Below are 122,253 nucleotides of genomic sequence, written 5' to 3'. Positions count from 1 at the left end.
ATGCCCTGTGGCTTCATGTATTTGCTTAATTACCATTTGAAGGTCGGCCGCTGTGTTCCCAAGAGTCCCCAAGATTATCGTTCTAAGTCTGGCTAATTTGTCCACTTCCTGATTCCCCTTACACAGCTCCCCAGTTCCTTTTGTGTGTGCTTTTTGATGAATTGTCTGGATTTCCATATCTGCTAAAATTTTATCTATCTCTTCCCACGGTTCTTTCTGTTCCAGTAGTTTATTTCTACCGTTCGTTCAACCATTTAGTTTCCAAAACTTCAATTCTTTCTCCAATCCTTGCTGCACAAAAAAGCTATCGGTGACAACGGTTACTTCCTGCAGCTTTCTCTGCTGACACTCCTTTAACCCTTGCAATACTCCCTCTACCTCGGCTGTCTGAGCTGACCCAATGATTATTCCCTGTTCCTCCACTACTTTCTTTCCTTAATTTTTTAAATGAATGCCCATCTGGCTTGTACTTCGTCCTCCTTAACTTTACTACCATCAGTATATAATACCCAAGCATTCACCAACTCCGTTTTATTAACTGGTTCATCAAGTTTCTGTCCCTTTTTAATGTTATGAATAAACATTAAGTCAGGGTTTAGAAGAATGGTTTCCCATCTTTCCAATCGAGCTGTATTTGCACCTTGCTGGCAAATGTGTCTCTTAGTTAGCTCTTTTAATTCCAAAAACTCAGTTGTGACATAAGTTTTCTATCTCTGCTATTCTTTTTATTATAGCTGCCAGACATTTCTCGATGTCTGAAAATTTTTGTTCAGCTCTCGACCAGTTACCTGTCAGATGTTTGATAGGTGTCTGATTGCTATGAGTAGCGAGCACCATACCATATCCATTTTTATATATGTCTAATTTAATGCTTAAATCATCCTCTTCTTGCCTCCCAACTAATGGTCCCGATATTGCAACTGCTGTCTTTAACTGATCTAACCCCCGCTGGGCCTCGCTGGTCCAAATAAAATCCCCTTTCAACGTTTCATAAATGGGTTTAGCATAAAGACTGAAGTCCTTCACTACTGGCCTTAAATATCCCAATATTCCCATTATTTTTTTAACCCCTTTTCTCGAGACAGGCGCAGTAATTTCAGCTACCTTCTTCCTCATTTCAATACTGGCCTCCCTACCTTCCTTCGATACTGAATAACCTAAATAGTTGACTTCGCTTCTCCCAATTTGACATTTCTTTAGTCCTATTTTAAAGCCTGCTTCACTAAGTGTCTTAATAATCCTGGTCACTCTTTCCACATGTTTGTCCTGATCATCATCTCCAATGAATACATCATCGATATATACTAAAGCCAAATCGTCTTTAATCAGTTCCCTGACTATTGCCTGAAAATGATTTGGAGAATTAACATATCCCTGTGGCAGTCTACAATATACGTAATGCTTAGTGCCGAAGGTGAATGCTGTTTTCTCCCTGCTGTCTGGGTCTAATGAAACACTCCAGAATCCATTTGCCAGATCTATACTAGTTAAGTAAGTTTTTCCTGCGACTTGCTCTAAGGTAGTTTGTGGATTTATCAAATATCTCATCCTTTTTCGTGACTTTATTTAGAGCTTTGTAATTTGTTACCATCCTAAATGTACCATCTGGTTTACTTACTACTTGAATTGGATTATTTGTCGAGGCATATGTGACCTCTTGAATAATCCTCTGCTGCTCTAATTCCTTGATTGTTATCTCCAGCTCTCTCTTAGCTCCTCAGGTCAAAGGATACTGTTTTTGTGATCTGTGTTGAATTCCGTGTATTGTGTGTTGGAACCTCTTGCTAATTAAACCTGTGTCATTCTTTCCTGTCGCTAGGTTTGCTCCCATTAATACTTCTTCCATCTTCTTCCAAGCCTCGTCATTTAAAATACTTTTTTCTTTCTGTTTCCTTATTTCCTCCATGTTATCAATTGGTCCTTATCAATTAATATCCTTATTTTTCCTGTATCTATTTTTATTAAATCCTTTCCTGCCATCAGATTCTCATTTCCTGATATTGCAAATAATTCTCCTAATCTAACTTCTGGCCTAATATCCTTATTCCCTAATGCTCCTTCTACTATGAATTATTTTCCTGTAAGATTTCCAGCTTCTTCCCTTATCATTGATACCTCAGCCCCTGTGTCCACAATAAATCTCTTTCCCTTGTATTCTACTACTAATTCCCCTTTTTCTGTTTCTATTGTTTGATTTTGGATAGCCTGTTTAAGGGGAGAAGCCGAATCTATTCAATTTATACCGGGGCCTCCTCTGCCTCTTCCTCGGAATCCCCCTCGCGAGGGTCCCGATTACCACTCTGGTGGTTGATACCTACCTTGCTCAATCCTCCCCTGACCAGCTGCTCTTCTTCTCCTAGCCTCAATGAATCTGTCTCTTTCCTCCCGACTTAGGGCTAGGAATTGTTCCCTTGGTAAGTAATTTAGATTTTGTGGTGGGGGTGGTCCTTGTGACCGCAGATTATACCCGTGTTGTGGCATTACTGGTTGGGCTAGATTTTGTCCCGTTTTGTCGGGTATCTGTCGATTCGGTGGTCTGGTCTGAGCATTTTGTGTTGAAACATTATTTTGGGCAGCTGCTGCTTTTCTTTGTTCCCCTTTTGTTTGTTTATCCTTGATTGCTTTGCCTGCCAAATCAAATTTGACCAGTTCTCTTCCTATTTCTTTTCTGGGGGTTGTTAGCAGTATTGTTGAGAAGCTATTCCCTCCTGGAATCTTGGGTCCTAATTCCCTCAGGAATCTGACTACATCGGCCCCCTCTTCCTTATTAACCTCATATATTCGGTCGACATATGTTGTGAGGTGTTCCCCTGCACATGCTGCCTCTGTCATTTCTTTCATTAATTTAGCTCTCTCATTTCCCAAATCTAACTCATTTATTAAATGTGAGACTTTGCCTGTAACTATTTCTCCCACTGTATGTAAATCAATCAATTTGGTGGATTCTCCTGATGCCCCCATTTTCTTCGCTAACTGTTTTACCCTCTGTGAATACTCAATTCTACTCTCCCCATCTTTCTTTGGGCCTGCTGTCTTCATTACTGCTGCTACTATTTTATACGGTACCATACCTCCCTGTCCTTCCTCTGGACCTGGTGTAAATGACCAAACTACTTTCTCACTTCTGGGGCACGGCGTTCTTAAAGGGGCACTTCTATCTGGTTCCCTATATTCTGAGAAATGTATTTGTCGTTGTACCGGTTCTTCTTCAAGATAGGGGGTACCCTGTTGTACAAAATCTTCCACCGGTTCTATATATTCATCGAACATTGCAATTGGTACTTGGCTATCCCGTGGAGCAAAACCTACGCTATCTCTGGGAGTAGCTGCAGTTATTCGGGGTCTTGGAAGATTCTGTATCCTTTCTTGTAGTCTTAATGCTGCTATTATCTGGCCTTGTGTTTCTGCGCTGTTCCTTACTCTACTCATGGCTCTTCCGAAACTATCATACCCTTTGCTCATTTGCCAAATTTTAGCTTTGGGGGTAACGTTTGGTAATCCCAGTAATTTTGTAGAATCAATTTGTTGACTTCCTCCTAATATTTCTCCTATTTTAAGTCCCCTCGATATTACCTCTCTTTCCCATCCTTCCTGATCTCTGTGGTGTACCATTTTTGCCTTTGGATTATACATATAACATGGTAAATCCTTATTTATTGGTTGATAAGTGGAAGGTTGTTGTTGTTTCCAGTAATCACTATAATCCCCTATTCCTAATGGTTTAGAATTTTTTCTATTCCCTTTTCTTCTCCTTGGTTTTAATATTTCCTCATTCTCTGATGAGGATGATGATTCTTCCTGTCCCAGCGCAGGAGGCGCAATAATCCCAACTAGGCTTTGTTCCTCTTCACTTTCTTGTGTTTCAAAAACATAATCCATAAAAGCTCCTTCTTTATGTGTAGCAGATTGCCTTGGCCAATTTTCTTCCCGAAACGGACTTAAATCTGGGTATTGAGAATGGTATCCCTTTGGGAAATTTTCAAAGGGGTCCGAATTCCCTTGGTTATCTAGGGCTCTGGGACATGTTTTTTCTGTCTCTGACAGGGGTTGAATTGAAATTCAGATTGCTGTCTTGTTCCTGCTGTGTCTAAAAGGAATTGTGGCCATTGCTCTCGCCAAATCCTTATTATCTGACCTGCCCTAGCCGGAGGGGTTAATGCACATGTCTTTATTATCGCTCTTAGAGATTCCCTTGAGTTATTTTCGAATATTCCGTCTCCTAATAATGTCATATCAACATCTCTCCCTACACTATGTCTCAGGATTCCTTCCATGTTTGCTTGATTTACTTCTGTCTCATCCATCATACTATACTGCTGTCCGGAATTGTTTAGTGATACCACATGTATAATCTTTGTCCCATGGCTCAGAATTGTGGCTCTAGCTATCCCTTCTTTAAATTCTCCTCTTAGAACTACCTCTTCATCCATTTTAGCTGTAACTCCGAATTGTATCTATGAGCCAATACCCTTGAAATTCCTGCCCCTAATTTCCCCTTTCTTTTTAAAAAAATATATTTTATTCAACATTTTTGGCCAAGCATGACAGTACATTGTGTATCCTTTACACAGTAATATAACAATATAAATAATAATGGCCAGTTTTAAGCAATAAATAAATAATATATATATAAACAACATCAAAATTAAAAAACAAAACAAAAAACAAAACTAAACTAAATGGCAACTGCCTTGTCCCAAATAAATACTCTCCAAAAATACAATTCAGCAGTCCAATATACAATTACTTATAACAACAACCTATACATATTATACATACACACTAACATCCCTGGGAGTCCTTCTGGTTCCTCCCCCCCTCCCCCCCCTTCCCCCCTCCCCCCCCCCCCCCCCCCCCTGGGCTGCTGCTGCTGTCTTCTTCTTTTCCATTCACTCTATCTTTCTGTGAGGTATTCGACGAACGGTTGCCACCGCCTGGTGAACCCTTGAGCCGATCCCCTTAGGACGAACTTAATCCGTTCCAGCTTTATAAACCCTGCCATGTCATTTATCCAGGTCTCCACACCCGGGGGCTTGGCTTCCTTCCACATCAACAGTATCCTGCGCCGGGCTACTAGGGACGCAAAGGCCAAAACATCAGCCTCTTTTGCCTCCTGCACTCCCGGCTCCTCTGCAACCCCGAATATAGCCAACCCCCAGCTTGGTTCGATCCGGACCCCCACCACCTTCGAAAGCACCTTTGTCACCACCACCCAAAACCCCTGTAGTGCCGGACATGACCAGAACATGTGGGTGTGATTCGCTGGGCTTCTTGAGCATCTCGCACACCTATCCTCTACTCCAAAAAATTTACTGAGCCGTGCTCCAGTCATATGCGCCCTGTGTAACACCTTAAATTGTATCAGGCTTAGCCTGGCACACGAGGACGATGAGTTTACCCTACTTAGGGCATCAGCCCACAGCCCCTCCTCAATCTCCTCCCCCTGCTCCTCTTCCCATTTCCCTTTCAGCTCGTCTACCATAATCTCCCCCTCGTCCCTCATTTCCCCATATATGTCTGATACCTTACCGTCACCCACCCATGTCTTTGAGATCATTCTATCCTGCACCTCCTGCGTCGGGAGCTGCGGGACTTCCCTCACCTGTTGCCTCGCAAAAGCCCTCTGTTCCATATACTAGAATGCATTCCCTTGGGACAACCCATATTTTTCGGTCAGCACTCCCAGACTTGCAAAGGTCCAATCTACAAACAGATCTCTCAATTGTGTTACTCCTGCTCTTTGCCATGTTCCAAATCCCCCATCCATTCTCCCCGGAGCAAACCTATGGTTATTTCTTATCGGGGACCACACCGAGGCTCCCGTCTTACCCCTATGCCGTCTCCACTGCCCCCAGATTTCCAGAGTAGCCACCACCACCGGGCTTGTGGTGTATTTCTTCGGTGAGAACGGCAACGGCGCCGTCACCATAGCTTGTAGGCTAGTCCCCCTGCAGGACGCCCTCTCCAATCTCTTCCATGCCGCTCCCTCCTCTTTTCCCATCCACTTACATACCATTGAGATATTGGCGGCCCAGTAGTACTCACTTAGGCTTGGTAGTGCCAGCCCCCCCCTATCCCTACTACGCTGCAAAAATCCCCTCCTCACTCTCGGGGTCTTCCCGGCCCACACAAAACTCATGATATTCTTCTCAATCCTTTTGAAAAAAGCCTTCGTGATCACCACCGGGAGGCACTGAAACACAAAGAGGAATCTCGGGAGGACCACCATTTTAACCGCCTGCACCCTCCCTGCCAGTGACAGGGATACCATGTCCCATCTCTTGAAGTCCTCCTCCATCTGTTCCACCAACCTAATTTAACCTATGCAATGTACCCCAATTCTTGGCTATCTGGATCCCCAAGTAGCGAAAGTGCCTTGTTGCGTTCCTCAGCGGTAAGTCCTCTATTTCTCTGCTCTGCCCCCCTGGATGCACCACAAACAACTCGCTTTTCCCCATGTTCAGTTTATATCCTGAAAATTCTCCAAACTCCCCAAGTATCCGCATTATCTCTGGCATCCCCTCCGCCGGGTCCGCCACATACAACAACAAATCGTCCGCATACAGAGATACCCGGTGTTCTTCTCCTCCCCTGAGTACTCCCCTCCACTTCCTGGAACCCCTCAATGCTATTGCCAGGGGCTCAATCGCCAGTGCAAACAATAATGGGGACAGAGGACATCCCTGCCTCGTCCCTCTATGGAGCCGAAAATAATCAGGCCCCCGTCCATTCGTGTCCACGCTCGCCATCGGGGCCCTATACAGCAGCTGTACCCATCTAATATACTCATCTCCAAAGCCAAATCTCCTCAACACCTCCCACAAATATTCCACTCCACTCTATCAAATGCTTTCGCGGCATCCATCGCCACCACTATCTCCGCTTCCCCCTCTGGTGGGGGCATCATCATTACCCCTAGCAGCCTCTGTATATTCGTATTCAGCTGTCTCCCCTTCACAAACCCAGTTTGGTCCTCATGGACCACCCCCGGGACACAATCCTCTATCCTCATTGCCATTACCTTGGCCAGAACCTTAGCGTCTACATTCAGGAGGGAAATAGGCCTATAGGACCCGCATTGCAGCGGGTCTTTTTCTTTCTTTAGGAGAAGCGATATCGTTGCCTCTGACATAGTCGGGGGCAGCTGTCCCCTTTCCCTCGCCTCATTAAAGGTTCTCATCAGTAACGGGGCGAGCAAGTCCACATATTTCCTGTAAAATTCAACTGGGAATCCATCCGGTCCCGGAGCCTTCCCTGCCTGCATGCTCGTAATTCCTTTCACTACTTCCTCCATTTCGATCTGTGCTCTCAGTCCTATCCTCTCCTGCTCCTCCACCTTAGGAAATTCCAGCTGTTCCAGAAAACACATCATTCTCTCCTTCCCACCCAGGGGCTGAGCTTCATATAATCTTTCATAGAATGCCTTGAACACTCCATTCACTCTCTCCGCTCCCCGCTCCATCTCTCCCTCCTCATCCCTCACTCCCCCTATTTCCCTCGCTGCTCCCCTTTTCTTCAATTGGTGGGCCAGCAACCTGCTCGCCTTCTCCCCACATTCGTATTGTACACCCTGTGCCTTCCTCCACTGTGCCTCTGCAGTACCCGTAGTCAGCAAATCAAATTCTATGTGTAGCCTTTGCCTTTCCCTGTACAGTCCCTCCTCCGGTGCCTCCGCATATTGCCTGTCCACCCTCAGACCTTCTTGCAGCAACCGCTCCCGTTCCCTACTCTCCTGCTTTCCTTTATGTGCCCTGATTGATATCAGCTCCCCTCTAACCACTGCCTTCAGCGCCTCCCAGACCACTCCCACCTGGACCTCCCCATTATCATTGAGTTCCAAGTACTTTTCAATACACCCCCTCACCCTTAGACACACACCCTCATCCGACATTAGTCCCATGTCCATTCTCCAGGGTGGACGCCGTTCTTTTTCCTCCCCTATCTCCAAGTCCACCCAATGTGGAGCGTGATCCGAAATAGCTATAGCCGTATACTCCGTCCCCCTCACCTTCGGGATCAACGCCCTTCCCAAAACAAAAAAGTCTATCCGTGAATAAACTTTGTGGACATAGGAGAAAAACGAAAACTCCTTACTCCTAGGTCTACTAAATCTCCATGGGTCTACTCCTCCCATCTGCTCCATAAAGTCTTTAAGCACCTTGGCTGCTGCCGGCCTCCTTCCAGTCCTGGACCTCGATCTGTCCAGCCCTGGTTCCAGCACCGTGTTAAAATCTCCACCCATTACCAACTTCCCCACCTCTAGGTCCGGGATACGTCCTAACATGCGCCTCATAAAGTTGGCATCATCCCAGTTCGGGGCATATACGTTCACTAAGACCACCGCCTCCCCCTGTAATTTGCCACTCACCATCACGTATCTGCCCCCACTATCCGCCACTATGGTCTTTGCCTCAAACATTACCCGCTTCCCCACTAATATAGCCACCCGCCTGTTTTTCGCATCTAGCCCCGAATGAAACACCTGCCCCACCCATCCTTTGCGTAGTCTAACCTGGTCTATCAGTTTCAAATGCGTCTCCTGTAACATAACCACATCTGCCTTAAGTTTCTTTAGGTGTGCGAATACCCGTGCCCTCTTTATCGGCCCATTCAGCCCTCTCACATTCCACGTGATCAGCCGGGTTGGGGGGCTCTTTACAACCCCCCCTTGTTGATTAGCCATCCCCTTTTACCCAGCTCCTCACCCGGTTCCCACGCAGTTGTGTCCCCCCCAGGCGGTGCCCCCCCGCCCCGCCCACCCCACCCCATACCAGCTCCCCCTTCTCCCCAGCAGCAGCAACCCAGTAAATCCCCCCCCCCGCTAGATCCCCCACTAGCATAGTTACACCCCCCATGTTGCTCCCAGAAGTCAGCAAACTCTGGCCGACCTCGGCTTCCCCCCATGACCTCGGCGCGCACCGTGCGACGCCCCCTCCTTCCTGCTTCCCTATTCCTGCCATAATTATCATAGCGCGGGAACAAAGCCCGCGCTTCCCTTTTGGCCCCGCCCCCAATGGCCAACGCCCCCAACTCCTCCACCTCCCTTTCTTCCTCCCCCACCACCTGTGGAAGAGAGAAAAGTTACCGGGTCGCAGGATTAACAACATAAAAATCATCTCTCCCCCCTTTTTCCCCCCTCTTCGCCCCCCATTTTTCGCCCCACCACTTTGTCTCAAACGTTCTTTTTTAATAACCCGCTTATTCCAATTTCTCTTCAACAATAAAAGTCCACGCCTCATCCGCCGTTTCAAGGTAGTGGTGCCTCCCTCAATATGTGACCCACAGTCTTGCCGGCTGCAGCATTCCAAATTTGATCTTCTTTTTATGAAGCACCGCCTTGGCCCGATTAAAGCTCGCCCTCCTTCTCGCCACCTCCGCACTCCAGTCTTGATATACGCGGATCACCGCGTTGTCCTATCTACTGCTCCGAGTTTTCTTTGCCCATCTTAGGACCATCTCTCTGTCCTTAAAACGGAGGAATCTCACCACTATGGCTCGAGGAATTTCTCCAGCCCTCGGTCCTCGCGCCATAACTCGATAGGCTCCCTCCACCTCCAGCGGACCCGTCGGGGCCTCCGATCCCATTAACGAGTGCAGCATCGTGCTCACATATGCCCTGACGTCTGCCCCTTCTGCACCTTCAGGAAGACCAAGAATCCTTAAATTCTTCCTCCTCGCATTATTCTCCAGCACTTCCAGCCTTTCCACACATCGTTTATGGTGTGCCTCGTGCATCTCCGTCTTCACCACCAGGCCCTGTATATCATCCTCGTTCTCGGCAGCCTTTGCCTTCACTACCCGAAGCTCCCGCTCCTGGGTCTTTTGCTCATCTTTTAGCCCTTCAATCGCCTGTAATATCGGGGCCAACAGCTCCTTCTTCATTTCCTTTTTAAGCTCTTCCACGCAGCGTTTGAAAAACTCTTGTTGTTCAGGGCCCCATATTAAACTGCCACCTTCCGACGCCATCTTGGTTTTTGCTTGCCTTCCTTGCCGCTGCTCTAAAGGATCCACTGCAATCCGGCCACTTTCCTCTCCTTTTTCCATCCGTATCCAGGGGGGATTCCCTTCTGGTTTACCGCACAGTGCTTTTAGCCGTTAAAATTGCCGTTGGGGCTCTTATTAAGAGCCCAAAAGTCCGTTCCACCGGGAGCTGCCGAAACGTGCGACTTAGCTGGTCATCGCCGCACCCGGAAGTCTAATTTCCCCTTTCTATTGGAAGGATTAACTTGTACGTCCTTTTGGGCATTTGTAAAGTCTCCTTCCACTAAGTGGATCTGCTTTCCTTCTACCGACATTTTTTAAATAAGTCTTGTCTGCTCCCATTCATCTTCGATTTTACTTGCCGCATTTGTTTGAAGCCCTACAGTTTTTACTGTGCTATCTGACCCTAGGACTGATTCCTGGGGTGAGATTCTCCAACCCCCCGCCGGGTCGGAGAATCGCCAGGGGCTAGCGTGAATCCCGCCCCTGCCGGTTGCCGAATTCTCCGGCACCGGATATTCGGCGGAGGCGGGAATAGAGCCGCACCGGTTGGCGGGTCCCCCCGGTGATTCTCCGGCCCAGATGGGCCAAAGTCCCGCTGCTGGAATGCCTGTCCCGCCGGCGTGGATTAAACCACCTCTCTTACCGGCGGGACAAGGTGGTGCGGGCGGGCTCCGGGGTCCTGGGGGGGGCGCGGGGCGATCTGGCCCCGGGGGGTGCCCCCACGGTGGCCTGGCCCGCGATTGGGGCCCACCAATCCGCGGGCGGGCCTGTGCCGTGGGGGCACTCTTTTCCTTCCGCCTTCGCCATGGTCTCCACCATGGCAGAGGCTGAAGAGACCCCCTCCACTGCGCATGCGCGGGGATGCCGTGAGCGGCCGCTGACGCTCCCGCGCATGCGCAGCCCGGCAAAGTCAGTTTTGCTCCAGCTGGTGGGGCACCAAAGGCCTTTCCCGCCAGCTGGCGGGGCGGAAATCAGTCCGGCGCGGGCCTAGCCCCTCAAGGTTAGGGCTCGGCCGCTCAAGATGCGGAGGATTCCGCACCTTTGGGGCAGCACGATGCCGGACTGATTTACGCCATTTTTGGCGCCAGTCGGCAGACATTGTGCCGATTGCGGAGAATTCCGCCCCTCATCATTTTCCATTTCTAAAGCTTAATTTTTCTGCAGCTGTTTACTATATTCGTTTGCCACTTCAGACATACTTTTGTGTTCACTAGGAACCTGTATTATTTCTTTCATGTTTTCTTCATCAATGATTTTAACCAGTTTAGAGCATTCTTTGCCCACTTGAGCAGCTGCATGCTTCTGTCTGTGTCCAAACAAAATTAGTGATTCAGCTTGCTTTTCAAATGCAAATTTACAAAGTGCTTTAAGAATCCCGACTGGATCTCTATATTGCAGGTCTTTAGGCACTCTAACAAAGAAGGAGACATCTCCGTCTGATACGTCTCTTTCTGCCAGTATTTTTTTTAGCTCTTTTAATTTCTTCCATTCTTGTTTCATTGCTTCATCTCTTTTGACTGTATTCCAGGGCAAGAGAATTACCTTAATTACCATTTTTCGGAATTCTAAGTTTTGTTCCTGGTTGTCCCTTTCAGGTGCACTCTGAAATTAAGGATAAGTACCCTTTCTGGGCCCTATCCAAGGCTAACTAAGGCACTATCTTCCTGTTTTAGTTAAGGGTCGATCGGTTATTGGTCTCTAAAGGTTTCCAGGCACGCCCTATTTCTCTAGGATGTTCCTCACAATCTGCCTCACTCGAAGGATGATTTATTTTTTGGCCTCCTTTTACCAGTAATGGATGCAAGATTTTTGCTGTCACCAAGATATCTTGCAGACTTTTTCTCAGGGTCAGTATCTTCTAGTCTACTGATTTTTACATCCAACCTGAGTTTTATGTCCCCTCGATCCACAGAATATCCTTACAAAAGTCAATCACACATGACTTTCCAAACTAACTTCGGCAGGTAAAATCTGACTCACACATAGACTAGAAACTTCTACTATTCTAACCTTGCTGGGCGCAATGAAGTTAAAAACTCACCACTATTCTTAGAATTCCCTCTATATCAAAAAAAAGGGTCGATATTCTAAATGGTGAACAGGAATTCTCACTCCCCAACTCTGATGCAGGCTTCAGTGGGTGCTATTCAGGTCAAACTATATTTTCAAATTATCCCCCGGTATAACCCATACCTTCACCGAAGAATTTTACCTACTTACCCCTCAGTAGCATTGATATCCTGGGTCCTGCATTGCTAAGTAAGTAAAGTAGGCTAATAACCACTGTGTCAGGTTAAATCTTTTACGTTATTTTATTATTATATATTTTTTTCTTTTTAAAAGATGCAATCACTGTCTTTACAGGAAAGTAAAAAGATCTTGCTTCTGGATCCTTCTGGTTGGTTGAAGGGACCTTCAGGCCCAATTTGACAATCAATCTTCTTTTTAAAATCTGGTCTTCTTTAGATGTATTCGCTGAGGAGCTCGGTTGCTGTGTCCTATCTTTCCCATGTACCGAGCTGTGAGAGCTGGCTCTGCCGGCTGTTCCCTTTCTTCGGGTTTGTATATTTTTCCAACAGTTATCTAGTTTTTATGACTTTATTGTAAAGTAACTCTTGATTTTCTTTATTTAAAAAAAGTATCTTTGATCTAAACAATCTAATCCAACTAAGTATTCATTTTGACATAACCTCATCTCATAGATCTGATTACATTGTGTCCTTTGTGATATGCAAAAATGCTTTGACTTCAAGAGGTGTTACTTTTGGTTTGGTTCCTGTCATTTCTATAGTTTTATTTTCCAATTGTGTCCTCGGCTCATAATTTTGACTTTGATTTTGGCTTTGAATTATGTTTCTCGTAGACTGATAGTCTCCAGTTTTCTTTAATTTACCTGGTATTAGCAAAATTTCACACTTAGAATTGTCACCAAATTCAACTGAACCTCATCCATGCTTTCCAGATCCTTACTAAGATAGTTACTTTCAATGAAGGTGTGAGCCATTGTTTTTGGCTTCATTCAAAATCCTGTTTGTCTTTGTTTGCTAAGCCTGCTTGACCAAGGATATCTGCATTTTACAATCTTGCTCGTTGCAGCTGCTGTTAACCCTTTGTGGGATCGTTCCCTGTATCCTCTCATATTTCTCTCAGACCAGATATTGCCAGATTTCCATGTTTCAAATGACACATCTTTCTATATTTTCAATAACAGTACCCAATTCATTTTTTTCCAATTAAGGAGCAATTTAGCATGGCCAATTTACCTACCCTGCACATCTTTGTGTTGTGGGGGTGAAACCCTCGCAAACACGGGGAGAATGTGCAAACCCCACATGGACAGTGATCCAGGGCCAGGATCGAACCTGGGACCTCGGCACAGTGAGGCAGCAGTGCTAACCACTACGCCACCATGCTGCCCCTCTGTTTGGCATTCTTATAAAATAATTCATCTCACTCAATTTCCTTTCATTTTGATAAGGCCCACTAAACCTTGCTTTTAATGCTTCACCTACCATTGGTAACAAACTAGTACTTTCTCCCCACTAACAAGCTGGAAGTGTTTGATTTCTTATCCGCTTCTTTTTTCATCGCATGTTGTGACAATTTTAAATATTTCCTAGCCAACTCACCAGCCCAAGTCAATTTCTCCCTGAAGTTTGACACAGAGTCCAACAACGTAGTCTCCGACCACTGACTCGCCAATTTCTCTTTGATCAATTTAAGTGATCCTCTCACCTCATGACCAAAAATCAATTCGAATGGACTGAATTTAGTTGATTCATTAGGTGCATCCTTAATTGCAAATAGTACAAATGGAATTCCTTTATCCCAGTTCTCTGGATAATCTTGACTATAGGCCCTAAACACGGTCTTTAGAGTTTGATGCCATCTTTCTAATGCCACTTGTGATTGCTTTATTCCTAAATTGCTTTATTCCTAAGCTATCCATAACTTCCTTGAATAATTTCACACAAAATTGGATCCCTGATCTGATTGGATTTCTTTTGGTAGTCCATATCCAGTAAGATGGAATGTTTCTTAATGAAATTGCCTCTGGATATCTCGTAGACACATCCATTATGGTCAACAAATACTTATTCCCACTTTTGGACTTAGGCAGGGATCCCACACAATCAATTAGGATCCCAGTAAAAGGTTCCTCAAGTGCTGGTTTGATTACTGCCTGAGGTTTCCCTATTACCTGACATGTGAGACATGTACAGCAAAATTGAATTACATCTTTATATAGTCCAGGCCAATAAAACTATTTTTGTATTTTTGTTTGAGTTTTCCTTGCTCCTAAATTACCCCCTACTGGAACCTCATGCACTACTCGCAAAAACTCCTATCTATAACCCACTGGTAATATCACTTGATGAACATCTGCCCATTTCTCATCTGCTTGAATATGTAACAGTCTCATGAATACATTATTTCTAACATAATAACGCTCAGATTCCATTTCTAGATATGCTTTCTGATATAACTGCTTTATCTCTGAATCTTTCTGTTGGAATTCAACCAACCTGCCTAAATTAAAGTGTCCGCTTCATCAATTTTTACTGATGCACCGTAGAAACCATCCTATCTGGCTGCATCAGAGCCTGGTATGGCAACTGTTCAGCCCAAGACTGTTAGAAACACCAGAGAATCATGAACACAGCCCAGTCCATTACGCAAACGTGCCTCCACCCATCGACTCTGTCTACACCTCCCGCTGCCTTGGGAAAGCTGGCGGCATAATCAAAGACCCCTTCCACCCGGGTTATTCTCTCTCCAAATTCTTCCATCGGGGGGAGATACAAAAGTCTGAGAACATGTACTAACAGGTTGAAAACTGGCTTCTTCCCTGATGTTACCAGATTCCTGAATGACACTCCTGAATGATTGAACTGATCTCTTCACACATCTTCTCCACTGAGTAGTACTACACTTCGTATGCTCACCTGATGCCTGTGCCGATGCATTTACATTGTGTATTTATGTATGTCCTATGTTTTTTCATGTCTGGAACGATCTGTCTGGCCTGTATGCAGAACAATACTTTTCACTATACCTCGGTACATGTGACAATAAATCAAATCCAATAAATCAAATCCAATCCATCCACCACCTGTTCCTTACTAACCACTTGATCAAACATAGTTTCTGACAACTGAACTTCAGCTTCACTGTCGGTACTCTTCAAGATCTCTTCTTCCTTTCTCAAACTGTGGCTTTGTGATCTTGTAACCACACAATCAGGAAACTCCCCAGAATATACTTCTTGCAACATCTCAGTTGTTTGACTTTCCACTGGCTTTTCAACCACAGTAGGCTGCACTGCCACCTGTGATCCAGCTAAATGATTACCAAGGATAAATTTACCCCTGACAAATGCCATTTTCCCATTACTCCCCCTACCACTTCACCACTTTTCATCAAACTCTCTAACCTTACCTTACATAGTGGCACACTATTGCTCTCACCAGTAATTGCACATATTACCACCTTTTCTGGCAATACTCCTTCCAAACCACATATCTCCTTATCTCTCATCAATAAAGATTGACTTGCTCCTGTATGCCATAAATTCTTAATCTTGTTACGTACACCACCTTGTACACCCATGAGTAAATCTTATTCTCACAAATAAAAACCTTAAAAAGTTCTGGTACCTGCTTATCCACCAACCTCTGAACAGGCTGTACATTCTGTTGCACCTCATCCACAGGAACAATGGTTTTCCCTCCCATTTTAAAAACCGCACTGGCTTATCCTCTTTTACAGAATCTGTTTTTCCAGTACTTTTCTTAAGCCACCAACACTGCAACTCCACATGTCAAATTTTAATAGATTGAAAAACCTTAAGTTTTATTATCTTGCTACCAGTATCATAGGTTTCCTTTTACTCTGAGGCGCAGTCCCCTTAACATCACCAACTGAACCTCCTTTGCATTGACCATTGTTGAATTTATCATTTCCCCAGTTTCTATCCTTCAGTTCTCCCAGTGAGCCAGAGAAGACAGAGCCAAGAGTGAGACAGAACCAAGAGTGAGTTTGGGAATTTGAATCTAGGTGGGAATTTGAAGCTGGGTGGGGAGGAACTGCTTTTTATCCCTGGTAAGTGGCTGGTAAGTAGTGTTTCTGTTTTCTTTTTCTTTTCATTGGTATATTTATTTATTTTTTTCTTCGTTGTTTCTTTCTTTCTTTCTTTCTTTATTTTTTTGGGGGGGGGGGGAATTGTAATTGTTTAAGTTAACCGAAGGTTTAAGACATGGCAGGAGATCTCAGACTCGTGTCATGCTCCTCGTGTGCGATGTGGGAGCTCAGGGACACGGCCATTGTCCCTGGCTCCTTCGCGTGCAAGAAGTGTGTCCAGTTGCAGCTTCTGTTAGACCGCTTGACGGCTCTGGAGCTGCGGATGGACTCACTTTGGAGCATCCGCGATGCTGAGGACGTCGTGGATAGCACGTTTAGCGAGTTGGTCACACCGCAGGTGAAAGGTACTGAGGGAGATAGAAAATGGGTGACCAAAAGACAGAGCAAGAGTAGGAAGGCAGTGCAGGTGTCCTCTGCGGCCATCTCCCTGCAAAACAGATATACCGCTTTGGATACTGTTGAGGGAGATGGCTCACCAGGGGAAGGCAGCAGCAGCCAGGTTCATGGCACCGTGGCTGGCTCTGCTACGCAGCTGGGCAGGAAGAAGAATGGCAGGGCTATAGTGATATGGGACTCAATTGTAAGGGGAATAGACAGGCGGTTCTGCGGACGCAGTCGAGACTCCAGGATGGTATGCTGCCTCCCTGGTGCAAGAGTCATGGATGTCTCGGAGCAGCTGCAGGACATTCTGGGGGGGGGTGGGGGTGAACGGCCATAGGCACCAACGATATAGGTTAAAAATGGGACGAGGTCCTACAAGCTGAATTCAGGGAGTTAGGAGTTAAACTAAAAAGTAGCACCTCAAAGGTAGTAATCTCAGGATTGCTACCAGTGCCACGAGCTAGTCAGAGTAGGAATATCAGGATAGATAGGATGAATGCGTGGCTCGAGTGATGGTGCAAAAGGGAGGGATTCAAATTCCTGGGGCATTGGAACCGGTTCTGGGGGAGGTGGGACCAGTACAAGCCGGATGGTCTGCACCTGGGCAGGACTGGAACCGATGTCCTAGGGGGGGTGTTTGTGAGAACTGTTGGGGAGAGTTTCAACTAATGTGGCAGGGGGATGGGAACCGATGCAGGAAATTGGAAGGTAGTAAAACAGGGACAGAGGCAAAAGGCAGTAAGGGGGAAAGTGTAAGGCAGAGAAGCCATCGTCAAAAATCAAAAAAGGGCGACAGTACAAGGTATAGTGACTGAGGGGAGCTCAGTGAATAGGACCAGGAATACTAAAAGGAATAAAACGGGAAGTGAAAACATTAATGGTAAGCAACGCGGCAGGTTGCTACATGAAGATATGGGTTCAATGACAAGGAAAATTAGGAGAAAGGTTAAGAGGAAATATAACTTAGGAGAGGTTACTGATCAAGGTATTAAGAGTCTAAACAGAGGTATAAAAGGCAAAATAAGTGTACTTTACCTGAATGTTCGTAGTGTTCGGAATAAGGTAAATGAGTTGATGGCACAAATCATCGTGAATGACTATGACTGAGTGGGTATTACTGAAACATGGTTAAAGAATGGTCACGACTGGGAGTTGCATATCCGAGGGTATCAAACTATTCGGAAGGACAGAGTGGATGGTAAGGGAGGTGGTGTAGCTCTGTTATTTAAGGCTGACATCCGGGCAACAGTAAGGGATGACATCGGTGCTATGGAGGATAAGGTTGAATCCATTTGGGTGGAAATCAGGAATAGTAAGGCGAAAAAGTCACTGATAGGAGTAGTCTATAGGCCACCAAATAGTAACATTATGGTGGGGCAGGCAATAAACAAAGAAATAACTGATGCATGTAGAAATGGTACAGCAGTTATCATGGGGGATTTTAATCTACATGTCGATTGGTTTAACCAGGTTGGTCAAGGCAGCCTTGAGGAGGAGTTTATAGAATGTATCCGCGATAGTTTCCTAGAACAGTATGTAATGGAACCTACGAGGGAACAAGCGGTCCTAGATCTGGTCCTGTGTAATGAGACAAGATTGATTCAGGATCTCATAGTTAGGGATCCTCTCGGAAGGAGCGATCACAATATGGTGGAATTTAAAATACAGATGGAGGGTGAGAAGGTAAAATCAAGCACTAGTGTTTTGTGCTTAAATAAAGGAGATTACAATGGGATGAGAGAAGAACTAGCTAAGGTAGACTGGGAGCAAAGACTTTATGGTTAAACCGTTGAGGAACAGTGGAGAACCTTCCAAGCGATTTTTCACAGTGCTCAGCAAAGGTTTAAACCAACAAAAAGGAAGGACGGTAGAAAGAGGGAAAATCGACCGTGGATATCTAAGGAAATAAGGGAGGGTTGTTGCTGATTTTTGCCTTAGTTTAATTGCTCTTGTTCTATCACCTTTGCTCTTGAGTCGCCAGGTATCTTTCTGATACCGCCACGTGGTTCAAGTCTGAGTAATGATCAATAATCCAACACACCGCTTAGTAAGAGTTAAATCAATGCACATTTATTATATACAGTAATCAATACTTATACATTAATTCTACTTCTAAGCTACTTCCTACAACTAACAGGCCAATACTTAACTTTGGGAATGGCCCACCAGGTCAGGGAAACGAATGACCTTTCGTCTGGGTTCTGAGCCTGCGGGATTCGAAGCTGGTACAGGTCGATAGCTAGGAGCGCCTATCTCGTAGCGAGCGTTGAAGTAAGACTTACAATTTGAGCGGTTGTTGCAGAAGGTCAGCAGAAGGGTCTCGAAGGGTGCGGAAGGATGAAGAAGGGTCGATTTGAACTTGGACTCTATTCTTATAGTCCCCAGGGGCTTCCAGCCTTTCGGGGCGGACCCTGTACCTGGTTCCAAGTGATTGGACTTCGTCCCAATCACTTGGTTCGATATTCTCCAATACTGGAGCGATTCCTTGATCGATGGGCGGTTTTGGGGTGGTCGTTCACCTCTCTTTGTGTAGGCTCCTGCTGGCGCCGAAAAGTCTGGGTTGGCTTTGTGTGTCTATTTTGTTACACATTGTTCCCGGGGATTGCTACTTAATATTCAGATGGCTGGTGTGTTGTTATGCTGATGGGTGCAGGTATCGATTCTGTCTGGCCTCCCCAGAGGCAAATACACAGTTTTACCTGCAGCTGCTTGTTTGAGACCTGTTGGCTGATTTTCCCATCAGCCTTTTCCGTTCGCCATTTTAAATCGGGGTTGGCCATTCTAAATCGAGAGTTAGCCATTTTAACTGGCTACAGGGTATCAAATTGAAGGAAAAAGCACACAAAGTAGCAAAGATTAGTGGGAGACGAGAGGACTGGGAAATCTTTATGGGGCAACAGAAAGCTACTAAAAAAGCTATAAAGAAGAGTAAGATAGATTATGAGAGTAAACTTGCTCAGAATATAAAAACAGATAGTAAAAGTTTCTACAAATATATAAAACAAAAAAGAGTGGCTAAAGTAAATATTGGTCCTTTAGAGGATGAGAAGGGAGATTTAATAATGGGAGATGAGGAAATGGCTGAGGAACTGAACAGGTTTTTTGGGTCGGTCTTCACAGTGGAAGACACAAATAACATGCCAGTGACTGATGGAAATGAGGCTATGACAGGTGAGGACCTTGAGAGGATTGTTATCACCAAGGAGGTAGTGATAGGCAAGCTAATGGGGCTAAAGGTAGACAAGTCTCCTGACCCTGATGGAATGCATCCCAGAGTGCTAAAAAAGATGGCTAGGGAAATTGCAAATGCACGAGTGATAATTTACCTAAATTCACTAGACTCTGGGGTGGTCCCGGCGGATTGGAAATTAGCAAACGTGACACCACTGTTTAAAAAAGGAGGTAGGCAGAAAGCGGGTAATTATAGGCCAGTGAGCTTAACTTCGGTAGTAGGGAAGATGCTGGAATCTATCATCAAGGAAGAAATAGCGAGGCATCTGGATGGAAATTGTCCCATTGGGCAGATGCAGCATGGGTTCATAAAGGGCAGGTCGTGCCTAACTAATTTAGTGGAATTTTTTGAGGACATTACCAGTGCTGTAGATAACGGGGAGCCAATGGATGTGGTATATCTGGATTTCCAGAAAGCCTTTGACAAGGTGCCACACAAAAGGTTGCTGCATAAGATAAAGATGCATGGCATTAAGGGGAAAGTAGTAACATGGATAGAGGATTGGTTAATTAATAGAAAGCAAAGTGTGGGGATTGATGCATGTTTCTCTGGTTGGCAATCAGTAGCTAGTGGTGTCCCTCAGGGATAAGTGTTGGGCCCACAACTGTTCACAATTTACATCGATGATTTGGAGTTGGGGACCAAGGGCAATGTGTCCAAGTTTGCAGACGACACTAAGATAAGTGGTAAAGCAAAAAGTGCAGAGGATACTGGAAGTCTGCGGAGGGATTTGAATAGGCTAAGTGAATGGGCTAGGGTCTGGCAGATGGAATACAATGTTGACAAATGTGAGGTTATCCATTTTGGTAGTAATAACAGCAAAAGGGATTATTATTTAAATGATAAAATATTAAAACCTGCTGCTGTGCAGAGGGACCTGGGTGTGCTAGTGCATGAGTCGCAAAAAGCTGGTTTACAGGTGCAACAGGTGATTAAGAAGGCAAATGGAATTTTGTCCTTCATTGCTAGAGGGATGGAGTTTAAGACTAGGGAGGTTATGCTGCAATTGTATAAGGTGTTAGTGAGGCCACACCTGGAGTATTGTGTTCAGCTTTGGTCTCCTTACTTGAGAAAGGACGTACTGGCACTGGAGGGTGTGCAGAGGAGATTCACTAGGTTAATCCCAGAGCTGAAAGGGTTGGATTACGAGGAGAGGTTGAGTAGAATGGGACTGTACTCGTTGGAATTTAGAACTATGAGGGGGGATCTTATAGAAACATATAAAGTTATGAGGGGAATAGATAGGATAGATGCGGGCAGGTTGTTTCCACTGGCGGGTGAAAGCAGAACTAGGGGGCATAGCCTCAAAATAAGGGGAAGTAGATTTAGGACTGAGTTTAGGAGGAACTTCTTCACCCAAAGGGTTGTGAATCTATGGAATTCCTTGCCCAGTGAAGCAGTAGAGGCTCCTTCATTAAAAGTTTTTAAGATAAAGATAGATAGTTTTTTGAAGAATAAAGGGATTAAGGGTAATGGTGTTCGGGCCAGAAAGTGGAGCTGAGTCCACAAAAGATCAGCCATGATCTCATTGAATGGTAGAGCAGGCTCGAGGGGCCAGATGGCCTACTCCTGCTCCTAGTTCTTATGTTCTTCACAGATTGAAATTGATGTGAAAAACCAAACTTTGTTTTATGAACCAATTCAAAATCACCAGCCATTTCTAGCAGTTTTAACTCTGCTCTTCCACTTGAGTTCTCACTACTGCGTGAAATGAATCTTTAAATTCATCCACAATAATGATTTCCTTAAGAGCGTCATATGTTTGCTCTATTTTTAATGCTCTAATCCACCTATCAAAAAAATTATTTTGTTTAATTCTTTTGAATTCTAGGTATGCCTGGTGAACTGGTGCGACAACAATAATCTCTCCCTCATTGTCAACAAAATGAAGGAGATTGTCATCGATTTCAGGAAGCGTAGTGGAGAACATGCCCCTGCCTACTTCAATGGGAACGAAGTAGAAAGATTCAAGAGCTTCACGTTTTTAGGTGTCCAGATCACCAACAACCTGTCCTGGTCCCCCCATGCTGACACTATAGTTAAGAAAGCCCACCAACGACTCTACTTTCTCAGAAATCTAAGGAAATTTGGCATGTCTGCTGCGACTCTCACCAACTTCTACAGATGCACCATAGAGAGCATTCTTTCTGGTTGTATCACAGCTTGGTATGGATCCTGCTCTGCCTTAGACCGCAGGAAACTACAAAAGGTCGTGAATGTAGCCCGGTCCATCACGCAAACCAGCCTCCCATCCATTGACTCTATCTATAATTCCCGCTGCCTCAGAAAGGCAGCCAGCATAATTAAGGACCCCACGCACCGCAGACATACTCTCTTCCACCTTCTTCCGTCAGGAAAAAGATACCAAAGTTTGAGGTCACGTACCAACCGACTCAAGAACAGCTTCTTCCCTACTGCCATCAGACTTTTGAATGGACCTACCTCGTATTAAGTTGATCTTTTCTCCACACCTTGCTCTAATTGTAACATTATATTCTGCAGTCTCTCCTTCCTTCCCTATGTACGGTATGCATTGTTTGTACAGCATGCAAGAAACAATACTTTTCACTGTATACTAATACGTGTGACAATAATAAATCAAATCAAATCAAAATGTCTGACTTGGTTCTTTCTTTAGATTTCTTAACTTTTGTCTGTAGGCTTCTGGCACTAGTATGCACTCGATATGGTTTTCCTTACCTCATCATAAAACCTAGATACCTCCTCTGATAGTGATGCAAACATTTCACTCGCTCTACCTACTAACTTTGTTTGAACTAACACTACCCATGTGGTCTTTGGCCAAATCAATTGTTTAGTCACTTTCTCAAATTAGATGAAGGCTTCCACATCTTTCTCATCAAATCTTGGCAATGCTTTAAACATATCCCTATTAAGCTTCTGATGGGAAGTATTTATTCTTCCTCTAGACCTTCCTTAGCTCCTGCCTTTAACTCCAACCTTTTAAGTTGATGTTCCAGTTTCCGAAGTTCAAATTCTCTCTCTTTTCTCATTCCTTTCTTCCTTTGCTCATCTTTCCATTTCTACCTCAATCTTCCTCCTTGCCATTTCCTTTTGAAAAACCCTCTCATTTTCCTTTGCTTCAGCCATTGCCAATCTCTCCTTTTCCCTTTCTTCAGCCATTGCCAATCTCTCCTTTTCCCTTTCTTCCGCCATTGCCAATCTCTCCTTTTATTTAATTTCAAATTTTTTCAGTTCTATTTCTTTCTGTTTATCTTTTTGCTGCATTTCTAAATGTTTCATTTGTAATAGAATTTGAGCTAATTCTAATGATTCTGTCTCTCTGGCAAATGTAAATATTGAGTATCTCTACCTTCCTCACCTCTTCTGATAAAGTTAACTGCAGCTTCTCCGCCAAACCCAAAAGTTTTGCTTTAGTCTCCCTTTTATAAACCACCCCGAGTAATCACTTCCACACCCAGCAAAATGTCACTCACTATTTAAATTTCAAAACCTGAAAGACTGCAATCATTCCACACACACTCACTGTCTTTATGTTCAATAACCCCAAACCAAACAAGGAATTATACTTAAGAATCCAGGTAAAGAGCCCCCAACTATATTACGATCCCAGACCAGACACCAACAGTAGCTAGGGTACTGGACCAAATCCCTAATATTTTAGTTGATTTGTAATACTGTATGGAAAGAATGATTCACTTCAGGAGTGATTGCATGAAGAAATAGGGCTTGGTTATTTTTAAAACAAAACTTAATTATGAATACAATATTAAACATTTTAATTTCACAACCGAAAAAGAACAGCTTACAATTACTCCTTAGCCATTACTACTCAATTTCCTTTTAAACAAGAAAAGAAACATACAGCTCCCAATCTATCTTAAAAATCCACATGCCATAGAGCAATACATGTATCACAGAACAAATTTGGACTCCTGTTAAAACCCCTTCAGACTCGGGCTGAATATCTTCAAAAAGTTAGTTCACTGGCGTGTTTCAGCTTCTTCCTTGTCCCCAGGCAAGACTCCTCTGATTTACATATTACTCTTTTATAACGACATTTCTCTGGGAGGATTGTGCCAGCGTCAGGCAGATCGAAATTCAACTCCGCTCTCCAAAGTTTTCTCCAAAACCTTACTCTCTAAAGCTTTTCAAAATGTCTCTCTAAAGCTTTTCAAAATGTCTCTCTGCAATACTCATCTCCCCAAGTTGAAAAAACAAATAATCTCTGCAGACTGCAAAGTACATTAACTTCCAGAGACTTTGCCAGTCAAACCACAGTCCATTAGTCCATTCTGAAAAACACATTACCTTATCAGTTTCACCTTCTGGCTGCTAAAAGCATCCAAGCCCTGCAAAACAGAACTCTTAAGGAAACATGACTACTGCAGTCAAACACCCTCTAAACCCAGGCTTTTAACCCTTAAATTGCCCAAATACTTTGTGTGAATCTCACCCCCCACAACCCAAAGATGTGCAGGTAGGTGGATTGGCCATGCTAAATTGCCCCTAAATTGGAAAAAAAGAATTGGACACTTTAAATGTTTTTTAAAAATTGCCCAATACTTAGAATCCAATGTTCCTAAAGTCTTCCGGTCGGCAGAGCGGAGCCTGGGACAATTTTCACTTTGTACTCTTCCCCCCATAACTATTTCATACAGGGAAAGTCCGATTATAATGAAAATCAAGGGCAGTGGTGGCCTGCGGGTTAAATATTGATAGTGTCCAGCTGTTTAATTACAATGTTGTTGAAATCAGGAATAGTAAGGCGAAAAGGTCACTGATAGGAGTAGTCTATAGGCCACCAAATAGTAACAGGATGGTAGGGCAGGCAATTAGCAAAGAAATAACGGATGCATGTAGAAATGGTACAGAGGTTATCACGGGAGATTTTAATCTGTAAAGTGATAGCATGGGTAGAGGATTGGTTAACTAACAGAAAGCAGAGAGTGGGGATAAATGGGTGTTTCTCTGGTTGGCAACCTGTAACTAGTGGGGTCCCTCAGGGATCAGTGTTGGGCCCGCAGTTGTTCACAATTTACATAGATGATTTAGAGTTGGGGACCAAGGGCAATGTGTCCAAGTTTGCAGGCGAACTAAGATGAGCGGTAAAGCAAAAAGTGCAGAGGATACCGGAAGTCTGCAGAAGGATTTGGATAGGTTAGGTGAATGGGCTAGGGTCTGGCAGATGGAATTCAATGTTGCCAAGTGTGAGGCTATCCATTTTGGGAGGAATAACAGCAGAATGGATTATTATTTAAACGGTAAGATGTTAAAACATGCTGCTGTGCAGAAGGACCTGGGTGTGCTGGTGCACGAGTCGCAAAAAGTTGGTTTACAGGTGCAACAGGTGATTAAGAAGGCAAATGGAATTTTGTCCTTCATTGCTAGAGGGATGGAGTTTAAGACTAGGGAGGTTATGCTGCAATTGTATAAGGTGTTAGTGAGGCCACACCTGGAATATTGTGTTCAGCTTTGGTCTCCTTACTTGAGAAAGGACGTACTGGCACTGGAAGGTGTGCAGAGGAGATTCACTAGGTTAATCCCAGAGCTGAAGGGGTTGGATTACGAGGAGAGGTTGAGTAGAATGGGACTGTACTCGTTGGAATTTAGAAGGATGAGGGGGGATCTTATAGAAACAAATAAAATTATGAAGGGAATAGATAGGATAGATGCGGGCAGGTTGTTTCCACTGGTCGGGGGAAAGCAGAACTAGGGGGCATAGCCTCAAAATAAGGGGAAGTAGATTTAGGACTGAGTTTAGGAGGAACTTCTTCACCCAAAGGGTTGTGAATCTATGGAATTCCTTGCCCAGTGAAGCAGTAGAGGCTCCTTCATTAAATGTTTTCAAGATAAAGATGGATACCTTTCTAAAGAATAAAGGGGTTCAGGGATATGGTGTACGGGCCGGAGAGTGGAGCTGAGTCCACAAAGATCAGCCATGATCTCATTGAATGGTGGAGCAGGCTCGAGGAGCCAGATGGCCTACTCCTGTTCCTAGTTCTTATGTTCTTATTCTATTGTACTTACGTATAATTATAATAAAGTTCAAATATGTTTTAGAACCTCGCCAATCACGATCACTGTCATGTGGTGTATATTCTGAAATCCACTTTCCTGGACTTCCTTGCAGCAAGCTCTGCTATCAGAGTGCAGTAATCCAGGTAAGATGTTACTTCCCTCTCTACAGACAGAATTGCCTGTCCAGACAGCCTATCTTGAGACATAGTTGTCCTGAGGTATTGCTTTATCATTTTTAATCTGGAAAAACCTTGCTTCCCTGAAACCCTTGTGAATGGGATTGTCAGGAAAATCCTGTACGCTACTGCAGTGTGTGGGAAGGAACAGTAACAGTATTTTAAGAAATTGAAGGGCTTGAATTGCAATACTTGTTTCTTCAGAGATGAATGTTTGTAACACCTGAAGCTCTGAGAAATGGTCTGCATGTCGATATCATGATATTCGTCATCAGACAATGCATTGCCCAATTCATTGCATCACTTTATCATGGCAGCTCCTGTCATTTCTCTGAATTTCTACACATCAGACAGAAAACCAAAGTTGTTGGCGTATCATTACATTTGTTCGAATGGTGTGGTCAGTGAGACAAGAGTGTGATCTTCAATGACCAGAAAGTAATTGGTTTCTTTCTTGGGCAAATTCTCTAGCTGCTCCTCACTTCTCTTTTGTGTCACGGGTGAATTCTCTAGCTCCTACTCACCTCTCTTTTGTTTCACAGTTGAATTCTCTAGCTCCTACTCACCTCTCTTTTGTTTCACAGTTGAATTCTCTAGCTCCTCCTCACCTCTCTTTTGTTTCACAGTTGAATTCTCTAGCTCCTACTCACCTCTCTTTTGTTTCACAGTTGAATTCTCTAGCTCCTCCTCACCTCTCTTTTGTGTCACGGGTGAATTCTCTAGCTCCTACTCACCTCTCTTTTGTTTCACGGTTGAATTCTCTAGCTCCTCCTCACCTCTCTTTTGTTTCACAGTTGAATTCTCTAGCTCCTCCTCACCTCTCTTTTGTTTCACGGTTGAATTCTCTAGCTCCTCCTCACCTCTCTTTCGTTCCAATGTTCTTTGAAGTTAGGTTCAACATCCATTTCAGCTACTATTTCTATTGCTGTGTTCTTGGCCGAGGTAAATCTAGTGTTCCTGTATTTCAGCAGAATGTCAATGGTCCTTTGATGTATGCGATAGCCAGATCAAGCTGCATTTCACTGGGATGAATCATAGAATCTACAGTGCAGAAGGAGGCCATTCGGCCCATCGAATCTGCACCAGCCTTTGGAAAGAGCATGCTACCTAAGCCCACATCCCCACCCTATCCCCCCCCCCATCCCCCATAACCCAGTAACCCCACACAGCCTTTTGTTTGGACACTAAGGGCAATTTAGCATGGCCAATCCACCTAACCTGCACATCTTTGGACTGTGAGAAGAAATGGGAGCAGCCGGTGGAAATCCACGCAGACACGGGAGAATGTGCAGACTCCGCACAGACAGTGACCCAAGCCGGGAATCGAACCTGGGACCCTGGAGCTGTGAAGCAACTGTGCTAACCACTGTGCTACCGTGTTGCCCCTGAAGTATCTTGATCACATTGTCATGCCAAACATGATGCTGTACCACAACCATTGAAAATAGAAATTCAACACGTGCTCAGAGCTGACCAAGGACTCACCTCACTTTTAACTTTTGATTCATCGCATTCTTCAACATCTTTGAACAAGGCGTTGTGATGAATGTAATAAATTGGTCTTATTTGTATTTTATATCTGTTGCAGTAAGTTTTTTTCAAGCCTGAGTTCAGTATATAGTTGTTGTACTAATATTATTAAAGAACCTTGGTTAAGATCCAGACTGTTTGTCTGTTACAGCTGCAATTAAGAGGTCTTAAAAGGTGAGGTAATTATTAATTTACGCATTGACCTGTTTACAAAGAGATGCCTAATGGAACTTTGTTATGATTGCTGGAGATTCCCTGGAGAGTAGGTAACTTATGAGGGATTGTACGTAGTCCCAGCTAAGCAGGTGATAGAACATCATTGTGGGATAAAAATGATGGAAATAATGGGAGGAGTCAGATCTGTCTGCAGTTTTGAAGCCTGCTAAAAGTTTTTAAGTTGAACAGCAGCTTTTGCCAACTGCTGACAGGTTGAGCAACAGCTTAGACAAGACAGAAGGATTTCCAGGTTGTGCCTGAAAGGATCTCTCTCTCTCTCCAAGAAATCTCTACACAATAGTACAGCAAGTAACCCTGTGTTTTCTAACTTTATTTACAAGTGACTTTTGGCCTCTAATGGGCTTTGCTTAATTGGAGATAGAGATGTTATAAATTAGTAGTTAAAGTGTTTCCTTTTATTTTAAGAATTGTTGAACTGTTAATTGAAAAGCAATTTTCTGTGATGTTAATGTGTTTAATCCTGCATTAAGAATAATGTTTGTTTTAATGTAAAATATACTTATTGATCAAAGTAATCACCCATGGAGCGAAGTATCCTTTCCTCACAGTTTTACAAATGTAAAACAAGTGTTTGGGCTTTTTGTCTGGTATCCTAACAAATGTTGGAGTCTGGCCTGGGATCTTGACAGCATTCCTGATATCACTTGTCTGGTAACGGATTGCTTTTACAGTCCATATCCAACTCTCCCACCTAGAGGCTGCCAACGACTTGAGTTAGAGAGGGAGTATTCACTCTCACTATTTGCCACCTATTAATTGAAGATGCAGATATATTGTAAATTTGGTGTACAACTCCAAAAGATGTAATGGATTTAGAACTACGCTTTGCCATATCCCCCAGTAACAGATTTAAGTTATGGGTGCCACATGGAGTGAAAGGGGCTTGGTGGTTGAGTCAAAGTTGTGCACCTCGACGCCTCATTCTGCCCTTCACTTTTGCCCATTGTCAAACCCTGACTCCTACAATCAGAAACGTGGAGGCCAAATCTATCCAGTGCAGCATTGAGAGAATCCAACAGTTCTTGCCTGCTTTGTCTTGAACCAGAATTCAATAAAATTCTCCTTTTACCTTCACTTCATGTCACCATAATGAATCACAAAGGATATTTGATCTTCGGGCCCCAGTTCAGGAGTACAGTTAAGAATAACTGCAAAGTATTTTGCAGTCATCACTTTTTTAAAAATGCTTTTCTTCACCATCGAAATCAGCTCATTTTGAATACAAGGTCCAAGATAATGGTCATGGATTTCTTCATTTTTGATGTGGCAGACATGTTTTGGAATCATAGGATCGAATTTAAGTATCATCTCATTAGCTATTCGTCTCACATAATTGTTATTGCTATGTCATAAAGCCTTGCTCCACTAAAAAAAAGTGGAGTTTTGCTCAGTTAGATACTGCACAACTGTTAAAATACATGTTAAGTGATTGCCAATGTTTCTTCTCCTTTATTTTTCTCTGCGAGTACTCATCTCACGTTTTAATTGCAGTGAATCTTCACTTTCTTTCAATTCACTTTGATGTGGTTTGAATATGCTCCTTAGATAGGTTCTGAGATTACAATGTCATTTAGATGCTTCCAGTCATTGCAGCCTTCCTTTCCGAATTTATGTGCCATTTTTGAGCCTTACACGATGTAGCAAAAGCAAAAAGCGGCATCAGCTTTCTTTAAGTATACCAGCCAATTTCTTTCAACCTTTTTACAATTGGCATTCTTTGTTTAATGTTCTGAAAAGTTTCAATTCTCATCATTCTTTGGGAAGACATGGTCACTATTTATTATTTTCACAAGCCCTCTCTCCACTAAAATATTTATCATCTTGTTGTTGAAATTCAAAACTGGCCAATTTGCTCGATCATTCATTTCTTCTTCAGTGGAAATGGCGTCGCAAATATTGTTTTTTGCGTACATTTTGCACTAATGTCCTCTTCCCGAGCTCCGGTGGTTCATTTGCTTGAGTGTATTAATTCAGCATTTCCCTCAATAGCCAAAACACCTTTTAAAAAATGTGAACTTTTCCAGCGAATCTTTCAGTGTCTTATCCACTTCTTCTCTCTTTTTTCCCCACCATTTCTCCACACCCAGCTATATTTTATCCTTTTGTCGGTCATGGTTGCCATTGTTTAAAAATAATAGGACTGCTCCTTTGCATTAATTAAACCGATGCCTTCATCTAAGCTGGAAATGAAATGTCTCTCGCATTCAATGGTCGCCCCAGTTCGTGGCCCCCAAAAGCTCAGGGCCCGAGTGGTCGCCCCCAATTCACCATACCCTCAGCTCTGGCTCCAAGGAGATAACCCATTTTCTAACCTAACATGGTGACTAAACTCCCGGATCAAAACCTTCCGATAAATCTCCTCTCCATCCTCTAAAAGATCCTCACATCATTCCTAAAGTATGGTGAACAGAACTGGATGCACTCTTCGAGCTGTGACCTGAGCAGGGCTTTATAAAGACTCAGCATACCTTTCCTGCCTTTGTACTCACTGCCTTTACCTTTGATGTTCAAGATCCCATATGTTTTGCTAACCACTCTCTCAATATGTCCCGCCACCTTCAAAGATCGATGCACATGTGTCACATTCTTTAGAGCTGTGCCATGAAGTCTACATTGCCTCTCACTATGCCTACGGTCAAACTATTCCTTCCACCAAAACGCATTACCTCACACTTCGCTGTATTAAATTCCATCTTACCCAGCACCATTCTTTTTCGATTCCTGTAAAATGTTCTTTCCACCTTTCAATTTGAAAGGCCCAGACTATAACAACTGACTTGATACTCACCACAGTTGTGATCAAGTTGCTGTGCATTTTCAATATTTTCTGTTTTTGTTTGCTTTGCCAGCATTCACTATTTTAGTTACTTCAAAGATTATCATATCAACGCTGTGCTGAGTTGCAATTTTTCAATTTGTAGCTGGGGTAGATATGAAATGAAAATGAAAATCGCTTATTGTCACAAGTAGGCTTCAATGAAGTTACTGTGAAAAGCCCCTAGTCGCCACATTCCGGCGTCTGTTCAGGGAGGCTGTTACGGGAATTGAACCGTGCTGCTGGCCTGCCTTGGTCTGCTTTCAAAGCCAGTGCTTTAGCCCTGTGCTAAACAGCTAGTGTCAGCATCAACTAAAATAAATGCAAGACCATGTACATAATATTCCCAAGCCAAATTGTTAGCAGCATTTAGCAAATTTTGAATTTAAAAATAATCAATATGGTTTGGTGGTAAAAAAATAAAGGGCCCTGATTACTTGAAAACAATTTAATGTTTAATGTAGTACATTGCTTCAATTGTAGCCAAACTAGAGTCGAACAAAAATTAATGTAGGTGGCAAAATGAAGGTCATATACTTTCCTGAAAAAGTGGAAAAAATTAGCTGGAAAGGCCAACTGGCCAAGCTCCAGTAGACCACGTGTTAATTGCAAAACATATGTTGAGCAACAGAGGGCTAAATAACTTTCAAGAATTGTGGCCCAAATTATCATGCAAGAATTTCATATTTCCCAGAAGTAAAGGCAAACAAAATCTGTATTCGTTGTTTTGAATTTGATTTTAAAAATGTACTGTAATTGTGGAATTTCACAAATAAGTCATTCAACATTAAATCCACAAGACAAAAAAAGTCACACAATAGCTACATGAACAGATACTCACTATTGTCAGTAGCATTCATCTCATTGATTTCTGGAAGTGAAACTCTTTAATATACACTGCAACAGTAAATATTTGTTGCTATCAAAAGCTTTTGTGTAACAAACACGTTCTTCCAGAACAAACCATGCCACAAGGTGTTCTGGAGACAGGATCAGGGCATTGGCATCGGCTGGGCCTGATCATCGTGAGACAACTCTAAGCAACATTTTCTTTTTTTTTAATTAAATATTTTATTGAAAATTTTTGGTCAACCAACACAGTACATTGTGCATCCTTTACACAATATTATAACAACACAAATAACAATGACCTATTTTATAAACAAAAAATGAATAAATAATAAATAACAAATGAAAACTAGCCCTAACTGGCAACTGCCTTGTCACAAGTAACACTCTCCAAAAATATAATTTAACAGTCCAATATATAATTATCTGTAGCAACGACCTATACATACTATACAGTATATATTAACAACCCTGAGAGTCCTTCTGGTTCCTCCTCCCTCCCCCCCACCCCTCCCCCCCCCCACCCCCCCCGATCCTGGGCTGCTGCTGCTGCCTTCTTTTTCCCATTCCGTCTATCTTTCTGCGAGGTATTCGACGAACGGTTGCCACCGCCTGGTGAACCCTTGAGCCGACGCCCTTAGGACGAACTTAATCCGCTCTAGCTTTATAAACCCCGCCATGTCATTTATCCAGGTCTCCACCCCCGGGGGCTTGGCTTCTTTCCACATTAGCAATATCCTGCGACGGGCTACTAGAGACGCAAAGGCCAAAACATCGGCCTCTCTCGCCTCCTGCACTCCCGGCTCTTGTGCAACCCCAAATATAGCCAACCCCCAGCTTGGTTCGACCCGGACCCCCACTACTTTTGAAAGCACCTTTGTCACCCCCATCCAAAACCCCTGTAGTGCCGGGCATGACCAAAACATATGGGTATGATTCGCTGGGCTTCTCGAGCACCTCGCACACCTATCCTCCACCCCAAAAAATTTACTGAGCCGTGCTCCAGTCATATGCGCCCTGTGTAATACCTTAAACTGAATCAGGCTTAGCCTGGCACACGAGGACGACGAGTTTACCCTGCTTAGGGCATCTGCCCACAGCCCCTCCTCGATCTCCTCCCCCAGCTCTTCTTCCCATTTCCCTTTTAGTTCATCTACCATAGTCTCCCCTTCATCCCTCATTTCCCAATATATATCTGACACCTTACCATCCCCCACCCATGTCTTTGAGATCACTCTGTCCTGCACCTCTTGTGTCGGGAGCTGCGGGAATTCCCTCACCTGTTGCCTCGCAAAAGCCCTCAGTTGCATATACCTGAATGCATTCCCTTGGGGCAACCCATATTTCTCGGTCAGCGCTCCCAGACTCGCGAACTTCCCATCCACAAACAGATCTTTCAGTTGCGTTATTCCTGCTCTTTGCCACATTCCATATCCCCCATCCATTCCCCCCGGGGCAAACCTATGGTTGTTTCTTATCGGGGACCCCCCCAAGGCTCCAGTCTTTCCCCTATGCCGTCTCCACTGTCCCCAAATCTTCAGTGTAGCCACCACCACCGGGCTTGTGGTGTAGTTCCTCGGTGAGAACGGCAATGGGGCTGTCACCATAGCCTGTAGGCTAGTCCCCCTACAGGACGCCCACTCTAATCTCTTCCACGCCGCTCCCTCCTCCTCTCCCATCCACTTACTCACCATTGAAATATTAGCGGCCCAATAATACTCACTTAGGCTCGGTAGTGCCAGCCCCCCCCTATCCCTGCTACGCTGTAAGAATCCCTTCCTCACTCTCGGGGTCTTCCTGGCCCACACAAAACCCATGATGCTCTTTTCAATCCTTTTTAAAAAAGCCTTCGTGATCACCACCGGGAGGCACTGAAACACAAAGAGGAATCTCGGGAGGACCACCATCTTAACCGCCTGCACCCTCCCTGCCATTGACAGGGATACCATATCCCATCTCTTGAAATCCTCCTCCATCTGTTCCACCAACCGCGTTAAATTTAACCTATGCAATGTGCCCCAATTCTTAGCTATCTGGATCCCCAGGTAACGAAAGTCCCTTGTTACCTTCCTCAACGGTAGGTCCTCTATTTCTCTACTCTGCTCCCCTGGATGCACCACAAACAACTCACTTTTCCCCATGTTCAATTTATACCCTGAAAAATCCCCAAACTCCCCAAGTATCCGCATTATTTCTGGCATCCCCTCCGCCGGGTCCGCCACGTATAGTAGCAAATCGTCTGCATACAAAGATACCCGGTGCTCTTCTCCTCCCCTAAGTACTCCCCTCCACTTCTTGGAACCCCTCAACGCTATCGCCAGGGGCTCAATCGCCAGTGCAAACAATAATGGGGACAGAGGGCATCCCTGCCTTGTCCCTCTATGGAGCCGAAAATATGCAGATCCCCGTCCATTCGTGACCACGCTCGCCACTGGGGCCCTATACAACAGCTGCACCCATCTAACATACCCCTCTCCAAAACCAAATCTCCTCAACACCTCCCACAAATAATCCCACTCCACTCTATCAAATGCTTTCTCGGCATCCATCGCCACTACTATCTCCGTTTCTCCCTCTGGTGGGGCCATCATCATTACCCCTAACAACCTCCGTATATTCGTGTTCAGCTGTCTCCCCTTCACAAACCCAGTTTGGTCCTCGTGGACCACCCCCGGGACACATTCCTCTATTCTCATTGCCATTACCTTGGCCAGGACCTTGGCATCTACATTTAGGAGGGAAATAGGTCTATAGGACCCGCATTGTAGCGGGTCCTTTTCCTTCTTTAAGAGAAGCGATATCGTTGCTTCAGACATAGTCGGGGGCAGTTGTCCCCTTTCCTTTGCCTCATTAAAGGTCCTCGTCAGTACCGGGGCGAGCAAGTCCACATATTTTCTGTAGAATTCGACTGGGACTCCATCCGGTCCCGGGGCCTTTCCCGCCTGCATGCTCCTAATTCCTTTCACCACTTCTTCTACCTCGATCTGTGCTCCCAGTCCCACCCTTGCCTGCTCTTCCACCTTGGGAAATTCCAGCCGATCCAAGAAGCCCATCATTCTCTCCCTCCCATCCGGGGGTTGAGCTTCATATAATTTTTTATAAAATGTCTTGAACACTCCATTCACTCTCTCCGCTCCCCGCTCCATCTCTCCTTCCTCATCCCTCACTCCCCCTATTTCCCTCGCTGCTCCCCTTTTCCTCAATTGGTGTGCCAGCAACCTGCTCGCCTTCTCCCCATATTCGTACTGTACACCCTGTGCCTTCCTCCATTGTGCCTCTGCAGTGCCTGTAGTCAGCAAGTCAAATTCTACATGTAGCCTTTGCCTTTCCCTGTACAGTCCCTCCTCCGGTGCTTCCGCATATTGTCTGTCCACCCTCAAAAGTTCTTGCAGCAACCGCTCCCGTTCCTTACTCTCCTGCTTCCCTTTATGTGCCCTTATTGATATCAGCTCCCCTCTAACCACCGCCTTCAACGCCTCCCAGACCACTCCCACCTGGACTTCCCCATTATCATTGAGTTCCAAGTACTTTTCAATGCACCCCCTCACCCTTAGACACACCCCCTCATCTGCCATTAGTCCCATGTCCATTCTCCAGGGTGGGCGCCCTCCTGTTTCCTCCCCTATCTCCAAGTCCACCCAGTGTGGAGCGTGATCCGAAATGGCTATAGCCGTATACTCCGTTCCCCTCACCTTCGGGATCAATGCCCTACCCAGCACAAAAAAGTCTATTCGCGAGTAGACTTTATGGACATAGGAGAAAAACGAGAACTCCTTACTCCTAGGTCTGCTAAATCTCCACGGGTCTACACCTCCCATCTGCTCCATAAAATCTTTAAGTACCTTGGCTGCTGCCGGCCTCCTTCCAGTCCTGGACTTCGACCTATCCAGCCCTGGTTCCAACACCGTATTAAAATCTCCCCCCATTATCAGCTTTCCCATCTCTAGGTCCGGAATGCGTCCTAGCATCCGCCTCATAAAATTGGCATCATCCCAGTTCGGGGCATATACGTTTACCAAAACCACCGTCTCCCCCTGTAGTTTGCCACTCACCATCACGTATCTGCCCCCGTTATCCGCCACTTTCGTCTTTGCCTCGAACATTACCCGCTTCCCCACTAATATAGCCACCCCCCTGTTTTTCGCATCTAGCCCCGAATGGAACACCTGCCCCACCCATCCTTTGCGTAGCCTAACCTGGTCTATCAGTTTCAGGTGCGTTTCCTGTAACATAACCACATCTGCCTTAAGTTTCTTAAGGTGTGCGAGTACCCGTGCCCTCTTTATCGGCCCGTTCGGACCTCTCACGTTCCACGTGATCAGCCGAGTTGGGGGGCTTCCTACCCCCCCCCCCCCTTGTCGATTAGCCATCACCTTTTTCCAGCTCCTCACCCGGTTCCCACGCAGCTGTATCTCCCCCAGGCGGTGCCCCCCCGCCCATCCACTCCCATACCAGCTCCCCCCTCTCCCCAGCAGCAGCAACCCAGTAATTCCCCCCTCCCACCCCCCCCGCTAGATCCCCCGCTAGCGTAATTACTCCCCCCATGTTGCTCCCAGAAGTCAGCAAACTCTGGCTAACCTCGGCTTCCCCCCGTGACCTCGGCTCGCACCGTGCGACGCCCCCTCCTTCCTGCTTCTCTATTCCCGCCATGATTATCATAGCGCGGGAACCAAGCCCGCGCTTCTCCCTTGGCCCCGCCCCCAATGGCCAACGCCCCATCTCCTCCACCTCCCCTCCTCCCCCCATCACCACCTGTGGGAGAGAGAAAAGTTACCACATCGCAGGATTAGTACATAAAACCCCTCTTTGCCCCCCACATTCGCCCCACCACTTTGTTCGAACGTTCCTTTTAATAACCCGCTCATTCCAGTTTTTCTTCCACAATAAAAGTCCACGCTTCATCCGCCGTCTCAAAGTAGTGGTGCCTCCCTCGATATGTGACCCACAGTCTTGCCGGTTGCAGCATTCCAAATTTTATCTTCTTTTTATGAAGCACCGCCTTGGCCCGATTAAAGCTCGCCCTCCTTCTCGCCACCTCCGCACTCCAGTCTTGATAAACGCGGATCACCGCGTTCTCCCATTTACTGCTCCGAGATTTCTTCGCCCATCTAAGGACCATTTCTCTATCCTTAAAACAGAGGAATCTCACCACTATGGCTCTGGGAATTTCTCCTGCTCTCGGTCCTCGCGCCATCACTCGGTATGCTCCCTCCACCTCCAACGGACCCGCCGGGGCCTCCGCTCCCATTAACGAGTGCAGCATCGTGCTCACATATGCCCCGACGTCCGCTCCCTCCGCACCTTCAGGAAGACCAAGAATCCTCAGGTTGTTCCTCCTTGCGTTGCTTTCCAGTGCCTCCAACCTTTCCACACATCGTTTCTGATGTGCCTCCTGCGTCTCCGTCTTCACCACCAGGCCCTGTATATCGTCCTCATTCTCGGCTGCCTTTGCCTTCACGACCCAAAGCTCCCGCTCCTGGGTCTTTTGTTCCTCCTTTAGCCTGTAGTATCGGGGCAAACAGCTCTTTCTTCATTTCCTTTTTGATCTCTTCCACACAGCATTTCAAGAACTCTTGTTGTTCAGGGCCCCATGTTAAACTGCCACCTTCTGACGCCATCTTGGTTTTTGCTTGCCTTCCTTGCCGCTGTTCTAAAGGATCCACTGCAATCTGGCCACTCTCTCCTCCTTTTTCCATCCGTATCCAGGGGGGATTCCCTTCTGGTTTACCGCACAGTGTTTATAGCCGTCAAAATTGCCGTTGGGGCTCCTATCAAGAGCCCAAAAGTCCGTTTCACCGGGAGCTGCCGAAACGTGCGACTCAGCTGGTCATCGCCGCACCCGGAAGTCCTAAGCAACATTTTCAACACACACACAGCTACCACGGTGATGACTGTGTTGCAGATCACACCCTAGCTGACCTAGCTTGCACCAGGGTTAGGATTTTTCATTCAAAGCAGAAATTCCATTCACTTAACGTCAAGCTTATTGTCTACCTGGTAAAAAATCAACAGTCAGTATCTCAACTTGATTTAACAGGCACAGCACTCTCTCCACAGAGTGCCGAGTAGAACATGCTTCAAAATTTATAATACCACACTTTCAAAACATGGGAAGCAAGAGCGCAAAAACAGACTGTTCCATTGTTGTGATAGAAACTGTCAATGAAGCCAAGTGATCCACTCTCATTAGGTGTAAGAAAGAGGAGACTCGGAATGTACCAGGAGCTGCCCAAAGTAAAGTGCAACAATCTAAAAGGGCAGTGCACTCATGATAACTGCTTGCAACTTTGCCAAAACGTACAGATGCCCGTTGGCACAGGGAATGTCAAGGGCATGTATTATGGGATCAAAAAGGCAATAAACAGTTGAGAAGATGGGTGGAACACTACCTCGAGTTAGATCGCGGGAGAACACCGACACCAAGAAAGCTCTAGACAACCGCACATCGTGGAAGAGCTGGATATTGAATCAACAGGAAGGAGCTTGCCAAAGCTATTGACTCACTTCCATGGGCAAAGCTCCAGGTGCTGATGCCAAATCACCTCAACACATCAAGCACATGAAAGCAGCATCAGCACAATATCTTGGTCTAACAGTAGTTTTTCTTTAATTAAAATACTTTTACAGCTTTTCAACACACTCTAAAACATGAGAGCTGGTTTTCAATGAAACTTCCCCCACAAATAATTACAGCTGAAAACCCATTTTCAGAAATACTTTTACACTTTCAGCTTAGCTCTCTATCATCTTCAAATACTCCTTTGAAAACTCAGATTCCCAAATATTAAAACCTTTCATGTTTCTATTTTACCTTTATTTTGCGTCAATAAAATAAAAAAATACCTGCTCCTGTTTACACTCAAATCTCCTGTAAAATGCAAATGTTCTTTGCCACTTTTGAGACTCCATTGAAATGCAACAGCTACATATCAATTTCAACACTTATCCCCAAATGCAAATTTCAGACCTTCTGTTTACTTGAAAGTTACGACCCACCATAAAGCTTCATTTCTGAATGCAAAATTACACCTTTGATCCACAGACTCTCCTTTGATTAACCCTGAACACTCACATAGATTTATCCTGACCAACACAGCATAAACACAGAAATATAAAAAATACACATTTTATCAAACTTCATCAATCTCGCCAAGACATTCCATTTGAGTTACGAGGGAAAATCGGCTGCCCTTTGAAGCTGCTCAGTGTGATCCCCTCTTTCCATAACATGATAATGGGTCCGGTCATCTGTGATTGGGCAATATCGGAACCTTTGAATTTTCCAGCGGCGTCAAAGCGGATTGCGTTCTTGCATTGATTCTTCGGCATATTCGTTTTGCTGCTGCTATGTCCCTTCAATTCATCCACAGAGGGTGTCTCCTTACACAGGAAAACTGACGGAAAGTTATGGAATCTTGCTCGCCCAGGACCCAAGAAAAAAGTACGCCATGCCCTCGAGAATTGCTCTATGCTGACAGTGCCTCACTAGCATTCTATACCCAGGAATATCTTCACCGACAAAAGCGAGACACATTCTTCTCACGCCTGTAAAGTGTTTGGTTTGACCCTCAGCATCGAAAGACAAATGTTACGGTGCAGGATGTTATGATGCTGTCATCGATCAGCACTGAGAATGTAACACTGGTTTTGTTGATAGCTTTACATATCTCAGCTCTATAATCAACAGTAATGTCACCTGATGCTGAAATCAACACACACATTGCAAAAACTGTTGCCATTATGTCCAAGCTAAGTAATAAACTGTAGAATAACAGCAACCTGACCGAGAACACCAAATTGAGAGTCCATCATATTTGTGTCCACTGTGCACTCTTCCACCCAAAAGGCTGAACAACTTCCACCTTCGCTGTCTCAGACATTGCCGCGGCTTCTCTTGGCAGGGCAATGTCACCAACTCCGAGGTCCTAGAATGTGCTAATACCATTAGCATGCATTCATGGCAAAGACGATGCGTCGGTGCTGGTTCACCCATGTTTATTGTACACTCAAGATTTACATCATTGTCATTTAATCTCCCCTGCCCTAAACCTATCTCCGACCTTAATCATAGATAATCATAGAATTTACAGGGCAGGAGGCTGTCATGATATTCAGGTAAACATCATAGCACATACATACATACTGATGGACAGATCAACGGACTAATCAACACACACACAACACAACAGCCAATCACAGGCAAGAGCATACACAGTACAAAACAGGGAACACGACACTTCCTGGGCACTCGAGCAGGAGACGGCTCAGGGCACAGAGCTCATTACAAGCCACTCAGACATCCACCATGTGCCGAGTGCCACTACAAGATAGAATTTGGAATTGGTCCACAGAATCAAGGGTCATGATCGAACCTCAGTAAACAGTTTACCAGTGTAAATAGATGTTTGAAATAAAACTGCGTTGTACCATTCACAACCATGTTGGTTCGTCTGTGTAGCAGAGTACCCAACACTTCATAGTACCAGGAGTGACTTTGATACCTACCTACAAATCCTCCGGAATCTGCCATCCTGCGCCATGGACACCGTCAACACACCGCAGCCGCTGCAAGTCGCTGGAAACCTCGGCGTTAATTGGAAGCTGTTCAAACGCGGCCGGATCAGCGAGGCAGGCGCCCTACGAGGCTGAACGGGTCCAGGTGATCGAGTACCTCTCGGCCCGCGGCCCGGACGAGGGTGGCCATTTCACGCGCTTTTCGAGGCCTCCCGTGCTTGTGCGCGCCAAAAACTACGGCAACACTGAGGGACGTGATGCGCAGGCGCGCTCGACGCAAGACCGAACTGCGCATGCGCAGTGATGCAACGAACGACATGACGTCACGACGTGCGGCAACTGTGGAGCCGTACATTTAAAGTGGCAGTGTCCCGCAAGAACCCGACAATGCCTCCGCTGTGGCAAGGTGGGCCACTACGCTGCTTGCTGTCGATCAGCTCAACCTGTCAATGTTCCCCAACTCCGACAACCTCGGGACGTGCGGACCATTCAGCCTCCTTATTACGAGTCATGCCCAGACGATATCCAGACCAGTGACACAGACGACCGGGATGCCTTCCGTGTTGCAGTCATTGATGGGAACCGAATGTCTCCAGCCAGGACCCACCAGCCGGTACAAGTTAACACGATCAATCCGGGTGATGAATGGTATGCCACCCTAACGGTCTACCGATCACCGATAACATTCCGTCTGGACACTGACGCCTCCGCTAACCTCATAGCATGGTCAGCCTTCTACGCCTTGAAGGTCAGACCACTAATTCAGCCATCCCGTTGCAGGATGGTCGACAACAACGGGAACGTTATCCCGGCTATGGGATCCTGCCAGCTCCAGGTGACACACAACACACACACGGCCACAGTCTCATTCGAGATAGTCGGATCATCGAAGGACTCCCTGCAAGGCGCACAGGCATGCAAGGCTCTCCAACCCGTGCAACGAGGCCACTCTCTCTCTCTCCAGACGGCACATCTGACTTCCCGGATGCAGAGTTCAACGCACAGCTCCAATTGCTCCTCGCCCACAACCAGGAGGCATTCGAGGGCATGGGAACACTGCCCTACACCTACAGAATACGGCTCAAACCGGACGCCACCCCGGTCATTCATGCACCTCGCAGGGTCCCAGCGCCACTCAAAGACCGCCTCAAGCAGCAGCTGTAGGATCTCCTATCCCGGGTCACGGAGCCCACGCCATGGGTCAGCTCCATGGTGTGTGTTAAGAAGCCCTCCGGCGAGCTCCGGATCTGCATTGATCCAAAAGATCTCAACAACAACATAATGAGGGCACACTACCCCATACCCAAACGGGTAGAGATCACGAGCGAAATGGCCCGGGCTAAAATCTTCACAAAACTGGATGCCTCGAAGGGTTTTTGGCAGATCCGTCCGGCCGAAAGCGGTGCACCTTCAACACCCATTTCGGCAGGTTCTGCTACAACCGAATGCCATTTGTCATCATCTCAGCATCGAAGGGGTGCACGTCTACGTGATCATCTGGTCCACCACACCACAGGAGCACATCTATCGTCTCCAGCGCGTCTTTGCGCGCAAATGCGAAAACGGCCTGCGCCTCAACCGAGCCAAGTGTTCTTTCGGCCAAACCGAGCTGAAGTTCCTGGGGGACCACATTTTCCGGTCAGTGGTCCATCCGGATGCAGACAAGGTGAGCGCCATTACAGCCATGCCGCAGCTGGCAGACAAGAAAGCAGTGCTACGCTTCCTAGGCATGGTCAACTTCCTGGGGAAGTTCATTCCCAACCTTGCCTCCCACACGACAGCTCTGCGCCACCGCGTCAAGAAGTCCACGGAGTTCCAGTGGCTACACACACACCAGCAGGAATGGGAGGAGCTCAAACTTAAGCTCACCACAGCACCGGTATTGGCGTTTTTCGACACATCTCGTGACACTAAAATTTCGACTGATGCCAGCCAGTCCGGCATTGGGGTGGTGCTCCTACAGCGGGATGACACTGCGTCATGGGCCCCGGTCGCCTATGCCTCGCGGACCATGACCCCCACAGAACAGCGCTACTCGCAGACCGAAAAGGAGTGCCTGGGTTTGCTAACCGGGTTGGACAAGTTCCACGACTATGAGTATGGTCTCCCCTGGTTTACCGTTGAGACTGACCACTGCCCCCTGGTCAGCATCATAAATAAGGACCTGAACGAGACAACCCCTCGCCTCCAGCGCATCCTACTTAAACTTAGGAGGTATGACTTCCAACTGGTCTACACCCCGGGTAAGGACCTTATCATTGCGAATGCCCTATCTAGAGTAGTGAGCACACCGCCAGATTCGGAGGGGTTCGTCTGTCAGGTCGAGGCGCAGGTGGCTTGCACATCGGCAAATCTGGCAGCTGACGACTCCAGTCTGGCCCGTATTCGCCGAGAGACTGCGGCTGACCCCATTTTACAACGTGTGCTGCGCCACATGACGGGAGGGTGGCTCAAAGGGCAGTGCCCGCAGTTCTACAATGTCCGAGACGACTTGGCCGTCATTGATGGTGTCCTTCTAAAGCTAGACCGGATTGTGATTCCACACAGCATGCACAAGCTGGTCCTCGACCAACTACACGAAGGCCACCTGGGGGTCAAGAAGTGCAGAGGGAGGGCCCGAGAGGTGGTATACTGGCCGGGCATCAGTGATGACATTGCCAATATGGCGCTCAACAGTCCCACCTGCCAAAGGTTTCAACCGGCGCAACTTCCTGAGACGCTTCTGCCCCATGAGCTGGTGACGTCCCCCTGGGCGAAGGTGGGTGTGGACCTCTTTCACGTGCTGGGCAGGGACTATGTCATCATCATTGACTACTTTTCCAACTATCCAGAGGTCATACGTCTGCACGATTTGATATTGTCCGCTGTCATAAGGGCCTGCAAAGACACCTTTGCTCGCCACAGCATTCCGATGACTGTCATGTCGGACAATGGGCCCTGTTTCGCCAGCCAGGAATGGTCATCTTTTGCTGCCTCGTATGGTTTCACACACGTGACGTCCAGCCCTCTGCATCCCCAGTCCAATGGAAAGGCGGAGAAGGGCGTTCACATTGTCAAGCGGCTCCTCTGCAAGGCTGCTGCTGCTGGATCGGATTTCTGTCGAGCCCTGCTGGCCTATCGCTTGGTCCCGCTAGCCACTGGCCTCTCACCAGTCGCGCCCTCAGGACCACTGTGCCTTCCATTCTGGCACCCACAACCAACCATGCTCCGGTACTACACAGAATGCAACAGCAGCGCGGTCACCAGAAAAGGGCATATGACACACGGGCAACTGATCTTCCCGCCCTGGCCCCTGGAGACGAAGTCCGCATCCACCTACCAGAAGGTGGCTGGTCAGCACCTGCCGAAGTTCTCCGACGTGTGGCTCCCCACTTGTTCATGGTTCGCATGCCTGATGGATCCATTCTTAGGCGCAATCGCCGGGTTCTTCGCCTACTTCCACGCTCGCGACGGGACCTTGCACCTACACCGCACCCTCCTGTTGTTCCTGATATCGACTTCGTGGAGCTGCCTGCCACCATGCCCCTTCCGTCGTCGCCCATGGCCAGGCCCATTCCTCAGCCGGTGGTTCCAGACCTACCCTTGATGCGGTCAACCCGAATTCGTCGCCCACCTACTAGACTGGACTTTTGAGACTGCTTGTACATTGAACTCATACTACCACTGTGTTAATATGTTTCTGTTCTTATTGTTACAGGAATTTGTTTTGTCGTTCAACATTTCCCCGTTCTTTGTTTATGGTACAACCTCGTTGTTATGTCGCACCCGACATCGCCCCTTGTATGTAGTTTAGCCCCATGTACATGCTGTAAATATTGCACACACACATTTAGCTACACTCAGTACACATCTCTATTTATGACCACGTAGGCACATGTTCTTGTAAAAAAGGGGGATGTCATGATATTCAGGTAAACATCATAGCACATATACATACTGATGGACAGATCAACGGACCAATCAACACACAACACGACAGCCAATCACAGGCAAGAGCATACACAGTACAAAACAGGGAACACGACACTTCCTGGGCACTCGAGCAGGAGACGGCTCAGGGCACAGAGCTCATTACAAGCCACTCAGACATCCACCATGTGCTGAGTGCCACTACAAAATAGAATTAGGAATAGGTCCACAGAATCAAGGGTCATGATCGAACCGCAGTAAACAGTTTACCAGTGTAAATAGATGTTTGAAATAAAACTGCGTTGTACCATTCGCAACCGTGTTGGTTCATCTGTGTAGCAGAGTACCCAACACTTCAGAGGCAATTCGGCCCATCGAGTCTGCACCGGCTCTTGGAAAGAGCACCCTACTTATGCCCATGCCTCCACCGTATCTCCGTAACCCAGTAATCACACCTAACCGAAGGGAAATTTAGCATGGCCAATCCACCTAACCTGCTCATCTTTGGACTGGGGAGGAAACCGGAGCACCCGGAGGAAACCCACGTACATACAGGGAGAACGTGCAGGCTCCGCACAGACAGTGACCCAAGCCAGGAATCGAACCTGGGACCCTGAAGCTGTGAAGCAACTGTGCTAACCACTGTGCTATAGTGCTGCCCTTCTCTTATGCTCGACCTGCCCCTTCCCCCTTTTTCAACAGCATGGACGTCATCACATTCCTACCTCTCTTCAGTTCCAAATAGTCATATTGGACTCAAAACATCAACTCTATTTCTCCCCCCGCATACGCTGCCAGACCTGCAGGGTTTTTCCAGCACTTTGCTTTTATTTCAGATCTCAAGTATTCTGCTTTTAGCATACCCAAAAACTTTTATAGAATTAAATGGTCACTGTGTCAAATCTGCTGAACGTCCATTCCTTCGCTACAAGGACACCTACAAGCAGATGTGAAGATGGCAGACGTTGACAACTGGGAGACAGGTCACTGATGGCCGTGGTCTCTGGAAGGTGACTGTTTGGAGGGGCACTGGAAGAGGTGAGCAGAAACAGAAAGCTCAATTCAATGTCTTTCTCTGCAGAAAACGTAGCAGAGACTGCCAGGGCAGAGTCCGCCATGGAAGAGTGGGGTTCCTGAGCCAACTCCAACTTAAGGAAATTGTTAAGGTTACTGAAACCCACGGTTATAGCAGATATCTTATCTTTTAAAATTAGAGCAATGCAAAATCATATATCCTTCATTGTAAACCATTTTCACATTCTAGGATGAATACTCTGCTTATGTAACAGCGAATAACTGAGGTATAAAAGCTAAAGGACCACCCTACATAAAAATCAATTTCATTTGCCCAGGATTTTGTTGTCCACTTCAACGTTTCAAAAACGGAGACATCTATTGCTTGGTGATTCATACAGAATGTGATTTATTCAAACTGATGAAATTTGCAATTGGCTTACAAGGATTCTACAAAATACTTGTGTGCACTTGGTTTTAGTCATACAAAGTGACTGAATGATAATAGAGCAATTCCTCTAACAGGTTTATAATCAGGGCCATCATTAACAATCACATTCAAATTTACTACTTGCATATTAAAAGTTTTGCACCTATTTTTGTTTTGTAATTAGGTTTGCTCTTGGCAATAAGAATTTGGCACTCTAGAAAAATCTAAACTTCAACAGTAATGTAAGCCCCTTCCATTTCAAAAAATGGGAGCAGTTCTTAAATAGCTAAACAAAATGATGACAGTTACAAAATATATAATTAGAAGTGATACAATTGACTGTAATTTAAAATTTCTCTTTTTTTTTTACAATGAAATAGTTTACACATAAAAATAGCAAAGACCCAAGACAATAGTACACTGCATGCTTTTGTACTGGTGCCATTTCTGCTGATGCTTTAAGTGTTTAACACTTTAAAATGCATACTGTAAATACACACTTTAATCTAGTAGAAATACATTTCACAAGTAATCATTTGTCAACTGTAAGAAATGGCAAAAAGTTCTAGTTTTCATTCACAGTGGTTTAAACCTCTTTGTCACTTGTGTGCGCAATTAAACTTCAGCATTTGTTTTTTAGATACACAAGGCATTAAGGTAAATTGTGCTTCTTTTACAGCAGCATCTTCTGAAGTCCAGAGACACAGTACTGTAAGGGTAAGGAACATTTTTTCTTGGTATGCAGTTTGGTTGACAATCTGTCCATTTTAACTATCTCCAGCAGTCCCCACTATTTCTGTTGCAATAGTGTTAATAACTATCTCGACTTCTTCAAAAGGAGTTCTTTAAACCAATTGTTGACACCAACATCCACACGCATCATGAAGCAAAAAGTGATGAGAAGGTAGATACTTGTCACAACAAAGCCTAAAGCCTCAAACATAAATCTGGGAAGGTAAAGGAAAGCAAAATAAACAATACACCTGGGAAATGATCAATGTCTCTATATCAACACAGAATGTGAAAGTGAAATACTTGATTTTAAGTACTGCAATATGCTAATTATAACAAAGTAGCGGGTTACAGCCAATTTATACAGGCCACGGTTGCAAGGGTATTGTGCAAGCCTCATGTTTGTATTTAAATAGCATACTTATTGCAGTAAAATATTATACTTCAGTATCACATCACCCTCATATCAGTATGGGCTACTACAATGTACAGGAGGGCACTTAAACATGTTCTATATCTCTGAACTCACTTTCACCTACCCCTGACATACTTTTCCAGCATTCAAATTTATTAAATGGAGACGGGGAAGAAGGAAAGAAATTTGTGGGTGACCCCCGAGATTGGCAGGATCATTTCACATTCCAGGTAATATACTCTTTCAGTGTTCAAGTTTGTATATGAAGTGATAACAAGAAACGTTACTAATCTCTTATGCAAGGGGAACAATTTTAACATTGCAAGTCCAAAAGCAGCTTCAGGAGGCCTAGTATACCACCTGGCACTGAATGAATTAACCAGACATCAATAATCTGAGCAGAAACTGGCACCTTTTCTGGTCCTGAAGGGAGTGTCCAAGTCAAGACTTGGTGACCAACCAATCTAAGGTAGCATCAATATTGGTGACAGAATCAAAAGAGATGCCACTTCCCATTCAGATGGCGAACAGTCAGCTCAAGATAGAACATAGAACATTACAGCGCAGTACAGGCCACTCTAAAGCCCATCTACACTATTCCCTTATTGTCCATATGTCTATCCAATGACCATTCGAATGTCCTTAGTGTTGGCGAGTCCACTACTGTTGCAGGCAGGGCATTCCACGCCCTTACTACTCTCTGAGTAAAGAACCTGCCTCTGACATCTGTCTTATATCTATCTCCCCTCAACTTAAAGCTATGTCCCCTCATGCTAGACATCACCATCCGAGGAAGAAGGCTCTCACTGTCCACCCTATCCAATCCTCTGATCATCTTGTATGCCTCAATTAAGTCACCTCTTAACCTTCTTCTCTCTAACGAAAACAGCCTCAAGTCCCTCAGCCTTTCCTCATAAGATCTTCCCTCCATACCAGGCAACATCCTGGTAAATCTCCTCTGCACCCTTTCCAATGCTTCCACATCCTTCCTATAATGTGGCGACCAGAATTACACGCAATACTCCAAATGCGGCCGCACCAGAGTTTTGTACAGCTGCAACATGACAGCATGGGTCCGAAACTCAATCCCTCTACCAATAAAAGCTAACACACCGTACGCCTTCTTAACAACCCTCTCAACCTGGGTGGCAACTTTCAGGGACCTATGTACATGGACACCAAGATCTCTCTGCTTATCCACACTGCCAAGAATCTTACCATGAGCCCAATACTCGGTCTTCCTGTTATTCCTTCCAAAATGAATCACCTCACACTTTTCTGCATTAAACTCCATTTGCCACCTCTCAGCCCAGCGCTGCAGCTTATCTATATCCCTCTGTAAATTGTAACATCCTTCCACACTGTCCACAACTCCACCGACTTTAGTGTCACCTGCAAATTTACTCCCCATTCCTTCTACGCCCTCCTCCAGGTCATTTATAAAAATGACAAACAGCAGTGGCCCCAAAACAGATCCTTGTGGTACACCGCTAGTAACTGGACTCCAGACTGAACATTTCCCATCAACCACCACCCTGTGGCTTCTTCCAGCTAGCCAATTTCTGATCCAAACTGCTAAATCACCCGGAATCCCATGCCTCCATTTTTTCTGCAGTAGCCTACCGTGGGGAACCTTATCAAACGCTATACTGAAATCCATATACACATCATCAACTGCTTTACCCTCATCCACCTGTTTGGTCACCTTCTCAAAGAATTCAATAAGGTTTGTGAGGCACGACCTACACTTCACAAAACAGTGTTGACTATCTCTAATCAAATTATTCCTTTCCAGATGATTATACATCCTATTTCTTATAAATCTTTCCAAGATTTTGCCCACAACAGAAGTAAGGCTCACTGGTCTCTAGTTACCAGGGTTGTCTCTACTCCCCTTCTTGAACAAGGGGACAACATTTGGTATCCACCAGTCTTCTAGCACTATTCCTGCAGACAAAGATGACTTAAAGATCAAAGCCAAAGGCTCAGCAATCTCCTCCCTAGCTTCCCAGAGAATCCTAGGACAAATCCCATCCGGCCCAGGGGACTTATCTATTTTCACACTTTCCAGAATTGCTAACACCTCCTCCTTATGAACCTCAAGCCCTTCTAGTCTAGTAGCATGAATCTCAGTATTCTCCTCGACAACATTGTCTTTTTCCTGTGTGAATACGGACGAAAAATATTCTTTAGCACCTCTCCTATCTCCTCGGACTCCAAGCACAACTTCCCACTACTGTCCTTGACTGGCCCTACTCTTACCCTAGTCATTCGTTTATTCCTGACATATCTTTAGAAAGCTTTAGGGTTATCCTTGATCCTACCTGCCAAAGACTTCTCATGTCCCCTCCTGGCTCTTCTTAGCTCTCTCTTTAGATCCTTCCTAGCTAACTTGTAACTCTCGAGCGCCCTAACTGAACCTTCATGTCTCATCTTTACATAAGCCTCCTTCTTCCTCTTGACAAGTGTTTCGACTGCTTTAGTAAACCACGGTTCCCTTGCTCGACCACTTCCTCCCTGCCTGACAGGTACATACTCATCAAGGACACGCAGTAGCTGTTCCTTGAACAAGCGCCACATTTCCATTGTGCCCATCCCCTGCAGTTTTCCTCTCCATCCGATGCATCCTAAGTCTTGCCTCATCGCATCATAATTGCCTTTCCCCCAGATATAACTCTTGCCCTGCGGTATATACCTATCCCTTTCCATCACTAAACGTAATCGAATTGTGGTCACTATCACCAAAGTGCTCACCTACCTCCAAATCTAACACCTGTCCCAGTACCAAATCCAATATGGCTTTGCCTCTCGTTGGCCTATCTACATACTGTGTCAGGAAACCCTCCTGCACACATTGGACAAAAACGGACCCATCTAAAGTACTCGAACGATAGCGTTTCCAGTCAATATTTGGGAAGTTAAAGTCCCCCATAACAACTACCCTGTTGCTTTCGCTCCTATCCAGAATCATCTTTGCAATCCTTTCCTCTACATCTCTGGAACTTTTTGGAGGCCTATAGAAAATCCCTAACAGGGTTACCTCTCCTTTCCTGTTTCTAACATCAGCCCATACTACCTCAGTAGACAAATCCTCATCAAACGTCCTTTCTGCCACCGTAATACTGTCCTTGACTAACAATGCCACCCCTCCCCCTCTTTTACCACCTTCCCTGAGCTTACTGAAATATCTAAACCCCGGCACCTGCAACAACCATTCCTGTCCCTGCTCTATCCATGTCTCCTAAATGGCCACAACATCAAAGTCCCAGGTACCAACCCATGCCGCAAGTTCACCCACCTTATTCCGGATGCTCCTGGCATTGAAGAAGACACACTTTAAACCACCTTCCTGCCTGCCGGTACACTCCTGCAACTTTGAAACCTTACTCATGACCTCACTACTCTCAACCTCCTGGAGACTGGAGCTACAATTCAGGTTCCCAAGCCCCTGCTGAACTAGTTTAAACCCTCCTGAAGAGCATTAGCAAATTTCCCCCCCAGGATATTGGTACCCCTCTGGTCCAGGTGTAGACCATCCCGTTTGTAGAGGTCCCACCGACCCCAGAATGAGCCCCAATTATCCAGAAATCTGAAACCCTCCCTCCTGCACCATCCCTGTAGCCATGTGTTCAACTCCTCTCTCCCCCTATTCCTCGTCTTGCTATCACGTGGCACTGGTAACAACCCAGAGATAATAACTCTGTTTGTCCTAGCTCTAAGTTTCCACCCTAGCTCCCTGAATTCCTCCTGCCTTACATCCCTATCCCTTTTCCTACCTATGTCGTTGGTATCTATGTGGACCACGACTTGGGGCTGCTCCCCCTCCCCCTTAAGGATCCCGAAAACATGATCCGAGACATCACGCACCCTGGCACCTGGGAGGCAGCACACCAACCGCGAGTCTCTCTCGTTCCCACAGAATCTCCTATCTATCCCCCTAACTATGGAGTCTCCAATGACTAATGCTCTACTCCTCTCCCCCCTTCCCTTCTGAGCAACAGCGACAGATTCTGTGCCAGAGACCTGTACCCCATGGCTTACCCCTGGTAAGTCGTCGTCCCCCCCCCCCCCGCAACAGTATCCAAAGCGGTATACTAGTTACAAAGGGGAACGACCACAGGGGATCCCTGTACTGACTGCTTCCTCCCAGCCCCTTTCACCGTCATCCATCTTTATTCTTCGGAGTAACTACATCCCTGTAACTTCTATCTATGACCACCTCTGCCTCCCGAATGATCCGAAGTTCATCCAGCTCCAGTTCCCTAATGTGGTTTATGAGGAGCTGGAGATAGGTGCACTTCCCACAGATGGAATCAGCAGGGACACTGTCGGCGTCCCTCACCTCAAACATTCTGCAGGAGGAACATTGCACTACCTTCCCTGCCATCCCCTCTAGATAAAAAAAAAAGAAAAAGAAAGAAAGAGCTTACCTGTTATTCACTCCCCTTCTCAACAAGCACTCACTCAGCAACCTCTGCGCCCCGCACGATAACACCCGAGGGAAAATAAAAGTAAAACTACTTACCAGTCACCAGCCAATCCCTTACTTGCAGGCTGTAATGTCACGGTTCAACTTCTTTTTACTTCTAACTGCCCTCGAGCCTTCCTCTTGATCTTTACAGCGGTTGGTTTTTTTTTGGTTAGAGGGGGAAGGGAGGGAAACACTGAAGAAGTGTTTCGGGTTGAAGTGTCACTTGACAACTGCTCCTCAACAAACCACCTTCAAGTTAGGGTGTGCACATGGACGTATGCAAATTTCGATGGATGACAGCTATCACTTCAGGCAATCAATCCTCCCATATGGATCCAGATAACCTTGTAAGTTAATGGCCAAAATAACTGTGTTGTCTTGGCTGGTTAAGCAGTGGGAAAGTTACCAGTGCACATGGTGTTAGTTATAATATATTTTGATAGGTTGTGGCATCACTGGTAAGACCAACATCCCTAATTGCCTCTGAAATGAGTGCTTACTAGACCTTTCTAGAGGGCAGTTAGGTCAACAACATTGTTGTGGGCCTGGAATCACATATAGACCAGGCCAGGTAAGGATGGCAGATTTTCTTTAAATGCAATTGGTGAGCCAAATGGATTTTTACAACAATCAATGATAGTTCCATGAATGTGACTAGCTTTCATTTCCAAATTTAATTTACTGAATTCAAATTCCACCAGCTGGCATGGTGGGATTTGAACCCATGACCCCTCAGCATTAGCTTGGGTCTCTGTATTACTAATACTGCGACATGACCACTGTGTCACTGCCTCACCAGAATATGTTACACATATACGGAATAATATTTTGGGAAAATACTCAGTGAATGTTTGCACTCGTTCTTTCCAAGTGGCATTTTCCTTTACCCTATGAATTTTCCCATGCTCTCAGCAAATTGTCCACATCATCTTTCAAGGTGAAGCCACCAGATCACTGTTAACCTAATCTACAACAGTTAAAATAAAATGTACATCACTGGCTGTACTAATTCAAATTTTGTCCAACAATGGATTACACAGCCAATTTTGCACCCATGCTAATACAAAGGTGAGAATGCACATCATTAAAAACTGCACAATTTCAATTTCTAACAAAGCATTGCCTTTTAAAAAGTACAACTAACCAACCCTAGTAGCTAATCTAAACTAATTCTATCACTAAAAACAATTATATCAGAATCACAATGGGAGAAATGTAACAAGTTGCCTAAAACATAGAGGCCGGTTCTCCGCTCCGGCGACCGAGTGCGGGCGCCGGCGGGAAAACAGGAGTGTTTTGCCTCGCTGCTGGCGCCCGTTCCGAGACGGCATTCTCCGGCCTACAAGGGGGCTAGCAGGGTCGTGGCGGGAAGCGCGGGGGCACAGCCTCGGAGACCCGGCGCCACGTAAACGAGGTCGGGGGCGCGCCACCAAGTGAGATTCCCCCCCCCCCCCCCCCCGGCCTGGCCCCCTTCCCCTCACTCCTCCCCCCTCAGCCCTCTCCCCTGCCCCCTCAGCACCTTCACCTCACCCCGTACAGCGAGCCACACCCACCACCGCGAACCACACACCCCTGCACCTGCCTAACCATAATGGTGTATTGTCTGTTGCAGGGCCACACGGTGACCGACCTGGAGCACCCGGCTGACGCCGTCCGCATCCAGCACCTGGGCGGCCAGCCGACGCAGACCAACCGAGCGCACCTGGCAGACACCGCGCGCATCCAGCATCTGGATGGCCAGCCGGTGCAGACCAACCGAGCGCACCTGGCAGACACCTCCTGAATCCAGCGCCTGGACGGCCAGCCTAGAGGGACTGTAGCAGCATTGGGGAGGGCAGCTCCAACAACAGCCCCCCGGCCCAGTCCAGTGACAACACAACGACACAGGACACCAGCACACAGGGGACAGATGGATACAACACGACCACACAGGACACCAGCACACAGGGGACAGACAGACATGAAAGGACACAACACAACGTGGAGGGGACGGACAGACAGGACATGGCAGCCCAAGCCACAGGTCCGATGAAGACACTGAGGTTGCGTCACAGCTATCTCCACCACCCCCTGCCATCGCAGAGACACTCACCTCGGTTGGCCATGTTAATGGTGAGGCTTCTGGGACACTAACTGGTGCGCACCACACAGGCGCTCCGGTACAGCAGGTGGAGGTAGGAGCAGCCGAGGAGCCAGACGGTGGGGGAGCAGCCGAGGAGCCAGACGGTGGGAGGGCAGCCCAGCCCCGGCAAACATCTGTTGCCCGGGCGGGTCCCGGGAGTTCCCCTGCCCACCCATAGACCCGATGCAGTCGGGGACCCAGGGGTGTGAGAAGGTGAAGGCCGGTTTCCAGCACCTGCAGATGCAAGTGCAGGAGTGCATCCGCGTCCAGGAGCAGGAAATGGTGCCGGTCATGAGTGCCACACAGGCCAACACCGCACGGGTGGCGTCCACAGTGGAGACAATGGTGGCGACAGTGTCGGGCGTGGGTCTGAGCCTGCAAGGCCTGGAGCTATCCCGGCACGCGGCCTGGAACAGGCCTGCAATCGCACAGGAAGCTATGGGCCAGAGCCAGCTGAACATCGCAGAGGCGCTCAACAACCTGGCAGGCCATGGCCCAGTCACAGCAGGCCATCGCTGACAGCATCAGCGCAATTGGCCGGAAGATGGACGGCGTTGTACAGAGCCAGACATGGATGGCGCACTCCCTGAGCTCTATGGCAGTGAACTTCCAGACCCTGATCGATACCAGCACGGGCCTCCAGGACTGGCAGCGCCAGGTGATGCCGGTGCCCCAGGTACTGGATCCACCCGCACCCCCATCCCATGGAGAGCCCCGGGGGCCACCTCGACTGGCTGACGCTGTTTTATAGCATGTTGGAACGGCGCTGGTGTGACATCCGGTCGCGCCAGCACAACCCTGCCATGGCAATCTCTGCAAGACGTGCCAGATCATCGACATGGATACCACCATTACACGTGAGAACACCACCCACCAGGTACGCGGTACATACTCGTGCGACTCGGCCAACGTTGTCTACCTCATACGCTGCAGGAAAGGATGTCCCGAAGCGTGGTACATTGGCGAGACCATGCAGACGCTGCGACAACGAATGAACGGACATCACGCGACAATCACCAGGCAGGAATGTTCCCTTCCAGTCAGGGAACACTTCAGCAGTCAAGGGCATTTAGCCTCTGATCTCCAGGTAAGCATTCTCCAAAGCGGCCTTCAGGATGCGTGACAACGCAGAATCGCCGAGCAAAAACCTATAGCCAAGTTCCGCACACGAGTGCGGCCTCAAACAGGACCTGGGATTCATGTCGCATTACATTCATCCCCCACCATCTGGCCCGGGCTTGCGAAATCCTACTAACTGTCCTGGCTTGTCACAATTCACACCTCTTTAACCTGGAGTTACCCCTATCTCTGGATCTGTAAAGATTTAATCACCTGCTAATGCTCGCATTCTAAGCATTGTCTGGCATCTTTGAATTTGTCTATATATATGTTTCTGGAACATACCTCTTCATTCACCTGAGGAAGGAGCAGTGCTCCGAAAGCTAGTGTTTGAAACAAACCTGTTGGACTTTAACCTGGTGTTGTAAGACTTCTTACTATTATTTAACTACTGACTCTTGATGCAGAACATACTTTGGTGCGAAGATCTTCCACACCATCAAGTGTCTCCTCAATACAGCAGCAGCGCATACAGAAGCAAGGAGCTGTATAGAGAAAGAAAACAGTTGATTCAATTTTTCATTAAATGCCAAAAGAAGGACATGTAACAACTCTAATCATAAGTACGCATTTCTTCAAATGCAAAGACAGCCTTTTTTAACCAAGCACTTTCTGATCTACCTGCTTTTCAAGGGCATTACCGTACTTGTATCAAGTAATATCTGCGTTATTATTTGGTCAGTTAGTTTAAATATCCCTAATTAAAGCTGCTTTGCATAACAGTTGGTATTTAAGATTTCCAATCAGTTCTTAAAAGCTATTTATCTGCCTTGCAATATTGGTCACAAAAATATTTACATTTCTTCCTCTTGGTAGATTTTAGAAGGGCATCTTACGTGCACTCTCACCATTCACCCCTACTATTCACTTCCAGATTCAAGTTATAGAATTTGCCCTCGTTAATGTTGGAATTGTGCCGCAATGCTTTACGTTGGCAAATCAAGAACAATTGCCCCAGCTGGGGATGTTTAGGACTTACATACAAGAATATAAAAAGTATTCACACTGGGTGTTTGTTCAGGGTGTGTGTGTGTGTGTGTGAGTGGTGATGGTGAGATGGTGGGGGGGAGATAGAAAGATTGGAAGGGTCTATGTCTTCTGGGTGGCGTGGTACTGTAAACAGGCCGAGAAGATACACATAGGCCAAGAACAGAAACTGTCTCACGAGGCCCTGGCTGCAATCGATACTAGCCATCTGCAAGAGCACTCAAGTCAATGCATAAGCTTGTTATCGCTATATGGACTTTGTGATTACCCACTCCAAAGAACAAGACCATGCCATGAGTATGTAACAAACTTCCAGACACAGGTGATCAACTTTGCAGCAGGACGAAGAACAGATATTAGACTCCAGAATGAGCTGATGGCTGGTCAGTGTTTCAGAGGACAATGGGTCTTGATTGAATCATCATGAATAAACAGGAGTATTCTGTCTTTCCCATTAACAAGTTGGAGTCTGGATGGGATAATGGCCAGTGGTGGGTGTATACTTATAACTCAATGCTAGCATACCAGTATAAAGAAAGGAACATCGGAACAGATCCTCAGCGATAACCGGGGTGTCCCTCAGGCACAACCATTGCAAGAAGAAAGGACCCTGGGTTTCGAACCCAGAGAAGACATCCACATTGAGTGATCATAGCCTGCCAGCCTCCTTCACAAAGTGCGGGTAAAACCCCAAGCTCAGCTGAGAGTCTGAGTTACAGTTTGTTGAGTAAGAGAATTGTGAATAAAATTGCGTTAAACCGTGAACCTGTTTTGTCCTAAGCTCATCTCGCAAATAAGGGCATCTGGGTAAAACTTTTGAGAAAGTAAACTGGTCGAAAGTATCTGAGGTTTTACAGGTACAACAGTGGGTACTGGATTAGGAACACAAACAACGTTTTTGACAGATAATGGAGGAGAATTTGCAAATGATGAATTTTGGGACATGTGTGAAAATCTGAGTACCATTGTCACGAATACTGCACAAGAGCCTGTTCCGCAATGGTTTGTGTGATAGGAACCATGCAGTAATTGACAAAATGTTGCATAAGATATTGCCTGACCAACCGGGTGGTAAGTTGCACATAGCGTTGGCATGGGCAGCCCATGCAAAAGCTATTTTCAGGGCAGCATGGTGGTGCAGTGGGTTAGCACTGTGGCCTCACAGCGCCAAGGTCCCAGGTTCGATCCCGGCTCTGGGTCACTGTCCGTGTGGAGTTTACACATTCTCCCCTTGTTTGCGTGGGTTTCGCCCCAACAGCACAACAATGTGCAAGCTCGGTGGATTGGCCACACTAAATTGCCCCTTAATTGGAAAAAATGAAATGGGTACACTATTTTTTTAAAAAAAAAGCTATTTTCAAGTGGTTGGGGTTAGGGTTAGTCGCTATGTTAGTGTATGGCAGGAATCGGAAGCTGCCTTCAATGCTATCAGATGCTCCCCATACTCTTGAAAGAACTATCATTAGCCCTAACGAAAGAGAAAATGCTGGAAAATCTCAGCAGGTTTGGCAGCATCTGTAGGGAGAGAAAAGAGCTAACGTTTCGAGTCCGATGACTCTTTGTCAAAGCTGTACGGAAATCCTGTCGGAGAGAAGAGTCGCACTTCTTCAGGGTAGGCATTCCTGGAAGAGAGGTGGCAGTGAGTTAAACACTGGATAAAAGCAAATTACTGCAGATGCTGGAATCTGAAACAAAAGAGAAAATGCTGGAAAATCTCAGCAGGTCTGGCACCATCTGTAGGGAGAGAAAAGAGCTAACGTTTCGAGTCCGATGACTCTTTGTCAAAGCTCATACCCATTAGCCCTATTTATTCTGCTCCCTTAAATGCCTTATTCGCGGGCAGGAAAGCTTTCATCAAGGTTTAGGTATTAGAATTAGAAGAGCATTGCAATACCACATAATATCTGAGGTAGGATTTGGGCGATGTGGTTTATTATAAGAGAGAAGGGGAATGTAAAGGCTCATAGAATGTTTTAGGATGTGAAGGGAAAATGGATTATTCAACATGGGCAATAACGGCCCATTCCTCATGGATCATTGGAATGAATTATGAATTTGTGAATACTGATAGAAAATGGCAAAGCGTCATGTGCATCACATATTCATTTTGTGGGATTATGGGGATAGGGCGGGTGGTGGGCCTGCGTGAAGTGCTCTTTCGTAGGGTCGGTGCAGACTCGATGGGCCGATTTGCCTCCTTATGAACTGTAGTGATTCTATATGGATCAGGTGTTAGATATCGATAGAACATCTGATTGTGATAAATAGGAAAGGTTATTTTTTCCAGAGGTCAGCTGCTCAAAGTGGGTTCCCAGGTATTGTATCATCCAAAAGGTTCAGATAACTGGAAGGATACAACAATAATGGGATGGGCAGGAAAATCTACTGGAAAATAAAATAATTGGCTCAATATCCAGTCCTAGATGATGGGACAAGCAGTGAAGGCCATGGACTGGGAGCACAATTTAGAGAATGGAAAATGAAGAGGCATATTCTAAGTTACAGGCATGGGTTGGGTGATGAATCCTGGGTGAGGAAACGTGTACGATGGATAGGGCCTCAGATGGGGTATACAGGAATCTAACAGTTGGATCCTGGAAAGACATTACCACGCAAGTAGGGGGCCACAGCTTAACTGGATGACAGAGTACAGTGGAGAATGCTGAACCAGCACGACAACATAGCAGAAGCAGGTGCCCTCATGACCGAATGCAAGTTTTGATGTTTTTGAATTGAGTACTATAATGGAACATCCCAAGATCCAGGACATCTTATGAGTGAACAAGACATTAAAAATGTTAGATAGGGCAGCAAGGTGGCACAGTGGGTTAGTCCTGCTGCCTCACGGCACTGAGGTCCCAGGTTCGATCCCAGCTCTGGGTCACTGTCCGTGTGGAGTTTGCACATTCTCCCCGTGTTTGTGTGGGTTTCGCCCCCACAGCCCAAAGATGTGCTGATTAGGTGGATTGGCTACGCTAAATTTGCCCCTTAATTGGAAAAAATTAATTGGGTATTCTAAATTTATTATATTTTTTAAAAAGTTAAAGATGGAGAAACGTGTACTGAAGTTTTGCTCTTTGGGCGACCCCATGAATATAAAATTGATTGTATTCAGTGACAACTCACAAGCAAACCTTGTTGTTGGGCTTTCAAGTGCTGTGGGATTCATAATATTTCTTGTGAGTGAAAATGGAAAATGTTGCCCCTTGACTTGGGAAGCCAAGAAAATAACACGCGAGCAGTAAAAAGCACCCTGGCTGCAGAGACTCTTGCACTAGAAGAGGCATTTGTTTTACCTAAAACGAATATTACATGGGGGAAATGTTGACGGAAGTGTCCCAATAGAATGTTATTGACAATTGATCCATTTGGGATAACGTATAATTCACAAAGAGTTTGAGTGAAAAAAGATTGCAAATTGATATTGCAAGTCTAAACCAAATGGTGGAGAAAAAGGAAATCTCTAAGCTCCAATGGGTTGATACAAGCCTGCATTAGTTGCACATTACAAAGTGATAAGCCACATTCTTGAACGCTACTTAGTAGCTTGGTTATATCAGAGGGAAGTTAAGAATTAACAATATTGCTGTGGTCAGATGTCACATCAAAGCAGGACTGAATACTCCAGTGGTAGAGAATGCTCAAGGGAAATCTTTAGCTAGTCTATTGATGGGTATAATTTGGACGCAAGAGGATCCAAATTGTTCTGACTATACTCCATGGTTATATTACTTTATATTAAATATCTGCAATCTGGTGTACATTATGTAGTTCATTAAATTGGCATAAGATTCATTATTTACTGATAGCACTACTGCAAAATTACATGTTATTCAATTATTTTTGTATTGAACTAACAACAGAAAGTACCTGGACACCGTAGACAAATAAGTATTGCATTCCCAGTTGCAGCATGGCTACAGAAAACATCTGAGGATTTTCTTGCAACCTCATTTCCATCATTGGATCCTCATCTCCAGATTCCTTTTTGATGTTTTTGCTTTTAGAGGTTTTCATTTCACGAACAAATGGCCAAAGCAGCAACAAGGGAGATCCAACTACCTCAAAAATATAACCGAAAAGTCAGTAAAAGATTTCAGGGCATTTATTACAAGTCTGATACTCAATGCGATTTTAGCCAGTATTTCTCTCTCATAAATGCACACCTAGTAATTCAATTACCTAGGAAGCTAGTAATACACAAATATGATAACATGATATGCAGCATACCGTGGGTGGCTTTCTATAATAATTTTATCTCCTTTTTACCACTTCCAGAGGTGACGACTGAGAGTGCGGTATGGTTCCACAGACAACAAAAACATCCTGGAGCATCATTCATTTATTTTCAGGCACAGAGTACAGAAACCCAGGAGGTGATGCTAAACTTATCGTTTGACCCAGCTGAAGGATTGTGTTCAGTTGTGGGTACCACATTTTAGGAAGGACATGAAAGCTTTGGAGAGGGTACAGAAGAGATTTACTGGAGTGGTTTCAGGAATGCGGGATTATAAGCACATGATTAGATTGGAGAAACTGGGTTTATTCTCCTTCAAGCAAGAAAGTTAAGAGGAGATGCGATGGAGCTTTAAATCATGACGGGTTAAGATAGGATAAGTAAAAAGGCTACCAAAGGCTGAAGGGTTGGTAACCAAAGGACACAGATTTTTTTTTAAATTTAGAGGACCAATTCATTTTTCCCCCCCATTAAGGGCCAATTTAGCGTGGCCAATCCACATCTTTGGGTTGTGGGGGCGAAACCCACGCAAACACGGGGAGAATGTGCAAACTCCACAGGGATAGTAATCCAGAGCCGGGATTGAACCTGGGACCTCGGTGACATGAGGCAGCAATGCTAACCACTGCGCCACCTTGCTGCCCAACACAGATTTAATCTAATTGGCAAAAGAACCAGAGACAACACAAAGAAAAAGTTTGTGAAGGATTCGGAATGCACTGTCCTCTAGGGTAATAAATACAGTTTTAATTGTAGCCGTCAAAAAGGAATTAGATAAATTCTTGAAGGATAAAAAATTGCAGGAATAAATAAGCAGATGAGTGGGATCACTCTTTCAAACAGCTGGATAAACTCAATGTGAGCTGAATGGGCTATATTCCCTAATTAAAACCAGATAACTCATGACAAAATAAGAATCAAACCTGGGCATTATGCCGAAGCTACACAATCAGTAGGAAATTTACTAATTCCATCGTGCTCAACCTTATTGGGTCAGATTTTTATGTTGAAGACAAGATGAAGCTTATGGCATTCACCTTTATTTATAAACAAATGGTACAGTGGCAAAAAGCAGAAATGTGTTTCAGTTGCAAAATCCACAATTTGCTGTCTGAATTGTGCTACTCAGCCATTTGTTTCGTGAAAACTGCATTTCGTTATCTGCCTCACTATTGACAAGAATTGAATGTTATAAAGTTTCTATATTTGATGATACTCACTAGATACATCACATAATAATGCCTTGTCCTTTCAAGTGTAAGGATCTTTTAACATGATGATTGGCAATTACAGCCAAGCAATCTGTCTTGGCATTGACACTGAGAATTAACCATTACCAGCATGAAATCTCTTTGGATTAACGGTGGGAATTTATAAGTTTTTTTTAAATTTCCACTCGCTGTATCTAATTTTACTTTCCTCTTCAGTTTCTTTCTGTACTTGATTTGACATTGAATCCACCCACTTTGCTTACACTTCCATCTCAGTCTGTGCACTATTTCCTTCACAATCCCTCAATCTGATTCTTTAAGGGGAGAGACAGTTGCTTTCCCTGTTCACTCAGGCTCAGGATCCACTTTTCTCAGAGAGACTGTAACAGCTTGCATAATTAGAAACATGCCACATAAGAATTTTAAAAATCTAAACGTGCCAGGGCATCTCTAACCATGTATGTCTAATTACAACAAAAAAACACTGTGCCTTTTCTCCCCCCCATTATTCTTATTCCCAAACACAACATACCAGGAGAATGATGTAAAACCACTACTAATGCTATTTGGTAGCCTGGCCAAACATGATTTGAGTTGCAGCAGTTTATGTCGAGATGCTGCAGTTTGCCTAGAGATGAAGCAGTTACAAACTGATACAACTCAGTTTCATTCCTTTTGTTATATTTGTGATCACACATACAGCAAGCAGTTAGGAACACAAATAGTATATGGGCTTTCATTGCATGAGGATTTGAGTATCGGAGCAAGGATGTCTTACTTCAACTGTACAGTGTTTTGGGTGAGAACATGCCTGGAGTATTGTATGCAGTTTTGGTCTCCTTATCCAAGAAAGGATATACTTATCATAGAAGGGGGTGGAGTGAAGGTTAACCAGACTGATACCTGGGATGGCAGGATCGTCGCACGAGGAGAGATTTGGTCAACTAGAACTTTATTTACTGGAATTTCGATGAATGAGAGGGGATCCAATTGAAACACAAAATTCTGACCGGACTGGACAGACTGGTTGCAGGGATGTTGTTTTTGCTGGCTGGGAGTCTAGAACAAGGGGTCATACTAGCAGTCTGGAAACAGAATTGCCTGGCCGAAAGAAGACAGTGAGTGGTAGTGGATGGAAAGTATTTCGCCTGGAGGTCGGTGACCAGTGGTGTCCCGTAGGGATCTGTTCTGGAACCTCTGCTCTCTGTAGTTTTTATAAATGACTTGGATGAGGAAGTGGAAGGGTGGGTTAGTAAGTTTGCCGATGGCACGAAGGTTGGGGAGTTGTAGATAGTGTTGAGGGGCTGTTGCAGGTTACAACAGGACATTGACAGGATGCAGAGCCGGGCTGAGAAGTGGCAGATGGAGTTCAACCTAGATAAATGTGAAGTGATTCATTTTGGAAGGTCGAATTTGAATGCTGAATACAGGGTTAAAGGCAGGATTCTTGGAAGTGTGGAGGAACAGAGGGATCCTGGGGTCCACGTACATAGATCCCTCAAAGTTGCCACCCAGGTTGATAGGATTGTTAAGAAGGCGTACGGTGTGTTGGCTTTCATTAACGGGGGATTGAGTTTAAGAGCCGCAAGGTTTTACTGCAGCTTTATAAAACTCTAGTTAGACCACACTTGGAATATTGTGTCCAGTTCTGGTCGCCTCAATATTGGAAGGATGTGGATGCTTTGGAGAGGGTACAGAGGAGATTTACCAGGATGCTGCCTGGACTGGTGGACATGTCTTATGAAGAAAGGTTGATTGAAGGGGTGTAGGTTAGGTTGATCTTAGAAAAGGATAAATGGTCAGCACAACTTTGTGGGCCGAAGGGCCTGTACTGTTCTATGTTCTCTCAAAATGTGGGGTAGGCCATTTAGGACTGAGGTGAGGAGACATTTCTTCACTCACAGGGTGGTGAAACAATGGAATTGTTTACCACAGAAGGCTGTGGAGTCTAAATCACTGAATATCTTTAAGAAGGAAATAGATTGATTTCTACACTCTAAAGATGTCAAGGGGTATGGGGAGAGAGCTGGAGTATGGCGTTGAGATGGAGGATGAGCCATGATCGTGTTGAATGGCGGAGTGGTTCGAAGGACCAAATAACTACTCCTGATTAAATTTTCTACATTTCTAATTACTTCTTAGTCAATCATTTATGGTGGGTTACTTCTCTGTAGTAAATAGGCACAACCTGGAGAGGAGAAAAACGACGCCTCTCACTTTTACACCAAGGCAGTTTACTTAAAGCTTGCCATCATCACGAACACAAGGTCCACTCTTATTGAAATGAATTCAGAAAGACAAAAATACATCAATCAAAGGGCAGATAAAAGTAAATAGTCGAAGAGGTGGTGGGCAATAGCTAGCCCTCAGTATAAAACAGCTGCAGTATAATTGCTTATAGGGCATGAACTTTGTAGGAATTAAGCTTTCAACCGTTCCTTTACATTGCTGGCATGTATGTGAAGTGGTGGCACACTAATCTTTCCTTCTCTCTCCAGTTCTGAAACCCCATTATTCAGAGAAGAATGGAAAATTATTAGCTCTGACTGCTTTAGCTGGTTAATGCAGTTATTTGATGAGCTATAAAAATAACGAAGGTCTCAAATTTGTATTCACAGAATCACACAGTGCAGAAGAGGCCTTTCGGCCCAGCAAGTTTGCATCAACGCATGAAAGACAACTGACCTGCCTACCTAATCCCAATTGCTAGCACTTGGCCCATAGCCTTGAATGTTATGGCGTGCCAAATGCTCATCCAGGTACTTTTTAAAGGATGTGAGGCAACCCGCCTCTACCACCTACCCAGATAGTGCATTCCAAACCACCATCATCCTCTGGGTAAAAACCTTTTCTTTACATTCCCCCCCCTGCCAAACCTCCTGCCCCTCACCTTGAACCTGTGTCCCCTCGTGACTGACCCTTCAACTAAGGGGAACAGCTGCTCCCTATCCCCTCTGTCTATGCCCCTCAATATTGTACATCTCAATCGGGTCGTCCCTCAGTCTTCTCTGCTCCAACGAAAAAAAAAACAGTTTATCCAATCTCTCTTCATAACTTAAATGTTCCATCCCAGTCAACATCCTGGTAAATCGCCTCTGCATCCCCTTCAGTACAGTCACATCCTTCCTATAATTTGGCGACCAGAATTGCACTTGATTCTGATGCGTGCTATGTTAGCTGATCTCAGCTAAGTCAATGAGGAAAGTGGAGGCACAGACACTGCCTTCAGCATCCACCAATAGGGAATGGAAATGCTGTCAGTACTCCAAACTCCTGATTGGTATCCGGAAATCACTACTCCAATTGTAGCTGGGAAGGTCAGGGTCAGGTTTAACTGCAGTGCCCCCAGTAATACATAGTTCACCAACCTAATAATAATAATCTTTATTATTGTCACAAATTGGCTTCCATTAATGCTGCAATGAAGTTACTGGGAAAATCCCCTAGTCGCCACACTCCAGTGCCTTTTTGGGTATATAGAGGGAGAATTCAGAATGTCAAATTCACCTAACACATCTTTCGGGAGGAAACCAGAGCACCCGGAGGAAGCCCACACAGACATGGGGAGAACGTGAGAACATGCAGACTCCGCACAGACAGTGACTCAAGCCGAGAATCGAACCTAGGATCCTGGAGCTGTGAAGCACCAGTGCTAACCACTGTGCTACCGTGCCGCCCTAACAGGCTGGCGACTCAATGTACTTCATCTTTGCATGAACAATCCAGAACTAATCTCATCATCCTGTTCTCTTCCCTGTGTCATCCTCTGCTTCAAATATTTAATCTGCTTTTCCTTTAACGGTCTCTGCCTCAACGATTCCTTAGATAATGCTTTTGACAGATATCTACTGAAATGTTTAAATGCCGCATTTTTAAAAACTGATTTAGGCCAGTTTGAATGAGATAAACCATCAGCAAAGCTGATGAAATAATACACCAGCAAGGAGTCAACATCCTAAGATATGGCAGGAGGAACTTTTTAAAATACCAGAGTTCACAATAAAGTGCCACGACTACCGTCAATTTTTGAAAAATCAGCAGATTTTCCTATTGCATGTAGTTATTATTTTAAGGGCATGGAGACCACTATGAACTTAATACAGCAGATCTGTTCGAATTACTTTGGGAAATTATAAGATTGATTTGTAAACGCATCCATAACAGGTCAAGTCGTCTGTGACTACAATGCAGGTCTCATTTCATGCTACAGTATTCTTTGCACAGATCCATTTCAGTCACCAATTTGAAGCAATTAAATAATTACCTGCAAACAGAATATGAGAAGCAAAGGTGTTCAATCCCACCAATAGTGCTGGTAGTATATTGGTGCTATGTCCTTCAATGAACCCAACAAAAGCTGCATTCCATTGGATAGCTGGGAATGTAGGTTGATGGCCAGTGGCATAAAAAAACTGTGTAGCTGAAAAGGCCCAGGCTGTAACTGCATACCAAGGAACAGAGAAATAACCTTTTAAAAAAAAAATATAGCACATCAGTAGCAAACATGGATAGGGTTGCCCGTGAAAATCAAATTTTAACTAATTACTAATTTGAAAAACAATTTCTCAGCCTCGACTGAAATGTCAGCATTTTACAAAAGTTATGTCAGTCAGTTTCAACGACATAAACCATCACAAGTGAATTTTCACCATATTCAGGAACAAGCCGTGCATGCAATGTACCCATTAACGTATCATTACACCTGTCTAAGAAACATCATGGGCGTCATTCTCCGACCCCCCCACCGGGTCGGAGAATGGCCGTTGGTCGCCGTGAATCCCACCCTCGCCGAAGTCTCCGGTACCGGAGATTGGGCGGGGGCGGGAATCGGGCCGCGCCGGTTGGCGGGACCCCCCGCTGGATTCTCCGGCCCGGATGGGCCGAAGTCCCGCCCACGAATTGCCTGTCCTGCCGACGTAAATCAAACCTGGTATTTACCGGCGGGACCAGGCGGCGTGGGCGGGCTCCGGGGTCCTTGGGAGGGGCACGGGGCGATCTGACCCCGGGGGGTGCCCCCACGGTGGCCTGGCCCGCGATCGGGGCCCACCGATCCGCGGGCGGTCCTGTGCCGTGGGGGCACTCTTTCCCTTCCGCCTCCGCTACGGCCTCCACCGTGGCGGAGGCGGAAGAGACTCTCCCCACTGCGCATGCGCGGGAAACTGACAGCGGCCGCTGACGCTCCCGCGCATGCGCCGGGAAACTGACAGCGGCCGCTGACGCTCCCGCGCATGCGCCGCATTTCCGCGCCAGCTGGCGGGGCAACAGACGCCATTTCCGCCAGCTGGCGGGGCGGAAATCCCTCCGGCGTCGGCCTAGCCCCTCAATGTTGGGGCTAGGCCGCCAAAGATGCGGAGCATTCCGCACCTTTGGGCCGGCCCGATGCCCGTCTGATTGGCGCCGTCTATGGCGCCAGTCGGCGGACATCCCGCCGTTGGGGGAGAATTTCGCCCCATGTCACCCAACTCTATAAACATATGGATGATAATGGCATAGTGTAGGTTAGATGGCTTTTGTTTCGGTGCAACATCGTGGGCCGAAGGGCCTGTACTGCGCTGTATTGTTCTATGTTCTAACTCTTTTGGGTGACTCTATCACAGAAACAATTGTATTTATACAATTAAAGGAAAAAAACTTTAGTTAATAGATAACTTGGGCGAAATTCTCCCCCAACGGCACGATGTCCGCCGACTGGCGCCAAAAACGGCGCCAATCAGACGGGCATTGCGCCGGCCCAAAGGTGCGGAATGCTCCGCATCTTTGGGGGCCGAGCCCCAACATTGAGGGGCTAGGCCGGCGCCGGAGGGATTTCCGCCCCGCCAGCTGGCGGAAATAGCATTTGTTGCCTCGCCAGCTGGCGCGGAAATGCGGCGCATGCGCGGGAGCGTCAGCGGCCGCCGACAGTTTCCCGCGCATGCGCAGTGGGGAGAGTCTCTTCCGCCTCCGCCATGGTGGAGGCCATGGCGGAGGCGGAAGGGAAAGAGTGCCCCCACGGCACAGGCCCGCCCGTGGATCGGTGGGCCCCGATCGCGGGCCAGGCCACCGTGGGGGCACCCCCCGGGGTCAGATCGCCCCGCGCCCCCCCCAGGACCCCGGAGCCCGCCCACGCCGCCTGGTCCCGCCGGTAAATACCAGCTTTGATTTACGCCGGCGGGACAGGCAATTTCTGGGCGGGACTTCGGCCGGTTGGCGGGACCCCCCGCTCAATTCTCCGGCCCGGCCCGATTCCCGTCCCCGCCCAATCTCCAGTACCGGAGACTTCGGCGGGGGCGGGATTCACGGCGGCCAACGGCCATTCTCCGACCCGGCGGGGGGTCGGAGAATGACGCCCCTTGTTCTCACTTTGTTGTAAAAGACATGCATTTTTATAGTGTCTTTCAAGATTTCAGGATGTCACAAAGTGCTTCACAACATTAACAAGTGCTCCACAGCAATGACACTGACAGTACAATATTTATTATCACCAGTTGCCTGAATTGGGTTATTTCCATTTGAGATTCACTAAGGGTGACAGATTCCTTCCTGAAAAGCATTATTGAACCGGCTGCATTACTTTTTATGGTCATTTTCTTTCCTGGTGCTCCCACAAATAACCAGAATGATTAGGTTCAATTGCATAGCTTTAACTGAAGGAATCTGGACTTGCGACCTCCAGGTTACCAGTTTCATACCATAACCAGAAGGCTACATTTACAACAAGTCGACATTTTTGAACAGTTTAAGAATGGAATTTGATCGTAATGTTATAAATACAATGTACAAATAACAGCACATTATACCGGTTCCAAACACCCAAATACAAATGACTGTAAACCCTGATCAAAGTAGTACAAGTGTGCTTGACATTAATACACCTGAAAATCTCCAACATGTAATCTTTCTTCCTCTAGACGACATTGAGATTGACAAACGTGTTCTACATTAAGTGACTGATAAGATAGGGGTTCAAATTTGGGTCCTTGTTACATCCCTCATGTGCAAATGGTGCTGTGTTACTGCCCAGAGTCCCCAATCATTTATTAGTGACAAATGTGTGGCATTCCACTTGAGGTAGAAGACTAGTGCTTGCAGAATAGCACCCTAGTGGGATTCTAGTTTTATTTAGATAATGCCTTTTAAACAAAGAAAAATGTCCCATTCTTCAAAGGTGTAAAGGATAAAAAGAATATCTCAAAAATGAAAGGTAGTTGGAGGGGTGACCAAAGTTTGTTCAAAGAGATAGGTTTAAAAAAAATTAATTCATTTTTTCCAATTAAGGGGCAATTTAGTATGGCCAATCCACCTACCCTGCACATCTTTGGGTTGTGGAGGCAAAACCCTTGCAAACATGGGGAGAATGTGCAAACTCCACACGGACAGTGACCCAGGGCCGGGATCGAACTTGGGACCTTGGCGCAGTGAGGCAGCAGTGCTAGAGAGATAGATTTTAAGGATGATTTTGCGAGAGAGAGATAGAGGGGTTTAAGGAAGGAATTCCAGTCAGTATCCCCAGGAAAGGGCGAGGGAACATTGGACAGATTGAACAACAAAATTCTCAAAAGAATCAGAACATCACAGCGCAAAGTCATTGATCCCACATTTTCATGATCTTCTCCAGCCTTCTGTCCATTCCTGAACTATCAAGCCTGTATGAAAGCCTCAGAATCATGCCTTTACAACCGCACCTCAATGAATTGAATTTGGCATGACGCTTGACATTTCATCTTTGCCTCTGCATCCACTTCATGGGCAGGATTCTTCGCCACTTATGTTTCCACCAACACCACCCCCACAACCAAACTAAGTCTTTTTTCCCCAATCTTCAGAATGTGTGTGCCACCTGGACTCAGCCCTCTTTAAATTTTCCACTGAGAACTGTTGGGGTGACATCAGTCGTTTCATTTTGGGTAGCACAGTGGTTAGCACTGCTGCCTCACAGCGCCAGGAACCCGGTTTCAATTCTAACCTTGGGTGACTGTCTGTGTCAAGTTTGCACATTCTCCCCATGTCTCCATGGGTTTCCTCCAGGTGCTCCGGTTTCCTCCCACAGCCCAAAGATGTGCAAGTTAGGTGGACTGCCCACTCTGAATTGTCCCTTTGTGTCCAAAAGGTTACATGTGGTTACAGGGATAGGGTGGGGGAATGAGCTGAGGTAGGGTGCTCTTTCGGAGGGTCAGTGTAGACTCGGTGGACCGGATGGCACCCACCTGCACTTTAGGGGATTCTATGATTTTCTCTGCCCCCCCCAGACTCACTTAAATCATCTCCCTTTAAACTTACAGAACTCTTTTCTCAGATACAACCTAACATGGCCAGGATGGCATTGTTGTTGTTTGACGAATTGACCTCTACCTAGTGGGTACTGAATGTTAAATCTCTGTAACACCTCCTCGAACCCACCCCCATCTGTGACCCTACCAGAGAGCATAGAGTCATCCTCTCCAAGTCTGTGACTGACCTCATCTCCTCCGATCTATTCTTCACAGCATCTAACCTCATAATCCCTCAACACACAAAGTCTGCTTCCACTTCCTTCCCAATATCCATCAACAGGACTGCCCTAACAGACCCATCATTTCAGCCTTGTTTTTGTTCCATGAAACCAATTTCTTCCTATTTTACCACCCTTGCCCAGTCTCTTCCCAAATTCATCCCAACTCTTCCGATGCCATCCACCGCTTATATTTGCCCATTCTCTGGCCCCGTTCGTCTCCACTTCACCATGGATATCCAATGCCTCTACACCTTCATTCCCCACCAGGATAGCCCGAGAAGTATCTGTTTATTTCTTGATTAGTGGCCCACCAAGTCCCATCCTCGATCAACCTCCTCTGCCTAGGATTTGAGCTCATATGGACAACTTAACCTTTGACTTCACTCACTTCCTCCAAACAAATGGCCTTGTTACAGGAACCTATATGGGTTATTGCTATGCACGTCTTTTCATGGGAAATGTGTAACATATTTTGTTTCCATGCGCATAGGTTCAAATCTTTACCTCTTTTTCCGGTACACTGACATCTGCAATTGGTGCCGTTTCCAGTTCACACCCGAAACTGAAAATGTAATTTGCGCTGCTTCTAATTTCACCATTCCCTCACCTCCTTATGGTCCATCTCTTCCCTTCTTCAACTCCGGTTTTCATTTCTGCATAAAGACGACCGACCAATATCTACTATAACTCCACCGACTCACAGTTACCTCGACTACATTTTCTTCACCCTACTTCCTTTAAGAATTTTATTCCATTCTCCCAGTTTATCTGTTGTTCTGACAATGCCACTGACCAATATTTCCAATAGACTTTCCTTTTCTGTCAGCTGAGTAGTCCCCCTCCACCACGAACATTGCCCAAAGTCATGTCCATTCAATTTCCAGAATTTCTGTTCTCATCCCTTCCAGAATCAAAATAGGGTTTCCCTTATACTTGTCTTCCACTGCATTGCTTCCCCATTCAACAGATCACCTTCTGCCATTTTCACCACTTCCAGCATGATGCCAACATCAAACACATTTTCCCTTCCCCTTTCTACATTCTGAAGGGACTGTTCTCGCCATGATGCCCTAATCCACTCCTCAACCACACCCAACGTCCCCTTCCTTTCCCACAGTATCTTCCAGAGCAAGTGCAAGAGATGCCACACCTAGCCTTTTTAATTTCTCCCTTCCTGCTGTCCAGTGTTCCAAACACTCAGTTCCAGGTGAAGCAGCAATTTATTTGCACTTCTTCTAATTTAATGTATTTGCTACTCACAATGTGGTATCCTCTACATTGGGAAGACCAAGCATAGGTTAGATAACTGCTTTGCAGAACACTTCTGTTCAGTCCAGAAGTTTGACTTCAAACTTTCAGTTGCTTTAATTTGTCACTTTAATTCTCCGTCCCACCCAGACGTCTCTGACCTTAGTCTCGTACACATCCTCAATATAAGCTCGAGAAACAGCACCTCAACTTTCAATTAGACACTTTAGATTTTCTGAACTCGATAATAAAACCAACAATTTCAGATCATAATCTCTACCTTCATTATTTTTCCAGATGCTAGCTGTTGGAAAGGATTCTGAACTTCCTGTTTACACTCGAGATGCATCTTTTGTTTCTTTACTCACCCAATTACCACCTCCATCTTCTTTGCAATACCACCCCTTCTGTCACAATCTCTTCTGCCTTCCACTCCATCACCCACTATTTTGTTCTTCCATCATCTTTTCCTGCTTCTGTATTTTTTAAAACCTGTCACATCCCCAACTTTTTCCAGTTCCGATGAAAGGTTAAGTGTTTCTCTCTCCAGGAATACTGCCTGATACTTTCAGCATTGCATTTTTATTTCTGAATTCCAGTATCTGTAGTATTTTGTTTTTGTAGCAATTCGGGCCATGATTGTGATAAAATACCATGGATGCTGGAAATCTGAAGTAGAAAATGCTGGAAAAACTCAGGTCTGGCATCTGTGGAGAGAGAAACAGAGTTAACACTTTGAGTTGTAGGACTCTTCTTCAGAGCTGAAAGTGCAGCAGCAACTGATTTTTGTAGCAACACTTTGAAAGAGCTCGCTACTTAGTTCCATATCATTTACATTTATCTATCAGAAATATTTATCAAGGGCAGCATAGTGGCGCAGTGGATAGCACTGGGACTGCGGCGCTGAGGTCCCAGGTTCGATCCTGTCTCTGGGTCACTGTCCATGTGGAGTTTGCACATTCTCCCCGTGTCTGCGTGGGTTTCGCTCCCACAACCCAAAGATGTGCAGGTTAGGTGGATTGGCCACACTAAATTGCCCCTTAATTGGAAAAAAATAATAATTGGGTACTCTAAATTTATTTTAAAAAAGAAATATTAATCATCTTGCTTTTTAAAAACAATATGATTCTGCTTCAAATACGGTCTTCTGCTTGTGCATAAAATAAGTCTCCTACCTTCTCTTCATCTTGGTGGTTATAAATTTATGTTTTCTAGCTGCTAATTTACTGACTGTTGAAACTATGTTCCCAAGTTTGTCTAGTCTCTCCCTTTGGTTTTGTCTCTTAATCCTGGCTTTGTCTCAATGAATCTCCTTTTTCTCCCTTTCATTCATGGAACATCTTTCCTGAAGTAAGGCATCTTGATCACCTTGCACTTGAGGCTGTGGAGCCTCTGGGCTGGTTCCAGATTTTCCATGCTTGACCACATACACAAGACAGACATATAAAATAGATCATTGCACAGTTGAGAATTCTATTCAAATATAAGATCTAAAACTATTTCAGTGAGGTTAAATTGGATCAATAAAATAAAATGTTATTTCTAAACCCTGAAAATTGCCATCATTTACTCAAATGTCTTTGATGACACATCAGTTGAATCAACTACATACCAGCGTTGTCAGACTGTAATGAAAGGTTCCTTGCTGTACCATGTATCTCAAGGAAAGAAAATCCCTCCAAGAATAGCAACAGGAAAGCCAGTGACATTCTCTCATTATGCAGCATAATAAGTAATAATGTCAAAAGAGCAAGAACAATCAGGAGCGCCGCAGAATACACAGTTCCCAAGCCATAAGCAGCCACTGTCCGAGTCTTCATTTGGTTATCATTAAAATGTATGTTCATTGATTGCTGCATCTTACGGTATATCAGTGGGACTACATAGAGAGAGTCATCTTCCAATTCAGGAGAGCCTTTGTAGGGAGGGGCTAAAGTTTCATCAGACTGTTTGCTGTCTTTTACAAATACAGTGATCGGATTCCATAGGACAATAAGGAAGCCTGTCATTACCAGCACAAAGATAATGCCTGGGACTACAACTGCTATCTTCTTTGTCAGTTCCTGAAGTTTAACAGAGGTTTCTTCTGGAGCAGCATTCACAGCCCAATAGCAACATAAAAAAAATACAATAAATGGGAAACCCAAACGTACATAAAACACAACCAAGTGTGAGCTGTTGAGATTCCCATAATGAAGGAACCATTTTCGTATGAGGTAGACCAAGGCTGCAAGTGATGATACTGACAGGATATAATGGAAGTTCCTTTGCTGACTATTATTTAACCTCGACAAAGGTTTCAGAAAAGAAGAGGGCTCACAGTCTGCAAGTTCTTCACGACAGTTATAAAAGTTGCTGGAGATGAGAACGCAGAGCAGGAAGGCCATGAGCAACCCAATTAAGTAAAACGATTCTCGTTTGTGTGAAATAGAACCAGAGCTCTTTTGCATCTCTGGTACAAATGGTGCATTTAAATAAGAACGGGTAAATTTTCCATTCCATTTTAGATTCAAGATAGTAAAAGTTACAATAGATTTCAGAAGGAATGATACTACTTGTCCTTCAGTTACTACAAAGCTATTGGAAAACATAGCTAGGCACCGTAATAGGAGAATTCCCAAAGGTACAAGGAACTTGAACCAATTTTTCCACTTCTGCTGAATACCAGCATTTGAACTTTGGCTCAGTTTGTTTGCTATGTGATCATTATTGAGCTTCGATCGCCAGAAGTTCCAATGGAAGCTCACATGTGATCCAGTAGCTACCCAGAAACATATTATCAGAGGTTCCACCATAATGTCAGATGTCAGCATCCAGATGTAAACTGTTAATCCTGCAGTCAGACCCCAGATAACTGGATACAAAAGAAGTTGTTTGTACAAAGATTCAAATGTTGCTGCAGTTTCAGATACCAGAAAACAATGTATACAGGTTGCTGCTAGAAGTAGAATACCACACAGCATGTGTGCAGGGTTGAATCGTGCCCATGATTCTCGACAAATTTCCTTGATCTCTCTCAAGTAATGTTGTTGCATGATTAATAGCTTCTGAAACCTTGTGTGAAAGTCTTGGTCAGGAACAATTTTTCCAGAAATTTGCATGTTTGTGATCAGGTCATTATATTCAGCCTTTGCAGTGGAAAACAATTCCTTCAGATATTTCAGCTTTGTCGCAGGGAGATCGTTGGCAGCATAAGAGTAGGATTCCAAAAATCGATTCACCTATACAACAACACAAGATGGTGAAAAAAAAGACTTCCATTCACAAAGCTCTTTTCACGATCACCAAACGACTCAAAGTACTTTATAGCCTTGACGTGCTTTTGAAGTGCAGTCATTGTTGTAATGTAGGAAACATGGCAACCAATTTGTGCACAGCAAACTCCCACAAACAGCAATGTGATAATGACAAAATCTGTTTTTGTAATGTAGATTGAGGGATAAATATTGGCCAGGACACCAGGGATAACCTGTCTGCTCTTCTTTGAAATAGGGCCATGGGATCTTTTACATCCGCCCAAGCACCGAGATGGGGCCTTGGTTTAACATCTTATCCAAAAGATGGAAATATATATTAGAAATGCATACATATATCATGGTCAAATGTGATTATGTAGCATTTTCTGGTTTACTCAAAAAATCTCTCCTGTATTTTGCCATTACTTTACCAACAAATGTATGCCAAGAATAGTGCAGCTTCCATAAACTGCTAAAATCTACTCTAGAAAGGTGCAAAATTATAGGTCACTATTTAATAAAAACAGAAATTTAATTCCGACAAAACTATTTTGACATTAACACATTCCTTGTTGAATGGCCAAGTAATGGGCCGACAATCAGTTAGCTATGGGTTTGGCAGTTGGACATTGCAATTTTCTCGATTTACTGGTAAATATTGTTTTATAGCCTCTCTCCGTTTTCATAATTTTCTTAAGGCTCATATTACCAAACCAGCCTATTTATAATATATTTATCTATTTCTAAGTCTCCCTGGGCTTTGTACTTCACTAGCAAACATGACAAGCTAGGAAACATAACCCAATTAGTGCCATCTACACAGTCACACAAAAGCAGTTAGAATAAGTACCTCTCCAATCTTCCTTCATCTCTGCACGAAAGGCTACTCTTTTCTGTGTTCAAGCAATAAGGATTCACCATGGACAGCAAATGTACAACATGCCATGAACCATGGTTGAATGTTTTCTGAAATTTGAAATGGTCAAACTAACAGGAAAATGTTACCTAAAATGTGCCTATTCGCTGTGGAATGGAAGGGTCTGGCATTTGTCAGAATTATTTTTGTACACATTTTTAGTGAAGCACCTAAAAATCACATTTGCCTGTGCAGTTGATTCCAGATTTATACAACACGGTCTAGAATTAAACTGGGTAGAATTTGGAGCAGGTAAAAACATGAGAAAATATAATAACTATGATAGAGTACAATGTCACAAATCTTGCACAACCGTACCTGTATGGCATTGATGTGAAGTGCTTTTGCTTGTTCCAGGTACTGATTATCGTCCAGCTTAGGTTCCGAAATAAACATGTCCACCATCACCATGCCAATATTACTGTATGGAATAGGAACCCCAAGTAGAAGAGCCAGGGTTGGTACAAGATCTATCTGAGACACAACATCTGGGTCCTACAGAGATTTTGCAGATGAACAGAAAATTTAAAAAAATAACAAGTAACAAGATGAACACCTCCACCAACGTGTGCATATATAGGAATATAATACTCCATCTTGATTTTGGGATTATTTAAAAGGAAAGTGCTGATTAGAAACTTTCCAGACTACATCAAACTCCACTTACATTGGAACTGTATCTCACCCTGACCAGAACCTCTGTCAGTCTAAGTTCTCAAAGTAAAATGTTTGCTTTGCTGTTAATAGGTGATAAATGCAAATTTTCTCTTTTCTTTCTTTACATCATACCGCTAGTTAGGAAAACAAAGTAGTTTTATGGGATTTATATTAGTATTGTGAAACATTAGAAATAAGGTATAGTTTTAAGCGTGCTTAATTTAATGTTTCTGTGCCTATCGGTAAAACCCATAGTTAGGTTCATGCTGAACAAAGGTTTTTTTATGTGTGGGGGTTGGTTAAGTTCCACCTGTGATTCTATTGTGATTGTGAAGTTTGAAACTTAAGAGTGCACCTGCGCAGATTTACCATTAATGAGCAGAAAAGAGACTGTGGAGATGAGAAGGCAATTAAAGACTCCGTGACAGGACGTGTTGAAAAGTTTGAGAAGTTCTGAGTTTCAGAGAAACTGTTGGCGACATGTGTTGAACACGGACTATTAAAGGATAAGCTTTGAGCAGGAAATGAAGGATAGTGTAATTATATTGGAGAATGACATAGGCAAGGAGTTAAATTTAAATATATATATTTGAACTGTGGAGCGAAGCTTCGAGCTGCTTCAGACTTAAAAAAATGAAGCAAATCATCTGTAGCAGGAATACAAAGTCAATTGAAAAACACACACAGGTGGGGATTAAATGAAAACTGCACTTAAAATTGCAAACATTGGGACGAACGCCAAAAAAGGAACACACAGCTGGAATGCGACTCGATAAACAAATCATTGTCTGTTTTGACGCATAGTTGAGTTGCCTTAACATTCAACTCTTTCAGCTTCAATATCAAATTATGAAGCAAGCAGGCCAGGTAAAAATCAGGCAGCAGTCCAGGGGTAGAAGGCACTTGAGCTTTAACTGTCTCTTTTTTTAAAGTTTCCACACGGGCCAGAGAAAATTGCAGAACGGCTGGAAGTGAGCAGTGCTCAGTCAGCAACAAGCTCAAAATAGACAAAGTATTTTATTTTACTTATTGTATTTATCATACAATGTCCTTCATGTCACAAAGCTCAAAGGTCTACAAACAAGGAGAGTTAATATTTGAACTAAGTTTGGAAAATCTACCCAATTTCAGAACTGGTCACCACCACCGCACCCAGAGCAATCAAGGCATCTCAGAAGTTTGACTAAATCCAATCCTGTAAGATGTAGGTTGGGGAGGTACCAATGCAGTCCTTTCCCTTATTTAGTTTGCGTCCTCAATGCAGTACTTAAATTCTGAAATTTATAAGTAAAATAGGTTTGTGATTTTAACGTAATTCTAATTCAACTTTATTCTTTTGTCAATATCCTGTGCACTGCTTCCCTGTTATTTGTTATCTTTTGTACAAGAATCGTTTGATGCAAGTTCCGCCCCAATTCAGCCTTTGGGCTGTGAATGAAATATCATTACCATTAAATGTAGGACCCTGGAGGAAGATTTAGGCACTGTACATGCAGCGGAGGAGGTTTCTTTCTTAGCCGTCTGATGAATTTGTATTGCTGCTTCTTTTCCCTCACCTCCTCTATTCCTGTCTCTCTTAAGGAACTTTGGGTTGTGATGCTGTAAAACCATGGGGTAATGAGGAGGAAAGGTAATGGTCAGGTGGCATCAGCAAGAGGTCCTTGACGGTGGGGCAACAAGGAATGCAGGTGGTGAGTGTGGAAAGTAACATGGAAGCTGAAGTCACAAAGTAGGAGGCAGGAGATTCTGCCCCAACAGTGAAGCAGCTACAGCTTGAAACAGTGATTAGTTGACTTATAAATTCACTTTGCAACAATCCTGATGTCTCAGTGCGAAGGTAAAGAGTTAATGCTAAGAACCAACAACTGAAGCTTGAGAACACAGGATCTCAAGTTTTCACCTGGTTCCACTTATTACACACTGGCTTGTGAAGGTTAAACGGAGATATATGCTGCTGTTTGACTAAGATAAGTGTACCAGTCTCTTAGAAAAATGTCACCCTTATCTTAATTGCTATTTAAGGCCAAAGAAAATGATCAGATGTGATTTTTATCAAGTAATTAAATTCTGTTTACTTTTACTTGTAGCTGTATGAAATAAAGATGCAAAAGAGAAATCGCTCCAACAAAAATGAATCACGCAATTGGTTAGCTCTTTGAAATGGCAGTATACCTTGTTGGTAATGTATAAAAGAGAAAGATGGAGACAAATAGAGATATTGATTGCAGGGGCTCGCAGTGTCTTGAATAACTCCAGACAAGATTAACCTAATCTTAGTTGTGAAGCTGGAATTCATGCTGAAGTGTTATATATAACATTTCAAGCGTAAGAAATTTAGCTAAAGATGGAGGTCTGCATCACTCGTATGCAAGTTAAGTTTGAGAATGGAAGGAAAGTTACCCAAGAACACATATAAGAAACAAGAAATACTATGATAATGTAGCTTACTGAATCATTTAATAACATTCGCACAAGTATCTTGCATACCTGCAATGCTCAATATTAAAGTGCTAATCTGCATGGTCATAAATATTAAAAAAGACATGTCAGTTCAGGATTTCATCAACCGACTTCTTTGATTACAGTGCAGAAGGAGGCCATTCGGCCCATCGAGTCTGCACCGGCTCTTGGAAAGAGCACCCTACCCAAGGTCAACACCTCCACCCTATCCCCATAACCCAGTAACCCCACCCAACACTAAGGGCAATTTTGGACACGAAGGGCAATTTATCATGGCCAATCCACCTAACCTGCACATCTTTGGACTGTGGGAGGAAACCGGAGCACCCGGAGGAAACCCACGCACACACGGGGAGGATGTGCAGACTCCGCAGACAGTGACCCAAGCCGGAATCGAACCTGGGACCCTGGAGCTGTGAAGCAATTGTGCTATCCACAATGCTACCGTGCTGTTTCGGCCAATTACTGTTAGACAATCATATATGGTACATTTTAAACATCTAATAATTCCTAGATGTGGATGATAAATCTTAGGTAGTTCTGGGATGAGGAGTAAGAATTGGTGGAGAGGGGGGTTTAAAGACTTTTTGGTGCATTTAAATAAATGCCTTCTACTAACCACAATGTCCTACCAAACAAGAAGCCAAAACTGGACCAAGAGTACTGGAAACAGCCCAAAGTCCTAATATTAAAAAATGCAAAAGATGAACTCTAAAATTAGAATCAAACTGCCAAACATCAGTGGCAAAAAAAATCAAAACTACCGAGTGCTTTGACCGCAGCACCACTGGAATCAGCAACTGTTTAAGCTCGAACTAATGGTATAGATATTTATATCCAAATTCTTCTCCTAAATTCTTGGGTGGCATTTTACACTTCAATTGAAGAAAACTAAAATGGTTCTGCTGCAGAGGGCAGGGGTGATAAGTGTGACAGTGCAATAGTTATAGGGGATTCAATTGTAAGGGGAATAGACAGGCGTTTCTGTGGCCGCAAACAAGACTCCAGAATGGTATGTTGCCTCCCTGGTGCTAGTGTCAAGGATTTCTCGGAACGGGTACCGGACATTCTGGAGGGGCAGGGTGAACAGCCAGTGGTCATGGTACACATCGGTACAAACGACATAGGTAAAAAAAGGGATGAGATCCTAAAAGCAGAATACAGGGAGCTAGGAAGGAAGTTAAGAAATCGGGCCTCGAAGGTAGTGATCTCAGGATTACTACCGGTGCCACGTGCTAGTCAGAGTAGAAATGACAGGACATATAGGATGAATACGTGGCTGAAGGGATGGTGTCAGGGGGAGGTTTTCAGATTCCTGGGGCATTGGGACCGGTTCTGGGGGAGGTGGCACCTGTACAAACTGGAAGGGTTCCATCTGGGCAGGACTGGAATTGATGTCCTAGGGGGGCTATTTGCTAGAGTGATTGGGGGGTGTTTAAACTAATGTCGCGGGGGGATGGGAACCGATGTAGGAAGTTGGAAGGTAGTAAAACAGGGACAGAAACAAAAGGCAGCAAGGGAGAAAGTGTAAGGTAGAGAAGCCTTAGTCAAAATCAAAAAGGGCGACAGTACAAGGTACAGTGACTGAGGGGAGCTCAGTGAAAAGGCCCAGTAATACTAAAAGGAATAAAACGGGAAGTAAAAACATGAATGGACGGCGACGCGGCAGGTTGTTACATGAAGATATGGGTTCACGACAAGGAAAATTAGGAGAAAAGTTAAGAGGAAAAATAACTTAGGAGAGGTTACTGATCAAGGTGTTAAGATTCAAAACAGGGACTTCCGGTTGCGGCTATGCGGAGCTAAGTCGCACGTTCGGCAGCTCCTGCTAGAAACGGACTTTTGGGCTCTTTTTAGGGCCCCCAACGGTACTTTTTCGAAGATTCCCAGTGTGGGAAGGGGACAGCAATATTCCCCTGGCACTGTATGGATTGGACCAGGAGTGGAACGGTGAAAAAAGTGGAATTGGTGCAGAGAAAGGTGCGAGGGAGGAAGACCAAGATGGCGGCGGGTGGAGAGCAGGCAGTGTGGGCGTAGTGGTCACGGGAGCAGCAGGAGTTTCTCCAGCGCTGCTTCACGGAGCTGAAGGCAGAGCTGCTGAAGCCGATGAAGGCGTCAATTGACAAGCTGCTTGAGGTCCGGCAAAAGGTCTCGGAGAATGAGGATGAGATCTTGGGCTCGGCGGTGAAGGTGGAGGAGCACGAGGCGTTCCATAAGTAATGGCAGGCGAAATTCGAGGACGTGGAGAACCGGTCGAGAAGAAAGAATCTGCGAATTCTGGGTCTCCCGGAGGGAGAGGGATCGGATGTCGGAACCTACGATGTCACCATGTTGAACACGCTGATGGGAGCGGGGGCCTTCCAAGGGACCCTGGAGCTTGAGGGGGCCCATCAAGTGCTGGCGAGGAGGCCCAAGCCCAGCGAGCCGCCGCGGGCAGTGGTGGTGCGGTTCCACCGTTTTGTGGACAGAGAATGTGTCTAAAGGTGGTCCAAGAAAGAGCGGAGCAGCAGGTGGGAGAACACAGAGGTCCGGATTTACCAGGACTGGAGCGCGGAGGTGGTTAAGAAGAGGGCCGGGTACAATGGGGCTAAGGCGGTGCTGCATCGGAGAAGGGTGAAGTTCGGCATGTTGCAGCCGGCGCGACTGTGGGTCTCCTACAGGGACCGTCGCCATTACTTCGAGACTCCGGAGGAGGCATGGACCTTTATTCTGGCCGAAAAGCTGGACTCGGATTGAGGGCTGGGGACAAGGGGATGCTCAAGGGGGATGGTTGGGACTTGTGTCGTGTTTTGGGGGGATTGTGCGGTTGGTTGGGCAATGTTTCTTCTCTGTCTATCGGGTGGGTTCGTATGGAGGGGCAGGTAAAAGCCTGTGGGCGTCGGTGGCTGGAAATGGAGATGGGGCCCCGCGGGGGGGCCGGGGGGAAGTGGGACTGGGCCTGGAAAGGGAGCTGCGCCAGAGGAGGCGGGGTCGGGTGGGTGGAAAGCACGGGCTTTTTCCCGCGCTAAGGGTGGAAAGGGCGGGCTTTTTCCCGCGCTGCGTGGAAGGGGGTGGGGTGGGGAGAGCCCATTGACGGACAGGAGGGGGGTCGATGGAGCAGCCGGAGTGGCCGGGGTCAGCAGAAGTCGGCTGACTCACGGGAGTGCAATGGGGGGGGGGGGGGGGAGCAATGCTGGTAGGGGGAGACCTAGCTGGGGGTGGGGGGGGGGGGGGGGGAGACGGGACGGACCGGGTTGCTGCTGGAATGGCCAAGGGGGAGCTGGAGTCCGTAGATGAGGTCGGGGCGGGGGTCTGCCGCTGGGGGGGAACGGGATGTGCGGGGGGCGCGGGCACGTGGCTGGCCTAGAAAGGGTTATGGCTAATCGGGGGGGGCAGCCCCCGATCCGGCTGATAACCTGGAATGTAAGAGGCCTGAACAGGCTGGTCAAACGGGCACGTTTGTTCGCGCACCTGAAGGGGCTGAAGGCAGATGTGGTCATGCTCCAGGAAACGCATCTGCGGGTGGCAGATCAGGTAAGGCTAAGAAAGGGGTGGGTAGGGCAGGTGTTCCATTCGGGGTTGGGTGCAAAAAATCAGGGGGTGGCAATTTTGGTGGGGAAGTGGGTGTCGTTTGAGGCGTTGAGCATTGTGGCAGACAATGGAGCTAGGTATGTGATGGTGAGTGGTACGCTGCAGGGGGTGCGGGTGGTCTTGGTAAATGTATACGCCCCGAATTGGGACGATGTGGGGTTCATGCGGCGCATGTTGGGCCGGATCCCGGACATGGAGACAGGGGGCTTGATAATGGAGGGGGGGGGGGGGACTTCAACACGGTGCTTGATCCGGCATTGGATCGCTCTAGGTCTAGGACGGGCAGGAAGCCGGCAGCGGCCAAGGTGCCGAGGGGGTTTATGGACCAGATGGGAAGAGTGGATCCATGGAAGTTTGCCAGGCTGGGGGCGAGGGAATTCTCATTCTTCTCCCATGTTCATAAGGCCTACTCTCAGATTGACTTTTTTGTAATGAGCAGGGCGCTGATTCAGAGGGTGGAGGTCACGGAGTATTCGGCGATAGCCATCTCTGACCATGCCCCGCATTGGGTGGACCTCGAGCTGGGGTAGGAGAGGGACCAGCGCCCGCTGTGGTGCTTGGAGGTGGGGTTGTTGGCGGACGAGGAGATGAGCGGGCGGGTCTGGGGATGTATAGAAAGGTACCTGGAGGCCAATGATAATGGGGAGGTGCAGGTAGGGGTGTTCTGGTAGGCGCTGATGGCAGTGATCAGGGGTGAGTTGATCTCCATTAGGGACCACAGAGGGGGGGAGGAGAGATGAGAGAGGGAGAGGCTAGTGGGGGAGATGCTAAGGGTGGATAGGAGGTATTCAGAGGCCCCCCGAGGAGGGACTACTCAAGGAGCGACGAAGCCTCCAGGCCAAGTTCGACCTGTTGACCACCAGGAAGGCGAAGGTGCAGTGGAGGAAGGCGCAAGAGGCGGTGTACGAGTACGGAGAGAAGGCTAGCCGGATGCTGGCACACCAGCTTCGGAAGCGGGAGGCAGCGAGGGATGGAGGGGGGAGCACGGTGTGAAGTGCGGTGGGTATTAATGGGGTCTTCAGGGATTTTTACGAGGGACTGTATCGGTCTGAGCCCCCATCGGAGGGGGGAATGGGTCGCTTTCTGGACCGGCTGATGTTCCCGAGGATAGAGGAGGGGCAGGTGGCGGGGCTGGGGGCGCCGGTTGGGTTGGAGGAACTGGTCAAGGGACTGGGGAGTATGCAGGCAGGGAAGGCACAGGGGCCAGATGGGTTCCCGATGGAATTCTGTAGGAAGTACTTGGACCCGTTGGGCCCGCTGCTGGTAAGGACTTTCAACGAGGCAAGGGAGGCGGGGGTTCCTGCCCCTCACGATGTCTAGGGCACTGATTTCTCTAATTCTGAAGCGGGACGAGGACCCTGTACAGTGCGGATCGTATAAGCCGATTTCACTCCTTAATGTGGATGAGAAACTGCTAGCAAAGATATTGGCCATGAGGATTGAGGATTGTGTTCCGGGGGTCATACACGAGGATCAGACGGGTTTTGTGAAAGGGAGGCAGTTGAATACCAACGTACGTAGGCTCCTTAATGTAATTATGGTGCCGGCGGTGGAGGGGGAGACGGAGATAGTGACAGCTATGGCCGCGGAGAAGGCCTTTGATAGAGTGGTGGGGGTACCTGTGGGAGGTGTTGAGGAGGTTTGGGTTCGGGAAGGGGTTCGTCAGCTGGGTGAGGTTGCTGTACGAGGCCCCAGCGATGAGTGTAGCCATGAACAGGAGGAGGTCGGAATATTCCGGCTATGCCGAGGGACGAGGCAGGAGTGTCCTCTATCCCCCCTGCTCTTTGCGCTGCCGATTGAGCCCCTGGCCATGGCTTTGAGGGAGTCTAGGAACTGGAGGGGGTTGGTGCGGGGGGAGGAACACCGGGTATCGTTGTATGCGGACGATCAGCTATTGTATGTGGCGGACCCAGTGGGGGGAATGCCGGAGGTGATGCGGATCCTCAGGGAGTTTGGGGATTTCTCCGGGTATAAACTCAACATGGGGAAGAGCGAGCTGTTCGTGGTGCACCCGGGAGGCCAGGAAAGGGGGATTGGTGAGCTTCCGCTAAAAAGGGCAGAAAGACGTTTTAGATACCTGGGGGTTCAGGTGGCTAGGAACTGGGGGGCCCTGCATAAGCTCAACGTAACGAGGCTGGTGGAGCAAATGAAGGAATTCAAAAGGTGGAATATGCTTCTGCTCCCCCTGGTGGGTAGGGTGCAGTCAGTTAAAATGACAGTGCTCCTGAGGTTTTTGTTTTAGTGCCTCCCCATCCTGATCCCCAAGGCCTTCTTTAAGCGGGTTAACAGGAGTATTATGGGGTTCATATGGGCGAAGAAGACCCCGAGGGTGAGAAGGGTGTTCTTGGAGCGGAGCAGGGACAGGGGGGGGGGCTAGCGTTGCCAAACATATGTGGGTACTATTGGGCTGTCAACATGGCGATGATACGTCATGGGTAATGGAGGGGGAGGGGGCGGCGTGGAAGAGGCTGGAGATGGCGTCCTGTGTGGGCATGAGCCTGGGGGCGCTGGTGACGGCACCGCTGCCGCTTCCTCCGACGAGGTACACCACGGGTCCCGTGGTAGCGGCGACCCTCAAAATCTGGGGGCAATGGTGACGCCACAGGGGGGAGGTGGGGGCTTCGGTGTGGTCCCCGATACGGGGGAACCACCGGTTTGTCCCGGGGAAAATGGATGGGGGGTTCCTGAGTTGGCACAGGGCAAATATTAGGAGGATGGGGGACCTGTTCATAGACGGGAAGTTTGCGAGCCTTGGGGAGCTGGAGGAGAAATTCGGGGTCCCCGGAAATGCTTTCAGATATATGCAGGTAAGGGCGTTTGTTAGGCGACAGGTGGTGGAGTTTCCGCTGCTGTCGGCGCGCAGGGTCCAGGACAGGGTGCTTTCGGGGGTGTGGGTTGAAGAGGGTAGGATCTCGGCAACTTATCAGGTGATGCAGGAGGAGGAGGCGGCCTCGGCGGAGGAGTTAAAAGGTAAGTGGGAGGGGCTGGGGGAGGATATCGACGAGGGTAGGTGGGTGGATGCCCTGGGAAGGGTAAACTCTTCCTCCTCTTGTGCGAGGCTCAGCCTGATACAATTTAAGGTGCTGCACAGGGCACACATGACCGGGGCAAGGCTAAGCTGTTTTTTTGGGAGTGAGGACAGATGTGCGAGGTGTTCTGGGAGCCCAGCAAACCACACCCACATGTTCTGGGCATGTGCAGCATTGGAGGAGTTCTGGAGGGGCGTAGCGAGGACGGTGTCAAGGGTAGTGAATTCCAGGGTTAGGCCTAGCTGGGGGTTCGCAATATTTGGGGTGTTGGACGAGCCGGGAGTGCAGGAGGCGAAAGAGGCCAGTATTCTGGCCTTTGCGTCCCTGGTAGCCCGGCGAAGGATTCTGCTTCAGTGGAAGGATGCGAGGCCCCCCAAGCGTGGAATCCTGGATTAACGACATGGGAGGGTTTATTAAATTGGAGAAGGTGAAATTTGCCTTAAGGGGATCTTCAGGCGGTGGCAGCCGTTCCTAGACCTCCTGGCGGAGCGTTAGGAGATGGTCAGCAGCAATCCGGAGCGGGGGGGGTAAGTTTGTGTCCAGTAGGGGATGCACTATTGTTTTCTATTTAATGTTTATTTATGCACTTTTGTTCTTGTTGTTTTATTATTTGTGCAAAGGGGGGGGGGTTCTATTTTTCTGTTGTGGCAATCTGTGAAAAATTTTGAATAAAAATTGTTTAAAAAAAAAAATTCAAAACAGAGGTATAAAAGCCAACATAAGTGTACTTTACCTGAATGCTCGTAGTATTCGGAATAAGGTAAATGAGTTGATGGCGCAAATCATCGTGAATGACTATGATTTAGTGGCCATTACTGAAACATCGTTAAAGGATGGTCACGACTGGGAGTTAAATATCCAAGGGTATCAAACTATTCGGAAGGACAGAGTGGATGGTAAGGGAGGTGGTGTAGCTCTGTTATTTAAGGATGACATACGGGCAATAGTAAGGGATGACATCGGTGCTATGGAGAAGAAGGTTGAATCCATTTGGGTGGAAATCAGGAATAGTAAGGTGAAAATGTCACTGACAGTAGTAGTCTATAGGCCACCAAATAGTAACATTATGGTGGGGCAGGCAATAAACAAAGAAATAACTGATGCATGTAGAAATGGTACAGCAGTTATCATGGGGGATTTTAATCTACATGTCGATTGATTTAACCAGGTCGGTCAAGGCAGCCTTGAGGAGGAGTTTATAGAATGTACTCGCGATAGTTTCCTAGAACAGTATGTACAAGCGGTCCTAGATCTGGTCCTGTGTAATGAGACAGGCTTGATTAATGATCTCATAGTTAGGGATCCTCTCGGAAGGAGCGATCACAGTATGGTGGAATTTAAAATACAGATGGAGGGTGAGAAGGTAAAATCAAACACAAGTGTTTTGTGCTTAAACAAAGGAGATTACAATGGGATGAGAGAAGAGCTAGCTAAGGTAGACTGGGAGCAAAGACTTTATGGTGAAACAGTTGAGGAACAGTGGAGAACCTTCCAAGCGATTTTTCAGTGCTCAGCAAAGGTTTATACCAACAAAAAGGAGGGTCGGTAGAAAGAGGGAAAATCGACTGTGGATATCTAAGGAAATAAGGGAGAGTATCAAATTGAAGGAAAAAACATACAAAGTGGCAAAGATTAGTGGGAGACTAGAGGACTGGGAAATCTTTAGGGGGCAACAGAAAGCGACTAAAAAAGCTATAAAGAGTAAGATAGATTATGAGAGTAAACTTGCTCAGAATATAAAAACAGATAGTAAAAGTTTCTACAAATATATAAAACAAAAAAAGAGTGGCTACGGTAAATATTGGTCCTTTAGAGGATGAGAAGGGAGATTTAATAATGGGAGATGAGGAAATGGCTGAGGAACTGAATAGGTTTTTTGGTCGGTCTTCACAGTGGAAGACACAAATAACATGCCAGTGACTGATGGAAATGAGGCGATGACAGGTGAGGACCTGGAGATGATTGTTATCACGAAGGAGGTAGTGATGGGCAAGCTAATGGGGCTAAAAGTAGACAAGTCTCCTTGCCCTGATGGAATGCATCCCAGAGTGCTAAAAGGGATGGCTAGGGAAATTGCAAATGCACGAGTGATAATTGACCAAAATTCACTAGACTCTGGGGTGAACCTGACGGATTGGAAATTAGGAAATGTGACACCACTGTTTAAAAAAGGAGGTAGGCAGAAAGTGGGTAATTAATAACTAGTATTCAAGAAATAAATAGCAAGGCATCTGGATGGAAATTGTCCCATTGGGCAGACGCAGTATGGGTTCATAAAGGGCATATCGTGCCTAACCAATTTAGTGGAATTTTTTGAGGACATTACCAGTGCGGTAGATAACGGGGAGCCAATGGATGTGGTATATCTGGATTTACAGAAAGCTTTTGACAAGGTGCCACACAAAAGGTTGCTGTATAAGATGAAGATGCATGGCATTAAGGGTAAAGTAGTAGCATGGATAGAGGATTGGTTAAGTAATAGAAAGCAAAGAGTGGGGATTAATGGGTGCTTCTCTGGTTGGCAATCAGTAGCCAGTGGTGTCCCTCAGGGATCAGTGTTGGGCCCACAATTGTTCACAATTTACATAGATGATTTCGAGTTGGGGACCAGGTACAATGGGTCCAAGTTTGCAGACGTCACTAAGATGAGTGGTAATGCAAAACGTGCAGAGGACACTGGAAGTCTGCAGAGGGATTTGGATAGGTTAAGTGAATGGGCTAGGTTCTGGTAGATGGAATACAATGTTGACAAATGTGAGGTTATCCATTTTGGTAGGAATAACAGCAGAAGGGATTATTATTTAAATGGTAAAATATTAAAACATGCTGCTGTGCAGAGAGACCTGGATGTGCTAGTGCATGAGTCACAAAAAGTTGGTTTACAGATGCAACAGGTGATTAAGAAGGCAAATGGAGTTGTGTCCTTCATTGCTAGAGGGATGGAGTTTAAGACTAGGGAGGTTATGCTGCAATTGTATACGGTGTTAGTGAGGCCACATCTGGAGTAGTGTGTTCAGTTTTGGTCTCCTTACCTGAGAAAGGACATACTGGCGCTGGAGGGTGTGCAGAGGAGATTCACTAGGTTAATCCCAGAGGTGAAGGGGTTGGATTACGAGGAGAGGTTGAGTAGACTGGGACTGTACTCGTTGGAATTTAGAAGGATGCGGGGGGATCTGAAAGAAACATATAAAATTATGAAGGGAATAGATATTAAGGAATCGGGTGTGGAAGACCCACTCATTGAGAGTGGCTGGCCAATTAGAGGCAGGCCCTATTGAACGGCAGCACCACTGAGGAGGCCATGGCTGCTGCTAGTATGACACTCATCCAGGGTGGGGTAGCTTGGGTGGTGGAGATGTCAGCAGTAAAGGCAGGGATGGGGGGAGGGGGAGGTGTGGGAGTCTCTCACTGGCCCCATGCCAGGTTCGTCAATCATAAACTGAGTGTCTTTGAATGAAGGGCCCGCACGGGATTTCTTGTCCTGCTTTCCACATTGTGAGCCTCCCAATCACCACTGGCAGAAATACCAGCAGCTGTAGGACGAGATCCTTGAGGGGGCAGTATAGTTGCTTCAGTTGGCAGTGGTCTTGGCATGTGCTTAACCAAGGTGGAGGCCGAAAAGTGACAGGGTCCACACCTGCCACCTGACTAAAATGACCCCCACCACCAAACTCACTATGGAATAGCGCACTCGTTTCCACCCTTTATATGCAATGCAGTATTATATTACTGCATTATCGAAATCATCTATGTAAATTGTGAACAATTGCGGGCCCCACACTGATCCCTGAGGGACACCACTGGCTACTGATTGCCAACCAGAGAAGCACCCATTAACCCCCACTCTTTGCTTTCTATTACTACATTATATTACCATTGGATCAGGAATTAAACAGCAAATAGAGTGTGTGGGATAATCCTTTGTTGGGGCAATAATACTCTTATGTATGAAATAGAGTTTATCTGTAGTCACATCAGTGTAATATCGAAGAAACTATAATGTGATTTACCTGCATTCCGATTATTCAGCATGCATTCAAACCACATCCTTGGCAATACAATAGCATGATGAATAGAACATTCTTCACAATACTTACTTCAGCAGGTTTTATCTCAAATAGTGGAAGTGTGCTATAAATAAATAATGCTGCGTTGACTTCCCCTTCACTGTCACCGCCATGATCTCCTGTATTTGTCATTCCATGATCCCCTAGGACCACCAGCAAGGTATCATTCTGAAGTTGCCCAATCACTGACCTATCAAATCCAAAAAAGATTAATAAGCAAAGGTGGCAATTCAAAACCTGGAGAGAACTATAATTCTGTATACTTGCAAACACAGAAACATCGAAAATACTTACCGTATATACCAGTGTGAAAGTCAATTTTTAGGCAAAAATGTAATGGTCGACTTTTACAGCTATAATATTTTCCATGGGGTTGAAGATGTGTGCTTGATTTGGGTTTGTGCAGTATCTGGTGCGTGGATTGGTTGGTAAATCTAGATAAACCCACTGTTTGGTTAGCTGCCTTTGACTGTTGCTATGACACAGATGGTCGTACCCTGGCACAGTCCAGTCTTCTGCATTTGGTCAGGTTGTGCTTTTTAGTTTCAAGCCATGGTGCAGCAGAGTGAGGCTAGATTGTTCCATCGCAGCGGTGCCTCTTTGGGGACCACTGATTTGGGCTGTAACATGATGGCACTATTAGCAGAGCATCAATTCAAGCAGCTTATGACAGACGAGCAGATCCGCCACAAGTGTTTTCCTGGACAGAGTCTCACACCTGCTGCCATTTTTCAGTGAGTATGTGAAGGGGCTCCTGGGAGCAATGAAGAAGGGAGTAGGGAAACCAATGGGCTTTGATCCCTGAAAAACTGAGATTGATTTTTTTCATGAGGTGGATGAAAAATGACAAACATGTACAAACTGTAGGAAAGTGACTCAGCTCCCCTCTGTGTTTCAGTCATAGAGTCGAAATGATAAAAAGGGCATAATGTGGAGAACGATGCCACAGAGGTAAATACCATTTCTCTATAGGTACTGCAATGATATATAGTTTGATACATGAGACCGCCCAGCTGATTGCATCTCTACTCTATTAGATTCTATAAAAGCAATGGTTATTAAAAAGTCTTGCCATTTATCACCAACGTGTAATTTCCATTCTCACTTACATTTTGTTCCACTTTAGGTGGAATCATTCCAAGGAATGATTCCAGGGATAAAGAACTGTCGCTATGAAGATATATTGAAGAGGTTGAGTCTGTTTTCCTTGTAGAAAAGAAGGCAGAGAGGAGACTTGATAGAGGTATCCAGGATGCTGAGGGACATGGACAAATAGTCCATGGTAAATTGAGAGAAACTGTTCCCACTCATGACAGCACAGATTCAAATAATTGGCAAAAGGAGAAGTGATGAGATGAAAAAAATATTTTACCCAGAGGGTGGTTAGAGTTTGGAACTAACTCCCACAGAGGGTGGTGGAGGCAGGTTCTTGGATTGCTTTCTGAAAAGAAAGAGTATGCAAAGTTATGGCAGGGGAGTGGGACTAGGTAGAATGATCTTTCAGAGAGCTAGTGCAGACTCGATAAGCTAAATGGCCTCCATCTGCACGATAAAGATTCTGGCATTGGGTCTCTCAATCCACTGTGCAACAGCAGTCCATGGGTGACTGATCATTCCGCTATTGAAAAAGGAACTTCCCAAAAGGGCTCTTAAAATCAGGAATTCAATGGGAGGAATTGTGTGCCAAAATTTACATTGTACTAATTATGCTGTGTCACTTTAGCCTCATTAGCAGCTATGTCAGGAATGAGTGAAACCTTTCATAAGATTGTCTTTGATTCAGTACTATTTAGCATGAGTTGATTTCCTCCATCAAAAGAAATCTTAATTTAAAAGATTTTACCGTGTTTTCCTTTGGTATGTTGTGGGATACCTCCATTAAACTTTGCTCATTACTCATTAGCAGGTGGCTACTTCATATTAAAATCTGCAGGTTTTGCAAGGGTCAATCTCAGTGGTCACCATCTTAGTGCATTTTTAACTATATTAAGATTTATCAAGTAATCCTAATTGACTCTGAATTGCCCTTTGAAATGGCCTTGTAAGCCACTCAGTTAAAGGGCAATTAGGAACAGGCAACAAATATTGGTATGACCAGGATCTGAACTCATTGCTCCAGGTCTCTTGATTACTAGCCAAGTAATATCACAATTATGTCACAATACTCCATATTTTCCCACTCTAGTCCAGGGTACTGAGATCAATAATCGCACCATTATAAATGCCCAGCTGAAATGGGTCAACACTGATCAAGTAGTAGTATGATTTCACTATTACATATGGTTGTCTATTTAATAGAGAAGACATTGCAACAGCCTTCAAACATTCATAACTGCAGATTTAACACCAAATGTACCTCAACATCTTGTTCATCTGATTGAGCTTTTCTGCCATCGCTAGGTGATGAGGTCCATATCTATGTCCACAGTGGTCAACTCCAAGGAAGTGTGCAATGAGTACATCCCATTCATTCCCTGCCACTAAAAATAAAGAACAAACTTACACTTGAGTATAAATCATTACATTAATTGTTAAAACAGAGGCAAGAACAAATTAATCATACTTTGAATGAATAAAGACAAAGCTGAATGAACCAGGAAAATTGAATGAACTGCTGTAGTTACTGCTGAAGCTGAATGAACTATTAGCTTCATGCATACACAATACTTGAAAGAAATAGGTGAACACTTCTGATTCATGATTGAAAAATGCAGTCATTACAATGTCAAAATGATCATAAACGTAAATCAGCACCCGAGGGCAACTAAAACAAACTCCGACTGAATAAGAGAACATTGAATAATCCAAAAGCATCTTCTATTTTTCAGATTAAAAACTACAGGAGTGGTTTTATGAATGTTTGACACACTTGGGTATTTACTCAGTGTACACACAAGGAATTCAAATGTATAGTCTCCATGATCAGATGTGGTAACCTTAGTATTGGACAAGCAATCCACCCGTGGCAATTTCAAATCACACCATTGACAAATTCCCATGATTTGTGAACTGACCTCATATAATACAACCATGAAAACTGCGGGTTTGTTGTAAAAACCCAACTGGTTCATTAACGTCAGAGACGTGCACCTATCTGGTCTGGACTATATGTGACTCTAGAGTCACACAACATGGTTGGCTTTTGGGATCTAGGGGTGGTCAATAAATGTGGCCTTGCCAGTGTTGCCTACAATCGGAGGGCATAAAGAAAATCGTCCCATCGATTAAAATAGGTGAAAACTTTGTGTCTGAATTACAAATGATGACCAAGATTATATTCTCTGGTGTTTAGAAGAATAAGAGGTCAGCACATTGAATGAAACATACAAGATTCTAAAGGGCTTGACCAGTAAACACAGAGGTTGTCTCCTGGCTGAAGAATCTAGAACACGGGGCACAGTCTTAGGATAAAAAGCCAATCATTTAGGAATGAGAGGAGATATTTCTTTTCTTTGTGCAAAGGGCTGTTAATCTTTGGAATTCTCTATCCCAGTGGATGCTCCATTGTTGATTATATTTAAGGCGAGGAGTGTGTTTTGGTCTCTCAGGGAATCAAAGAGTGAGCGGGAAAGTGAAGTCTAAGATCAACCATAATCGTATTATATGGCAACGCAGGCTCGACAGGCTATATAATCTATTCCTATAGCTTGTGCTCTTGTATAAAAATAAAGTCCAGAAATGGCCTGTGTAACACTCTCAACTTAATTTTCTCATTGAATATGAATAAAGATTAAATTCAACATGCTACTTTAATTTAAATAGGTTAAGTCTTCTGGTACAGATGTTGTTGTATAATATGCTACTCAGTGATTGTATAAGAATTTGCCATGAAAACAATTATTAAAAACAATTCATGTTATTAATCCGATTAGGGGCAGCACGGTGGCGCAGTGGTTATCATTGCTGCTTACCGCACTGAGGACCCGGGTTTGATCCCAGCCCTGGGTCACTGTCTGTGTGGAGTTTGCACACTCTTCCCACATCTGCGTGGGTTTCACCCCCACAACCCAAAGATGTGCAGGTTAGGTGGATTGTCCATGCTAAATTGCCCCTTAATTGGGAAAAAAAATAACTGGGTACTGTAAATTAAAAAAAGTAAATAAATTTGATTAAAATATATCGTAACAGCATGGTAAAATTTGATTTCTTTATTCTATTTTGCACAAAAGTGAGATTCAAAATGTTTGGTCCCCAGTGAAAAGCAACAATTACTTTGTTGTTTTGTTTTAAAACGTTTGCAATTAAGGGGCAATTTAGTGTGGCCAAACTACCTACGTTGCACATCTTTTGGATTGGGGGGTGAGATCCACGCAGACATGGGGAGAATGTACAAACTCCACACGGACAGTGACCCAGGGCCGGGATTGGAACCCGGGTCCTCAGCGCCGCAGTCCCAGTGCTAACCACTGCGCCACATGCCGCCCTCGGGCACCATATGTAATGAACCCGTGTCCTCCACGCTGAGGGGCAATCGGCAGGCTTTCCTGTAACTCACAAAAAAATTCAATGATGGTACAGATATGCAACAGCTTTTCTCTTCAGCAAGTTCAATTGCTTCAAATAGTAAGTGAAACATAGAAGTTATGTGCAAGCTCTATTAAAGATCTTGCTCCAAGTCAGCCTACAGCTTCAAATGCTAACAAAATATGGATTTTTAGCTATAAGGATACTTAAGGTCCAGCTACATATTTCAAAAGGTAATTATTAATTACCTGTTGTGTAAATGTGTTGAAGGATGCCATCATCCACTGTGTGAAGATCTTTCACATTAAAAGAAGGAAAAGGGAATGATTTGAAAAACTTATTTGGAAACAGACCTTCCCATGTGTCATCTCCCATGAAAACCACTTTCTTCTCTAAGGGAGCAAAACACACAAGAAAATAGGTTCACTTTGCTTCATATAGTTAAATTTTGAAATACATATTTCCTTAGACATTACTTATACTATTTATCTAGTGTTAAAACATTTTAAATGCCATAACAATCTTCACAGTAACATTATTTTCTGGCTGTCAACAAATGCATTGTTTTTACAGGCACACATCACCCTCAGAATCAATTGTCCAATAAATTGACCTAATTACCTGAGCTACTAAATATCTTTTTCCAGAATTTTCTTCTAAACCTATTACAAATTACAAAAAAAATCAAGCTCACAAAATTTAGGTACAATTTGATTGGAGTCAAGCTCTGCACTGGGATATTACTAGGTTTAATCGGTTCAGAACCTGCAGTTTATTCACGCACAACATTGGTAAACTTCCTACCACACACCACCATTGAGTCAGAGCTTTACAGCACAGAAACAGGCTCTTCAGCCCATCATGTCTGCATCGACCATGAAGCACCTGTCTATTCTCATCCCATTTTCCAGCACTTGGTCTGTAGCCTTGTATGCTATGGTGTTTCAAGGGCTCAGCGAAATGCTTCTTAAATGTTGTGAGGGTTCCTGCTTCCACCAGCCTTCCAGGCCATCAGTGCCAGAGTCCCACCACCCTCTGGGTGAAAAAGGTTTTCCTCAAATCCCCTGCCCATTACCTTAAAGCTATTCCCCCTGGTTATTAATCCCTCTATTAAGGGGAAATGTTTCTTCCCATTTACCCTATCTATATCTTTCATAAGGTCCCACTGAACCTTCTCTGCTTTAAGGAAAACAATCCCAGGCTAACCAGCCTCTCCAGGCAACATCCAGGTGAATCTCCTCTGCACCCTTTCTCGTGTAATCACATCCTTCCTGTGGTGTGGCGATCAGAACTGCACACAGTACTCTAGCTGTGGCCTAGCAAGCGTTTTGTACAACTTCATCATAACCTCCTTGCTCTTACATTCATTCAATTACTTGGCTCTTAAAGGCAATTATCCCACATGCCTTTTTAACCAACTTATCTACCTATCTTGCGGCCTTCAGGGACCTATAAGCATGCGCCCCATAGTCCTCTGTACTTCTTAGTGTCCTACCATTCATTGTGTATTCCCTTGCTTTGTTACTCCTCCCAAAATGCATCACCTCACGCTTTTCAGTCTTAAATTCCATTTGCCACTGTCCTGTCCATCTTACCAGTCAGTTTATAGCACCCTTAATCTAAGGCTTTCCTCCTAGCTATTTACCACACCATCAATTTTTGTGACATCTGTGAACTTATTGATCATCGCCCCCACATTCCAGTAACTTCATTTGAAGCCTACTTGTGACAATAAGCAATTTTCATTTCATTTCATTAGATCATTAACGTACACTAATCATAGAATCCCTGCAGTGCAGGAGGCCGTCATTTGACCCATCAAGTCTGCACCGACCCTCTGAAAGAGCACCCTACCCAGGCACGCACCCTATCCCCGTAACCCCACCTAACATTTTGGACACCAAGGGGCAATTTAGCATAGCCAGTCCACATAACCTGCACATTTTTGGATTGTGGGAAGAAACCAGAGCACCTGGAGGAAACCCACACACAAGGGGAGAACGTGCAAACTCCACGCAGACAGTGACCCAAGGCTGGAATTCAACCTGGTGCTGAGAGGCAGCAGTTCGAACCACTGTGCCATCGTACCACCTGAGATACCACAAACAGCAAGGGACCCAGCACCGATCCCTGCGGTACAGCACTGGACACAGGCTTCCAGTCATAAAAAAAACCTTCGACCAACAACTTCTGCTCCTGCCACAAAGCCAATTTTGGAGCTAATTTGCTAAGTTGCCCTGGATTCCATGGGATCAGTCTCCCATGCAGGACCTGGTCAAAAGCCTTACTTAAGTTCAGGTAGACCACATCAATTGCACTACCCTCATCACCTCCTCAAAAAATTCAATCAAATTTGTTAAACATGATCTCCCGTCTCAAAGCCATGCTGACTATGCTTGATTAATCCTGGCCTCTCCAAGTGAAGATTAATTAATAGAATCAGAAGGTGCCCATTCAGCCCATCGAGTCTGCACCGATCCTCCGAAAGAACACTCTACCCAGGTCCACTCACCCGTCCACCCCACTCTATCCCCACAACCTAACTTGCACATCCCTGGACACTAAGGGGCAATTTTAGCATGGTCAATCCACCTAACCCACACATCTTTGGACCGTGGGAGGAAACCGAAGCACCCGGGAGGACATCCACGCAGACACAGGATGAATGTGCAAACGCCACATAGTCACCCAAGGTTGGAATCGAACCGGGGCTGTGCAAACCACTATGCCACCATATTGTGTTCCTCAGAATTTTCTCCAATAATTTCCCTCCCACTGAAGTTAGACTCACTAATTACCTGTAATTATCTGTTTTGTCCCTACTTTTCACAGTAACTTCATTGAAGCCTACTTGTGACAATAAGCGATTATTATTACTACTCCCCTTTTTGAAAAATGGTACATTCACTGTCCTGCCCTCCGACACCTCACCTGTGGCCACAGAGGATTTGAAAATTCAGGCTAGAGCCCCTGAAAATCTCCTCGCATAAGAACATAAGAACTAGGAGTAGGAGTAGGCCATCTGGCCCCTCGAGCCTGCTCCACCATTCAATGAGATCATGGCTGATCTTTTGTGGACACAGCTCCACTTTCCAGCCCGAACACCATAACCCTTAATCCCTTTATTCTTCAAAAAACTATCTTTATCTTAAAAACATTTAATGAAGGGGCCTCAACTGCTTCACTGGGCAAGGAATTCCATAGATTCACAACCCTTTGGGTGAAGAAGTTCCTCCTAAGCTCAGTCCTAAATCTATTTTCCCTTATTTTGAGGCTGTGACCCCAGTTCTGCTTTCATCCGCCAGTGGAAACAACCTATCCTATCTATTCCCTTCATAATTTTATATGTTTCTATAAGATCCCCCCGCATCCTTCTAAATTCCAATGAGTACAGTCCCAGTCTACTCAACCTCTCCTCGTAATCCAACCCCTTCAGCTCTGGGATTAACCTAGTGAATCTCCTCTGCACACCCTCCAGTGCCAGTACGTCCTTTCTCAGGTAAGGAGACCAAAACTGAACACAATACTCCAGATGTGGCCTCACTAACACCTTTTACAATTACAGCATAACCTTCCTAGTCTTAAACTCCATCCCTCTAGCAATGAAGGACACAACTCCATTTGCCTTCTTAATCACCTGTAAACCAACTTTTTGCAACTCATGCACTAGCACATCCAGGTCTCTCTGCACAGCAGCATGTTTTAATATTTTATCATTTAAATAATAATCCCTTTTGCTGTTATTCCTACCAAAATGGATAACCTCACATTTGTCAACATTGTATTCCATCTGCCAGACCCTAGCCCATTCACTTAGCCTATCCAAATCCCTCTGCAGACTTCCGGTATCCACTGCACTTTTTGCTTTCCCACTCATCTTAGTGTAGTCTGCAAACTTGGACACATTGCACTTGGTCCCCAACTCAAAATCATCTTTGTAAATTGTGAACAATTGTGGGCCCAACACTGATCCCTGAGGGACACCACTAGCTACTGATTGCCAACCAGAGAAACACCCATTAATCCCCACTCTTTGCTTTCTATTAATTAACCAATCCTCTATCCATGCTACTACTTTACCCTTAATGCCATGCATCTTCACCTTATGTAACAACATTTTGTGTGGCACCTTGTCAAAAGTTTTCTGGAAATCCAGATATGCCACATCCATTGGCTCCCTGTTATCTACTGCACTGGTAACGTCCTCAAAGAATTCCACTAAATTAGTTAGGCACGACATGCCCTTTATGAACCTATGCTGCATCTGCCCAATGGGACAATTTCCATCCAGATGCCTCGCTATTTCTTCCTTGATGATAGATTCCAGCATCTTCCCTACTACCGAAGTTAAGCTAACTGACCGAGAATTACCCGCTTTCTGCATACCTCCTTTTTTTAAACAGTGTTGTCACGTTTGCTAATTTCCAATCCGCCAGGACCACCCCAGAGTCTAGTGAATTTTGGTAAATTATCACAAATGCATTTGCAATTAGCCATCGCTTTTAGCACTCTGGGATGCATTCCATCAGGGCCAGGAGACTTGGTTACCTTTAGCTCCATTAGCTTGCCCATCACTACCTCCTCAGTGATAACAATCGTCTCAAGATCCTCGCCTGTCATAGCTTCATTTCTATTAGTCACTGGCATGTTGTTTGTGTCTTCCACTGTGAAGACCGACCCAAAAAACCTGTTCAGTTCCTCAGCCATTTCCTCATCTCCCATTATTATGAAATGAAAATCGCTTTTTGTCACAAGTAGGCTTCAAATGAAGTTACTGTGAAAACCCCCTAGTCGCCACATTCCGGCACCTATTCGGGGTGGCTGATACAGGAATTGAACCGTGCTGCTGGCCTGCTTTCAAAGCCAGCGATTTAGCCCTGTGCTAAACCAGCCCTAAATCGCCCTTCTCATCCTCTAAAGGACCAATATTTACCTTAGCCATGCTTTTTTGTTTTATATATTTGTAGAAACTTTTACAATCTGTTTTTATATTCTGAGCAAGTTTACTCTCATAATCTATCTTACTCTTCTTTATTGCTTTTTTAGTAGCTTTCTGTTGCCCCCTAAAGATTTCCCAGTCCTCTAGTCTCCCACTAATCTTTGCCACTTTGTATGCTTTTTCCTTCAATTTGATACTCTCCCTTATTTCCTTAGATATCCACAGTCGATTTTCCCTCTTTCAACCGACCTTCCTTTTTGTTGGTATAAACCTTTGCTGAGCACTGTGAAAAATCGCTTGGAAGGTTCTTCACTGTTCATCAACTGTTTCACCATAAAGTCTTTGCTCCCAGTCTACCTTAGTTAGCTCTTCTCTTATCCCATTGTAATCTCCTTTGTTTAAGCACAAAACACTAGTGTTTGATTTTACCTTCTCACCCTCCATCTGTATTTTAAATTCCACCATATTGTGATCGCTCCTTCCGAGATGATCCCTAACTATGAGATCATTAATCAATCCGGTCTCATTACACAGGACCAGATCTAGGACTGGTTCCCTCGTATACTGTTCTCGGAAACTATCGCGGATACATTCTATAAACTCCTCAAGGCTGCCTTGACCGACCTGGTTAAACCAATCGACATGTAGATTAAAATCCCCCATGATAACTGCTGTACCATTTCAACATGCATCAGTTATTTCTTTGTTTATTGCCTGCCCCACCATAATGTTACTATTTGGTGGCCTACTCTTATCAGTGATTTCCACTCAAATGTATTCAACCTTATCATCCATAGCACCAACCTCATCCCTTACTATTGCCAGATGTCATCCTTAAATAACAGAGCTACATCACCTCCCTTACCATCCACTCTGTCCTTCTGAATAGTTTGATACCCATGTATATTTCACTCCCAGTCGTGACCATCCTTTAACCATGTTTCAGTAATGGCCACTAAATCATAGTCATTCACAAGGATTTGCGCCATCAACTCATTTACATTATTCCGAATACTACGAGCATTCAGGTAAAGTACACTTATTTTGCCTTTTATACCTCTGTTTTGACTCTTAATACCTTGATCAGTAACCTCTCCTAAATTATTTTTCCTCTTAACGTCTCTCCTAATTTTCCTTGTCGTTGAACCCATATCTTCATGTACCAACCTGCCGCGTCGCTTTCCATTTATGTTTTTACTTCCCGTTTTATTCCTTTTAGTATTACTGGGCCTATTCATTGAGCTACCCTCAGTCACTTTACCTTGCACTGTCGTCCTTTTTTGATATTTGACTATGGCTTCACTTTCCCCCTTACCGCCTTTTGTTTCTGACCCTGTTTTACTACCTTCCGACTTCCTGCATCGGTTCCCATCTCCCTGCCACATTCGTTTAAACACTCCCCAACCGCTCTAGCAAATAGGACATCAGTCTTGCCCAAGTGTAACCCGTCCAGTTTGTACAGGTCCCACCTCCCCCAGAACTGCCAATGGTCTAAAAACACGATCCCCATTTGAACAAACTTACCATTTTGCACAAATTGCTGAATCAAGTTATCTTCCTGAATTGCAGAAGATGCAAAGTTGCTGCCGACATCTATAAAGGTGGGTAGGGTACCGGTAGTCATGCCTTTAATCCGCTGCATGGTGGTTGTCGGAGGGTCAGCTCTGAACTGGAAAAGCCGGGCATGTTGGGGTTTATTCAGAACGGTGTGATAGATCACTTCCAGCTTGTTCTCATACGGTTTGGGATTACTGTTTTCTGGGTTGTATTTCGCAAAGTCGAACCTCAAAGCGTCTATGACCAGCACCACCGCCCGGGAGAACCGCCTGGACATCCAGCACGAGTTGAGGTCTTGGCCGAAGCCCGCCTCCCGGGCGGCGGGGATCGCGGTCTCCCGACACCAGCTGCGGTTGCGGAGTTCCACTCGAACCAGCAGGAAGCCGCTGAGGAAGAGGCCGAGGCCGGCATAGAAGAGCAGGCAGGTCCAGCAGAGGGACAGGACGGTCACTAACCTGGGCATGGCGGCGGCTGTAACTGCGATTCACCATTCAAACTCCAACACTGCAAACTGGCCACCTTTACACCGGCAGTGCGAACGGTGCTGATGAACCGCGGGCTCCGTCCGCGACCATCACCTCCCGAGGGCGGAGAGGCTCTCTGTCGCCACCTCTAATCACACCTGGCTCCTTCCCAGCGGTCAAATAGTACTCATACAAGGCGACTTTAAAACAGTCCGAAGTTCACTGCTGCCGCTGGGCTCCAGATCGCCGTCGGCCCGACAAGGCCAAGGTCACTCACCTGTCACCTATCGCCCCGCAACACAGCGAACCGACTGAGCAACCCGGCAGTTTCCTCCCTACTCAGCCTCCCCCTGCAGCGCCATCTGCAGCATCGGAGACCCGACAGTTTCCTCCCTACTCAGCCTCCCCCTGCAGCGCCATCTGCAGCATGGATGACCCGGCTGCTTCCTGCCGACTCCAGCCTCCTGCAGCATCGGCTGCGGGCAGCTTCCATCCCGCACCCCGCCCAGTCCTCCAGCGCAATCTGCAGCACTGGCCATGGTCTGTCGAGTCTGCTCGAGCATTCAGCATGACTATGGCTGATCATGAACTTCAACTCCACTTTTCCACTCCCTGTCCTGGAGATACCAAAAACCTGTCTATCCCAGCTATAAATGTATTCAACAATGGAACAACCCCAGACCCATGGGTTGGATCTTGCCATTGATCTTACTTGATGGGGTGATTTGTTGTGCTGTGGGAGCTGATTGGAAGAGGACTTTGCATTATTTCTTGTGTCTGAATAAAGCTCGTAGTCTTACAGTTGAAGTAGATGCTTTATTGTGTGAGTTTGTTCTCTCTCCAGCGCTTATACTATATATTACATCTGAGCTGTCCTGCTCACCAGCTGCTGTTCCTGTGAAGAGTGCCCCTTGACTTCCTGTTTGTCTCTTGTATACATCTCTGGTGCTCCCTCTAGTGGTTACTTACTTGTGGTGTATTTACATTAACCCCTTGTGTATATACAGTGAGCACAGTACGAAGTCTTACAACACCAGGTTAAAGTCCAACAGGTTTGTTTCGATGTCACTAGCTTTTGGAGCGCTGCTCCTTCCTCAGGTGAATGAAGAGGTCTGTTCCAGAAACACATATATAGACAAATTCAAAGATGCCAAACAATGCTAGGAATGCGAGCATTAGCAGGTGATTAAATCTTTACAAATCCAGAGATGGGGTAACCCCAATTTAAAGAGGTGTGAATTGTATCAAGCCAGGACAGTTGGTAGGATTTTGCAGGCCAGATGGTGGGGGATGAATGTAATGTGACATGAATCCCAGGTCCCGGTTGAGGCCGCACTCATGTGTGCGGAACTTGGCTATAAGTTTCTGCTCGGCGATTCTGCGTTGTCGCGGGTCCTGAAGGCCGCCTTGGAGAACGCTTACCCGGAGATCAGAGGCTGAATGCCCTTGACTGCTGAAGTGTTCCCCGACTGGAAGGGAACATTCCTGCCTGGTGATTGTTGCGCGATGTCCGTTCATTCGTTGTCGCAGCGTCTGCATGGTCTCGCCAATGTACCACGCTTCGGGATATCCTTTCCTGCAGCGTATAAGTTGAGCACAGTACGAAGTCTTACAACACCAGGTTAAAGTCCAACAGGTTTGTTTCAATGTCACTAGCTTTCGGAGCGCTGCTCCTTCCTCAGGTGAATGAAGAGGTCTGTTCCAGAAACACATATATAGACAAATTCAAGGATGCCAAACAATGCTAGGAATGTGAGCATTAGCAGGTGATTAAATCTTTACAGATCCAGAGATGGGGTAACCCCAGGTTAAAGAGGTGTGAATTGTCTCAAGACAGGACAGTTGATAGGATTTCGCAGGCCAGATGGTGGGGGATGAATGTAATGTGACATGAATCCCAGGTCCCGGTTGAGGCCGCACTCATGTGCGACGAAGGGTATCCCGTATGAACGGGATATGGCACTCGACTCATCGATCGACAGTTCCAACGCGCCACAGCGAAAAACCGCACCGACCTCCTCAGAAGACAAACATGGGACACAACCGACAGAATACCCTTCATCGTCCAGTACTTCCCCGGAGCGGAGAAACTACGTCATCTTCTTCACAGCCTTCAACACGTCATTGATGACGATGAACATCTTGCCAAGGTCATCCCCACACCCCCACTACTTGCCTTCAAACAACTGCGCAACCTCAAACGAACCATTGTTTGCAGCAAACTACCCAGTCTTCAGAACAGTGACCACGCCACCACACAACCCTGTCATGGCAATCTCTGCAAGACGTGCCAGATCATCGACATGGATACCACTATTACACGTGAGAATACCACCCATCAGGTACGCGGTACATACTCGTGCGACTCGGCCAACGTTGTCTACCTTATACGCTGCAGGAAAGGATGTCCCGAAGCGTGGTACATTGGCGAGACCTTGCAGACGCTGTGACAACGAATGAACGGACATCGCGCAACAATCACCAGGCAGGAATGTTCCCTTCCAGTCGGGGAACACTTCAGCAGTCAAGGGCATTCAGCCTCTGATCTCCGGGTAAGCGTTCTCCAAGGCGGCCTTCAGGACCCGCGACAACGCAGAATCGCCGAGCAGAAACTTATAGCCAAGTTCCGCACACATGAGTGCGGCCTCAACCGGGACCTGGGATTCATGTCACATTACATTCATCCCCCACCATCTGGCCTGCGAAATCCTACCAACTGTCCTGGCTTGATACAATTCACACCTCTTTAACCTGGGTTTACCCCATCTCTGGATTTGTAAAGATTTAATCACCTGCTAATGCTCGCATTCCTAGCATTGTTTGGCATCTTTGAATTTGTCTATATATGTGTTTCTGGAACAGACCTCTTCATTCACCTGAGGAAGGAGCAGCGCTCCAAAAGCTAGTGACATCGAAACAAACCTGTTGGACTTTAACCTGGTGTTGTAAGACTTCGTACTGTGCTCACCCCAGTCCAACGCCGGCATCTCCACATCATATATACAGTGATGCATATCACTACAGACTTCTGTTATGGGCCAGGGTTTAGAGAACCCCAAAGTGTATCATGGCATTCACCTGACCCAGAACATTTAATAGATTGTGGTATGGGGAGCACACGGCCCACTCTACAGGTGTGGTACAGCAGAAATGGAAAAGTACTTTTTAAAACAAAACAATGTTTATTCTATGAACTCAAGTTAACCTTTTTAAAACAGACAGCATCTTACCAACCATCAATTCAAATACAACCCCCAAAGAATACAACATTAACTAATCCTTAATAATTTCCCAAACAACATTCAGAAGACAAAAGAAATACCTTTTAACAGAAGCACATTAGGTTTACATTCACTACTGAGAACATTTATAATTCTAAATTCACCAAATAATCAAGAGATAGTCTTTTCATGGCAGAGAGATCAACAGTACACCTGCTTTATCTGGCTTCAGCTCCAACACTGAAAACAAAACTAAAACACACCCTGCCGCAAACAGCCTAAAACAAAAGTAAAAAGCTGACAGACAGCCCAGCTCCACCCACACTCTGACATCACTGATGAACACCCATTTCTTAAAGGTACATTTCTTAAACACCCATTTCTTAAAGATACATTTCTTAAACACCCATTGCTTAAAGGTACATTTCTTAAACACCCATTTCTTAAAGATACATTTCTTAAGCACCCATTTCTTAAAGGTATTCTCACATGACACATCTTAGCCTTGTAATTGCCTGGGTAAAAAAAGCAAAATACTGCAGTTGGTGGAAATCTGAAATAAGAACAGAAAATGCTGGAAATGCTCAAGTCCGGCAACATTTTTAGTTGAATATGACACACGCAGCATTGTTGTGCCAAGATGGCCAACAATATGGATCCATCTGATGGGGCGAGAGGAAATAGCCATGGAAACTCAAAATTTAAGGAGAATTATAGTGCTGAAAATGGTTACAGTTCAGAATGAGTCATATTCAACTTGAAAGCTGCCAGACCTGCTGAGTATGGCGCCTTTTGTTTTTGTTTTAGTTTTCTGGATGATGCTTCGTGAAAAGCCCATTTTCTTATATGCTCTGGAGAAGGTGTTGATTTTGCCTTGGTTCTGAGTGAACTCACAAACAAGTGTCATCATCATACTGAAGCTCAATGATTAAAGTTGGGGTCATCTTGGTTTTGGATTGAAGGTAGAGTAGGTTAAGCAGGTTCCACTTTACCAAAGGAAACATCCACAACGACTTGCATTTATAAAAGTGCTGGAAAATAATTGTCCCATGGATCGGTCCAGAGTCCCAAAGAAAGGCATGGAACACATAACACCTATACAGCCTTGGGTTACAGCACTTCAAGTGCATATCCAAGGATTCATAAGTTCATAAGATATAGCAGCAGAATTGGGCAGCACGGTGGCACAGCGGTTAGCACTGTTGCCTCACAGCACTGAGGTTCCAAGTTCGATCCTGGCCCAGGTCACTGTCTGTGTGGAGTTTGCACATTCTCCCCATGTTTGCATGGGCCTCACCCCCACAACCCAGGTACCCGGATTGGCCATGCTAAATTGCCCCTTAATTGGAAAAAAAAGAATTGGGTACTCTAAATTTATTTTTTAAAAAGATATAGGAGCAGAATTAGGCCATATGGCCCATTAAGTCTGCTCCACTATTCGATTTTGGCTGATCTCATCCTGGTCTTAACTCCACCGTCCTGTCCATTCTCCATAACCGTTCAACCCTTCAACATTGCCAATAAATATCTGTCTATGAAAGAGATGCATTTGAAGCTGGGAGACCAAGTTAGATTGAAGAAGGGATGGGTCAGGCAGGTGTTTCATTCGGGACTGGACTTTAAAACATGGGGGATGGCAATTCTGGTTCACAAAAAGGTGGCATTCGAGGTGGGAAAGATAGAGGCAGACCCGGGGGTATATTTATTGTGGTTAGTGGGAAGCTGGAGGGAATTGCTGTGGTGTTGGTGAATATATACGCCCCAAACTGGGATGATGTCGCATTTGTCAGGAGGATGCTGGGGTAGATTCGGGACCTGAACTCACACCAGCTGATTATGGGGGGAGATTTTAACACAATTCTAGATCAGAGACTAGACTGGTCGAGTTCCAGGTCGGGAAAGGTGTCAGCAAAGAGCTGTGGGGGTTCATGGAGCACATGGGAGGGGTGGATTTGTGGAGATTTGGGAGGCCAAGGAGCAAGGAGTATTCATTTTACTCCCATGTGCATAAGGTGTATTCTAGGATAGACTTTTTCGTACTGGACAAAACGCTGTTAGATGGGGTGGTGGGCACTGAATATTCACCATTCGTGGTGTCGGATCACGCCCCACACTGGATAGACCTATGAGTGAGCACAGGAAAGACCCAGCGTCGCAATGGAGGTTAGAGGTAGGGCTGCTAGCGAAGGATGAGGCCTGTGAGCGGGTGAGGGAGGCCATCCAAGGGTATATAAAGAGCAACGACATGGGTGAGACCGCGACAGGGGTGGTTTGGGAAGCACTGAAGGTAGTTATGAGATAGGAATTCATCTCGATTAGGGCCTACAGGGAGAAGATTGAACGGGCGGAGATGGACAGGCTGGTAGGGGAAATTTTACAGGTGGACAGGAGATATGTGGAGTCTTTGGATGAGAAGCTCCTGAAGGAGCGTCAGAGACTTCAAATGTAATTTGGGCTCCTGTCCACAGGTAAGGCAGAGGGGCAGCTGAGGAGGGTAAAAGGGGCGGTGTACGAATATGGGGAGAAAGCTAGTAGGATGTTAGCACATCAGCTGAGGAAACAGGAGGTGGCGAGGGAAATTGGGAAGGTAAAGGATATGAGGGGGAAGGTGGTGGTGGACCCGGGGGCAGTAAATGATGTGTTTCGTGAATTCTATAGTTGACTTTATAAATCGGAATCCCCAGCTGGGGAGGAGAGTATGAGGCGATTTCTGGGGGGCTAAAGTTCCCTAAGGTAGATGAGGAGCTGGTGGAAGGCCTGGGGGCCCAATTGGGCTTGGGGAGGTGATAGACAGATTGGGGCGATGCAATTGGGTAAGGCCCAGGGACCTGAGGGATACCCGGTGGAGTTCGACAAAAGGTTTTCTGGGTTACTGGGGCCGCTCCTGGTTAAGGCTTTTAATGAGTCAAAGGAGTTGGGAGGCTGGCTTTTTGGACCTGGTTTCCCAACGTTTCGGAACTTTTGAGCGCTAGAAAAGACGGCCACAAAGTTGCTGATTGAAGTGTGCGGAGCTGTATGGAAACAAAGAAGAGCAGAAAGCAGCGAAAGCAGGAAAAGAAGGGGCAGAGACAAAGTGGTGTGGGAGCTGACCCGGGACCAAAGATGGCTGACCGGGTGCTGGACAATATGCTGCAGGTCATAAAAGGAAGTTTTGAAGAAATGAAGCGGGATAACTTAGAACCGCTGCAGAAAGTGGTGGAGCAAGTGAACCAAAGGCTAGAGGCCCAGGACAAAAAGGTCAAGGAGCTGGAGCAAGTGGTGGAGGAACAGACGGACACACAAACGATCGCTGCACTAGAGATAGATGGGTTGAAGGAGCGACAGAGAAGGTGCTTGACAGAATTGAAGACCTGGAAAACAGAGCCCGCAGAAAAATTTGAGAATTATTGGACTCCCAGAGGGGGCCGAAGGAGTGGACGTCACGACGTTTATGGCAGACCTGTTGCAGCAGCTGATGGGGGCTACCTCCTTTCCGCGGCCGCTGGAGCTGGACGGGGCACACAGGGTGCAGGGGAGGCAGCCGTGACCGGGGGCTCCCCCCCAACCAGTGGTGGTCAGGTTCCACAGGTTCACAGACAAGGAGCGGGTCCTTCAGTGGGCAAAGAGTACGAAGAGCTGTACATGGAACAACAATGCCCTGCGCATTTACCAAGACCTGAGTCAGGTGGTGGCCAGGCGGCGAGCAGCCTTTAAAAGAATTAAAGAGATTTTGTTCAAAAAGCACGTGAAGTTCGGTCTGCTTTTCCCGGCGTGGCTTTGGGTCATGCACCAGAGCCAGCATTACTACTTTATGGACCCCGATGAGGCGATGGAGTTCGCAAAGGATCAGGGACTGGTGCCGAACTGAAGGCCCACGGACCAAAGTCAGAGTCTGAGTATTATTGTTTGTGGGACTTCGAGTTTTCTTGGACCGACTTTATATTTTTTGTTGCTTCACAGGTACTTTGTAGTTGCTTTTTTTCTGTTTTTGCTGCCTATGGTACAATGGGTGAGGGTGGGGGGGGGACACGGGTGACCCCTCTCTTTTTTGTGTTGTCTTTTTGCTTTTTCTGTGTTTTTCTCATTTTGGAGCTTCCAACGTAACAGAAATTTGGCCGGGAAGCAATGGGGGTTAAAGGTATTGGATGTGGGGGGGGTGACGCAGGTACTGTGTTGCTGTGTGTTTTTATTATTAATGCGCAGAAAGGGGTGATCGGTATCACTCAAATGTTTACACAAACTGGAACAGCATTACAGCTGGAGCGGTCTCGGGTCTTTGTTTGATTGCCCTTGTTTTTTGTTTGAGCTCCCTTACTGCAGGGAGACTGCTCGAGCAGGACACATCAGGGTGATGGGTGTGGATGGGTGAGGGGATGAGCTCGGGGGAACAATGGGAGCGAGACAAGTGGATGCCGGAGGGATGTGTCACCGGGCTAGCGGGAAGCTAGTCAAGGGAGTCAGGTGGGGGGGATGCATACAGCCAGTACATGGCAGGGGTCAGGCTACAGAGGGGTGTTGTTGCTAGGGGGGGAGGGAGGAAGTTATTTTGCTGACATGGGAGGGATCTAAAGTAGGTAACAGAGTGGAGGTCGGGGGTGGGAGCTGCCAGGAGGCGAACTGGGAGGGGTGCGGCACATGGGCTGGGGGTGGGCCCAAGAAGGGGGATGGTTGATCGGCAATCGAGGGGGGGACAGGTGCCCTCCAACCAGGCTGATCACCTGGACTAAACGGGCCAGTCAAGAGGGCGCTTGTGTTCGCGCACAGACGTAATCATGCTGCAGGAGACACATCTGAAAGTGACTGACCAGACCATACTAAGGAAGGGCTGGATTAGCCAGGTCTTCCACTCGGGCTTGGACTCTATGTCCAGGGGGGTGGCAATCATGATCAATAAACGGGTTCAATTTGAGGCGGAGGGCACAATTGCAGACAGAGGTGGTAGATTTATTATGGTCTGGGGTACGCTTGAGGGGTGAGGGTAGTCCTGGTGAATGTATATGCTCCAAATTGGGATGACGCTGACTTCATTAAAAGGGTGCTGAGGAAAATCCCAGACTTAGATTCACACAAGCTGATCATGGGTGGGGACTTCAACACGGTCCTCGACCCCGGACTAGACAGGTCATGCTCCAGAACGGGTCCCAGCGATGGCAAGGGAACTGAGGGGGTTTATGTAACAGATGGGGGAGGTAGACCCATGGAGAGCCAGATGGCCGACGGGAAGTGAATATTTGTTCTACTCGCATGTTCACAAAGTATACTCTAGAATCGATTTTTTCATCATGAGCAGGGACTGTGTAGGCGGGGTAAAAAATACGGAGTACTCGGCGATCACCATCTCGGATCATACCCCACACTGGGTTGATCTGCAGGTCTGCAAAGGGAGCTACCAGCACCCGCAATGGAGGTTGGACGTAGGATTGCTAGCGGACGAGGGGGGTTGCGAGAGACTGCGGAAGTGCATGCAGGACTACCTGGTTAATGACACAGAGGAAGTCTCAGCAGCGACCCTGTGGGAGGCGCTGGAGGCGGTGGTCAGGGGGAAGCTGATTTCAATTTGGGCCCACAGAGATAGAACGGACAGAGTGGAGATGGACAGACTGGTCAAGGAGATCCACCGAACAGATAGGGAATACGCAGAGGCCCCGATGGAGGACCTACTTAGAGATAGACGGAGACTGCAGGCCGAGCTGGGAGTGTTGTCCACGAGCAAGGCAGTGGAACAACTCAGGAAGGCAAAGGGTGTGGTCTATGAGCATGGGGAGAAGGCTAGTAGAATGCTTGCGTAACAACTCAGGAGGAAGGAGGCGGCCAGAGAAATAGGCAAGGTAGTGGACGGTATGGGGAACAGAGTGGATGACCCGTCAGGACTGAACAGGGTGTTTCGGGAATTTTACAGCAAGCTCTATACCTCGGAACCCCCTGGGGAGCCGGGGGGGATGAAGCGTTTCTTAGACGGACTGACCCCAAAAGTGGGTAGGGGGCTGGTAGGTGGACTGGGGCCCTGATCAGAGCTGAGGAAGTACTGGGGGGCTTGAAGGCCAGGCAGTCGGGTAAATCCCCGGGGCCAGATGGATACCCAGTGGAGTTCTACAAAAAGTTCTTGGAGATAGTGAGGCCGGTGCTGACTCGGGTATTTAACGAGGCGAGGGACAGAGGGACGCTACCCCCGACGATGTCACAGGCTACCATTTCGCTGATATTAAAACGGGATAAAGACCCGGAAGTGTGTGGGTCATACAGACCTACCTCCCTGATCAACATCGATGCCAAGCTCCTGGCTAAGGTCTTGGCGCTTAGAATTGAGGACCGTGTCCCAGAGGTGATCGGGGAAGACCAAACAGGGTTTGTGAAAGCCAGACAGCTGGTAGCCAACTTGAGAAGACTACTCAATGTGATCATGATGCCCCGGAGGGCAGAGAGGTAGAGGCAGTGGTGGCAATGGATGCCGAGAAGGCCTTTGACCGGGTGGAGTGGGACTATTTGTGTGAGGTACTCGGGCGGTTTGGGTTCGGGGAGGGCTTTTTTGACTGGGTTAGACTATTGTACCAGGCCCCAAAAGCTAGCGTGAGGACGAATAGGACAACATCAGAGTACTTTAGACTACACCGGGGGACCAGACAGGGATGCCCACTCTCCCCGTTGCTGTTTGCATTGGCCATAGAGCCGCTGGCAATTGCCCTGAGAGCTGCGAGGGGGTGGAAGGGAATGATTAGGGAGGGGTGGAACACAGGGTATCGCTGTACGCGGACGACCTGCTCCTGTACGTATCGGACCCGCTGGCTGGGATGGACAGTATATTAGGAATATTGAGAGAATTTGGCAGGTTTTCAGGTTACAAACTGAACACGGCTAAGAATGAGATGTTTATAGTGCAGGCGAGAGTCCAGGAGAACAGATTGAAGGGGCTGTCATTTAGGATGGTCGGAGAAAGTTTCCGATACTTAGGGATTCAGGTGGCACGAGACTGGGGCAGGCTGCATAAGCTAAATTTGACTAGAGTGGTGGAACAAATGAAGAGCGAGTTCAGGAGATGGGATGCACTCCCGCTATCACTTGCACGGAGAGTGCTGACGGTAAAGATGACAATCCTCACAAGATTCTTGTTTATTTTTCATCCCGCGGTCCTTCTTCAAAAGGATCAACAAGATTATTATGGGCTTTGGCTGGGCGGGGAAGTCTCCGGGGGTGAAGAAAGCGATGCTTGAGAGGAACCGTAGCGAGAGGGTGCTGGCGCTGCCGAACCCCAGCAACTACTACTGGGTGGCCAACATAGCCATGGTAAGGAGTTGGATGGTGGGTACGGGGTCTATTTGGGGGCGAGTGGAGGTGGCTTCGTGCAGGGGCACCAGTTTGGCAGCTCTGGTCACAGCCCCCCTACCGCTCCCTCCGGCCAGGTACTCCGCCAGCCCAATAGTGGTGGCAGCCCTGCGGATCAGGGGCCAGTGGAGGAAGCAGGTAGGGGAGGTGGGAGCATCGGTTTGGTCTCCAATATGCGACAACCATAGCTTGGTTGATAGCTTGATCTTGGTTTCGGACAATGCTCGGCACAACATCGAGAGCCGAAGGGCCTGTTCTGTGCTGTACTGTTCTATGTTCTATGTTAACCACCAATTCGCCCCTGGGAGTATGGACGGTGGATTCCGAGCGTGGCGGCGGGCGGGGGTGGGATGGATGGGCGATATGTTCTTGTGGGGGGGAGCTTCTCGAGCATGAGGGCCTTGGAGGAGAAAGTCAGACTAGTAAGAGGGAATGACTTTCGGTACTTGCAAGTGCGTGACTTCATACGTAGACAGGTCCCATCCTTCCCACGCCTCCTGCCAAATGGGATCCAGGACAGAGTAGTGTCTAGGGGAGAGGTAGGAGAAGGGAAAGTCTTGGATATTTACCGTGAACTTATGAAAGGGGAGGAGTCCCAGACAGAGAAACTGAAGCTCAAGTGTGAGGAGGAACTCGGCGAGGAGATGGAGGAGGGGGTATGGGCTCAAGCCCTGAGTAGGGTAAATTCAACTGCAACATGTGCCAGGCCCAGCCTGATTCAGTTCAAGGTCGTCCACCGGGCCCACATGACGGTGGCCCGGATGAGTAAATATTTTGGGGTGGAGGACAAATGCGCTAGGTGTGCGGGAGGGCCAGCGAATCACGTCCACATGTTCTGGGCATGCCCAAAACTTAGGAGATACTGGGAAGAATTTGCGGACGTCATGTCCCAGGTACTGAAAACTAGGGGAGTGATGAGTCCAGTGGTGGCAGTTTTTTGGGTCTCGGAAGAACTGGGGGTCCAAGAGGAGAGGGAGGCCGATGTCTTGGCCTTTGCTTCCCTGGTAGCCCAGCGATGTATACTGCTGGCATGGAGGGACTCAAAGCCCCCAAAGACCGAAGCATGGCTCTCGGACATGTTGAGCTTTTTAGGGCTGGAAAAAATTAAGTGCGCCTTAAGAGCATCTGTATTAGGGTTTGCCTGAAGGTAGCAACCATTCATCGACTTCTTCGTGGGGAATTAAATGTCAGTGGGGGGTGGGGGGGGGCGGGGGGGGGGGGGGATACATTAGAGTAGAATAGGAGGGATAACTAGGCGGGTACTGGTTATGAGAGGAGTGGTCTTTTGCACTATGTTTCTGCTTTGTGTTGATATTTGCACATTACTGTACACCGTACAGTTACAGTTACAGAGGGACATAGATAAGCTGCAGCGCTGGGCTGAGAGGTGGCAAATGGAGTTTAATGCAAAAAAGTGTGAGGCGATTCATTTTGGAAGGAATAACAGGAAGACAGAGTACTGGGCTAATGGTAAGATTCTTGGCAGTGTGGATGAGCAGAAAGATCTCGGTGTCCATGTACATAGATCCCTGAAAGTTGCCACTCAGGTTGAGAGGGTTGTTAAAAAGGCGTACGGTGTGTTAGCTTTTGAGTTTCGGAGGGATTGAGTTTCGGAGCCATGAGGTCACGTTGCAGCTGTACAAAACTCTGGTGCGGCCGCATTTGGAGTATTGCGTGCAATTCTGGTCACTGCATTATAGGAAGGATGTGGACGCATTGGAAAGGGTGCAGAGGAGATTTACCAGAATGTTGCCTGGTATGGAGGGAAGATCTTATGAGGAAAGGCTAAGGGACTTGAGGCTGTTTTCGTTAGAGAGAAGAAGGTTAAGAGGTGACTTAATTGAGGCAGACAAGATGATCAGAGGATTGGATAGGGTGGACAGTGAGAGCCTTTTTCCTCGGATGGTGATGTCTAGCACGAGGAGACATAGCTTTAAATTGAGGGGAGATAGATATAAGACAGACGTCAGAGGTAGGTTCTGTCATGATATTCAAACACACACATCATGATGGACACACTAACAGGCAAATCAGAGTACACAACACCACAACCAATCACAGACAAGAACACCAACCACATAAAAAGCACGAGCACGACACCTGGTGGTCAGTAGGTCTGGGGAGAAGGGAACAAGAAAGAGCTGTTAAAACATCACAAGCAGGGAACCCCCACGTGCAGAGTGCAAAGACCAAACTGTAAATAGTAAGTTTAAATAAAATAGCGTTGTACCATATGCAACCGTGTTGGCTCATCTGTGTGTCAGAACACCCAACACCACATGGTACAGGAGTGGATCGATACCTGCCTACTAACCTGCCATTCTGGACATGGACCACACCGACAAACTGCAGCCAATGCAAGTCGCGGGGAACCTAGGTACCAACTGGAAGCTCTACAGGCAGCGATTTGACCTGTACATCCGTGCCACCGAAAAACAGAATGCCTCGGATGACACAAAGATTGCAATGCTCCTCTTCTACGCAGGTCAGTACGCCACCAACGTCTTCAACTCACTGGTGTTCGAAGAAGGCGAAAACCAAGCCAAATATGACACGGTCATCCTCAAACTGGACCAGCACTTTCAAGTTGAAGTAAATGAAAGTTTTGAAAGATACCTCTTTCAGCAACGCCTGCAAGGTAAGGAAGAGCTTTTTCAACCCTTCTTGACGCACCTCCGGATTCTAGCGCAGTCCTGCGGTTACGGCACCACCACAGAGTCCATGATCAGGGACCAGATTGTTTTTGGCGTTGCCTCTAGTGGCCTACGCCAGCAGCTTCTTAAAATGAAAAGCCTCACCTTAGCGTCTGCTGTGGAAGCCTGTGTCCTCCACGAAAATGCTACCTGCCGTTTTGCCCGATTTCAGGCGTCCAAGTTGGCACGGAGGGGGTCCCCAGCCGTCGAATCGGCAAGCCAGGCCGCCCACGACGTCGAACGCATCCAGGCCGTCGATTACTTCCCGACCCACGGCCCGGACGACAGCGGCCGCTTCCCGCGCTTTTCGCGGTCTCCCGCGCAGGTGCGCGCCAAAAATAACGGCCACAACGAGGGACGCACTGCGCAGGCGCGCCCACCGCAAGATCGCACTGCGCATGCGCAGTGGCGCAACGAACGCCGTGACGTCATGACGTGCGGCAATTGTGGAGCTCTACATTTAAAAGGGCAATGTCCTGCAAAAAACCGACAGTGCCTCAGATGTGGCAAGATGGGCCACTACGCAGCCCACTGTCGTTCGGCTCAACCCATGGATCCGGCGCATCCTCGACAATCTCGCAGACAAGTCAGGACCGTCCAGCCCACGCATCAAGACTTCCAGTTAAGTGATGCAGATGACCAGGATGCCTTCCGCGTTTCCGTCATTGATGTCAACAAGGTCAATGCCATCAATCCAGCCGATGAGTGGTGTGCCACCCTGACGGTCAACCGATCGCGCGTCGCCTTCCGTCTGGACACCGGCGCATCCGCCAACCTGATTGCTTACTCTGCAGTCCAGGCCATGAAGGTCAAACCACCCATCACACCATCCCGGCTCAAGATGGTTGACTATAACGGGAACGTCATCCCGTCCATAGGATCTTGCCAGCTACAGGTGACTCACAAGATGTACACGGCCACACTCCCCTTCGAAGTTGTCGGCTCATCAAAGGACTCATTACTGGGCGCACAGGCGTGTAAGGTCCTTCACCTGGTACAGCGCATTATGTCTCTCTCTCCAGATGAGATATCCGACTTCCCGGATGCTGAGTTCCACGCAAATCTCCATTCCCTCCTTGCTCACAACCAGGAGGTTTTTGAAGGCATGGGGACATTGCCATACACGTACAAGATTCGACTCAGACCGGACGCCATCCCTGTCGTTCACGCACCTCGCAGGGTTCCTGCGCCACTCAAAGACCGCCTCAAGGCACAACTGCAGATTCTTCAGGACCAAGGGGTCCTATCCAAGGTCACGGAGCCCACGCCATGGGTCAGCTCCATGGTCTGTGTAAAGAAGCCCTCTGGCGAGCTCCGTATATGTATAGATCCTAAAGATCTGAATAACAACATCATGCGGGAACACTATCCCATCCCGAAACGAGAAGACCTCACCAGCGAGATGGCGCGAGCCAAAATATTCACTAAATTGGATGCGTCCAAAGGATTCTGGCAGATCCAACTGGACCCGGCCAGCCGAAGACTATGCACATTCAACACCCCTTTTGGCAGATTCTGCTACAACCGGATGCCATTCGGCATCATTTCAGCATCTGAAGTTTTCCACCGCATTATGGAGCAGATGATGGAAGGCATCGAAGGGGTACGTGTATATGTGGACGATATCATCATTTGGTCCACCACTCCGCAGGAACACATGCATCGTCTACGACGTGTCTTTACCCGCATACGACAAAATGGCCTGCGTCTCAACCGTGCGAAGTGTGCCTTCGGCCAGACGGAGCTGAAATTCCTCGGGGACCACATCTCAAGGTCAGGGGTCCGTCCCGATGCAGACAAGGTTAGCGCCATCACAGCCATGCCACGACCGGCTGACAAGAAGGCTGTCTTAAGATTCCTGGGCATGGTCAACTTCCTTGGGAAGTTCATTCCCAACCTGGCTTCTCATACAACAAATATGCGCCATCTCGTAAAAAAATCGACAGAATTCAACTGGCACCAATCGCATCAGCGGGAATGGGAGGAGCTCAAGCACAAACTGGTCACGGCACCAGTGCTGGCCTTCTTTGACACGACTCGCCCTACAAAGATCTCAACAGACGCCAGCCAATCTGGTATTGGAGCGGTACTCCTGCAAAAAGACAGCACGTCGTCATGGGCCCCGGTTGCATATGCCTCACGAGCCATGACCCCTACCGAACAGCGCTACGCGCAAATCGAAAAAGAATGCCTGGGCTTGTTAACTGGACTGGATAAGTTCCACGACTATGTGTATGGCCTGCCACGATTTACGGTCGAAACTGACCACCGCCCCCTGGTCAACATCATTAACAAAGACCTGAACGACATGACTCCTCGCCTCCAGCGCATCTTACTTAAACTCAGGAGGTACGATTTTGAACTGATCTACACTCCGGGGAAGGAGCTCATCGTGGCGGACACTCTTTCCCGAGCAGTGAGCACACCACCAGATGCGGAGGGGTTCGTGTGTCAAATTGAGGCACACGTAACTCTGACAGCAGCAAATCTGCCAGCTGATGATCCTAGTCTGGCCCACATACGCGCAGAGACGGCGACTGACACCCTTCTGCAGCGAGTGATGCGCCACATGACGGAAGGGTGGCTAAAAGGGCAGTGCCCCCAGTTTTATAATGTGCGAGATGATCTCACCAACATAGACGGGGTCCTTATGAAATCACACAGGATCGTTATTCCGCACAGCGTGCGCCAGATGATTCTTCATCAACTACACGAAGGCCACTTGGGCGTCGAAAAATGCAGACGAAGGGCCCGGGAGGCGGTATATTGGCCGGGTATTAATGAAGACATAGCCAACATGGTGCTCAACTGCACAACCTGTCAGAGGTTTCAGCCGGCGCAACCTCCGGAAACACTTCTACCACACGAGGTGGTGACGTCCCCCTGGGCGAAGGTGGGTGTTGACCTATTTCACGCGCTCGGCAGAGATTACATTGTTATTATAGACTACTTCTCAAACTACCCGGAAGTCATGCCTCTCCATGATCTGACGTCGTCCGCAGTCATTGGGGCCTGCAAGGAAACATTTGCTCGCTATGGCATTCCAAGGACTGTCATGTCAGACAATGGACCCTGTTTCGCCAGCCGTGAATGGTCGTCCTTTGCCGCAGCATATGGTTTCACTCATGTGACATCCAGCCCTCTGCATCCACAATCGAACGGGAAGGCTGAAAAGGGTGTCCACATCGCCAAGCGGCTCCTGTGCAAGGCGGCTGCTGCCGGATCGGACTTTAACCTTGCCTTGCTGGCCTATCGATCGGCCCCGCTATCCACGGGTCTCTCGCCAGCGCAGCTACTAATGGGTCGCTCCCTCAGGACGACGGTACCTTCCATCCTGGCACCAACAACAGACCATGAGGCGGTTCTTCGGAACATGCAACTGCAGCGTGATCGCCAGAAAAGTCGGTACGACACACGAGCGACGGACCTGCCCCCCCTGTCCTCCGGAGACAAAGTACGCGTCCATCAACCGTATGGTGGCTGGTCAGCACCGGCCGAAGTCCTCCGACAAGTGGCTCCCCGCTCGTTCCTGGTTCGTATGCTGGATGGTTCCGTGCGTCGCCGCAATCGGCGCGCCCTTCGCCGACTTCCACGCTCACAGCCACACAGGACGCACACGCCAGATCCTCAACAGGCTTCCGAGGATGACTTTGTGGAGCTGCCGCACATCACGCCCTTTCCATCGCCACCCATGGCCATGCCTGCACAGCAGCCGGTGGTTCTTGATCCACCCTTGAGACGGTCAACCCGAACTCGTCGCAAGCCCATTAGACTGGACTTATAATACCGTTCATATGTTTAACAAGTTGCACAATTTTACATGATAACCTGTTGTTGTTTATCGTCCCAGATGTCGTCTGACTGGACAACTGTTCAAGTTTATTTTTTCTTCTTCTCTCGTTCGCATTTATGTTATGTTATGGTACAACTTGGTTCATGTGACGCACCCGACATCGCCCCATGTACATAGTTCCGTCATATGCACATGCTGCACACGACACACACACACTCTTAGATGCACTCACGACACGATCATATTTATTACCACGTAGGCACATATCTTTGTAAAAAGGGGAGATGTCATGATATTCAAACACACACATCATGATGGACACACTAACAGGCAAATCAGAGTACACAACACCACAACCAATCACAGACAAGAACACCAACCACATAAAAAGCACGAGCACGACACCTGGTGGTCAGTAGGTCTGGGGAGAAGGGAACAAGAAAGAGCTGTTAAAACATCACAAGCAGGGAACCCCCACGTGCAGAGTGCAAAGACCAAACTGTAAATAGTAAGTTTAAATAAAATAGCGTTGTACCATATGCAACCGTGTTGGCTCATCTGTGTGTCAGAACACCCAACACCACAGGTTCTTTACTCAGAGAGTAGTAAGGGTGTGGAATGCCCTGCCTGCAACAGTAGTGGACTCGCCAACACTAAGGGTATAAATGGTCATCGGATAGACATATGGATGATAAGGGAATAGTGTAAATGGGCTTTAGAGTGGTTTCACAGGTCGGCGCAACATCGAGGGCTGAAGGGCCTGTACTGCGCTGTAATGTTCTATGTTCTATGTAACTGTTTATGATGCCAAAAATACCTCAATAAAATTGTTTATTAAAAAAAAAGGAGTTGGGAGTGCTCCCCCCAACGTTATCACAAGCATCGATCCCTCTCATTTTGAAGCGGGGTAAGGACCCAGAGAGCTGTGGATCATACACAGCGAAAACAGCGCGAGAGGAGAGAGAGCCGGGACAGCGAAAACAGCGCGGGAGGAGAGAGCCGGGAGATTTAAAAAGCGCGGGAGGAGAGAGCCGGGACAGCGAAAACAGCGCGAGAGGAGAGAGAGCCGGGACAGCGAAAACAGCGCGGCAGGAGAGAGCCGGGAGATTTAAAAAGCGCAGGAGGAGAGAGCCGGGACAGCGAAAACAGCGCGAGAGGAGAGAGAGCCGGGACAGCGAAAACAGCGCGGGAGGAGAGAGCCGGGAGATTTAAAAAGCGCGGGGGGAGAGAACCGGGACAGTGCTGGGAGAGGTGAGTGCACAAAAGGTGTGGCAGGAGTGCCTTTGGACACGGAGTGCTGATTGGAACAGAGTGCATCTGAGTTTAGTTGAGTGACTGAGTTCGGGTGAGTGGCGAGAGAGGGCTGTGGTTTTGTTGGTGTTCGGGTTTATCCTTGATGTTATATTTTTTTAAATGTTTTTAAATTATTATTTAAATTAATTAACTAATTGAATATGGCTGGACAGGTGATGTGCTGTTGCTGTATGATGATAGAACTGGTGGATCCCATTGAGACCGTCAGTGACCACATCTGCAGCAAGTGTTGGCTGCTCGAGGAACTTCGGCTCAGAATTGATGAGCTGGAGACCGAGCTGCACACACTGCGGCACATCAGGGAGGGGGAAAATTACCTGGACGCTTTGTTTCAGGAGGTAGTCACACCCGGTAGAATAGGTACTGTTAATTCGGACACTGGGAGCAAAGACTTTATGGTGAAGCAGTTGAGGAACAGTGGCGAATCTTCCGAGCGATCTTTCACAGTGTTCAGAAAAGGTTCATACCGACAAAAAAGAAAGACGGTAGAAAGGGGAAAAATCGACCGTGGATATCTAAGGAGGTGAGGGAGAGTATCAAATTGAAGGAAAAAACATACAAAGTGGCAAAAATTAGTGGGAGACTAGAGGACTGGGAAGTCTTTAGGGGACAACAGAAAGCTACTAAAAAAGCTATGAAGAAGAGTAAGGTAGACTATGAAAGTAAACTAGCTCAGAACATAAAAGCAGATAGTAAAAGCTTCTACAAATATATAAGACAAAAAAGATAAACATTGGTCCTTTGGAAGATGAGAAGGGAGATTTAATAATAGGAGACGGGGAAATGGCTGAGGAGCTGAACAGGTTTTTTGCGTCAGTCTTCACAGTGGAAGACACAAATAACATGCCAGTGACTGATGGAAATAAAGATATGATAGGTGAGGACCTTGAGATGATTGTAATCACTAAGGAGGCAGTATTGGGCAAGCTAATGGGGCTAAAGGTAGACAAGTCTCCTGGCCCTGATGGGATGCATCCCAGAGTGTTAAAAGAGATGGCTAGGGAAATTGTAAACACACTAGTGGTAATTTATCAAAATTCACTAGACTCTGGGTGGTCCCAGAGGATTGGAAAGTAGCAAACGTGACACCACTGTTTAAAAAAGGAGGTCGGCAGAAAGCGGGTAATTAAGCAGGTAAGCTTAATTCCGGTTGTAGGGAAAATGCTGGAATCTATCATTAAGGAGGAAATAGCAGGGGACCTGGAGGGAAATTGTCCCATTGGGCAGACGCAGCATGGGTTCACAAAGGGTAGGTCGTGTCTGACTAATTTGGTAGAATTTTTTGAGGACGTTACCAGTGCAGTAGATAATGGGGAGCCAATGGATGTGGTATATCTGGATTTCCAGAAAGCTTTTGACAAAGTGCCACACAAAAGGTTGCTGCATAAACTAAAGATGCATGGCATTGAGGGTAAAGTGGTAGCATGGGTAGAGGATTGGTGAACCAACAGAAAGCAGAGAGTGGGGATAAATGGGTGTTTCTCTGGTTGGCAACCTGCAACTAGTGGGGTCCCTCAAGGATCAGTGTTGGGCCCGCAGTTGTTCTCAATTTACATAGACGATTTGGAGTAGGGGACCAAGTGCAATGTGTCAAAGTTTGCAGACGACACTAAGATGAGTAATAAAGCAAAAAGTGCAGAGGATACCGGAAGTCTGCAGAAGGATTTGGATAGGTTAGGTGAATGGGCTAGAGTCTGGCAGATGGAATTCAATGTTGCCAAGTGTGAGGCTATCCATTTTGGGAGGAATAACAGCAGAATGGATTATTATTTAAACGGTAAGATGTTAAAACATGCTGCTGTGCAGAGGGACCTGGGTGTGCTGGTGCACGAGTCGCAAAAAGTTGGTGTGCAGGTGCAACAGGTGAATAAGAAGGCTAATCGAGTTTTGTCTTTCATTGCTAGAGGGATGGAGTTCAAGACTAGGGAGGTTATGCTGCAATTGTATAGAGTGTTGGTGAGGCCGCATCTGGAGTATTGTGTTCAGTTTTGGTCTCCTTACCTGAGAAAGGACATATTGGCACTGGAGGGAGTGCAGAGGAGATTCACTAGGTTGATCCCAGAGTTGAGGGGATTAGATTATGACGAGAGGTTGAGTACACTGGGACTATACTCATTGAAGTTTAGAAGGATGCGGGGGGGATCTTATTGAAACATATAAGATTTCGAAGGGAATAGATAGGATAGATGCGGGCAGGTTGTTTCCACTGGTCGGGGAAAGCAGAACTAGGGGGCATAGCCTCAAAATAAGGGGAAGTAGATTTCTTGATGTGCACTCTGACAAAGGAAGGTTCAGACTTGGAGATAGCTTTAACACGTTTATTAAACTGTTAACGATTTTCCTACTTGGATTCGACTCTACTGTTAATCCTTCTATAGATATTCAGACTGACGAACCAGTCTGCGACAATCCACGTGGTGGGTGTGATGTTCAATCAACCCTGTGTCTGTACTCACTGAGTGTCTCCACTGGAAAGAGACTGAGCATGTGTGCTGTGTCCTTATATATGGGTTGGTGTAATGCCCTCCTGTGGTAGTGTCACCTCTGTGTGTATCTTGAATGCCCATTGGTCGTGTCCTATCTTACTGACCTATTGGTTGACTGTCTGTTTGCCATGTCTCTGGTGCTCCCTCTAGTGTCTAGCTAGGTGTAGTGTATGTACATTAACCCTTTGTGTACTTATAGTGATGTATATCACCATAGGCACGAGCTTGGAGATTTTACTAACGGCACCCCTGTCGTTCTCGCCGGCTCGGTACTCTACACGCCCGGTGGTGGTGGTGGCAGCCCTGAGGTGTGGGGAAAATGGAGACAGCACATGGGACTGGAGGGGGCGTCAGTGTGGCCACCAATTTGTGATAATCACCGTTTTGCTCCGGGAGGGCTGGATGGGGGCTTTAGGAGGTGGCAGCGGGCAGGGATTGAGAGATTTGGGGATCTCTTCATTGAGGAGGGTTTCCCAAGTCTGGGGGCATTGGAGGAGGAGTTTGAGTTACCGCGTGGGAACTGATTTTGGTACCTGCAGGTGCGGGACTTTGTCCAGAGGCAGGTTCCAAGCTTTCCTCGCCTCCCCCTGAGGGGACTACAGGATAAGGTGATGTCAAAACGGGAGTTGGGGAGGGGAGGGTCTTGGAGATATACAAGGAATTGATAGTGGGGAGTGGTTCCAATTGGGGAGGTGAAGAGGAAGTGGGAGGAAGAGTTGGGATGGGAGTTGAAAGTCGGAATATGGGAAAAGGCCTTGGGGAGAGTTAATTCATCCTCATTGTGTGCCAGGCTTAGCCTGATCCAGTTCAAGGTGGTTCATAGGGCTCATATGACTGTGGCCCGGATGAGTAGTTTTTTTGAGGAAGTGGAGGATAGGTGCGGACGCTGTGGGGGAAGCCCGGTGAATCATGTACATATGTTCTGGGCGTGTCCGAAGTTGAGGGGATTCTGGCAGGGATTTGCGGACGTTATGTCAGAGGTCCTGGAAAGTAGGGTGACTCCGAGTCCGGAAATGGCAATATTTGGGGTATCGGAGGATCTGGGGGCCAGGGGGTGAGAGAAGCCGATGTTTTCGCCTTTGCCTCCCTGATGGCTCGGAGACGGATTTTGCTGGAATGGAGGGACTCGGAGCCTCCAAAGTCAGGAGTGTGGGTTAGCAACATGGCAGGGTTTCTCCGGCTGGAAAAAATTAAGTTCGCCTTGAGAGGTTCAACCCAGGGGTTCACCCGGAGGTGGCAGCTGTTCAGCGACTTCTTTAAGGATAATTGAACGTCAGCAGTAAGGGGGAGGGGTAAAGGGGGGGAGGCATGGTAATGTAAGACAAGGACAGGGAACTAAATATACGGGTATCAGGAGATAGGGTGGGGGGGTAATAGGGTCTGTTATTTTAATGTTGTTGCTCACTGTCCCAGCATCCACCGCACTCTGGAGTAGCGAATTCCTCAGATTCACAACCCTTTGGGAGAAGTAGTTTCTTCTCAGTTTCTACCTCTACTGCCTCGTCAGGCAGTTTAAAAAAATTATTTCATGGGATGTGGATTCTGCTGGCAAGGCCAGTATTTGTTGTCCATCCCGAATTGGCCTTGAACTGAGTTGCCTCTTAAGGTTGTTAATAACCAACCACATTGCTGTGGGTCTGGAGTCACATATAGGCCTGACCAGGTACGGATGGCAGATTTTCTTCCCCAAAGGACCTTAATGAACTAGATGGGTACAATCAACAATGGTTCATGGTTGCCAATACATGAGGCTAGCTTTATTTTCTAGATTTATCAATTGAATTCAAATCCCACCAGCTGCCATGGTGGGATTTGAACCCAGAGCATTAGCTTGGGCCTCTGAATTACTGGTCTAATTACC

The 122,253-nt window shown here is 46.3% G+C and overlaps 1 protein-coding gene across 3 annotated transcripts; it reads right to left on the bottom strand.

Moving 5' to 3' along the window:
• Positions 1-45,166: 45,166 nt before the first annotated feature.
• Positions 45,167-99,910, bottom strand: pigo (phosphatidylinositol glycan anchor biosynthesis, class O). 3 transcript variants are annotated; one of them, XM_072497118.1, is made up of 10 exons: positions 99,090-99,910; positions 92,875-93,018; positions 90,519-90,642; positions 88,193-88,352; positions 74,698-74,874; positions 71,840-73,448; positions 64,774-64,977; positions 58,932-59,119; positions 54,489-54,559; positions 45,167-46,162 (listed from the first exon to the last, which is right to left on the bottom strand). In XM_072497118.1, exons 1-10 carry the CDS (start codon positions 99,583-99,585, stop codon positions 46,033-46,035), a joined length of 3,303 nt encoding a protein of 1,100 aa, XP_072353219.1. In that variant the 5' UTR covers positions 99,586-99,910; the 3' UTR covers positions 45,167-46,032. The 3 variants fall into 3 exon arrangements, with proteins under 3 accessions (XP_072353219.1, XP_072353220.1, XP_072353221.1); XM_072497119.1 differs by having other exon boundaries at positions 64,774-64,950; XM_072497120.1 differs by lacking the exons at positions 45,167-46,162; positions 54,489-54,559 and having other exon boundaries at positions 58,932-59,123.
• Between the last annotated feature and the right edge of the window lie 22,343 nt (positions 99,911-122,253).

Source organism: Scyliorhinus torazame, chromosome 3 (genome assembly GCF_047496885.1).
Source record: "Scyliorhinus torazame isolate Kashiwa2021f chromosome 3, sScyTor2.1, whole genome shotgun sequence".
Classification (NCBI taxonomy): domain Eukaryota; kingdom Metazoa; phylum Chordata; class Chondrichthyes; order Carcharhiniformes; family Scyliorhinidae; genus Scyliorhinus; species Scyliorhinus torazame.
Note: the sequence above shows the minus strand (reverse complement) of the source record. Positions and strands in the feature narration are given on the sequence as shown.

Coding starts and splice junctions, on each gene's coding strand:
- pigo (XM_072497118.1), bottom strand. CDS start 99,585: ATGCCCAGGTTAGTGACCGTCCTGTCCCTCTGCTGGACCTGCCTGCTC. Junction 74,875..88,192: donor TTGAGATAAAACCTGCTGAA/GTAAGTATTGTG, acceptor AAATCTCTGTAG/GACCCAGATGTTGTGTCTCA. Junction 59,120..64,773: donor TTCTCATATTCTGTTTGCAG/GTAATTATTTAA, acceptor TTTTTGAGGTAG/TTGGATCTCCCTTGTTGCTG.